Raw genomic sequence first — 111,341 nt, 5'->3', positions numbered from 1 at the left:
TAGCAGCGGAAGCATGAATAAATCAGAGAACTAGATCTATTTAGCAGATTATTTAGACAAATTCTATTCGCGTAATTATCACATGTATCATGCTCATAACTTGAATTAAAACATATTTTTGATTAATTGAAACCTAAAACATGCTTTTCTACGAAGCAGAAGTTGTACCTTCTTGATTCTCCAAAGAATCGCGGATGGCTTGATACTCCTCCACATGTCGATCTTCAATACTCGACCACGGATCTTCTGACTGGTTCCCGAACCGTATTCTGATATCAGTGTGGGCTGATCACACCAGAACACTAGGACTTGAATAGATAAGACAGAAATTCTCACGGAGGAGAGTTGAAAAATTCGATCCCTACACTGTGATGTGATGGATGAAAATTTCAAATAAAATATAGTGTGTATCTGTCTCTCCTTTATTCTCCTATTTATATTTAGTTCATATTGGGCCCAGACAGAGATCTATGAAAGGTTTTGGATATGGCCTCCCCCAATTAGCTTATGACTAATTAAATTGAACCCACAATTTAATACAAGCTTATATTGGAATATTATTTGCGGCCACTACAGAAATAATATTGCATTGCCCATCTAAATCCGAAATTACGAGTAATCCGGGTTTCCATTTTAAATTAAATGCGTATTTCTCGCACTTAAGATAGAAATGTCCATTAATTAATTATTGTTTGCTATGGACGAAAATGAATTAACTTCTTATTAATTCCAAGAGTGGACTTAGCACGAAACCCTTGTTTATTATTCATAGAGTAATCAAACTCCAACTAGCTAGGTTCCGAATAATAAAACCTTGTTTCACGCTCCTCTTGAGGACATTATCAAATGAGACTCCTCTCACATGAGTTTCTACATAATAGCAATCCTAGCACCGCCAGATATTAATCACCACCACCCAATATATCAGGCTTATTGGGTTACGAAAAACCCGCACCATTTGATAAGTCAAAGTAGTGCATAATCAATATCGTATGCTCAATGCTAACGTATGTAGATTAAGAAATGCTTATTTATCAAGACCTCGTCTTTCAGTAGATAGCATAAAGACGCGTCTTGCTGTTAGATCCGTTCATTGCTATACCACACCAATATCATCTTTTATCACTAAGGTTTAGAAACAATCCGACTGACATTGCAACCTTTCTCGATAGATAGTCAAAGCCTATCTAGGTTGTGAAATTCTTCTTTTTCTTTGTTCAGAACTGACTGTGTTACCTTAAAGTGGACGACGCCCACAACCGTACTAAAACAAAGACTTAGACTTTGTTAAGTTTCTTATACATTTAAACATGTAATAAAACAACCATTAAATGTAAAACATAACAACATTATGATAAAAATTATCCGTTTTATTCCTTGGAAAATAAAATAAGAGTTAATGCAGTATCCAATCACTCGAAAGTTGATTTCTCGTATACAAAAGTCTAACAATAATCACATCCGAAATTATTTGGGAATTAACTCCATACATATGTCCCAATGATTATTCAAATCCTGCTATAATTAAACTTCGATAAATTTTGAATTTTTAATACAAAACTTATAAGTAACTTCTAGAATTGATTGAGAATCAAATTCATAAATATGTCCAAATTAATTTTCAATTCTTACTATAATTAAAAATTATTAATCAATTAATTTTAAGATAGGTATTTTTAGGTTTGGTACTTTAGGTAGGGTTTAGGGTGCTGGGATTATATCACGATCCATTTTATTTATATTAAATTATGAAATATTTTTTAAATAATTAATAATCATTATATGGGTTTTAAATTATAAATGTATTTAATAAAAAAAGTATGCAATAATGTATCTGATAATATAAAATTATGAGTTCAATATAATTTGTAGTATAAAAGATTTGAGATAAGAAAAATTTTTCTATATAATGATAATATTGATAAATGTGTATAAATATATAAATATAGTAAGTTTGATTAGAAATGCAGTTGCCTTGTCTTTGGATTATAAATTAAATTTGTATGCTGAAGAGCTGCTGTGGTGTTGTAGTTGTTTTCGATTAAGATGATGGAGGGCATTGTTGCGACGTCGTTTTCTGCCGGAGATAAATTCTACATTGATCCAGCTAAGCTTTTGCCACTCTCCATGTTGGGTTGCGATGCCGCTGATCTCACACACGTAATCGAGAAAATAAAGCACGCAAACGATATAACGTGGTTCGGTGATAAACCACCTACGTCCACGGAGAAGATGACCGGAATCTTATTGATGAACTCTTTACAATTACAATGAACTCACACTCACACTCTACCGCTCACAACCGCTCGCTATCTTGAGAATTAATCTCTCTGGGTGTGTGTGTATATGGTGTAATTCTGCTACTTCACTACTGAGCTCTATCGAGCTATTTATACAAGATGCAATCAAGAAATAAAATCCAACTAACTCTATTTCCCAAAGTTAGTTATAACCGCTACTCGGCTCAAAACCGAACTCCCTTCTCGGCTCAAAACCGAACTCCCTTCTCGGCTCAAAACCGAACTCCCTTCTCGGCCCAAAAACCGAACTCCCTTTCTCGGCTAGCTCAAAGCCGAGCTTCATTTCTTGATCTCTTCTTTGAGCTGCAGAGGCTCCACCACTCGATCAAATCAGTAGTTTGCATGGACACACTTTCACAAATCTCCACCTTGTCCTTGCAAAACTCCATCAATATCTAGATTCCCTTCTCAATCCTGTTCCATACTTCAACATTCCACAATTTCCACCAACTTCAAGCAATGCTTGAACTTCAAAGTTGGCAGTGACTTGGTTAACATGTCTGAGGCATTTTCTTCAGTGGGAACCTTCACCACATTGATCTTCCCACTCTGAATTTCGTCTCTGATGAAGTGCCTCCTTACATCGATATGTTTAGATCTCTCATGGAACATTTGGTGCTTGGCTAAGCATATGGCTGAATTGCTGTCACAATTAATCATTACTGCTCCCAGCTCTATCCCCAGATCTTGTAAGATTCCTTGTAGCCATTTTCCCTCCTTTGCGGCCTCTGTTAGTGCAATATATTCTGCCTCAGTTGTGGACAATGCGACCACCGGTTGTAGATTCGACTTCCAACTAATGGTTGTACCAAACAAAGTGAATATGTAGCCGCTTTGGGACTTCCTATTATCCAAGTTGGCCGCATAATCAGAATCACAGTAGCCTACAAGAATCTCATCTTTCTCAGACCATGCTTTTCCACCAAATCTCAAACCAATCATAACAGATCCTCCCAAATATTTCAAGATCCATTTCAGAGCCATCCAGTGTTCTCTACCCGGATCAGCCATGTACCTGCTAGCCACGCTTATAGCATGAGCCACATCCGGCCTTGTACATATCATCAAGTACATTATGCTTCCCACTATATTCGCATATGGTATCGCACTCATTTCCCTTCTGATTTCATCGGTTTTAGGCGCCTGTTCTTTGCTCAACTTAAAATGGCCTGCTAATGGAGTAGAGACTGCCTTTGCATTTGTCACCTGATATTTCCTTATCACTTTCTTGATGTACTCAGCTTGCACAAGCCTCAGTTCCTTCTTCTTCCTATTTCTGACAATGTCCATGCCTAGGATTCGTTTTGCCTCCCCAAGATCCTTCATCTCAAACTTTTGTTTAAGCTCATCTTTTACAATCTGCAATTCACTCAAGCTTGATCCAGCTAGTAGAATATCATCTACATACAGTAACAGGTAGGCTATTATCAAATCTCCACTTCTCTTGACATATACACAGCTATCAAAGCTGGATCTCTCAAACTCCATCAGCTCCATTTGCTCATGGAACTTCTTGTTCCACTGCCTACTGCTCTGCTTGAGCCCGTATAGGCTTTTCTTAAGTAAGCAAACCTTCTTTTCTTCTCCAGGCCTTTCAAAACCCTTAGGCTGCATCATATAGATCGTCTCCTCTAGATCCCCATGTAAAAAGGCTGTTTTTACATCGAGTTGATGCAGCTCCCAATCAAAATGAGCTGTCAAGGCCAATAAGATCCGAATGGAGGTGTGTTTTACCACTGGAGAGAACACCTCAGTGTAGTCAATACCTTCTACTTGTGTGAATCCTCTAGCTACCAACCTTGCCTTAAAACGTATGCTTTCAACTTCCCCAACTTCAACCTTCTTCTTAAATAGCCACTTGCAACTTATGAGTTTCTGAGTCCCTGGGTCATTCACCAAAATCCAAGTCCCATTTCTCAACAAGGACTCTATTTCTTCTTCCATGGCTCTGATCCACTTCTGACTTTCCTTGCAATTTATGGCTTCTTCATAGGTTGAAGGCTCTGAGAACATGAGCACCTCTGCTACACAAAGAGCAAAGAAGCTCATATCATAATCTGAAAACCTGCTGGGCAAGCCTGCATTCCTCCTTGGATTTCTTCTGTTTCCTTGATTTGATGGATCTCCACCTCTTGTGTTTTCATCTGACTGAGAACTGGAAGCTCCACCTTCTTCTTGGTGTTCAGAGATTTCAACATCCTCATCAGCATCAGACCAAGCAGATTTCTCATCAAACTCAAACTCTTGTATGCTAGAGCTACTGTCACCACCAGGGGGTGCTCTACTTTTCTTGAATGGCATTTCTCCTTCATCGAACACTACATCTCTACTCACAATGATATTCTGACCCCCTTCATCCATATTCCATAACCTATACCCCTTCACTCCATCTTGGTATCCCAACATCACACATTTTCTTGCTCTTGGTTCCAACTTATTCTGCTTGATATGTGCATAAGCCGCACACCCAAAAATCTTCAAGCCTGAGTAGTCTCCCAAAGTTCCATACCATCTCTGATCAGGAGTCTCATTAGAAATTGATGAAGATGGGCATTTGTTAATCAGATCAGCTGCAGTAGAAACAGCCTCTGCCCAAAATTTCTTTGGCATTCCAGAGTAGAACAACATGCATCTCACTCTTTCTAGCAACGTCCTGTTCATCCTCTCTGCCAGCCCGTTCTGTTGAGGGTTCCTTGGCACGGTCCTATGCCTTCTTATCCCTTTCATTTTACAGAAGCTATCAAACTCAGTAGATAAGAACTCCATCCCATTATCAGTTCTTAAGTACTTCAGCACTGACCCTCTCTCATTTTCATATCTAGTATGCCATTCTCTAAACCTCTCAAATGCTTGAGACTTCTCTTTGAGGATGTAAACCCATACCTTTCTTGAATAGTCATCTATAATAGATATGAAATACTTACCTCCACCTATGGATTCTGCTGGAGAAGGCCCCCATAAGTCACTGTGAGCATATACAAAGGGAGCTGCTGTAGTGTGCTTTCCACCAGAGAATGGTAGCCTTTTTGCCTTTCCAAGAATACAAGACTCACATTTGTTGAGCCTCTCTGATGTCCCCAGCCTCATTACACCCAGCTTAGCAAGCTCCTTGATGCCTTTTTCCCCCACATGCCCAAGTCTAGCATGCCACAGATCCAGGCTCTCTGACTGAGTAACATTTGCTGCATTGATCACGGTTTCACCCACCAAGTAATACAGGCTATTCTTTCTTTTGGCCTCCATGACTATTCTGGGACCCTTTGTCACCCTGAGCACTCCGTTACTGGACTCAAACCTGTAGCCCTTGGACTCCAGCAGCCCTAAAGAAATCAAGTTTCTCTTGATCTGAGGTATGAACCTCACTTCTGTGAGAGTTTTTACACTACCATCACTCACCTTCAGCTTGATTTCTCCAATCCCTCTAACATCACATGTCTGATCATTCCCCAACATTACTGATCCTGTGTGTGCTGTCAACTTTTGAAACCAGGATCTGTGGGAGCATATATGAAAGGAGCAACCCGAGTCCATGATCCAACATTCTTCAATTCTTGCCCCTGAGAGTATATTCAAGGCCTCATTGGCCTCCACTTCCTGAGCAAGATCTGCAGTATTTGAACCTGCATTGATCGCTTGTTCTTGCTTCCTTTTCCAAGCAAAACATGCCTTCTTCAAGTGACCCGGCTTTCTGCAATAGTAGCAGCTTCTAGTCTCCCTTTCTCCCTCAGCCTTATCTTTGTTTTGTTTCTTCTTGTTGAAAACTTTCTTGTTCTGACCCTTCTTCAAGAAAAGACTCTCAGCCACTGGATCATTTTGTCTAGTAGAAGTGGAATAATCATTCTTCTGCGATTCCTTCATTTTCAGAGCAGAATGAATTTCTTCAAATGTAACCTTGGACTCTCTTCCAAGTAACACCGCATCCTTGAAGTGTTCAAAACTCTTAGGAAGCGAATTCAGCAGCATCAAGGCTTTATCTTCATCCTTGATCATTTCATCGATATTTTCCAAATCATCTACACACTTACCAAATTCTTCAAGTTGCTCTGTAATTCCTCTCGCATCTGAGAATCTGAATGCAAGGAGCTTCTGCTTCAGGTGTAAACGATTTGTAATGGACTTGGTCATGTACAATGACTCAAGTTTTGTCCATACTCCCGCAGCTGTCTCCTCTTTGGAGACTTCCCTCAGAACCCTATCTGACAAATTCAAGATTAGGGTGCTGTAGGCTCTATACTGCATATCCTGAAGCTTTCCTTTCTCTTTTTCATCGACCTCCGCTTCTTTCTCGGCATCGACTTCATTCTTCAAGATATTCCATAGGCCCTGCTGCATCAAGATGGCCTTTATCTTCAACCTCCACAGCCCAAAGTCATTTTTCCCGGTGAACTTCTCCACCTCAAACTTAGCTGTAGACATTTCTCAAACAGACGGTGGGCAATCGCCAAGATCAGCTCAAGTACCGGAATTCTTGGACCCTAACTATCCCAGAAAGCAATCAAGAACTCCTTTGGGAAATTCCCACAGACGGCGCCACCTGTTGGGTTGCGATGCCGCTGATCTCACACACGTAATCGAGAAAATAAAGCACGCAAACGATATAACGTGGTTCGGTGATAAACCACCTACGTCCACGGAGAAGATGACCAGAATCTTATTGATGAACTCTTTACAATTACAATGAACTCACACTCACACTCTACCGCTCACAACCGCTCGCTATCTTGAGAATTAATCTCTCTGGGTGTGTGTGTATATGGTGTAATTCTGCTACTTCACTACTGAGCTCTATCGAGCTATTTATACAAGATGCAATCAAGAAATAAAATCCAACTAACTCTATTTCCCAAAGTTAGTTATAACCGCTACTCGGCTCAAAACCGAACTCCCTTCTCGGCTCAAAACCGAACTCCCTTCTCGGCTCAAAACCGAACTCCCTTCTCGGCTCAAAAACCGAACTCCCTTTCTCGGCTAGCTCAAAGCCGAGCTTCATTTCTTGATCTCTTCTTTGAGCTGCAGAGGCTCCACCACTCGATCAAATCAGTAGTTTGCATGGACACACTTTCACACTCCAGATTTCTTCCCCAGCCTAAGTATGTCGTCCCAATTTTACCGTGTCTTGCTATTTTAAAGTTTGTTTTCTTTTTTCAACAAACATATCCATTTTTATGTTAGTTTTATAATAAAATGTAAGTGGAATGTGGGGTCTTCCTATTATTTATAGTAAAAGTGAAACCGGAACTCCTAATGGTAAACTGGGACTCTTACTAGGGGATGGAGGGAGTAGTGTTTTACTTGGAATGATTTTGCCTAGAAATTAAATGTTTTGGCTAATATCTTGACTGAAGTGAAAATGAACTCTTTCCTTTTCATATATAGGCTTCGATGTTAGCTGCTGATTACAAAAAAATTGATTTGTCTTTGGCCAAGTATAATTTATAAATGTGGCCATATTCTGATCTGACAATGTGAAAAAAGTTTGGTAGATTGAGATTTGTGTTGAATTATGCTATTTCAGGGGACAAGGGCATGTTTAACTATCTTCTTATATTGTATACTTAGTAAGCTATTTCAATATACCTTAAAATATTTTTACGAAGACAGTACTATTATAGTAAGTCGTAGAAGCTCTCACGAAATAAGAAGTCTACATCCGCCACTAAAAAGAGCCACCCTAGAAAAATATTAATGTTGTACCAAGCCCTCAATTATCATCACAGACTTGTCCCTTTTCTTCTTTCAAGTTTCAACACACAAATACCCAAAATATGATCCACAATTCATCACAGATAAATTTAAAACAAAAAATGGCAAAGCACATGGCTACGCCAGTTTACAGCTTTTTTCCATCACCAATATTCTGTGTTGTTTCCAGTCATTTTGTAGAAAACAGTTTCAAAAGTTTACACGATTACACATTTGTTATCACAATAATTAAACTCAACCATATATCTCAGCTTCCAACTAAGATACACATTCAGCAAACAGTTCGACCATAACATATCGAAGCGATGTAGAGATTTTTCGACCATTTTTCCTGCAAATAGCAAAAGAAAAGTCAGCAGAATGATCAAGTCTCTCAATTCTCCAATCCAATCCAATCCAATCCAATCAACAACACAAGTACCTTCACATGAGTACTTGGAAATGCAGATGTCCGGAGGGTCTCCTGGGTCTCATCCATTACTTTGCGTCTAGGAATACTCAGCGTAAAGGCCGCTTGATCAGCAGTTGCAGCCATGGAAGTAATTCTGTATCCATTTTCCCATCTGCGATGTATTCCTTCACTGGGATAGAGAAAGTCGAGCTCCACAACCTATGAACAAGCCTTTCCATTGTCAGTTTTACTGTCTACACCATTCGAAGAATATGCATGACTCAACAATCAGCTTTTACCTGTTCAGAATATCCGGAGTTCCTAGACATCACAACACCCCAACGACTTCCAGCAGTAGTCATGGATGTGACATGGAAACCTTCTTTCCACTTTTTATTTATCCACTTGAAAGGAAAGGACTCGCTAACTTTATACGACTGCTGAGTATAAGGAGTTCCTGATTAAGCCATAAGCAAAGTATCTCAGATACCATCTCACACTAGGACATTTCAGAAATAACCGACCAACACATTATGTAAGGGGCATGTTCCAGCAAACCTTTAGACATGACAACCAGTGAACTTCCATTAGCTGCACCAGCTATAGAACTGATGTAATAATTTTGTTCCCATTGTTCCATTATCCAATCCTAACAAGATTAATCAGATATTTAGTGAAACTGGGGTTAAGTCTAGCCAGGAAAAGAAGAACAGTGGTAAAAACAATATATGTTCAATTACAAGTTTCAACAAACAACCTTATGAAGGAAGACAGCTGAAAGTTCATACACTTGCGCATTGAACCCAGTCCCAGCATCCATGATCAAGGCCCAAAGGTTTGTCGCTGAAGCCACACAGCTAATATATAAACCATCTTCATTGCCCTTCTCTACATGCTGACATAGCCTTGAATCTGCTACATTGTAGTGGTATCTATAAATACAACAAAGAAAGCTTAGCATTTGCAAGGAATAAACTGCACGTGAGGTGTTCTCTCACCGTCTCATGTGTCTAACTACAGGACCTGTATGCGGAATACAGTTTTAGACTATCAATTTTGAGTTGTACCATTGTCCAAAAACTTTAGCAAGTGAAAATGGCAATGCCACTGAAATTTCTCACAGGTATTGCATTTGTGTGGTAAATGGCAATGTTACTGAAATTCCTCGAAGCCTTGGGATTTATGCAGCGTGTGCTATTTATAATTCAAGTATGAAAATATATACCTTTTCAGGAAGGCTTGAACTGAGCTACTTCTTATGTTAAGTGTCAACCAATTAAAGTAAGCTGGATAGTTGAAAGATGGGAGGTATGGCTTCACAAGATGCATTCTAGTTAAAGTTATAAGAGGATAACAACTTAATTCACTTGAACCTATACTTTGAGAGAACAGAGGGAGTATATTTTTTCCCTCCACTTAACACACAAAACAACATATCCTAAAATCTCGTGCCATCACCCAAGTGTGACATCTATTATGGGACAGCATCGTTATTCTTTACATATTTTCTAGCCACATATGACAAGGAAAAAACAAAGAATAAACAAACAAACCATTTAAGCATGTGCATGAGAAATAACTGGAAGATCAAAGATGCAACTTGGTTGTGCGTAACAGAGCAATGAAATACTTAACAGTATGAACTCACCTCTGTTTCATTGGGCGACGTGCATTATAGACCGAAATCCACTGAGTAGCGGGACTACCAAGTCGTATTTTCTTCTTCGGCTGCTCATCCTCCTCTAAGTTTAAGAGCAACCTTCCACGCTTTTGACCAACCTGTGTATTGAAGATGAATCATTAGACTTCAAATTTGAATTGATTGCACAAAGTTAATGCCAGTATTTGGTTTCTCTAATAACTTACCTTGAGAGCTCCATCAATTCTTATTGGTCTCAGAGACACGCAAGGGTCAATAAGAGTATCAAAAAGTGATATCAGCTTCGAATAATTTGGTTCCTCGTCGAACTTCATATTACTAACAGCCTCAAGGAACAGTTTGAACGGAGCAGGGCAAAAGCAGCACATTAACTCAGGAGAAGTGGACATTTTCTTCTTACAGACTAGAAAACTCTTGTTGTCACCCTGACATAATCCCAACACAAGAATGGGGAATGATAAGTCAAGACTAAAAAGAATAAGGTATCAAAACTTAATAAACCATTTTGGTCAATTCACCTGATAACCTTGCCATGGTAACCTCCCCTTAATGAGAAATATTAGGGTGTATGCAAGTGACTCAAGATCATCCCTCCTACTCCCTGTACGACCCAGATGTGCATGAACACTTGCATACCTTATTGTGCCTCTGTTGATAGGGCATTAGACGTTATTAGTATCATAAGATAATGAGTATTCAAATGAGGGGATTATTTAATGCAATAAGATGATATGAGTTACTTTATTCAATCATAAAATATTTAGCCACCAACACTCCAAGACACAAGATCTTTTTTTTCACTTTTTAAGATAGAGGAATCCATAGATTCCGGACATAGTATAAGCTATGCTGAAACAATCAAATGCTGCCAGAAAACATTGAATGGATTACAGTAGAAGTACCCTAAACAAACTGAATTTGCCAAAAAAAACAGCTACTTCCATTGCAGTTAGGTAGGTTGTTGGTGAAAAAAGAATGAATGGTGGGCAAAAATTTTTGTTTGCATATAACCTAGTTGAACATTAAATATGGACAGCAGAAACAGTCCAATCACCTTTTGTATCACATTGGCCACTTATGTTACTTTTAGAATGTATAGATATAGATAGAGGAAACACCGAGGATAAGTTCCTGGGATTGAAAGGGTTCACTCTCAACAAGGGAATAATGTGAAAGCCATTTCTCGCCAGATGTATTTGTAGGTGTAGCACTTCATAGTTCATCAAAGTTTGTTACCTTAATGATGTTCTTCATTAAAGTTATCCAATCAATCCTATCATATTAGGTGTGTGATATTTGATCTTGATATATTGGACTAAGTCCCATGTCTCATTGCCATTCTTCGTGAAATTAAGCCTCGTACCATATGATGAGGTGTATATGGTCCAAACTCCAAACAAATGCACCTTCACAAACCTGAATATATCTGGCCTCTGATCATATTCAACATGCTGACCAGATGATGCATCTTTCCACCTTGAAGCTGCATCAACAATGTTGTTAAAAAAGGAATTTACATACGTTAAGTGAAATGGTAAAAGAAGAAGAAGGGAACTGAAGAATTATGTGAAACATGTCAAAGAATGTATGTTTGTGTGTGTGCAAGTTGGAGAGAGAGAGATGAGTTTTCTGCATTGCCTTTCAAAAAGGCTAGTTGCTAAGCTCTAATCCAAAGAGGTTACCAAAAAGAGCTAGAGAAAAATAACATACCTAGACCAAGATCAATAAGATATAGCTTTTTCTCCTCAGCAGTCCCTGGCTGACCAAGTAAAAAGTTCTCTGGCTTCACATCTCCATGAACAAACCTAATTAAGCATCGGAGAACAGTAAACAATCAATTGTGCATTGAAGTGACAAAAGTAACTTGATCTCAAGTCTTATCATTAGCAACTTGAATAATAGCAAGTGGTATTACCCATGCATATGAAGCTTTTCAAGAATTGATATGGCCTCAACAGCAATGCAAGCTGCCATACCTGGAGACATCCTGTTTCAATCGATAATCATTAAAGAAAAGTAACAACTGAGTCGAAAAAAGAAGGGGGAGAGATAGAGCCTTACGATTGGCCTAAAGAATTCCAGACATCCCAAAGACTAGGTCCGAGCATGTCCATGACCTGAAAATATTTACTAATTGGAGTGACATGGAAAAAATTCTGTGCCAATATTCCAATTTCAAAACTTACCAGAATGTAAAAATCTCCTTGCCGACCCTTGTAGTGGACCCATGGGATCCCATAACATCCATTCAGAGCACTTTGTTGTACGAAAACAAAAGTCAATGAGTGAACATCTTAATGAAGATAAAATCCTACTCGAGTTAAGAACAAAAAACTTACTTGTACACCTGCCATTCATATGGAGGGCCATGACTGCAGCCCTTACTACTCCGATGTTCACACTTCAACGCAACCTGCACAAAAGATAGCATGTCATAGACAAATTAGGAAAGAGGCGGGAATTCAAGGATACCCATATGCCAATGGTGTGTGCCAGATGATACCTCAATAGCATCTGGCCCAGGTCCTTCAGTGCCTCCACTAACCCTTCTGCCGACATAAACTTGCCCAAATCCACCCTTACCTAATTTCCTTTCTGTCTTATATAGAGGCGAGTTACCTACTTGTACCTACACCAACAAACTAGTCTCAGCAGTTGACATGTTGCCAACAGCAATATATAGAGATAGAAAATTTGAGAAACAAAAACAGACTTTTTATTTATTTTCTGTACACAAATACAGAAGGAATGAATGCATGTAATCTCTGAAGTTAGAACCCGTCAATCAGGGAGCGTATTAGTTAAAAAAAAATTAATATTCGATGAAGTTTCAAACAGGAAATTACCCTCTCAGGCACTGGAGTTGTACTTGTGTCTTCTTCAACTCCCATTATTTTATCCCGACTCCCTCCAGCCATGATATTATTCTTATTTTGGGCACCCTCCAATCTCTTAACCGCAGCTGCGGGAGCTCCAAGGCCAACTGTTTGAGGAAGAACCCCCCCAGGTTGCTCTGGCTCTAAATCTACTAACCTAACCCCTCTGCCTCTACCAGCAGCAGTTGGCCTAGAGGGTGTTGCTGCAGAAGGCCCTCTTGCTACGGCAGTTGCATTGCCTCTCCCTCGTCCTCTCCTTCTGGTTCTAGCCTGAGCAGGTGCAAGAAGATTATCGGCTTGGTTAGCAGTTTGAGGGTCAGGTTGGAGATCGCCAAGCCGTTTTGATCTCCGTGCTCCGCTACGCAATTCTGGCATCGTCACCCATGCAAAATCACCTCTGCTTCATTCCCCACCTTCTAGGAATAAGAGAAAATGCATTAATTTTGAAGTTATCAAAGCCAGCAGAGGACCAACAAGCTAAATAAATTTGCACAAAAGAAGCAATTATATTACAAAAGCTATAAACATTATACCACGCTCGCAAGCACATAGTTTCTGAATGAAATGGCTGCATAAAATATGCTAGTTTCAGAAAAGTAAAACTTAAGCACAAGCCTTTATGCTCCACATATTGTTCTCAAATCAATGTTTTTCCAAATACTGAAAAGCATCAGAGCAGTAATTTGTGGGCAATTTCACCCAAGAAAACAGATAAATTGAAAAACCTAAAACTGGGGGAAAACTCCAATAAAGTTATCAAATAAAAGAGAGTTTTTTGTTTGAGCACAGCCTAAAACACAAACAAGAACATAAAAAAGTAGCAGAATAAGTAGATGAAAAAAACATTAAACATCGAACAATCCAACCAATAAGCAAGATTGAAAATATAGACATTGAAAATCCGAGACCGGAAACAAGAAGAGCAGAATAATCGTTTTTCCTATGTGGAGCTGAAATGAAACCGATCAAGCGATCAAAGAAGAGATCTTCAGTGGAAATTATACCTAAAATGGAGATGGAAAACTGGATGCAAATGGGAAGACGAAAGGGGTATATTAAGATTTTGGATAGGGTTGTATTTGCGGCAATCTTCTTCGTTGCTCCTCGAACAAAAATAAAATAAAAAAGAAAAACGGAAAAGAAAACATCCACTGCCTCTGCCTGCTTGCTCTGCCCTGCCCTGCCCTTCGCTGTCTTTCTTTATGGTCTTTACTTTTTATTTTTTAAATTAATGCCTTTGTTATTCCAAAATTATGGAGATAACAAATTAACAATCACCATTTTTATAAAGTGGTGTTGTAAATTTGGGAAAATATAATTTTATGGTGTTGTAAATTTGGGAAGATATAACATGAAAAAAATCTCTCTTAATTGTTTTTTTTTGTTTTTCGGGAGTGTCTCTCTTATTATGATGTTACATTGTCTACATGAGGTACGCATTATATAATACTCCAATAATGCACACATTAGTAATCAGAATTTATTAAGCGTATGCCAGGAAGGATAATTGGCTTAAATATTGAATTAATTAAATTTGATTGGAATACGAGTCTTTTTCTGCTTGGGGTGCTAACTAGAGGTTGTAATTGCGGAGTATTTTTCAAGTACTTCCTTGAGCTTATAAATAAACATGAGATGAGACATAAAATTTTACTAGTGTATGTACATATTTTATTAGAGATGTATATGTACATAGATTACATGTACCTATCATTTAGCCTTTCAGGAGCATTGACTATCGAAATGGACTATGTGACGAGCGAGTTTGGGATGCATTTACATGCTAAGAGAAAGTCATTTTATATTTGAGGACAATGCATCAATCCATGAGCACTAGCTGATAGAGAGATTCTATTACTGGACTTGCAAATTTCAGTTAGTTAGTTGTTAACGTGTTATTTTTTGGGTAGTTTCTTTTGGTTTGTTAGTTTTTTGTTTAGTTGTAATAGTCAGATTCTATCGATGTATATAGTTGTTAATTCATATTTCTAAATATCACAATACTAATCAATGTACTATTTAAATGCTGGAACCAATTCCACCAAAGTTGCAACTGACGGAACAGTGCCAACAACGTCACAAGATCTTCATTTGTTGTCGCTAACACTTTGATGTTGGCACAAGACATGGCTTATGTCGGACAACCCGATAAATATAAGGGTTTGGCTTTCAAGCATTGACAACAAAAGATGTTGTTCTACCTAACTACATTAGTTGTTGTAGGTTGAGGATTTGAGTAAATTCAATGATGAAACTTTCTAATTTTTTCAGGTCTATCTTGAATAAATTAATCAATTTTTATAGACGTGCTAAAATTAAATACCTACAACTAAATCAAGCATGTGCATAAATTTATAGAGATCAACGGTTAATAATAGGAGATTAATATTTTCAATCTCTTAAGGTCGGACAATTGCTTGCATTTCTCCAAGTGAAGAGTTATAAGTAGTCCCTATCAACCTTCGATATTCTAAATTGATGCATATTAGTTCTTGAATATTGGATGGACAATATCTAACAAAAACATGAATTGGAACTAAAAAATGAATTGGAACAAAAGATAACATAACACATAAATGAGAGATTATCACCAGGTGGAGAGGAATTTTTGTGTGTTGGTGTACGTGAGCATATAAAATGGGGGAGAGCAATATATTTGTTCTATTTTCTTCCACTCTTTTATCAATAATGCTAGGTTATGAATTTATTGAATCATGGGTAAGACTTGCCCATTAGATTTTCTCTAATAAACTAAAATACATGCATAATTATCTAGTATAATAAAAAAATAATTTTGAACCAATATACTAGACATTGACCTTATATATTTAGCCAAACAAATAATTTAGATTCAATACAACTAATTATTTATAGTGTTTGAGATTTACAATATTCATACATCGATTAATTCAATATGCTCATGATTTATTTTAATTAATATATATACTAAGAATTTGGTATAATTTAAATCTTTATTTATTGTACTGAATTGACCAAACATATCATGTTTATTGATGGTTGGGCGAATTTTTGATAGTAGTAAATGCAGGTAATGAATATAGATCACGACACAAGGAATTACGTGGTTCGATTTACTGAGGTAAATCTACGTCCACGGGAAGAAAGGAGGGCAAGATTGTATTGCTTGATCTGGTTTTCCAGCTTACAAATACAGACTTGCTATATGATATTTTATGTCTCGAGAGCTCCCTGTTCCTATCTGATCTAAGTTCTATTTATACATTGAACTAAGATCGTGGCTTGCATCACCACTAACTAGGTCATGGCTTACATCATCACTAATTAGGTCGTGGCTTACATCATCACTAATTAGATCGTGGATGTCGTGGAGGTCATGAGATCTTGCATGGGTCCACCACTGAATAGATCGTGTAGTGGAGGTCGTGGAGGTTCTGCATGAGTCCACTATCTCCCAGTTCGGTCGAATACTGAGACCGAACTGCTGAACTATTGCCGAGCAGCTTTTGCCGATCTGAGAGTAGAGCTTGATTGGTCGGCTTTTACCGAGCTGTAGGCTGGGGCCGAACTCTTTGGTAATGCCGAACTGATTGGTCGGCTTTTACCGAGCTGTAGGCTAGGGCCGAACTCTTTGGTAATGCCGAACTGATACTCTTCCTTGGTCTTTGGGCTGATGGGCCATCACTGCTTTTGGGCTTGTTTAGTACGTACCCCATCACTACCCCCCCCCCGAAAAGCGAAGTGAATCACTTCGGCGAAGCGAGTCACTTCGGCATTCTGGATAAAGGTACGGGGGAGGCTGACGTTAGGGGACGTGCCTTGCGCGTGACTGCATTAAATGCGACAGTAAAATCCGGCCGTTGAATCCTGAAAAGGTGGGATTCGAAACGGTGCGATGATTTTGAAATCTTCTCCGAATCTGATAAATACGTCCTTTCTTCATCAGTTGAACACTTTTGCTATTGCTTCTTCTGCATTCTCTCTCTTTTGCGAAAAAATTTCCTTCCGCTTTCAAGAATTTCTTCAGAATTTTTTCAGACTTTCAAAGAGTAAGAACTATGTCTTCTTCTTCTTCTTCTGAGTCAGGTAGCGGTAGGAAAGGGGATAAGGGGTCTTCTAGCCGGAAAGAATCCGGGGAGAAGACCGTAGAGCATTTTCACAGCATCTTGAGTAAGGATACTGTGATATCTCTTCACGGAAAATATTTTTTTCCTGGGGGGAAGGTTGCGATTCCCGACGACCTTCATAGGGCTGACTCGCCGCCGGAGGGTTACGCCACCGTTTATGAAGCCAGCTTGGAATGCGGGCTTCGTTTCCCTCTTCCCCCTGCCTTTGTAGAGCTGCTAGATTTTTTTCAACTCCCTTTAGGTCAGGTGACTCCGAACTCTTGGAGGCACTTATCGGCCTTTGCTGCCGAACTGCGTAGGCTAGATAAGGATCTGTCTCTGAGGGCAATCCTTAATTTTTTCCAGTTTAAGAGAAAAGGATCTTGGTTTTACTTGATCCCTTTACAGCCTTTTAGGGCCTTCTGCAAAACCAAGTGGCCAAAGTGGCAACATCGCTTCTTTTTTTATAATAGGACAGCGGCTCCGGGCTTTCCCTGGAGAGGGCCGAAGTCCGTGATTCCTCATCCTCGGTTAGAACCGTTGGACGAGCTCGAGGGCGAGCTCAATAAGATTCCTATGATTAGGAAGCAGTACCTGGAGTCTGAGCTCGTCAAGGGCGACTTCGTGTTCGACTCCTCGTCTTCGGACGAAGAGGCTGAGGGTGAGGATTTCTTTTTTATGCATTACTGCCTTGACGACGAAAACTAACCTTGTTTTCTTGCTTTTTGGCAGTGAACTTGCTAAACAAGTTCGGTCGCAAATCCTCCGAATCTAAGGAACCGGAGAGGCCGAAAACCAGCAGCTCGGCGTCTGATGCCGAGAAGAATCCGAAGAGGCAAAAGACCTCTTCGGATCCAAAGAAGCCGGAGTCGACTTCGGCAAGTAGGAAGGGGAAGACCCAGAAGCCCCCAAGAGCGCCGGAGAAAGACGTGGTCTTGGCGCCTCCTTCGGAACATATCTGTGAGCCCTTTTTATGGCCCACGGACTTCGCCGAGGTGAACTTTCTTCTTGATTTTCTGGCCTTGCTTTTTTTCTCTGTATTTTTTGTAGCCCCTCTGTTGACTTTTTGCTTTTTCCATTTTCAGAGGAACGATATGCTCTCCAAGCTCGTCGCCGTCGAACTCTCCAAAGCGTCCAACGACTATGCTGAGATGCAGAGGAAGTTGGCAGCTGCTTGTCACCGGGCCGAGCAGGCTGAGGCAAACTTTGAGAAAGCCAGAGCTGCTAGGATTTCGGCCCAGGATGAAGCTCAGTTTGCCAAAAACCAGCTCGTCATCCAGCGAGAGCAGACGAAACGGAGGGATGCTGCCGCCGTGGTTGCCCAAGGAGAGGCTCTCCGTGCTTTCGCGGAGAAACTCTTTCTGAGCAACCAATTTTCAGCCTTTGTCGGTGATCTGCTGAAACTGATGACCGATAAAGCCGAGCAGGGTCCCGAAGTCATCCTGCCGCTGTACGGCCGAGAGATAGCAGCTCGGCTTCAGAGTCTGCCGGTGCTTGAGGAGCTTGCTTCGTCCTCGGTCCTGCTTTCTGCAGACCAAGTTCGTAATTGCCGAGCTGACCGCGATGAGAACATGGAGGCTATCTTTGCCTCCATAGGGTCAGTTTCACCCGCTCCAATTTTCCATGGAGAGGGTGAGACCGAGCAGCATGAGCGGCAGACCGGCGATGAGCAGGCCGAGCAGGAGGCGCAGCAGATCGGCTACGGTGGCGCCGAGCAGGCTGGGGAGAGTAGGGAGGCCGAGGCTGAAGCTGAAGCAGACAAGGAGAAGGAAGCTGAACCTCACCGAGAAGGCGGAGACGAAGCTGGCGGAGTATGATTTCGTCTCCCTTCTCTTAGTTTAGTTTCTTCCTTCTTGTAAAACGGCCTTGAAGCCCTTGTGTAGAAAAATTTTTTTCTTATGAATGAAAAAATTCTTCTTTCTGCTCTTGTGTCTTCGTATAGCCTTTCGTACTCTCTTTTACTCCTGTTGTGGTTTACTACCTGCTCAGTAATCTGAAATGCCGAACTGACATAGCTGCTCTATATTCTGAACTCTTAAGGAGCTGGAGGTACTTCACTGGAAGCGGCTGTACTCTTCGGCTTTAGACGAAGCTGAGAAAAGAGCCATAGCTGACCAGGTGAAGAATGACGAACTCTTGGCTCGTTCAGTGAAGCTGGAGGCCGACAATAAGGACTTAGAGTCCGAAAAGAAAGATCTGGAGGCCGAGCTGAATACCGCCGTCGCTGAGAGGACTGCGTATGAGGATTTCATCTGCAGGCGCGGGGGAATGACCATCTCTGAAGTTCAGGAACAAGTTGACGAACTGTGGGAGGAATATCACGTACTCCGGAGGAACAATGCGCTGGAGAGCTCGGCTTGCCAACAAGTCGTGACATCATTGCGGCGCTGGGCTTCTCGGTACGACATCATTCTTTCCCGGCGTCCCTCAATCGAGAGATTCCTTAGGCATTTCCCGCCAACAGATGGTCGCACTCCAGCTCAAACCCCTGATTCACTTGCTCAAAACCCTACTCCAAGTCAGCAACGAACTCAGGAACAGCCGGAAACGTCAAGACGAGAACGGACTCAGGAGCAACCGGAAACGTCAAGACAAGGACGGACTGAAGTTCGTAGAGGAGCTGTGATTATGAGTGAGCAAGATCAACAAATGCTTCGTGAAGAGACTCTTCGCCGCCGAGGTGCTAGAGCTTCCCGGGCTCAGGGAAGAGGCGGTAGGTCGATTAGAGCACCTCGTCGACCTGCTTATTCTTCAGCTGCCCGGAACGCCCGAACTCGGCTTCACGAGGATTTTGTGAATAGATGGCTCAACTTTAGCAACCAGGGACAGTAGAATAGTCCTTTGTAATAGCGTAACGCCTTCTCGTAGGGCAGCGGAGTTGTATGCCGAACAAGTTTTAATAAATGAAATCTTCATTTCGCTTCTATCACTGCGTATTTACAGCTCAGCGAAAAAATTTCATCGTGCTCGTCCTCGGTCTTATGAAGTAAACTTCTTTGACCGGACTCGTCCTCGGTCTTATGAAGTAAGCTTCTTTGACCGGACTCGTCTTTGGTCTTATGAAGTAAACTTCTTTGACCGGACTTGGTCCTCGGTCTTATGAAATAAACTTCTTTGACCGGACTCGTCTTTGGTCTTATGAAGTAAACTTCTTTGACCGGACTAAGCTTGAGTCCTAATTTGGCGAGTTTTTATCGCGTGGATCGAACTTTCCCTTGTCCTAATTTGGGGATCGGACTTTCCCTTGTCCTAATTCGGCGAGTTTTATCGCGTGGATCGGACTTTCCCTTGTCCTAATTCGGCGAGTTTTATCGCGTGGATCGGACTTTCCCTTTGTTGCAGTTCGTTTCAGACGGACTGCTTGTTTCTTAAGCTGAATTGTGGTCTTGTATCCTCCTTAGAAGCTTGGACTCACAATCGTTGGCTTATATATGTTCTAAAAAGGGGATTAGCCTTCGAAGAACAAGATACCTCAGTAACATTTGTAAGAGACGACACGCACATAGACAGACAAAACGCACATAGACAAACAAAACGCACATAGACAAACATGAAACACAAGTAAAAAACAAAGAAAGCACATACCCCTAGGACCGAACTAGACACAAGACTGACTGACCGGACTGTCTCTTACAAATGGAACTTCATGAGGTTGGAAATGTACCATGTTCGGGGTGCTTGTTCTCCTGACATATGAGTCAATTTATAAGACCCTTTGCCGAGGACTTCTGACACCCGATATGGACCTTCCCATGTGGGTTCGAGTTTGCCCAGCTTTTCTGCTCGGCTTACTTCGTTGTTTCTCAAGACGAGATCTCCCACTTGAAATTGCAGCTTTTTCACCCTTTGGTTATAATACCGGGCTACTTGCTCCTTGTACTTGGCTGCTTTTATGCAGGCCAATTCTCTTCTTTCTTCGGCCAGATCCAGTTCGGCTCTCAGTCCGTCCTCATTCATTTCTGAGGAGAAATTTAGAGTTCGGGGACTGGGTACGCCGATCTCAACCGGAATCACGGCTTCAGTGCCGTACACCATTGAGTTCGGCTCCGTTGTGACTTCGATCATTTCGCCTGCCTCTGACTCCGGCTGCTGTGATTGCTATGCTTGATGGTGCCGATCTGATTGCTCGGTACTTTTAAGCGCAATCTGCAAACACTCTTGCTCTTTTTTGATCACCTCGGATGACCGCTATCCCTCCTTTAGTGGGGAAGAAGTTCGGCGAGGAAGCCTCTGATCGCTATGATCGGGCTTCTTTTTGTCTTCTCTAGATGAGCTGTCTAAAGACCGTTTTCGACGGTCTGCCTCATCGGCACGAGAAAACTGGTCCGCAATGTCCCACATCTCTTGAGCTGTTTGCGGACTGCATTCCACGAGCTTTCTGTAGAGAGCTCCGGGCAGGATTCCATTTTGGAATGCCGAAATGACAAGTAGATCATTGAGATCATCTACTTGTAGGCATTCCTTGTGGAACCTCGTCATAAAGTCGCTGATCTTTTCGTCGCGACCTTGACGTGTAGAAAGCAGCTGAGCCGAAGTGATTCGGGCTTCCACTTTCTGAAAGAACCTCCTGTGGAAAGCGTCCATTAGATCTCGGTAAGATCTAATGCTGCCTTGGGGGAGGCTATCGAACCACCTTCTTGCGTTCCCGATAAGCAGCTCGGGAAACAGCTTGCACATATGGACCTCATTGAGACCCTGGTTCACCATGTTATACTGATAGCGTCCCAGGAAGTCATGAGGATTCACTAACCCGTCATAAGTCATTGACGGAGTTCGGTAGTTCTGTGGTAAGGGAGTTCGGGTGATATCGTCCGAGAACGGAGTCTTCAATGCTCCGTACATGGCGAACCCGACATCTCTTCGGTATGGAGGAGATGGAGTTCTCCTGTGATTCCGGTACCGAGGAGGAACAGGAACATGTCGGGATTGAGGATTCTTCTTCCTGGAAGACACGGCACTACTGCGGTAGTGACTTTCATGTCTGGATGAGGAAGGAGAATCCACCGTTTTCGTCTTCGGCTCTTGGCTCTTTTGCAGGAAGGCTAAGAACTCATCCTGCTTCTCAGCCAAGAACAGCTTGACAGCCTCATTCAAATCAGGCTGCTGGGAAGACTCGGTGTGTGGACCTTTTGAGCGGCTTGTTCCTTCATCGTGAAAACTGGAAGTAGATGTCTCCCGAGGCTGTTTTCCGGACCTGCGGGCTGGACTAGCTTCCTCATGGTTTTCACGAACGGTATTACGGGTAGTATGTGATCTGGTATGCATTTTTTTGGGGTGGAAAAAGGGTCAAAAATTCGCTTTATCACAAATTTGGTTCTTATTTTCCCACAGACGGCGCCAGTGATGGTTGGGCGAATTTTTGATAGTAGTAAATGCAGGTAATGAATATAGATCACGACACAAGGAATTACGTGGTTCGATTTACTGAGGTAAATCTACGTCCACGGGAAGAAAGGAGGGCAAGATTGTATTGCTTGATCTGGTTTTCCAGCTTACAAATACAGACTTGCTATATGATATTTTATGTCTCGAGAGCTCCCTGTTCCTATCTGATCTAAGTTCTATTTATACATTGAACTAAGATCGTGGCTTGCATCACCACTAACTAGGTCGTGGCTTACATCATCACTAATTAGGTCGTGGCTTACATCATCACTAATTAGATCGTGGATGTCGTGGAGGTCATGAGATCTTGCATGGGTCCACCACTGAATAGATCGTGTAGTGGAGGTCGTGGAGGTTCTGCATGAGTCCACTATCTCCCAGTTCGGTCGAATACTGAGACCGAACTGCTGAACTATTGCCGAGCAGCTTTTGCCGATCTGAGAGTAGAGCTTGATTGGTCGGCTTTTACCGAGCTGTAGGCTGGGGCCGAACTCTTTGGTAATGCCGAACTGATTGGTCGGCTTTTACCGAGCTGTAGGCTAGGGCCGAACTCTTTGGTAATGCCGAACTGATACTCTTCCTTGGTCTTTGGGCTGATGGGCCATCACTGCTTTTGGGCTTGTTTAGTACGTACCCCATCATTTATGTACAATAAAATATTGATGCCAGCTTGTATTTTTTTTCATGCAATACTTAATATTCCCCTCGTTCTAGTGACTCATTAGTATTTGATTATTTAAAATGTCCAAGTTTGAACTGACATAATAATACTGAAATATATTTTGATTGTGGAAACACAATACTAATCAACTTGCTTTCGTAAATGTCCATTATTGTTGTTTTATCACTATTTTACTATACAGTTATAAAAAAGTAGGATAAAGATTTCATTAAATTATTCCACAGACTTTCCTTCGAATTCCTTGAATTTGTGTCGAACTAAAATAGAAATTTAATCCAAAAGGAAAGGAGTACTGATGAAGCCGCGAATTTCTGATGTTAGTAAATGCTGGTAGAGAATAAAGACTATGACGCAATGAATTTACGTGGTTCGATTTACTAAAGTAAATCTACGTCCACGGGAAGAAGGGAGGGCAAGATTGTATTGCTTGATCTGGGATTACAGCTTACAACACAGACTTGCTATATGCTATTTTATCTCTAGAGAGCTTAACCTTTTTCTATCTGATCTAAGTTCTATTTATACATTGAACTAAGATCGTGGTTTGCAGCCCCACTAACAAGATCGTGGGTGAGCAATAACTGCTCAATAACTGCTTCGTACCACTAAATAGATCGTGGGTATAGTGGAGGTCGTGGAGGCCTTTCATGAGTCCACTAACTCCTAGTTCGGTCGAATGCTGAGACCGAACTGCTGGACTTTACCGATCAGCTCTTGCCGATCTGAGAGGAGAGCTTGACTGGTCGGCTTTTACCGAGCTGTAGGCTGAGTCCGAACTCTTTGGTCGTGCCGAACTCTTTGGTGCCGAACAGATACTCTTTCTTGGGCTCTGGGCTGATGGGCCGTCACTGTTATTGGGCTTGTCATTAGGGTTTAGTTCGTACCCCATCACTACCCCCCCCCCGAAGGGCGAAGTGAATCACTTCGGCGAAGTGAGTCAGTTCGGCATTCTGGATAAAGGCAAGGGGGAGGCTGATGTCAGGGGACGTGCCTTGCATTAAATGCGACAGTAAAATCCGGCCGTTGAATCCTGAAAAGGTGGGATTCGAAACGGTGCGACGATTTTGAAATCTTCGCCGAATCTGATAAATACCTCATTTCTTCATCATTGAAGCACTTTTGCGACTGCTTCTTCTGCACTCTCTCTTTTTTGCGAAAATTCTCTCTCCGCTTTCAAGAATTTCTTCAGACTTTCTTCACCTTCAAAAAGTAAGAAAAATGTCTTCTTCTTCTTCTTCGGAGTCGGGTAGCAGTAGGAGAGGCGGTAAGGGGTCTTCTGGCCGGAAAGAGTCCGGGGAGAAGACCGTAGAGTATTTCCATAGTATTTTGAGTAAGGATACTGTGATATCCCAACCCGAAAAATACTTTTTTCCTGGGGGGAAGGTGGTGGTACCTGACGGTGATCATAGGGCTGACTCCCCGCCGGAGGGTTACGCCACCGTGTACGAGGCCTGCTTAGAATGCGGGCTTCGTTTCCCCCTCCCTTCTGCCTTTATAGATTTACTAGATTTTTTTCAGCTTCCTTTAGGCCAGGTGACTCCGAACTCTTGGAGGCACTTGTCAGCCTTCGCTGCCGAACTTCGTAGGTTAGGAAGGGATTTGTCTTTGAAGGCGATCCTTAAATTCTTTCAATTTAAGAGGAAGGGGTCTTGGTTCTACTTGATCCCTGTACAGCCCTTTAGGGCCTTTTGTAAAACGAAGTGGCCGAAGTGTCAAAACCGCTTCTTCTACTATGATAGGACCGCGGCTCCTAGTTTTCCCTGGAGAGGGCCGAAGTCCGTTATCCGTCATCCTCGGCCTGAACCGTTGGACGAGCTCGATGGCGAGCTCAACAAGATTCCCATAGTTAGGAAACAATACACGGAGTCTGAGCTCGTCAAGGGCGACGTCGTGTTCGACATCTCGTCTTCGGACGAAGAGGCCGAGGGTGAGGATTTCTCTTTATCTTTATGCTCTACTGCTTTAACGAAGAAAACTAACCTTGCTTTCTTGCTTTTTGGCAGTGTACATGTTGAATAAGGCTATCCGAAAGTCCTCCGAGCTTGTGGAGCCGGAGAGGCAGAGAGCCCCTCGCTCGGCGTCTGAAGCCGAGAAGAATCCGAAGAGGCAAAAGACCTCTTCTTCGGATCCGAAAGAGCCGGAGCCGTGTTCGGCTAAAGGGAAGGGGAAATTTCATGAGTCCCCAAGAGTGCCGGGGAAAGACCTGGTCATCTCCGAGGTGGTTGCAGACATCCCGGAACACGTCCCTGAGCCTTTTCAATGGCCGACGAATTTTGTGGAGGTAAGCTTTCTGACTTGGCTTCTTTTCCACATTTTTTGATGGCCCTTCTGTTGACTTTTTTCCTTGTTCATCTTCAGAGAGCGAAGCTCGTCTCCGTGGAGCTCTCCAAAGCATCCCACGACTACGAGGAGATGCAGAAGAAGTTGCATCTTGCTCGTAGTCTGGCCGAACAGGCTGAGGCCAAATTTGAGAGGGCCCGAGCTGCTAGGATCTCGGCTCAGGATGAAGCTCGGTCAGCCAAAAACCAGCTCATCATCCTGCAAGAGCAGACGAAGCACCGGGAGGCTCAGAAGGAGGCAGCCGCTGTGGCTGCCCAGGGGGAGGCTCTCCGTGTTTACACGGAGAAACTCTTTTTGAGCAGCCAGTTCTCGGCCTTTGTCGGTAGTCTGGTAAGGCTAATTACCGATAAGGGCGAGCAGGGGGCCGACGTCGTGCTGCCTCTGTACAGCCGAGAGATAGCAGCTCGGCTTCAGAATCTGCCGCTCCTTGAGGAGCTCGCTTCATCCTCGGTCCTGCTTTCTGCAGACCGAGTCCGGAGTTGTCGAGCTGATCGGGACGAGAACCTGGAGGCTATCTTTGCCTCCGTGGGACCCGTTTCACCCGCTTCGACTTACAACGGAGAGGGTGAGGCCGAGCCGCTGGAGCGGGAGGCCGAAGTCGAGCGGGCCGGGCATCCGGAAAAGGAAGCCGATCAGGAGGCGGAGGCGAGGCCGGCAGGATGCGAGGCTGAGGCTGAGGTAGCTCAGGAGAAAGAAGCTGAACCAGGCCGAGGAGCCGGAGACGAAGCTGGCGGAGTATGATTTCGTCTCCCTTCTCTTAGTCTAGTTTCTTCCTTGTAAAATGGCCTTGAAGCCCTCCTAGTGTAAAAAATTTTCCTTGTGAATGAAAAATTCTCTACACTTGTCTTCGTATAGCTTTTCGTACTCGCCTTTATTCCTGTTGTATTTTACTATCTGCTCGGTACAGCTGCCGAACTAATATAGCTGCTTTGTACTCAAGGAGATGGAGATACTTCACTGGAAACGGCTGTACTCTTCGGCTTTAGACGAAGCTGAGAAAAGAGCTATAGCCGATCAGACGAAGAATGACGAGCTTTTGGCTCGTTTAGTGAAGCTGGAGGCCGATATCAAGGACTTAGAGTCCGATAAGAAAGATCTGGAGGCCGAGCTGAATACGGCCATTGCTGAGAGGACTGCGTATGAGGATTATATCCGTGAGCGCGGGGGAGTTACCATCTCGGATGTTCAGAGTCGGGTTGACGAACTGTGGGAGGAATATCATGTACTCCGTAGGAACAATGTGCTGGAGAGCCCGGCTTGCCAACAAGTTGTGACATCACTGCGGCGTTGGGCTTCTCGGTACAACATTGTTCTTTCTCGGCGCCCCTCCATAGAAAGATTCCTTCGGCATATCGTGCCAACAGATGCTCGCACTCCAGATCAAACCTCTGGTTCCCTTGCTCAAAATCTTGCTCCAAGTCAGCAACGAACTCAGGAACAGCCGGAAACGTCAAGACGAGAACGGGCTCAGGAGCAACCAGAATCGTCAAGGCAGGGACGGACTGAAATTCGCCGAGGAGTTGCGACTATGAGTGAGCTAGATCGACAGATGCTTATTGCAGAGACTCTTCATCGCCGAGGTGTTAGGACTTCTCGGGCTCGGGGAAGAGGCGTTGGGTCGAGGATAGCATCTCGTCGACCTGCTTATTCTTCATCTGCTCGGAACAACCGAACTCGGCTTCCAGAGGATTTTGCAGATAGGTGGCTTAACTTTAGCAACCGCGGACAGTAGAATAGTCCTTTGTAATGGCGTAATGCCTTCTCGTAGGGGAGCTGAATTGTCTGCCGAACGAGATTTAATAAATGAAATTTTTTCCTTTCGCTTTTATCACTGCTTACTTACAGTTCTGCGAAACAATTTCATCGTGCTCGTCACCGGTCTTATGAAGTGAGCTTCTTTGATCGGACTCGTCTTTGATCTTATGAAGGAAACTTCTTTGACCGGACTTGGTTTGTGTTCTAATTTGGCGATTTTTGTCGCCGGGATCGAACTTTCCCTTGTCCTAATTCGGCGAGTTTTGTCGCGTGGATCGGACTTTCCCAGTTAACCGAAGTGGTCTTATGAAGTAAACCTCTTTGACTGGACATGGTCGTCCTCGGTCTTATGAAGTAAACTTCTTTGACCGAACTTGGTCGTCCTAATTCGGCGAGGTTTATCGCATGGATCGGACTTTCCCTTATTGCAGTTCGTTTCAGACGAAGTGCTTATTTCTTAAGCCGAATTATGGTCTTGTATCTTCCTGAGAAGCTTGGACTCACAATCGTTGGCTTATTGCAGTTCGTTTCAGACGAAGTGCTTGTTAAGCTGAATTGTGGTCTTGTATCCTCCTTGGAAGCTTGGACTCACAATCGTTGGCTTGTTGTAGTTCGTTTCAGACGAACTGCTTGTTAAGCTGAATTGTGGTCTTGTATCCTCCTTAGAAGCTTGGACTCACAATAGTCTTTAATAATCGATCTAAAAAGGGGATCAGCCTTTAAAGAACGATATACCTCGGTACCATTTGTAAGAGACGACAAGCACATAGAGACAAAACACATAGAGAAAAAATGAAAAAGATGAAAGAAAAAAAACTTTAAACTTTTTATAAAACGACAAGTAAAAGGTACAAGTAAAAAACAAACAAATAAAAACATGTACCCCTATGACCGAACTAGACACAAGACAGACTGACCGGACTTTGTCTCTTACAAGTGGAACTTCTTGAGGTTGGAGACGTGCCATGTTCGGGGTACTTGTTCTCCTGACATGTGAGTCAATTTATAAGACCCTTTGCCGAGGACTTCTGACACCCGATATGGACCCTCCCATGTGGGTTCGAGTTTGCCCAGCTTTTCTGCTCGGCTTACTTCGTTGTTTCTCAAGACGAGATCTCCCACTTGAAATTGAAGCTTTTTCACCCTTTGGTTATAATACCGGGCTACTTGCTCCTTATACTTGGCTGCTTTTATGCACGCCAATTCTCTTCTTTCTTCGGCGAGATCTAGTTCTGCTCTCAGTCCGTCGTCATTCATTTCTGAGGAGAAATTTAGAGTTCGGGGACTGGGTACGCCGATCTCCACCGGAATTACGGCTTCAGTGCCGTACACCAGACTATACGGAGTTTCACCGTTGGAGGTTTTGGGTGTAGTTCGGTAGGACCATAGGACTTGAGGGAGATTTTCTACCCATTGTCCTTTGGCTTGTTCTAACCGAGCTTTTAACCCTTTCACCAGGATACGATTTGTTACCTCCGTTTGTCCGTTTGCTTGTGGATGAGAGACCGAAGTGAACCGCTGTTGAATATTCAGCTCTTGGCACCAATTCTTGAACGTCTTGTCGGTGAATTGAGTCCCGTTATCCGAGATGAGGATGTGGGGTATGCCAAATGGCACACTATGTTCTTCCAGACGAAATCCAATGCCTTCGAGCTCGTTATCGTAGCTAATGGTTCAGCTTCCACCCACTTAGTGAAGTAGTCCACGGCAACGATTAGGAATTTTATTTGCCGAGGAGCTTGTGGTAGTGGTCCTACTATGTCTATACCCCATTGCATAAAAGGCCAAGGGCTTTGCATAGTGGATAAATCGGTCTGCGGCATCCTTGGGATATTTGCATGGACTTGGCACTTCGGGCATGTCTTGACGAGCTGCACTGCTTCTTGTACCAAGGTTGGCCAATAATATCCCCATCTTAGAACTTTTTTAGCTAAAGCTCTAGCTCCGATGTGGCTGCCGCACGATCCTTCATGAACTTCTCTGAGAATGTAGTCCGTCTCTTCTGGTCCTACGCACCGCGATAACGGCTGGAGGTAAGACTTTCTAAAGAGGACTCCTTCATGAAGTTCGTACCGAAGTGCTCGGCACGTGATCTTCCGAGCTTCTCTCTTATCCTCGGGCAATTGTCCTTGATCCAGATACTGCAAGATCGGCGTCATCCAGTTCGGCGAGCTGGATACTGAATGTACCTCGGCTTCGTCAATGCTTCGATGCATTAATTCTTCCGCCTTTGAGCTTGGATCTGAGGCCAACTTACTTAAGGTATCTGCTCGGCTATTTTCCGCTCTGGGAATGCGGATTATCCGAAAATAGGAGAAACTTCGGCTGATGCTTTGCGCTTTGTCTAAATATTTCCTCATCCTCTCATCACGGGCTTCACTTGTACCCAACATGTGATTCACTATGACTTGTGAATCACAATGGATTTTGAGAGACTTGATACATAGACTTTGCGCTAGCTGGAGTCCGGCAAGGAGGGCTTCGTATTCGGCTTCGTTATTAGTGGTTGGGAATGAGAACCGAAGTGAATAGGTTACCTCGTGTCCATCGGGAGCGATAAGCAGAATACCAGCTCCACTTCCCGTTTTATTCGAAGCTCCATCTACGAATCCGCTCCAGCAGTCCGGCGGCTCTTCTTCGGATTCCAAGGGCTGTGCTAGTTCGGCATTGGCAGAATTTTTCTGTTCGGCAATGACAGGGATTGCTTGATCGAACTTGGCCTCTGCAAGAAAATCTGCCAAGGCTTGTCCCTTGATGGCTTTCCGAGGTAGGTACTCGATTGAGTGTTCTCCCAGCTCTATGGCCCATTTGGCGATTCTGCCTGATGCTTCTGGCTTGGTCAAAACTTGCCGAAGAGGCAGATCGGTTAAGACGCATACCTTGTGAGCATAGAAGTATGGCCGCAGTCTCCTTGCTGCATTTACTAACGCCAGAGCAATTTTTTCCAGAGGTTGATACCTTGTTTCTGGACCTCTTAATGCTCGGCTTGTAAAGTAGATGGGAAACTGCTTTAGGCCTTCTTCTCGTACAAGCACCGCGCTAATGGTTTGATCGGATGCCGCTAAGTATAAGAAAATCACTTCGGCATCTGTTGGAGCAGAGAGAATTGGAAGCTCGGCTAAATAACTTTTGAGCTCGTCAAAAGCCTTTTTCTGCTCGGCTCCCCACTCAAACTTTGGTGCCTTTTTTAACACTTTGAAGAACGGCAGTTGCTTTTCGGCTGCTTGGGAAAGGAATCTATTCAATGCGGCTAGACATCCAGTTAGTCTTTGCACATCGTGTATGGACTTCGGCATCGCCATGTTCTGAATAACCTGAACTTTTGAGGGATTTGCCTTGAGTCCGTCCTTTGAAACCCAACAACCCAGAAATTTTCCCGAATCTACCAAAAAGGTACATTTTTGGGGGTTGAGCTTGAGGTTGGCTTTTCGGAGCACGTCGAGAGTGGATTTGAGGTTGTCTTCGTACTCCGAAGTGCTTTTGCTTTTGACAACTATGTCGTCGACATACACTTCAACCTGTTTTCCGATTAGGTGCCGAAAAAGCTTGTCTACCATCCTTTGATAAGTGGCTCCGGCATTCTTTAAACCGAATGGCATCTTTTTATAAGCGAAAATGCCGAAATCGGTAATGAAAGCTGTTTTCGGAGCGTCACTCTCATCCATCAACACTTGGTGATATCCTTTGTATAAATCAAGAAAACAGAAAATTTCGAAGCCGATCAAAGCTTCTACTTTTTTATCTATATTCGGAAGGGGATAGCAATCTTTAGGACAGTGCTTGTTTAGATCGGTAAAATCTATGCACATCCGCCATCCTCCTCCTTTTTTCTTGATCATCACAGGATTGGCCACCCAAGAAGGATATTTCACCTCGAATAGTACATCCGCTTTTAGTAATTGGCGGACTTCGTCATGGATGACTTGGCTTCTTTCTGCCGCAAAGAGTCTTTGCTTCTGTTTTACCGGCCGGATTGAAGGATCAATATTTAACCGATGAGTGATTACCTCGGGGGGCACTCCGGTCATGTCCAACGAAGACCATGCAAAGACATCTTTGTACTCCTTGAGGAGCTGAATGGTCTTTTCCCGGAGTAGAGGCGTTCCTGTGAAGCCGATCTTGACCGTTCTGGATGGATCATCTTCGTATAACTGAACGGTCATTGAGTTCGGCTCTGAAGTGACTTCGGTCATCTCGCTTGCCTCTGACTCCGGTTGCTGTGATTGCTATGCTTGATGGTGCCGAACTGATTGCTCGGCACTTTTAAGCGCAATCTGCAGACATTCTTTTGCTCTCTTTTGATCACCTCGGATGACCGCTATCCCACCTTTAGTGGGGATCTTGATGGTGAGGTGATAAGTAGAGCAAACGGCCCGAACTGTGTTGAGCCAGTCTCTCCCCAGGATGATGTTGTACGGGGACCGAGCTTTCACCACAAAGAACTCGATCATCGTATTGGAGCTTGTAGGCGCTTTTCCCACCGTGATCGGAAGGCTGATAATACCTTCAGGGCGGGTGTCCTCCTGGGCGAAACTTTTCAGAGGAAGTAGAGCCGGACTGAGCCGAGCTGGATCCACTTCCATTTTATCGAAACATTCTTTAAAAAGAACGCTGACTGACGCTCCTGTATCCACAAATACTCTGTGGATCAGTTTGTTTGCCACTCCGGCTTGAATGACAATAGCGTCTTGGTGAGGAGAGATGGCTGGGACGGGATCGGCATCTGAAAATGTAATCACTTCGTCTTTCTTCAGCCTTTTATGTGTCGGCTCCTCTTGATTGGAACCTCTGCGTTCTGCTTTTAGGGACGACTTAGTCTTCCCGGCAGGGAGAGCATCAATAGTCTGGATTACTCCATCATACTGCGGCTCGTCGTCGTCTTCGGGATCTTCATGCCTTTTCGGATCCTGAGGATTGCAGTTCGCACCTCTCTGCTTTTTGTTCTTTTTCGGCTGCTTGCTTTGGTATTTTTTTAACGTTCCTGTTTTCACAAGAACATCAATACCTGCAGCCAAATTTCGGCACTCCTCGGTATCGTGACCGTGGGCTTGATGGAAGGAGCAATATTGATCCTGAGGTCGCCGCGCGGCTGATTTCGTCATCCGCTTTGGTTTTTCGAACATATCGGAATGTAGTTCGAAAATTTCCGTTCTTGACTTGTTTAATGGTACGAACTGAGCGGGCGGCTTCTCAGGATTGAGACGTGGTCCCAATCTGCCTTGTACCGGTGCCCTTTGAATTCTTTCAAAAGGAGTTCGGCGAGGAAGCACCTGGCCGCTTTGATCGGGCTTCTTTTTCTCTTCTCGGGATGAGCTGTCTAAAGACCGTTTTCGACGGTCTGCCTCATCCGCACGGGAAAACTGGTCCGCAATGTCCCACATTTCTTGAGCTGTTTGCGGACCGCACTCCACGAGCTTTCTGTAGAGAGCTCCGGGCAGGATTCCATTTTGGAATGCCGAAATGACAAGTAGATCATTGAGATTATCTACTTGTAGGCATTCCTTATGGAATCTCGTCAGGAAGTCGCTGATCTTTTCGTCGCGACCTTGACGTATAGAAAGCAGCTGAGCCGAAGTAATTCGGGCTTCCGCTTTCTGAAAGAACCTCCTATGGAAAGCATCCATTAGATCTCGGTAGGATCTAATGCTGCCTTGAGGAAGGCTGTCGAACCACCTTCTGGCGTTCCCGATGAGCAGCTCGGGGAACAGCTTGCACATATGGACCTCATTGAGACCCTGGTTCGCCATATTATATTGATAGCATCCCAAGAAGTCATGAGGATCCACTAGCCCGTCATAAGTCATTGACGGTGTCCGGTAGTTCCGCGGCAAAGGAGTTCGGGTGATATCGTCCGAGAACGGAGTCTTTAATGCTCCGTACATGGCGAACCCGATATCTCGTCGGTATGGAGGAGATTGAGTTCTCCTGTGATTCCGGTACCGAGGAGGAACTGGAACATGGTGGGGACGGGGATTCTTTCTCCTGGGAGATGCGACACTACTGCGGTAGTGACTTTCTTGTGCGGAGGGAGAAGGAGAATCCGCCGTTTTCGTCTCCGGCTGCTTTTGGCTTTTTTGCAGGAAGGTTAAGAATTCCTCCTGCTTCGCCGCCAAAAACTGCTTGACAGCCTCATTCAAATCGGGCTGCTGGGAAGACTCAGTGGGACGATTTTTGGAGCGGCTTGTTCCTTCGCCATGAGAACTGGTGGTGGATTTATCCCTAGGCTGTTTTCCAGACCTATGGGATGGATTGGCTTCCTCCTGGTTCTCACGGGCAGGAATACGGGTACTCTGCGATCTGGTATGCATTTTTTGGGTGGAAAAAATGGATCAAAAATTCGCTTTATCACAAATTTTGTTCTCTGTTTCCCACAGACGGCGCCAGTGATGAAGCCGCGAATTTCTGATGTTAGTAAATGCTGGTAGAGAATAAAGACTATGACGCAATGAATTTACGTGGTTCGATTTACTAAAGTAAATCTACGTCCACGGGAAGAAGGGAGGGCAAGATTGTATTGCTTGATCTGGGATTACAGCTTACAACACAGACTTGCTATATGCTATTTTATCTCTAGAGAGCTTAACCTTTTTCTATCTGATCTAAGTTCTATTTATACATTGAACTAAGATCGTGGTTTGCAGCCCCACTAACAAGATCGTGGGTGAGCAATAACTGCTCAATAACTGCTTCGTACCACTAAATAGATCGTGGGTATAGTGGAGGTCGTGGAGGCCTTTCATGAGTCCACTAACTCCTAGTTCGGTCGAATGCTGAGACCGAACTGCTGGACTTTACCGATCAGCTCTTGCCGATCTGAGAGGAGAGCTTGACTGGTCGGCTTTTACCGAGCTGTAGGCTGAGTCCGAACTCTTTGGTCGTGCCGAACTCTTTGGTGCCGAACAGATACTCTTTCTTGGGCTCTGGGCTGATGGGCCGTCACTGTTATTGGGCTTGTTGTTTTATCACTATTTTACTATACAGTTATAAAAAAGTAGGATAAAGATTTCATTAAATTATTCCACAGACTTTCCTTCGAATTCCTTGAATTTGTGTCGAACTAAAATAGAAATTTAATCCAAAAGGAAAGGAGTACCATCTAGAATGAATGAGTACTAGAGCTAGAGCGGGACCTGTGACATCTACCAAATCAAAATCTCTATGACTCTGTTTGGTATGTAGAATCAGGAGTGTGGAATTGGAATTGAGGATCCAATTCCAATTTCAATTTTGGTATCGCACAAATATTTATATTTGAAATTGAATTACAATTTCAAATCTATCGATTTTACAAATTCTACATCTACTATAGTAAGTAGACGCCTTTACTACAGGTATTCATTGCGCGCGCACACACAACACATCCACTAACCATTTCACACAAAATACATATATTACACATACTACACACAGAATACACCCATCAAACACAAAATACGCACCAACCCACATACTGCACACAAAATACATACACTATACGCAAAATACACACACTGCACGGACACGCACACATATAAAAAATGCACTGAACGCACATGGTATGTAATTTTAGAGTTCTTATTTCAAGTGCAACATGAATCAAGCTTATTAATTACCCACTCCGTGCATGAATATGAGTCTTATTTGAGTTTAGTATGGATTTTTTTTTAAATATAAAAGAAAAATTGATGAAAAAATAGTAGTATATGTGTCTTACTTTTATATATAAGTTTTATAATAGAATATGAGGAAAAATGGTTAGTAGAATGTGAGACTTACGTCCAATATTATAGTAAAAGTAAATTGATGATAGTATGTTTTATTTCGTGCTACATAATTTCTTTAAAAATGAAAATCATTTCTATTTTAATTTATCCCTTACAAATATAAATTTTCTCTAACTTTCTATTATAAAACTTTTTTGAACCACCTATTACCTTTATATATTAATTTATTTATAACTTAAAAATTTAGAATTTGAAAATAGAATACAGAGAAGGTGTATAATTTTTGGCCAAGTAAATGAAAAAGAAATAAATTACTCCAGTACTCCATAAAAAAATAGGGGAAGTGAGTATGCAGTGCAGGAGTAGAAAAAGGTTCAAAGAAAGAGGGGTTGATTCATTTTCATCTAGGGTTGCTGCTGCTATTCCGAGATCGAGTTACTGCATTTCATTTCATATTTCACACGACAATGGTGGGTTTCTCGATGCAGCCGTACGGCATACAGTCCATGCTCAAAGAGGGCCATCGCCATCTCTCCGGCCTCGACGAAGCCGTCATCAAAAACATCGACGCTTGCAAGCAGCTTGCCGTCATCACTCGCACCTCCCTCGGCCCCAATGGTATCTCTTTATCTCTTCAGTAAATCACACCTCCATTCGGTTACCACACTTCACACAATGTTGAGTGTTTTAGATTTAGTCTAATCAGTGTAAATCTCGTCAGATTCTAACTCGCTGCTGACTCCCGCTCGAAAATTTTCTATGCACCATTACCGTTTAAACCCACGATGCTTCTCTTATTCGAATTTGAACCCTAAACCCCACCTTTTCGACTACTTAGTGTCTCTTGTAAGCAACTATGTGAAACTAAGTGTTATTTATCCTTTTTGCTAAGTGCTGTAAAAGTAAACAAGTGTGATTTATTGTGTGCAGTCTAAGTATTGATCACTGCGAGCTTTTTTTTAGAAACACAAATAACAACTAAAATTCTATTACTAATGCTAAAACTTTAGGCGTTTTAAGCTCGTAATGGCCTTGTGAGGTCAAGTTGCAATTTTGCTAATACTATCTCTAGCTTAAAATTTGGGCTTGTTTGACATCCTTGCTGATAATAAGCCCAAAGCCTCAGATAAACTTCATGAAAGACAATCTTTGTTGAATTAACTAGTGAAACCATGATGAATAGGGACTGTAGTGTTTCTGTATTTAACATTTCTATAACTTCCAATTTGAGATATATTATAATTTAATATTTGTAAGTTCTAATAAACCCCTTAAACTCATCAGTCTTTCTGATATTTTCAGTCTTCGTCAGTTTTGTTCTCATGCATATCCTTTTTTGATTAAGGTATGAATAAGATGGTTATCAATCATTTGGATAAGCTTTTTGTCACAAATGATGCTGCAACAATTGTAAATGAGCTGGAGGTTCAGCATCCTGCAGCCAAGCTTTTAGTTTTAGCTGGGAAAGCACAGCAAGAAGAAATTGGGGATGGAGCCAATTTGACTGTTTCTTTTGCTGGGGAACTTCTCCAAAATGCTGAAGAACTTATTAGGATGGGACTGCACCCAAGTGAGATCATCATTGGTTACACAAAGGCAATTAATAAGGTGTGACATTGTCAATCTCTTTTTCACAGTTTGTGAACAGTTTTTTGGCTTTTAAGTTGATGAATATAGCATCTTGGTTTTGCAGATCATTGAGATACTCGAGGAAATGGTTGAAACAGGTTCAGAGAATATGAATGTGAGAGACAAAGATGAAGTAATTACACGAATGAGATCCTCAGTGGCCAGTAAGCAATTCGGGCAAGAGGAGAAATTATGCTCTCTCATTGCTGAGGTGAATATCTGGTTTCTACTGTTTCATGCAATGTTATATTTGTGTTCCATATTTCTCACCGACGGCGAGCTTTCTTTAAAGACTAATATGCAACTTCTCTTCATGGCAACCTTTTTGTTGAAGGCCTGTATACAAGTTTGTCCCAAGAACCCTGCAAATTTCAATGTGGATAACGTAAGAGTTGCAAAGCTATTGGGTGGAGGTTTGAATAATTCTTTAGTAACCAGAGGCTTGGTATTGAAAAGTGATGCTGTGGGAACTATTAAGAGAATGAAAAATGCCAAGGTATCCGTTTTATCTAGAAGTCTGATTTGTTTAGACCTTTTTGGGTTTCATTGCATAGCCCACACACATTACAATGATCCATTGCAATCACTTGTTAGGTTGCTGTTTTTGTCGGGGGTGTTGATACAACTGCAACTGAAACTAAAGGAACTGTTCTTATTCATAGCGCTGACCAGGTATCCCTCTAGAACTTCTCTTTCTCATCAAATTTCTGAGGAATTTACTCAACGTCTGCCCTTTTGCCTTATAAAATGTTTTTGGTACATGTTGATCACGTGACATACCTTGAGTAGTTGCCTGCACTATATTTTGACCATCTGAGACTGAGTGTGAAACTGAAAACCAAGCATCAGCTTATATAAGGTTTTGAATCAGTTGTTACTAACAATTTCTAGCCTTTTCTCCCGATTGGCATCTACTTTCACCGAACCAAACTCCAAGTCTTGTTGCATGCAGAACATGATTTTTCTGTTCAAAGTGGATTAGTTTATGCACATTTATCACATGGATATTTCCCTCACAGCTTGAGAGTTATGCAAAGACTGAAGAAGCTAAGGTCGAGGAGCTTATCAAAGCAGTTGCAGATTCAGGTGCAAAGGTCATTGTTAGTGGAGCAGCTGTTGGGGAAATGGCATTGCATTTCTGTGAGCGCTATAAGTAAAGCCTCCTTCCTTCTCAGTAAACTGTTTCTTTCTGGTCAACTGGTGCTTTGTCCACAATGCACATTGTCATGAATAATCCTTAACCACTCCTTTTTTTGGATTCTTGCCATATGTAACTGAATATACATAACATGGTTTTGTAGGCTCATGGTGTTAAAGATCAGCTCTAAATTTGAACTACGACGATTTTGCCGCACCACTGGAGCAGTTGCTCTTGTAAGCATTGCTGATTAAAGAGAACATTGTGCAGGTTTCTTTTGGTGGATCTAAGATTTTTGTTTTTCTATATGGGCAGTTAAAGCTAAGTCAGCCAAATCCTGATGATCTTGGATATGTTGATTCTGTTTCAGTGGAGGAGATAGGCGGGGCAAGAGTATGTGAACTATCTTGTGCCTCTCTTACTTCTTATCACCCTCAGTTCTCTCTACTTACTTTCCAATCCGTACTGTCTGATAGGTTACTATTGTAAAAAATGAGCAAGGAGGAAATTCTATTTCCACTGTTGTGCTGCGAGGGAGCACTGATAGCATATTGGATGATCTTGAAAGAGCGATCGATGATGGCGTGAATTCATACAAGGTACTTTTCATGCGAATTTATGGGTTTTCCCCAATTGGTTGTCTTTTCTTTTATTCTGCCACCAAAGATTGGGAAATTGTCGATTCCTTGTTATCTATTTCCATTTCATATTATGTTGATCAAAAGATCTCAACGTGGTTTATATGCTGTTCTCCACCAGGCAATGTGCAGGGATAGTCGGACAGTACCTGGAGCAGCAGCTACTGAGATTGAATTAGCTAAAAGACTGAAAGAATTTTCTTTGAAAGAAACAGGGTATATGGCTATACCTATGAAATAAACAATTGCTTAATATTAAGTGCCTTGAATGTGCAAAACTAGAGCAGTAATGATTTTGTTTTAGAATGAGTTGTTTAACTTGAAGCCTTTCCCATCCAGGTTGGATCAGTATGCAATAGCAAAATTTGCTGAAAGTTTTGAAATGATACCAAAGACATTAGCTGAAAATGCTGGGCTCAATGCTATTGAAATTATATCATCTTTGTATGCTGAGCATGCATCTGGTAACACCAAAGTGGGCATTGATTTGGAGGAAGGTGCCTGCAAGGATGTGTCTGCGTTAAAAATTTGGGATCTCTACATCACCAAGTAAGATGCTTTTCCTAGGAGTAAAGTAACGTTAACATTGTGGTTTTGCTTAACTTTACATCTGTAACATCTCATATCAAAACAAATTGCTTAGTAATAGCAGTCTGTGGGACATTGCTTTTTATGTATATCAGTGAAAACTGTAATTTTGGTTGAAGCATCTAATCCTACCCTTCAAACTTGTTATGTAAACTTGAGGAATAAATTAATTATATATTTGTGCAGATTCTTTGCTCTAAAATATGCTGCAGATGCTGCCTGCACTGTCCTGCGGGTGGATCAGGTAATACACCATCTGTATGGCACTTTTTTTGTGGGGTATCGACATGTTAAATGTTGAATTTTATTTTGTTCAGATCATTATGGCGAAACCAGCCGGTGGCCCAAGGCCGCCTGCACAAGGAGCAATGGATGAAGATTAAGTCGGCGGTGGCAATATATAGTCGTTAGATGTATGCTGTATTGAGGACATGCATTTTAGAAATGTTTTTTTTAGTGTGGCATGTTTATTTATGTGTTTGTCCTTCCATTTTGTTTGGCTGGGGAAAATTTTGGAAGTCTCAAACTTACCTTGTACTCTGCTGGTTTCTGGAATGCAGTCTGCTTTGAGAGAGCATTTGTTGCCCTTTTATAACGGTCTCTCTTTATCTTGGGTAAATGCTAGAAACACTTTGATAATAATTTTGTTATTATTTTTGTAAATGATGTGATCAAATTAACCGGAAAGCTGTGTAAGGATAATTAATTTTGTAATGATACTAGTTACAGAGATCAGCTACAAACTTGTCGAATTCTGTTCATTGCTAATATAATAAGGATGTTAATAAGTACTTACTAAAAATCCGAACCTTGATATGAACAAAATGAGCAATGCTTCATTATAATTGTGTTATTTTCCTTTTATTCAAAATCTAACACACTTAAATCTCCGGAACGGGAGTACCATTTAAAATTTTACATTGGCAAAATAACAATGACTTATTTTATCTTCCATTTAAATTTTATTGATTCTCCTTTACATTACAAATCTTAGTATTTCATGGATAATTTTCAATTTTAAAACTACTACTAATTCTTTCTACATAACAAATCCTATTCTATGAAAAATCTCATATCATACGAGTATTTGGTATTTCATTCGATAATAATCAATTTGTCATTGATTCTATCAAAGAAGAGAACGCTGTATAGTTACAATAGATTCAATTTGGGTCTCATTTTGAATGATAGGGAAAAATTGCCCAAACAATATGAATTAATATCAATAACTCAAACAAAATTATGAATGATGAGTATCTCTATCTACAAGAGCGAGAAGAAGAGCAAAAATAAGGTGGCTCCGAAAAACTGTGCGAATCGCGTGGAAGATGACGTAGTAGCTATCTGAATCATGAAATTGCAGTTTCCTTGAGATATGTTCTGATCAGTCACCATGGCGAGCCCCTGGAAACCGCATGCGGTATCTTTCTGACCCTGGGCCTGGAAGTACATATTGAAAGCATATGATGCGTTTCCGTTGGCGTCTACGGTGTTGCAGGAAGAACCATAACCAAGAGGGGTGCAGTCGGCAAAGGTACAAGCAAAGTTGATGTTTTCTCCGAGTTTGGTGAAATCCTTGGCATCCGGTTTAAGCATGCACCATCTCTTAGGGAGATAGTTTACATCTTGCGCACCAATGAGATACTTGTCTTGTAGTTGTCCGGATAAGTCCATTGGGAACTTGGGCTGTCCATCGTACTTGAAGATTCCCCAATGGCGCTCAAAGTTACCCGGAGCCACACTCTTGATGTCCTCATCAAGAAGGCCGAACAAGTAAACCTCAATGTAACCAGGGCGAAGAGGGGTTCCTTTGTTGCCTGCAAGGCGTGGTAGGAGGCCTCTGTAGAACCTCAAAGCGTAGTTTATGTTGGCATTCCTGTCTCCATCCGTTGGCCAACCCACCTCCCCGACGATGATCTCCATGTCGCCAAGTCCCACTGCTCTCAGGGATGAAACCAACGTGTCGAAATTGGCATCAAACACATTGGTGTACTGGATGCCATTATCAGCAATGGGATTGCTCACCCCATCAAAGAAGGCGTAATCAACAGGGAAGTGTTCGTTGGCGTAGAGACTCAAGAAAGGATAGATGTTTATCGTGAAGGGCGCCTTGTTCTTGCCTAAGAACTGGACAATCTGAGTCATCTGAGGCAGGATATCCGGGCGAAACCTCCCAGCAGACGGGACAGGGTTGCTCTCTGGGGAGCCGTAAACGTCAGCATTCAGAGGCACGGTGGCTTTAATGGAGTCTCCTACGCCAGCTTCATTGAGGGCATTCTGAATGTTTGCAAGAGCTGGGAATGTGGTGTTGAGAAAGGAGTTGTTGTAGGATGTAAGGAAAGGCTCATTCCCAACTGCAACATATCTGCACAAAGGTCGTAATTTTCAACAATCAAACTAATGAATTTGTTTTGATCTGCAACAACATCTGAACAGAGAAATTTCAACATTCAAACTAATGGATTTGTTTTAATCAATACACACGATTCCACAACATAACTCCATGAAAATTTCAGGTCAAGAACTAAGGATCAAGACTAGGAGAATCAGCTCAATTTCAATTAGGGCTAAAAGCACAGATAGATACAGATCGAATTAGGGGAAGAAGAGAAATGGGGATTTTCTTACTTGATGGTAACACCGCCTTGGAAATTGTAGCGGGTGACGTTGCGGCGGACCCACTCCTTAGCTCGATTGTAGTTGTTCATGGCGGAGAGTTCGGCATTAGGGATAGCGATCATGACTTCGATGCCGGAGCCGGCGAGGGCGCTCATGGTGGACTGATCGGCGTCGAAGAGCTTAACCTTGGTGATCCCGTTGTCTTTGAGCAGCTGCACCACCGTTTTCGGTGGCAGCTTGTGGTTTGCCATCGTGCCCCAGTTCACACCAAGCCCCTCAGCCCTCAACACCAATACCACCAAGCACCACCACAATCCTATTACCACTATTGATCTTGACATTGGCTGCCTATTCTTTTATCTTCAAAAAAGTAGTAAAATTAAAAAGATTAAACCTTTTGATTGCCTCTTTCTATATATCCAATCGACTCAAAAGGGGAAATGAATAAAAAGGGTATGGGGATGTGGAGATAGGAACGAGTTTGCAGGAACGTGTGATGACCGATGACTGCTCCCTCTCTCTCTCTCTGGAAGGTAGCAGTTGCAGTTTGTAAGGAAGGGGTGAAGTAGTGGAGAGAATATAGGAGATGTTTGTTGATGGAATTGTAATGGTATAATTCAATCCTTTCTTATAAAGCAATCAACGTTTTATTCACATGTCCATTCCTTTCTTGAGAAAGAGAGAGCTGAGAAGTCGACTGCCGACACAATCATTCTATGATAAGACAGGTCAGTCAGTTTTCGTAACTAAGTGAGGGCAAATTGGGAATTTCGGAATATCCTTTAAATTTTAAACAAACAATATCCGAAGAAAATGAATTTATTTTTTGAATCGGTCCAGTCCAGATAAAGAAAAAAATACGGAGTATATTATTTTAATGAGGGAATGGATGTGGAAAACTAGAACCAATAATTAGTCGGTGGGTGATGAACTCGATTGATGGGAGTGTGGCTCAATGGCTGGCTGTATGGGATGGGAGGAACGATCTTTTAAATTTTTTATTTTAATACTATTATAAAATTTAGACAATGCAAATCCATTACCAACGGCTATATTCTCAAGAGATTTCAGACACATTATTTTAATCCTTTGCTTTTGTAAAAAGATGCGCACCTTTTCAGTTTGGCAAAATTAAAATACGGAGTACCTTTCTGAAAAGAGTGGAACTGGTATTTCATTAATACTATTATAATGACATCATTAAATATGGCTTCTGCTCAATATATACAACTAATAAAAAAGGTTTTTTTATTTTGCCAATTAATATTAAGGTCTCACACTCTCACTAGATCCAAGATATATGGTTCGATTAATTTGTAATTTTTTAAACACCATGATGAAACTAACAACTAATCACCAACGCAAATTAGCCTTCCCCAATTTATTTAGGTGTAAATAGCCATTTAAATCATTAAGTTTTTGTCAAAATCTGGTGTATCCTGTAAACTTTAAAATTTGCTAATTGAATCACGAAGTTTCAAATTTTCTAGTTTATTCCATGAGTTGAATTTTAGATTGAATCTTTGTTGATGTGGATTGAGATTTAAAGATGGATTGTGGTTTAAATCAGGAAAATATGCTTGTATAATAAAAAATGTAATACAAAGAGCTTGATCTTAAAGTTGAATTGAGATTTCAAGATGGATTTCAATGCAGAGATGCAAAGATTCCACATGAAATTAGACCCATGAAATAAACTAGAAAAATTGAAACTTCGTGATTTAATAAGCGGATTTTAAACTTTGTGAGATAAACCAGATTTTGACAAAACTTGTGATTTTAATGACTATTTATCATTTATTTATCATACTTGTATTTATCAACTATATAATTTTTAATATGCAATTAATAAAATAGCTAAAAATGAAAGTATTTTTTTATGAAGGGTAATATCTAAATCAAAAACAATATTCTTCACCACTTGAATTAACTTTCAAACAACCAACAAAAAGTTTTGTTTGTTGAATGAATCAGTAAATTCTTTGACCAACCTTGCTTATTGGTGAATAAAATTAGTATACTACTCCACAACAGTCGATTTATCATCGTTTTCAAGGATGAGTGGAGTGGACGGTGGCGTCGGTGGAAAAAGGGCATGAATCTGGTGTTTCATGTTTGCTCTTGTGCCGCCTGCCACGTGGATAATAGAGTACTTCTCTAATCAAGTTACACACAATAAAATAAACGTTTAATTAATATCTACATAAGTAGTAGTACTCACTTTTCAAGTGATATTCATATACCAGTTTCTTTAATCTGCTAACATGTCAACAATAATAAGAAAATGAGACCCCTTCTGTTATCTTATCCACAAAGCAAACCATATATAACCTGCTGCAAGGTAACTAGTTAAGGTAATGTAATTTGATAGAAGACATGCATCCAACATGGGATGAAAAAAATCGGTGATAATGATATGACATCAATAAACAGAAGGCACCACTCTCTCATTTGGATAATGAGGTTTGCAGAGCATCCAATATCAAACAAACTGAGTGATTGGAAAAATGAGAGTTGTGCCGTAGGCTACAATTCACTATCACAGTAGTATCTTCTAATTGTAAGAAACAAATGCATATCGGTTTAAAAGATAAGAACAAGTATATCAGGATTTGACAAAATAATGTGAAGAAAATAGTGAATCCAAGAGGGAACAGATACATACAGTCTATGGGTCCATCTCCTGTAATTTGCAAACGGTTTGCAATTGAGAGAACGAAATGCGAACGGTTGAACCACCAAGAGATGTAGTAGCATGCTTGGACACACACAAGAGCTTCTGTATTCTCGAAAAGGACAACAGCCAGCTTCTTTCCATTCATCTCAAACAGTTTTGTACTACCAATTGTTCCATGCTCTTCTAAGTGACTAACTATTTCTTCTTTATTTACATCCTAGGGGGGAGTTGGGGTTTTTTCTTTTTTTGTTCTAAACTACGATTATCATTCCTCGAGTGTACTAGACTTTTTTTAAATTCCGGCTTTGGGAGAGACGCATGACCCTCATGCGTCACCCGTTAATGAAACGCATGACCGTGATGCGTCTATGGGTAAGACGCATGAGGGTCATGCGTTTTTCAATTTTTTTTAATTTTAATTGAAAGACGCATGAGGGTCATGCGTCTTAGGGTAAAACGCATGACACTCATGCGTCTCTCCTACAAACATAAATTCGCTCCGTAGCTTAGTGGTAAGAATTATATATTGTCATTGTGGAGACCCGGGTTCGAATCATAGTTGCCACATTGCAATTTTTTTGATTACTAGTACAAAATACTATTTAAAAATTGAAATTAGTAACAATTCAAAACGGTTACTAAATAAATTATTGGAACTTTTAATTAACATAAATATCTTAAATAATTATGTGCTAGAAATTGACATAAAATACTCCTTTTAATTAACTTTTAAATAATTATGTACTAGCAATTATTCAAAAAAATTGTAATTACTAGTACAAAATACTATTTAAAAATTGTAATTAGTAACAATTCAAAACGGTTACTAAATAAATTATTGGAACTTTTAATTAACATAAATATCTTAAATAATTATGTGCTAGAAATTGACATAAAATACTCCTTTTAATTAACTTTTAAATAATTATGTACTAGAAATTAATCAAAAAAATTGTAATTACTAGTACAAAATACTATTTAAAAATTATAATTAGTAACAATTCAAAACGGTTACTAAATAAATTATTGGAACTTTTAATTAACATAAATATCTTAAATAATTATGTGCTAGAAATTGACATAAAATACTCCTTTTAATTAACTTTTAAATAAATATGTACTACTAGAAATTGACATAAAATACTCCTTTTAATTAACTTTTAAATAAATATGTACTAGAAATTTCCCAAAAAAATTGCAATGTGGCCGCTGGGATTCGAACCCGGGTCTCCACAATGACAACACATAATTCTTACCACGAAGCTACTGAGCTAATTTATGTTTATAGGAGAGACGCATGAGTGTCATGCGTTTTACCCTAAGACGCATGACCCTCATGCATCTTTCAATTAAAATTGAAAAACGCATGACCCTCATGCGTCTTACCCATAGACGCATCACGGTCATGCGTTTCATTAATGGGTGACGCATGAGGGTCATGCGTCTCTCCCAAAGCCGGAATTTAAAAAAAGCCTAGTACACTCGAGGAATGATAATCGTAGTCTAGAACAAAAAAAGAAAAAACCCGGGGAGTTGAGACGTGGATCATTTTTCTTGGTGAACAACAATAACTGTAATGCATGCGAGTCTGAAATTGAATAAGAAAGAGAAGAAGGGGTTCTCTGTATTTAGTTTTTTTTAAGAATAATAATTTTTTATTACAAAATATTAAATTTCGCAATTAAAATGCATAAATTGGTCAAAATCGGCTAAACAACCATTGACCGTTTATTTTTCACTGCGCCGTCCATGTCGGACCGAGTCCGGCCCGATTTCAAATATATGGAACAAAATAATTAAAAAAGGTATGTCTATGACTAAAATCGTAAAAATACCATTTAACCCTTAGGAAAATGGCATCCAAGAACAAAACATATTTTGAGTAAAATTATTTATATTCACTATGATACAACTAGATAGACATGAAATGAACCATTTAAAGATAATTCCCAGCCAATAACGACCTTTACAAGTTCTATGGCTCATATAATCATATTAGATGCATCGTACTTCAGTTCAGGTAAGCCCCTTTCATGCATTTTTGTTGTTGACATACAATTTACATGTTCTTTCGTACTAGATACTTCGACATCAATTAAAGCTTCTACATCTCATGAATAACTATTTCTATTCCATATTAATCTAAACCTTGCTCAACAAATTGAGCTCATTATAAGCAATATCATGTATGCTGCTGCTTACCTCACACAATAGTTAGTGGATAGAGGGTAAAATAAGAAAAAAAATAATATAGAAAAAATCTTATTTATAGTTTTTTTTTCATTTTAACTATTTGTCATTATTTTTTTAAAAACAATTAAAAAATGAAATCAGTATACTAATGTGGAACATAAAAAAAAATTGTTGTTTATTTATAATAATAATAATAATAATAATAATGTTACATGGTGTATTTAAAAAATTATAAAATGTTGGCATCGCTAAAATTAATGATGACGTGACATGACGCAGTACTAATTTGAAAGACGCTCCAATTTCATACACTTCGATACACAAAAACAAGACGCAAGGTTAGGGGTTAGGGTTTCGCAGCAATTGGGGGATTTTTGGTTTGAAACCCATAATTCAATTCCAGTGCTACCCCTCCTCATGGAAGACAACAGAGAAGCCGACCAGGATGCACACGGCGACGTTGCTGCTTCGGCCGAACAGCAGTCCCAAAACGTTGAGAACCAAACACTGAATGATGTGGAAGTTGACGATAACCTAATTAAGCCCGCAGACGGGGAGAATTCTGCTGGAAGTTTGAGCCAGAACGCCCAACCTTCGTCAGAACTACAACCAGAAGCAAAGGATGATAAATGCCAAGAGGAATTGAACGTTGAGGTGGCAGAGAATGGACATGGGGAAGCGGACGAGGAAGACGAAGAGGGTGGGAGGCGACAAGAATTGATGGTTATCACCCAGGACCAAAAGGGGGAACTAAATGAAAATGGCGCCATCATGGAAATAGAAGGGTTACAGGGGGATGTTATGGAGGAGTTGAAGACCGAGCCTGATACTAAAGCTTCTTCCAGATCTTTCCTTTTAGATGCTGATGATGTTACAGGAGATGAATCTGGAACAGAGGAGGAGCAAGCTGCTTTTATGAAGGAACTTGAAACTTTCCATAGAGAAAGATGCCTGGACTTCAAGCCTCCCAAATTCTATCAAGAGCCTTTAAATTGCCTCAAGTAACTCTTCCTTTTAATTCTCTTTTGCTATTCATTTTCGGCTTTCTTGAAATTGTTCACATATCTACCTTTCCTTGCTCTTAGGTTGTGGAGAGCAGTGATCAGACTCGGTGGTTATGAACAGGTACACATAGGAGTTTCTGTTTCTTCGCCATGTTTCACATTGTAATTAACTTCTATTTTGGCTGTCATTTATGAGACTTCGATAGTCATATATATATGTGTGTGTGTATTAGTATTTTGACTTATAACAAGGGCGCATGTTGATCCTTACCTCACTTCTTTCAAAATGGTGTTATGCGACAAGCTAAAGAGAATAAATCCCTTGCATGAAATGAATCCGGGGATTAATAGAGTTGAGAGAGAAAACGATCTCATATTTGCAAAATGTGATTTTATTATATTTAGCAAGTTCACATTGTAGTGTTGTTTTATTGTATTTAGAGACAAGAGTTTATGGCAAAAAGTTCTATATTTAAGATCTTCACCAAATTGGACCAACAAAAGGAAAAGTAGGTTACATGTTTTTGAACGTATCAAATCTTCAATGGATATACTTATTGCTGTCAGCATCTTAGACCTCGGCTAATTTGTTGCTTGCTTTAGACTTGTGACAGATTACAAAAGAAATTTTGTTGAAATTAAACCCAACATGCATGCCACTTGTTCACTTCTTTTGGCCAATGATGTGCTTCAATGCTTCATTATGTCAATAGAAAATGAACTCTCATGATATAATCTTGCTAGTCTTTAAGAGCACGGATAATAACACTGGTCATATGAAAGATTAATAAAGAACTTTGGTGAGTGTTTTAAATCAGAATATTTGGTTTTAATAGCTCATGCCTGGAAGTATACAAAGATCATACTAGTATTCAATGTATAATAGTTGAAGTTCTATTTTCTAGGCAAATCATAAATACTAGTTATGACTCTGAAATACTCATCACACTTGTTTCCTACATGACTCTTCGACTCGACTGTTTACTACTAGGGCTCCTCAATGTCATGGTTCTTTAATTTTCTATGACATGTGCTTTATAATCTTGATGTCATTTTTGGTTATGTAGGTCACTTCATTGAAGCTGTGGAGACAAGTTGGAGAATCCTTTAAACCCCCAAAGTGAGGATCACTCTTAGTTCTATTGAAAAACCCTAATATTTTGTCAGAGAGATCACTTATGACCAGTCAAATACTTCTGAATTTTTAAAGGCATTTGTTGCTGCTTCAGAAGTAGAGCAAAATACGGATATGATTTTCTGTCTTTCTATGAGTTTCAATTCTCACACACACAGGAATTCTTTATTCAACTATTTCACAAATGGTTCAATGCTAATTATGTTATTTGCGCATTTTACAGGACTTGTACCACTGTGTCCTGGACGTTTCGAGGCTTTTATGAGAAGGTTGTGTTCAGATTACTTGAAACATTCATATCCTTCTGTTGTTTTTATTGCTTCATAATTTTCTAGCTTGTCATTTTGTTTAATTTCTCAGAAATGTCTATATTTTCAATCCTTCTGGTCTCACTCTTGCTGGGGCATCTGCAATGCATGCATATATTCTGGTATGGGCAACACTTGGAAGGGTGTAGGAAGTTGCCTTCTGATCTTTGTTTTGGCTTAGGGTTTTCCTCTTGTAACCTAGATATGACCTATTACTTTATGAGGTGTCTCCAGGGATTTAACTGCGTGGCATGCCTTGCTTGTTGGAAAATAGTTCATCATTTATCATCAATGCTTCTCTTGAAAAAGATTGTCAGTCTTAGTGGTTTCGATGAGCTGTACTTAATATGAACTGCTAGAGTAACCTTATTTATATATTTGTCCTGAGCCATCGTGAGACTTCGCTTTTGTATTTCTTTATGTTGGGTGGTTTTCTTGAACATTGGCTAAAGCTTCCCCTGGGGTTACAAAATGTCTTCTACATTATGCACTGATCAGATGGTTCGAATTTACAGGCACTATTAGAATATGAAAAGTATAAAATGCGCTGTGGCGAGCTGCCTTTTACTGATGCTTCTATATCGGACCCTGCTGCTGGGAGTCAGGTTGTTCATAAATTCCACTTCGTCTTAGTATTTTTATAGGCTGGTAGAGCATTTACAACAAAGATTTTCTAGTTCAGTAGTGTGGTATTGTCTAAACTCGTATGGATAGTTTACTTTAGAGTTTATAAGAGAACTAGATGTTTGAGAAATGTGGATGTTGTTACTGTTGTGATTCATGCACATACTTATCTTTTGGTGAATTTAGAGGTGTCCAGGTACCATATACCTTACTACATTTGCAACTTTGCAACTGCAACATCCCTAAATTCTTTTGATGTGTAAAATGAAAAAAATAACATCTTTGTTTCATGAGTTGTTACCCAACATCAATTGACTCAACATGTTGACAATGTGGAGCATATATTTGGACATTACATCTCATAAAAATATGTTGTGTAATTACTATGTATTAAAAGTTATGTAATAATTGCAAGGCTGGTGAAAGGTTGTGTTCAATTTTTAAATTTTACAACTAATCCTATATTTTTTAGCTACTTAAGTGTTTTATATCTCCAATATGTGAGGACTTATTGTACGTGACTATAGATTATAGAAACATTCTTTGCCTTCCTCCAAAATGGAGAGTCGAACTACTTAACTACCTCAATCCTCCCGAAGGGATATGAAAATAATTTCACGGCTTTAAATATTTTCAATCCATAAAGGTCCTCCAAACAAAGTATATGCAGGTAGATCAAATTCATGCCCCAGGATCAGGTAGAGCAAGAAGGGATGCTGCGGCTCGTGCCATGCAGGGATGGCACTCTCAGCGTCTTCTTGGTAATGGTGAGGTTGGAGATCCCATCATTAAGGTATGCTTATTCTTTATTCCTTGTTTCGTTTATTTTCAGAATTTGTACTTTCCTGCCCTCTTGTTCTAGTTCATTTCTTATGGTCTTACTCTGTTTTGTAGGATAAGAATCCAATAACGACACCAAAGCGTGAAAAACAATTAAGGAATATTGGTAAGTGCCACTTTTAGAGTTGAAAGGAGTTTCCCGATCTTCTGTTGGCAAACTTGAATTATATTTCTTTTATGGTCAATTCTTGACTAAGGTTTCCTAAAGCGCAAGGGGTCATCTCCTGTTGAGCATGCTGTCAAAGTTGCACGCACGGCTTCAAAATCACAGTTAAGATCTCTTAGTTTGGACCCTGATTTTACTGTACGACTTGAGTTGAATGAGTGTTTACTTTGTAGCCCCTTGGGCTTTGGCATATATAATTATTACAAAAATATAAATAGGCTTAAAATATCAAGCTTGCTGAACCACTTCGTTCCATAAAGCTCATCCTACATGTATTTTATTAGTGGAATCAAATACATATCTGGAATAGTCTGCTCTTGGTATTATACGCAAAACTGCCAACTGCTGGCCAATCGTCATTCAGCTCTGGCACAATAATAATGGGACAGCCTACCTGAGAGAATTCCCAAAACTTCTTGACATCACTAAGCTAATTTGGAATCCCCTTGTTGTTGGCTGAGGCACTAGCTGTTTCCTACCACCGTTGTTGTCTCAACTCCCTTTCAGCCTCTCAGCCCTCAGGCTACATGTATTGTCTCAAATAACTTTGTCACTTCCCGAGATCATGTTCAATCATCTTCTATTAAATGAACGTTCCCAGAAAAGGGTGGTACCAGTAACATGAACCAAACGAGAAATAAATAAATAAGTCCATCTAATCACTTACAATCCCAGTCTGGCGGGTATATAGTAAGGCTCGAAGGTTTTGCCTAAGAGTCCTGACTATAATTTGCATTGTCATAGTCACATGAACTACGTAACTACTGCTTTTAAATGGTCAGAGAGGTGTTCTCCTTGTTGGCCTTATCTCACATAAAATGAAGTGCACATGCTCATCTAAATGTTTCCGCTGTTACTTTGATATTAAAATAGAAGACTCTACTACTAAATTATTTCTTGTGAATGTGAAGGAAATCTTATTCATTCTCTTTCAGTATATGGATTTCAGTGTGTTCAGTAAATTGGATAGATTTATATGCATTCTTCTTTTTTCAGCCTATGGATTTAATCTCTTCCAACAGAATGGAAAAGAGTTCTGTGCATGTCTTTTCAGTATCTTGATTTTAAGTTCATCAACAGATTGGAAATAATGGTGGTAGATGTTGGGGTTCCTGCTGATTGGGTGAAGGTGAATGTGCAGAGGATGGTACGGTTTTCACTCTGGTCCTGGTTTGTAATCATCAGTATTCATAGGGATCTAATTTAACAAGTTTGACATGTTTTGCAGAAAGACTGTTATGAAGTATATGCCTTAGTTCCTGGGCTTCTTCGAGAAGAGGCAAGTAACCGAGATATTACTATCTCATTCCTTTTGTAAATCAGAAAATAGAAATTCATTTACATTTTACAACAAGTAGCTCTAATATCTTACAATAAAAACAAGTGTTGATAAATGGTGCATGAGTGCATCAACTGGTCATGGCATTGCTTTTCTTTATCATTCTAACTTTTTTGTGCTTGATCTTGTGGCTTTGCACAACAGGTGCGTGTACAGTCTGATCCTGCAGGACGTTTAGTTATATCAGGGCAACCAGAGCAACAGGACAATCCTTGGGGTGTTACACCATTCAAAAAGGTAGTTCCAGTAACTGATCTCTTACAGTACTTATAGTCTGTGTTACTAGTGTGGAATTTGTGAAGTTGAATAATTTTAAAATTCCAAAATAGTTTCCTTTTCTCTGTGCCGCCCACTTGTCCCCATGAGTATGCTATTGTTCTTATGGTTTCTTATATGAGTGGTAACTGGATCAAAATTGTGAGTTATGTTTTGTATGTTTTCTTTTGAGAGTTGCATTTACCTCTCCCTTTCTATCATCTCTGCCCATAACTTCCTGTAGTCTCCTAATCCACAACAAAAAAATAGATATCTGTCTGTACAGAAATTCAAGAAGTATTTCTTTTTTTGCCAATATAAATTTATGTCAGTGCAGTCCTAAACCAGAGTAAGTAAATGCCTCTGCATCTTTTGTTTCTACCTGAAACCTAAAAGATTAGACTTGGACCCCTATGGCATGCAAATTTGCTCCTGTCTCCTCATCGTTGAAATATTCTGTTCTAGGAGTAACCTCTACAATCATGCCAACCCAGTTACTAGTAGGAAAAGAGGAGAAAGAAGAATTCAAGTTTGAAAGTTTTAAGTTTGTGTCCGCACAAGTACAAGTTTTATCTGCCTTTTCTTTCAAAGTTTTTCCGTTGACATACCACTTGGTGATGCACTCTTATGGCTGTCTGAATAATTTTTAAAATTAAACATTATTACTTATTTCCTTTCTTGCCTGTTAAATTCGTTCTTGTTGGAACTTACATTAAATGTTATAGTCCAGTGGTTTACCCACCATGTAATTCACAAACTATGAAACTGAAAAGAAGAAATGATATTGTAAATAAGCTGAGCAGACATGATAATTCCTTGGACACTAGCTGAGCAGAAATAAATGAAACATGAATCAAGCTATTGAAGGCCCTTATATGCTGTTCACTTAATCGCTGGAATAGCTAGTTTTAAGGTTGCAGGAATAGGTGTTAACATATATAGCAGCTTCTTGTTGATCTGGATTTCTTATATGAGAATCGTGTTCTTTCCTCAGGTGGTTAGCTTGCCTACTAGAATTGATCCGCATCAGACATCAGCTGTGGTGACTTTGCATGGGCAGCTATTTGTGCGCGTACCATTCGAGCAGTCAGATATGTAGAGGCAACAAGGCTGCGCCTGCGAGAGATGGGCTTGAAAATAGTTGTGTAAGGTTTAATCACGTTGAATATTCAGACCGGTAGCTGTAGTGGTAGTGGTAGTGGTAGTGGTAGTGCACCTTGTATATGAGGGTTGACGTGCTTCCTCTCTTTTGGATTCTATACTGAAGCGGATTACTCAGGTAATCACGAAGTCGTTTTTTCACTTTTTGCCCTCGAATGTTTTTAAGGTAATTTAGCGTATTATCTTGCAAAATGTAGAATGTCCATTGATATGGTTTAGCACCACACCTAATTAATCTCATCCACAATGTGTGGCATGCTAAATTAGAATCACCATATCGAGTCATGCTGATTCCTGCTTCAAACGTCGGTTTCCATGCTCGTTTATAGGAGAAAATCGGATGTATGGGGCACTCTACTATTATAATAACGAAAATGTACCCATTATGTTATTTCTTCCATCTATTGGAAAAACGCCACCCTCATTTGCGTGTTATTAAGTAAAAACGCCAACAGCGTTGACGTTTTACAATTTAATCTTATTTTATGCAAATACAGTATTTATCGTAACAAGCCTACTTGGTTGGCGTGTTTAATTAAAAAACGCCATCGACGTTGGCGTGTTTAACACATATAAACGCCTACCACGTTGGCGTGTTTAACATAAAAACGCCAACCTCAACGGCGTGTTACTGTTGAACCAGATATCAGTCGGATCTCTCCCACAGTCGCGAACCCTAATCACTTTCCCTCCCCAAATGCGAAAAACCTTGAAACCCTTGCTCAGGTTGACGCAATCGACGATTTGAGCGGAAAGATTTCAATTTTGGCTCATTCTTCCAAACATTAGTCCTCCTATTCGGTTAGTATATCTGATGGATTGTTATGATAGTATATATTGTAGTGTAATTAATAGAAATATTGATGGATTGTTATGATATTATATATTGTAGTATATCTAATTTTTGACCAATATTGATGGATTGTTATGATAGTATATATTTGATGTAATTAATATATAAATTTTGACCAAATTTTGGCTTACTCTACATAATGATAAATGTAAAAATAATACATATTTATTTGTGTTTTACATTATTACAGATAGTATGACGTGGTGTGTGAATTTATATTGGGGTGGAAAGATAATTCCCGGAGCAGTTATTTCATATGATTCTCCTTTTTCAAAAGGATTCATTATGTTGGATGAAAGTGTTTCCTACGATAAGCTTGTGGAAACAATTTGTGAAAAGATGGGGATAAACATATTTTAAAACAAAGTTCAAATAATATGGAAACGTACTATATGCGTTGGATCCGGAGTCACGTTTATAGGTACTCTACTAGAAGAATTATGCATGCCACTAATGTTTAGTGAGAGTATGGCTACAGGAGGTCAAATTGAATTATTTGTTGAGTATTCGGCAAATACTCAACAAAATAGTCATCATGTCATAAGTTATGATGTTGGTACGTCTACGAGAGTCCAAGAACCAATTTTCGCTGCAACATAAGATTTTGATGTTGGAGGCGTGCGTTTAGGGGACAGTGACAATTGTCATGTGGTTGATGACATTATAGGTCCTGATAAAGACAAATTTCTTGATCCACAATCACCTTATGATTCTGAAGATGTAAACACTGTTAGTACATACTCAGATGGAGATCCGTCTGATGATGAACAATTTGTTGATTCAAGACCATCCATTTCAGTTGGAGAAACAGTGGTTGGAGAAACAGCGGTTGGAGGAAGAGCAGTTGGAGGAAGAGTAGTTCCACAGTTTCCACAGCGTGGAATGAACTATTTTCGCACCTTACCAGGTACATATGATAGTTTTGATCCAAAGAACTTTGAGCCTGCTGATCCCAGTGTGCATTATTGGAGTGAAAAAAAATCCTACCAATGTCGGTTTGCATACTAAATTTAGAATGAAGTTGAAATTGAAGACAGCTGTGACTTTTTGGCATTTGGAAAAAATCCGACAATATACAGTTGCTGAAAGTAAAGGAAAGAGATGTCATGCAGTTTGTAAGTGGCCACAGGGAAATCCGAAAGATAAGTCATTACCGAAATGTTTGTGGGAGTATCGAGCAACATTGAGAAAGCATGATGAACATTGGCAAATTAGAGTGTTTAGCACTGCTCATACTTGTATGGGGGATCGTAATTATAATGGGCACGCTAATCGTTCGTCGTCCATGATATCATTGAGTGTTCGACATCAGATAGAAAACGATCATGCCTACAAGGTAAAAGCTATTGTGGCAGATATTGAAAATAGATTTCATGTGAAAATTAGTTACAAGAAAGCATGGTATTCTCGGAGGACAGCTATTGAGCTTGTATATGATGGATGCGAGTGGTCATTCAAAGTTTTACCGTCTTATTTGAATGAAATGCAAAGACAAAATCCTAGTACAATTGTCGAATGGTTGCATGATGACATATTAAGCCACGATATGAACAAGGTATTCAAGTACGTATTTTGGGCTTTTGGACCAGCTGTGGATGCTTTTCAACTATGCAAACCAATTCTAACATTTGATGGAACTCATCTAAGTGGACGATGTCGAGGTAAAATTCCTATTGCCGTTGGATTTGATGCTAATAAGAAATATTTGCATGTTGCATATGCCATTGTTGATGAGGAAACCAAAGAAAGTTGGAATTGGTTTATGGAACGCATTAGACTTCATGTAACAAAGCATGAAATATGTGTAATATCTGATAGGCATGTGTGAATCATAGATGCTATGAGTTCTTCCATATGGAAAGAAGAACCTAAAGGTCATCACAGGTTTTGCTTGGTACATGTTAGAAAGAATGTTCTGCAGAATCACAAAGGTATCATGGTTAAAAGATTGGTTTGGAAAATGGGTATTGCTACCAAAAAGCGCAAGTTTAAGAACAGACGTCGTTTACTTCGAGACGTCAACAACGAGGCTTTGCAGTACCTTGATACCGTGGATTTAGAAAAAATAGAATTTGGCGTACGACAAACACAAAAGATGGGGTGAGGTGACCACTAATATGTTGGAATCTTACAATAATGTGTTGAGAGGCGCAAGAGAACTCCAAATCAAAGCTTGCATTGATATGACATTTTGGAGGACAATAGAATGGTTCAATGAGCGGTCAATTGCATCAAGACAGTGTGCGACACAACTTACCCCGTGGGCGCATGAAAAGGTGTGCAAAAATGATGCAAAAGACCAGTTACATAATGTGAGAGCATCAAGCACAATTCAAGGGATTTGTGTGGTTCGAACAAGACGTCGAATTGGGGGAAATGGTGGTAACAAGTGGAAGGTGTTGTACTTGGAGTCGAACTGCAAATGTCAAAAGTGGCAGATGTGGAGACTTTCGTGTTCACATGCAGCGGCAGTTGCGGTGTTTAGAAACGACAACATGATATCGCTTGTTAATCCCGTATACCACACAAGTGTTTGGGTACACTAATATTCTGGGGTGTTTAATCCACTCAGACACTCAGATTATTGGGACGTGCCTGAATGGACTTTGCAGTGTTCACAAACTCAGTTAATGCCTCGAAGTCGCGGTCGATACCGTACAACTAGGATTACTAATCAGATGGATGTCCGTGAAGCTAATCAGCCACGAGCCCGACGCCGTTGTAAATAATGCCGTCAACCTGGTCACGACAGGCGCAACTGCCCGACTTCTTGATTGTTTAGACTTATGTATTGATTACTATTTAGACTTGTGGTATTTTGTGTAGACTTATGTAGTATTCAATATGTTATATAATGTATTGTATTGTGATGGTGGCTATGTTACATAATGTATTGTATTGTGATGGTGGCTATGCAAGGTATGTTATGTGTTATGAATAAAAAAGGGGTTGGAAAATGTTTCTGCATTGAAACGCCAACCATGTTGGCGTGTTTTACGAAAACACGGCATTGACGTAGGCGTTTTTCTTTAAAAACGCCAACCTGATAGACGTTTTTTCAAAAACGCCTACGGGACTGGCGTGTCAATACAGAAAGGTTGTATTGCGTTGGCTAAAAACTCGGGCGAAACATCGAAGTTAAAAACGCCAACCATGATGGCGTTTTTTTGTCAAACGCCAGTCATATCGGCGTGTTTCATAAAAACGCCAACGGGACTGGCGAGTCAATACAGAAAAATTGTATTGCGTTGGCTAAAAACTCGAGCGAAACATCGAAGTTAAAAGCGCGAACCATGATGGCGTTTTTCTGTAAAACGCCACTCTTATCGGCGTGTTTATAAAAACGCCAACGGGACTGGCGAGTCAATACAGAATGGTTGTATTGCATTGGTTAAAAACACGGGCGAAACATCAAAGTGTAATAGGCCAACCATGAAAACGTTTTCCTTATAAACGCCAACTAAGATGGCGTTTTTTTTGCAAAACGCCAACCATATCATTCCCACTTCAAAAATATAAAGATTACAAGGTTCACAAAAAATGAAGTTCAACTTTTTGCAATCATTCCTACTTCAAAAATATAAATAAGAATAGAAATAGATGTAGTCAAATTATCAAATATAAAGATTATAAGGTTCACAAAAACGAAGTTCAACTCAATAAACAAATAAAAATAGTTGTAGTTTAGTTCAATCGTCTCGCCTTCTCCGCATAAACAGGCCACAGATCCCCTTCCCGATTCTGGAAGTAGGGAGTCTAGAGGGAGGAGTATCTTGAACAACAACATTCTCTAAATCCACCCCAAAAAAGTCATCTCGCATAGAAGACCGAGGTGGAGAATGGCGGACATCACTGAGACCAATATCTTCACCTGTACCACCAGTGCGGCTGACAGAATGACGACCTCGAACTGCAGATCTACGTGGAGGTGGAGGCACAAAATCTTCATCGGAATCATCTACCAAATGAGCATCCATCCTTAAAGATGACGACTCTCCACAAGCAGTTTTCTTCTTTCCACGTCGTTTCCATTTTTGCCTCACGGGCATGTCAATGTCCAGCTCAGAGCGCTGTGATGGACGATAGTCCATCATCTCAGCCTCCCCAGATATATGCAGACCATCTTCAACCATCCTCGAAATTATGAACAAATCTGGTCGTCCTGTCATATCTTGCCCACTTAGAAAGTGACGTATTTTTTGAAGCGTCTCCAACTATAATTTTCAAAGTTAATTACATTTCATCATATGAATTTAAATAATTAATAGTTGTTTCAATTTACATGGAAGCCCTCTTGAGCATGCACTCCAGGTTTAGTTAAGTACACCACAGTTATTCGGCGAAACCAATCCATATATTCATCAGTTGCAATAGGCTCATTTGAGTACTCAAGATCAGTCCACACCAAGTTGTGCCTATTGTCCCACTCCTGTATATGATTGACGTGGTACTCAACCCAATTTCGGCTATATTTACCACGACGATCCTGTTTCACAAAATCAGTACCGTGGAACCAGTTGAGAAGCGAGATATACAGTTGGACAATCCCAAATTGTCGCAACACTCGCTGTGGCAAGTGTGGCTCAACCAAATTCTAGCAAATAAGGGTTGTGATCGACGTCCATATAGGACGACCGTCAACACAAATATCCGGCAAGTGTCGCATGACATAATGCCTCCAAATAAACTACATATGAAATAAATTTAGTCAAAACAAATTCAATCAAAACAGCAAACAAAAAACAATTTAGGTTACATAAATTACTTGGTTGGCGTGCATTCTGGAGAACTGATCTCTTAAATTTTCAATGCAATGCCCGGGTGCTTTTACATATGACGCCGGACCACTCCATCTAAAAAAATTAAATTATGAGCGAATAACACGGAAATTAATGAAAATTATGCTTAAAAAATTAATTAGTGAACAACTTACGCAACTGCACATGGTGCGTAGTCTATATGCATGGGATTTAGCATCTTCAGTCTAATATTTAGGATTCTCTCCCAAGCCCACAGTTGTAACAAAGTACAAGCTTCCCCGACATCGCTCCTCCTAGCAAGGGCAGCTTCACATAAATTCTGGTACAAGCAAGCAAGAGTCGCACCACCCCAGCTATAGCTAGAACATCGTTCTACATCCATGAAAAATTGCAAGTAGAAGAATGATTTTTATTTCCGGAGGCGTTCGAGATCATCAGACCACCAAGTAAAAGCAGACAATAAACACGAGCACGTTGAACATATATATACTGGTCGTGTTCATCACTCAACTCAATCCTTAGTTGATTTGATAAGCTTGTTTGCTTCCAAACCATTTCTTTCAACTCAACTGTATCTGGTATAAATCCAAGATAATCCAAAGACAGTTGCATCCAATAGTTGACATCCTTAGTGGGGATGTAACCCGTCAAAGCATCACCGTCAACTTTGAGGCCCCATAAGACCTCCACGTCTTCCAAAGTCACTGTCGCTTCACCGACTGGAAAGTGAAACTTGTGAGTCTCTGGCCTCCATCGTTCAATCAACGGGGTAATAAGATGGTGGTCAATGTCCTTTGGTTGACCACACCTCAATATGCCGCCGAACCCTATCTCGTCTATTACTGCCAATACACGGGGATGTATGGGAACATCCCAAATTATTCCTTCATATCTTCTGCAGCGGACGTATTCTGTTTCAACTCCTGCCCATATATTATTAGAGACGTGTTGTCTCTGAAGATACAAAACGGAAGGGTCCTCAGGACCACATAAGAGTCTTCGACGAGAACTTGAATATGATGCCATAATTCACCTACACAACATTCACAATTCAAATTAAACAATACACAAACCTGAACAAATTCAATAATTGGATACTATTTAAGCCAATATCACAAAATGGAACACCAATATCAAATAATGCACAATACACAAATGCACAAATTCACCTACACAACATTACACAAATTCACCTACACAAAGTTACATAAAATTATAACACAATTCACCTACACAACATTACACAATACAAACTAAACAATATACATCAACCTAAACAATTTCAATAATTTGTCACTATTGAACCCAATATCAAATAATGTAACACCTAAACCCAAATAATGCAACACCAATTTAAAACACACATAAACCAAATCAAGTTGCCCAATTTTTAAGCTAGAACAACACTAGGATTTAGGTTTTTAATCAAATTTATACCCTAACTAAACACCAATATCTCAACTATTAATCAACAATAATGTCATTCAAACAAGCCAATATGCTAAACAATAATGCAACACCGAATTTCAACTCAATTTACAACCCATTACAAACCCTAAATAACTATCAAACAATTACTCTGATATTGTAAAAGATAAGCATACTAACCGAAAAGTAAATGAAATATGGGGAAGAATAGCACCGATTGATGGAGGGGGGCGAAATCACAGAGAAGAGGCCGATGTGTGGATAAAATCGTGATGTGTGTGGTGTGAGTTTCGCGATTTGGGGGAGAAGAGTATGGTATATCATTCTGCATAAACACGCCAGTGGTGTTGGCGTTTTTAATTAAAACACGCCACCGTCGTTGGCGTCTTTACTTTAAACACGCCAGTGGTGTCGTCGTTTCTAATCTAAAAATGCCAGCGGGATAGGCGAGTATAAATTATATTTTATGATTTATTTTATCCGAAATCTGCTTGACACGCCAATGTAGTTGGCGTTTTTTAATTAAACACTGCAACCAAGTGGACGTGTTACGATAAATACTGTATTTGCATAAAATAAGACGAAATTGTAAAACGTCAACACAGTTGGCGTTTTTACTTAAAAACACGCCAATGTGAGTGGCGTTTTTCCGATAAATGAAAGAAATAACAAAAGGAGTACATTTTCGTTATTATAGTAGTAGAGTCCCTACGGATCCGATTTTCTCCGTTTATAGCCTGGGTGATTGGTGATGCTCACGTTTATTTTATGTGGAAACTTTACCCCTCACATTTATTAAAATTCACACAGAAAAGAAATACACAATAGTTTAAGGGATGACAAGTATAAAAGAAATTATTTTTTAAAATTAAAAATGAAGTACCTGTCACCAAATATTGTTAGATTCATTTGCTTATGAAACTGTCTTTTTCATGAAAGCGCTTACATGTGAACAGCATGATGGAAGTGTCATTGATTGACCAAGTCATGCAGGTGGATTTCAGTTAAATTTATAAAATAACCCAAATAAAAGTGGTAATTAAATTGCATGTGTTTGTGACTGAATTGAAACACTAGCAGAATATGGAGCCTTTGTAATTTGAGAACAGGTAGCCAAACAATTGAATAACGAATACAGAAAGCAAGCAAGTTGGTTGCATTTATACATGTTTGTATAGATATTACCACTCCATTCATATTCCTTATTACTATTAACTAGTAGTGGAATTGAGTTTCACTGTACAAGACACTTGATCAAGTCGATGCGGTGAGCTTGGTCACATCTTTCGACGACCTGTTATACTTCATGTGGCTCTTCACCAGTTGCCCGGCCGCAATCGCCGACATCAGCGACAGCTCTCCGGCCAGAACCGATCCCGCAACGATGCTCGCCAGCAGCCTCGAGTTCGACCCTGGCACCCCCTTGCTCGCTCCCTTCACCCCCAGCAGGTTCAGGCACGCCGACTGCGACGCCAGCTGCGTCCCTCCCCCAACCGTCCCCACCTCGATCGACGGCATGCTCACCGACACGTGGAGATCCTTCCCTCCGTTGATCGCCTCCATCATGGTGATGCAGTGAGAGCTCTCCACGTTCTGCGCCGGATCCTGCCCTGTCGCTATGTACACTGCGGACACGATGTTGCTAGCGTGCGCGTTGAATCCTCCCAGCGCTCCGGCCATGGCCGAGCCGGTGAGATTCTTCAGCATGTTGAGCTCGACTAGCGAAGCCACATTAGTCTTGAGCACCTTACTTACTATTTCTTCCTTGATGATGGCCTCGCACACCACCGATTTCCCTCTCCCTTCGATCCAGTTCACCGCAGCGGGCTTTTTATCGGAGCAGTAGTTGCCGGAGATGCCGAGCACGTCCATGTCGGGGAACTGGCTGACGAGGAAGTCTAGAACGTTCTGGACTCCTTTGGAGACCATGTTCATCCCCATGGCGTCGCCGGTGCTGCAGGTGAATCTGATGTAGAGATTCTTCCCGGCGATGGCGCATTTGATCTTCTGCAGGCGCCCGAAGCGGCTGGAGCTGTTGAAGACTAGCGAGAGCGTCTCGAAGTTGAGAGGCTCCTCGAGGAATAGTTTGAGCTCCGCGGCCCGTTTAGCCGACCCGAACCGGACGACCGGGGCGCGGGTCATTCCGTCTCTGTGGACGGTGCTGGTGGCGCCGCCGGAAGCCAGGATCGCCTTGCATCCTCTGTTCGTGCTCGCGACGAGGCAGCCTTCCGTCGTCGCCATCGGAACGGAATACTCGATGCCGTCGAGGAGGAGAGGACCGGCGATCCCCACCGGAATCTGGACGTACCCCACCGGCATCTCGCAGCACTGACCTAAAATTGCCTCGTAATTGAATCCTTCCAAGGGGAGGCCAGCTAGGGATTTTCCGGTGGTGCGCTGCAGCGCCTCGCGGCGGATGGAGGCGGCGCGGCGGCAGTCTCCTAATTTGGATTCTAGGGCGTAGGAGGGGATTTTTCCTTCGACGACGGATTTGACGATCTCTTCATCCTCCTCGGGGAGGGGTTGAATTGGAGCGGCGACGATCTTAGTTGGTGCGGCGGCGGCGCAGGGGGCGGCGCGGGAGTCTTCCTTGAGCATGAGGTCGTCGATGAGGATCTCGTCGTCTTCGTCGGAGATCTCGTCGTGGGGGGAGCGGGGGAGGATGAGGGACTGGACGAAGGAGATGCCGAAGAAGCCGAGGAGGTAGATGAAGGAGGCGAGGAAGAGGACGATGGCGGAGATCTCGGAGAGGGTGATGACGTGGAGGGGGACGGAGTTGCGGATCTTCTCGCGCCAGCGGAGGAGGAGGAAGTAGACGACGGAGAAGAAGAGGGTGAAGAAGACTCCGTTTGTGAGGTAGAGAGGGAGGGGGAGGGCGTCGGAGGCCTTCTCTTTGCCGGAGGCGGATAGCTGCTTGTGCGACTCCATTTTCACCGCCATCTCTCTCGATCACTGATCCTTTTCCTTTTCCTTTTCTTCTTCTTTTTCTTATTCTTTGTCAAGGAAAAGGAGATGAGAGATGGAGGTGGTGGAGAATGAGGTTTTGAGGTGAAGGTGGTGAATGAAGGTTTTGTTATTTATAGTTAGTTGAGGCTCTACCGATATTCAGGAAGCTTCTTACAACCTCCCTACTCCCACCCCATTATTATTACCACTTCAAAAATTAATCATCTCTTTTTTTAATTAATACTTTTAAACTTCAAATTCATTTTATACCAAATTATTCCATTTGTATTTTTCAAAATGTTTTATTAATGGTCCTATCGTAATTAAGTTTTATAGGGGATTATTGGGATCAAATCAATAGTATACTAGTAGTATAACAATTGTAATTAAAAAATTCAAATTGTTTAATTAATCGCAACAAAATCTAATTTTGGTCCGTCTCACATTTTACAAGATAAAAATAACAAATTACAAAAGATGACTTTTTTCACAATTATCTCATGATTTCATTTTTAGGTGAATTACGTGCTAATGTGGCAGTCAGTATAATACACGTGGAAAAAATATCGTGTCGAACTTAATTGAACATTGATGTTTTTGCCTAATACTAAATTATCTATGTATTTTAAACTGATCGTCACATTAGCACGCCATCTGCTAGAAATTGAAGAACATACCAAATATTTCATGTTTAGGATAGACCATAACTATTGTTTGTGATTTATTAGGCAACTTGTCCTTTAAAAACCCCTCATAATTTCATGTTTTGTGGCGATGAAACGCAATCTAATCAGTGTGTTATTTTCCTTTGATTAGTAAGTCGGGGCTTCGAATCATCACGGAGGTAAATATCGTCACATTAGCACGCCATCTGCTAGAAATTGAAGAACATACCAAATATTTCATGTTTAGGATAGACCATAACTATTGTTTGTGATTTATTAGGCAACTTGTCCTTTAAAAATCCCTCATAATTTCATGTTTTGTGGCGATGAAACGCAATCTAATCAGTGTGTTATTTTCCTTTGATTAGTAAGTCGGGGCTTCGAATCATCACGGAGGTAAATATGGATAAGGATTATGCTATCTCATATTTTTAAAGAAAAGAAAATGAAAAGCCGGCGTGTTTTGTGTTTCCTAATTAAATTCCATTTCTTGGCGTCATTTTCCTCGTGCTGGACTTCCATCTCCACTCAAAAGTCAAGAACGTCAAGTTTTACTTCCTTGCCATTTTTTAAATTTATTTTGAACCATTCACGTTATTTTTTTTGAACCATTCATTTTACTAATTTATTTATATTTTCTAGTTAGTAGGACAAAAACATATACTATACATTACTATTCTGTACAGGTCATCAAACAAATAATCAACAATTAATCAATCATAAGAGGTACATTGAGTAATGTGATCAGGAGAATCAATTTATGACCACTACTTTACTTGATTAAATTATTTGCATTTACACTATACATAAGGCGTTATATTTGACATTATATAGTCAGTATTTGACTCTACCTTTAGCTCACCATTGTTGAGACTTGATACCCAACTAGCTTATTCCAAACATTGTCAAACTAAGCTGCGGTTTGGTAAATTCATGTATCATTCATTTGATTACTAACTAATTTATATCATCATCATCATCATCATATAATAATAGTAGCACACTATATATATATATATATATATATATATATATATATATATATATATATATATATATATATATATGAATGAAGGAGTAGGTAAGAGTTAGACCACATTGCATATATATGTGTAAACGCAATTTTTTCTTCTAATTTTTGTCTTGTTATATATATATGTATGCTTTCTGCCGTTGAGTAATTTTCTAATCGGCACAAAGCACATGACTGATTCCCAATTTAGCTGGTTAGTCAAATTCCAGCTCTTGCTTTTATTGTTGAATATATGTGTCATCAACAAACTTGAATAATCTTACTTGCTTCAATTTGGTACTTGCGTCTGTAATTTTGTTTCAAACTCCATAACCAATTTAGTAATAAAAGACTAATTTTTTATATATGGCCTGTTCAACATCTTGTTTTGTTTTATTCATGTGTTGAGATACCCAAATCTTGAAATGAAGTCATGGATGAGCATCTCTACATATAAAAAAGGGGATCTAGCTGGATAATGATTGCACAAATCTTGAGGAAATGTGATGCACTAAATATAAAACATGCAAGTGTTTGCACACCACGATCTAATGGCGTGCTGAATGGCAATTTCGAAACTAAATTAGGGTTTTGATTAGTGACAAAATGTTGTTTCAGCAACGAAAACGACGCATATAATTTACAAGTGGCGGACGTTGATCATCACATTTATTATGAAATAGTGGCAGCATGATTTTATAGGTGTAAAGACATGGATGTTAATGCACGTGTTTAATATGGTTTGTTAAACTAGGGAATTAATTAAGAAATTGAAATCGGAAATTAATATGGTGGTGCGTTAAATGAAAACGTTCATTTGTAGAGCATCAATATCCTGTTTTTTAGAAGTAGAGCATGAATGTAACCTCACCTCACCGGCAGCCAATTCAAATCACTTCACCACTTTAACATAGGTAATAAGACTCCTTACGAATTAGGTACATTAATTAGGAAAAATGAATTCATAATTATTATCTGGAGTATTGGTTGCTAAGACCATCCGTCCATCTCCAACCATACATAAAATTCTATTTTTAGTGTATGAAAACACCTTCAAGCATACACTAACTCCAAACTCATTTTTGGATTTTTCTACGGAACAATGCTAAATATGTGATACATCATACAACACCAAATATGGTCTACTACAAAAATTTATGAAATATTATAAATCAGTCCATTATTATTTAATTAATATGAACTAAAACACGAACAATAAATTACAATAGAAAAAAAAATGAAAAAACGTAATCTAGTAATCCGGTAAATCATAACTAGGTCCTTCAATATTGTCGAAGTACGAAGAATATGTCAAAGTTGCACATCGTTTGGTTGTTCTTTTTGTTGAATTCTATTATGTAAGATGCATTTTTTTCCAGCTTGAAAATAAGCACGACTATGAGAATCGTCTATGGAGCTCAAGTTCATAGCCACTATTTTATTTTCTTCCCTCATTGTTCTGTGTTCTTGTTCTCCGAAGTTGAGATGCGACAAATGAAGATGCTCAAGTTCAAGAGTACTTGACTCGATATGACACAATAAGAAATAAAAATGTCATCTAGAACTTTAAAATGCGCTAGTTGATCATTTGTGAGAACAATACACAAATTCCGAGTCTCAAATTTTAGTTATTTGATATGCGTGTTGTGATATGTTTTTCATAATTATGTTAATTTTAAATATGTTTTAATTTATGTTTCAATTTTTTTATAGCATGTTCAATGTATTTATACTTTCAAGTTAGCGTAAATTTTTTTAATATAAAGTACATTTATTACAAAAATAAGTATATTAATAAGAAATTTTATTTAATTATTTAATGTATATAAATTATTCTTAAAGTGTCGTTGGATTAATATGTAATTTAAATAAGTAATGCATGTAGGTACAATTGAAAAAGTGTACAAAATGGGAGAATATGAAATATTCTTTTGGGTTTGAATTTAAAGTAAATGATTGGATTGAAACTAATTTTTGAGGGGACCAATACTTAAAATGAGTTTGAGTTTGACGTGAATGATAAGATGACCTAATATCCCCCAACTATGAGTGAATTCTAAATTTTGTTACAAATTTAAAATTTGATTTATAAATTATAAATTTTGATTATGTTTGAGATTTCCCACAATTGGTGTCGATTCTGTTGAAATTGAATAATACATGGCTAGTTGAATAATCTAGGTGGATGAATCGGGTCGGAAAAGTAACTACGCAATTTTTTAATACTTTGTAAACGGCGTTGTTTCATGCTAACATTGCGATTAATTATCATACCAAATAAAATTAGGATTCATGTCGATATTTTTCTTAAGGTAAATTGCTGGAAAAAAACATGAAACTTTGTCAAACTCGGGTCAATGTCACAACTTTCAAAAATAGCCAATTAGTAGTATTAGTATATAATAACTTTGATATTCTTTCAATTTTTCCATTTATTTGTATTTGGAGGAAATTGTGTATGATATGGAAGCCGAAATATATATTGTTTCGCAAATTTTTATCATTTACAAAAACCATTGATTTTTATAAAGTTATGTGATTGAACAAAATATGACTAAACTTTCTGATTTTTGTGGCAATTTGCTCTTTTTCTTAGTTTTAGGCAAAATGAGAAAAATGTCTAAATTATGATTTAACTGCTTATTTTAACAAATTACGGAATTAACCAAAATTTGACAAAACTCTTATTTTTTTGGTGACAGTCATCACTTTCTCTTATTCCTAGACAAAATTTTGGGATGAGTGTTTAATGCAAGTTAGTGTATCTTCATTTCTTCCTCCTCTTCGAATAGGTAAAGCAAAAGGTCATGTCATATTGGTAAAGGCCACATGATTATACTTCACCGAAATTTATAATTATGGGAGATCCCAAACACGATCAGATTCATGGTTTTAAGACCAAGTTGTAAATTCATGAAAAAATTCATAATTGGGTCATAATTCATCATATTGTCTTCTAATAACCCTTAATTTTTTTCAAAGAAAAAATGATGTGTTACTTTGTCCTGATTATGACAACATGCATTAATTGGTTGAGAGAGCACCCTACTATATTGCTATTAGAGTGGCTTTGTGAATAAATGAAATAAATATTGCGACTTTTTGGGATCAAACTAAATAAAACGGTGCTACCAACTTGTCATTTATGTGCATTGTTTGGGCATTAAAGTCTGCAGTGGATGGCTGCCGCCGGCCTAATTTTTTTAATTTTTTTATTATTATTTAATCATGTGTGTAATTTTTCATAATTGTCTCTTGCTAAACAAAATGGAAAAAAAGGTTTGTGCATATTTTCCACTACCTTACCAAAGATAAAAATATTGCATTTACAAGACTTTGATATGTAAATTCATGACTTTTTAAAAACAATGTATGTCTGTCTCCACTACTACCAAAGTCAATATTTCATTTACAAGACTATGACATGTAAATTCATGACCTTAGAGCATCCAATATAAGGCGGACGCTTCCAATAACCTCGCCACTTTTTTATCCACAACCACTTCTTATTTGTCCACGCCCACAAAAAAATTATCCGCGGCTATAGAGGACACTTTTTAGCCACTTTTCATTTTATTTTATTTTTTGTTTATTTTAGTTCAATTATAGTTAAAATTATCGGAATGTAAATAATTAGAAAACGAGGTAATACTGAAATTTAAAAAAAGTATTGGGACCAAATATTCATTGTATTACGGAAACGGGAAAATTATACAACAAACATTTTTAAAAAATACAAATAAAAACTCCGCCACCGTCAGATTGGAAAGGGGTCTCCGATCGTGGTTGGTTAAGCGCGTCCATGCTGGGCCTGTAATCTCCAAATGCCGAGCGACCCAAATTCCTCTGAATAGAAGCCTGACCCCGAAATTGGGTCTGTTGCCACGGCGGGGATGTTGGCGATCCAGACTGGAATGGAGGGGGCGTGGGACTCGAACCCACAGAGGGGGCGTTTGACTCGATCCCCACGGCTGGGATTCGTCGGTGCCGGGTGATTCCAACCCCACGGCTGGGAAGGATAGTCGCCATATCCCGATTCATCGGTGCCGGGTGATTCGTCGTTTCCACCGTGCATTTTTAGAGAGTGAATAAATGGATGGAGTTTGGAGAGTGTGTGAAGTTGTGTGCGTGGAAGTGGTATTAATAAAAAAAATTTTGAAAAAAAATATAATTGTCCGGCTACCGCCGGCGCACTATTGGCGCGGCGAGGCACGTCCTCGGCGTCTTCTCGCCGATGTGCCTTCCACCCCAAAAAATGTGTCCGCCTCAGGGCAGACGCTTCCTGCGCTATATGTAGGCGCGGTGGCGGCGGTTCGGGGGCGGCTGACGCGCCGCCCCCATTCCGGCGTCACCCCGCCGGCCTATAGTGCAGGCAGCGTCCGCCCCGAGGCGGATGCCATTTCTGGGGCGGAAGGCCCCCCGGCGAGAAGAGTGCGAGGACGCGGCGGGCACGCCTCGCCGCGCCTATAGGGCGCCGGTCATCGGCGTGCTGGCCGCCCCCCGAAAATTAATTTTTTTATTTTTTATTTTTATTATTTTCGAAAATTATATTATAAATATCACTCCTCCACCACCCATTTTACACTCATTTCAAACTCTCTCCATTAATTCACTCTCTACGTTTTCACTCTCTAAAAATGCACGGTGGAGACGACGAATCACCCGGCACTGACGAACCGGGATATGACGACTATCCTTCCCAGCCGTGAGGTTGGAGTCAAACTCCCCCTCCGTGGGGATATGGCGGCGAGCGGCAGCGGAGGCGGCGGAGAAGAGGAGGAGGAATCCGATTTCGCCACCGAGTAGACGGTGACGGTGTTTTTATTTGTATTTTTTTTAAATGTTCGTTGTATAATTTTCCCGGTTCCATAATACAACTAATATTTGGTGCCAATACTTTTTTTACATTTCAGTATTACCTCGGTTTCTAATTATTTACATTCTGATAATTTTAATTACAATTGATTTAAAATAAACGAAAAATGAAATAAAATGAAAAGTGGCTAAAAAAGTGGTGGGGCTATTGGAAGTGTCCAGCTTATAGCTGCGGACACTTTTTTTGTGGGCGCGGACAAATAAACTAGGGCTGTGGAGAAAAAAAACTGGCGGGGCTATTGAAAGTGTCTGATTTATAGTGGACACCCTAAACACACAGTCCGTCCGTCTCCACTATTAGTCGACATCCAATAAGGTAATGTGGTTCATGGAAAAACAAAAATCATTAAATTTAAATATTTGGGTTCAAACAAATATCACTCATCATCCAGAAGAAGGCAAACAGATAAAGAATCATCCCAAAAAATTTAGCAGGCAAAACCATCTATCTATCAATCTGTTTATTAGTCTACAGCTTGTAGCAAGTGGAGGGAGGTGGGCCGATTTTAATTAGACACGGACACAGGAGCAGCTGACTCGAGGGTAGGATTATCCTCCTTGACCGATTCCCAGTCAACTTGTCGAAGGATGTTGAACCTTTCATCCAACCTTACAAACTCCGAATGAGGTGCGACCACCTCACCCCTCCCGGCTTTATAGACAAGAAGCAAACCAGCTCCCATGTCGGGACCGTGGAGCTTTCCAGTCAGCAAAACGCGGAGAGGCATGAACAGAGATTTCCCCTGTATGTGTGTATTCAGTATTACAAATGGATAAATTCAACTAAAGAACTTTATTCCTTCTTCACCAAAACTAACCTTGCGTTTCTGTGATTTACCAAAGCTCTTCACCCACTTCTGCCATCCGGCACTGCCTTCTTCGAGTGCACCAATTAACTCACCACTGTCATACGCAGCAATCAAGCTCGCAGCAACTTCTCCCAGCTTATCTTCTAATACTGGTCGACCTTCAGGACTGCAATCAACAACTTTTTAATAAATGAAATTTCATGCATGGAGAATATTTTATGAGTTAAGACTATGGACTTATATCCAGAGGCTGGATTATCAATACCAATCTTATTTGAAAAGTGGTTTGAAATGAGATAATAGAAAGGAAACTAATTCAGGTTACATAATTACCAAGTAAGCGTTGAATGCAAAGGATAAGACAGTAGGGTTTTAAGAACATTATCAGCATCTGATATCAAGTCAATTCCATCCTTCAGCAGTTCTACAGCCTCCTGATCATACGAAGTCGTGCAATAAAAAAGACAAATCATTGACGGAAACAAGTAACCATATCAGTAGATTGTCTATAGATGTATTAATTGTCATTGTCAACTTCGAGCTGCTTGAGAAGTACAGAATATAGCAAGCAAATCAACAGGGTGTGTGAGATAAAGGATCACTAAGAGAGCTCTTATTGGTAAAAATCAAAAGTGTGGAATAAATTAGCACACAAAGCGTACTTCTATAAAGCTCCCCTCTGATTCTGTTAGAACGCCGATACTCTTCCAACGTTCACCGATAAGCTTAGTCAGATTTTCTGATGGAAGAGATCTCAAGTGCTGACCATTCATCCACCTTGCAGAATCATAAACTAATATTGAGGAGACTGGAATCAATAATACACAGAGCCGCAATCCTTTGACAGACAATGAACCATTAAAAAAATAAATGGGCTACAAGCAGAAAGGTCAGAGATTAAAGAGCCACCAATTTATAGAATTGCTATGCGCAGACTAAAGTATTGCACAGTTACCTCAACTTGGTGGAATCAAAAACAGCACCACTCTTGTTAACACGCTCAATCGTAAACTTATCAACTGCAAACAGTGTCAGAACATAATCGTAAAAACTATAATAAAGTCAAGAATCTTGATTTGCAAGAAAATTACTTGGTGAGTCTTTCATAGAGGACTAACTAACCTAGTTGGTCGAGGGTGAAAAATTCATTCTCAGTACCATCACCCCAACCCAATAATGCAAGATAGTTAACCATTGCTTCAGGCAGATAACCCATCTCCTTGAACTGTCAAAGTAGTTTCAGTAAGAAAGTTAGTGCAAGAAAAGATGCAATCATCAGCAGAGTTTTAATAAAAGAATCGCGTGTTTCACAACCCTGAGTTATAGGTTCATATATCTCCAGGTGAAGGGGCAAAAATAAAACAGCACTGCCGAAACCGGATCACCTGACCTACTGAAGTTTCCCTACTCCAAGGGGAAAAATGAAACAGTAATGCAGGACTGGATTACCTGACCTACAGAAGTTGCCCCATGCCGTTTTGAGAGTTTGCTCTTATCGGGTGCAAGGATTAAAGAGACGTGTGCGAACTTAGGCATTGGGAATCCCAGGGCCTGTTTTCCATAAAATGTTTCCACCTTGTTAGTTTGTTTTATCCACACAGACAACATCACATTACGAGTTGAAAAGCACAACACAATCAATAACACTGATCCAAAATTGTTGAACAATGAAAAGAGGAATAGAAATAGAAACGAGGTCTAGTGATACCTTATATATCAATGCTTGCCTCAAAGTATTTGGCAAGTGCTCTTCTGCTCTGGAACACAAATACCAGCTTTTACACTCCAATGCCATAGACAACTATAAACCATAAAGTAAGAAACATTTGTAGCAGGTTGCTGTACTCACCTAATGACATGCGAGATAGCCATGGTAGCATCATCAACAGTTACACAAAAGTTGTATACAGGTTGCCCGTTACTTCTCATAACCACAAAATCTCCAAGTGTGTTGAGATTCCAGCTTACCTTCACGACACTATCAAGCTAAGTTAATTTCAGAAAAGAAAGCACGATTAGGCCTCAGTCACAAGTTTCTGAGCAAGTAAGAGAGCACTTGGTAATCATTGTTAGGCTGTTTTAACATCATGGAGCATTCCAGATTCTTTTTTGTCTCACCTTCAAGATACATCAGCAAAAAAAGCTCCTTATTCACCAAGAACTACTGCTATTGCAAGCCAATATATCAATAATAATATGTTCTTCATACATAGGCTATTCCAAATAGCCAATGCAGCTTCTTATTCACTCTGATTCCCAAGAGCCTTTAGAGCCAGTCCACAAAAGTTTAAACATTTCATCTAGTGCATAAATTTCTAACTGAGTGTCCAAAATATAGCATTCTGGATTGCTATCTTGTAAACATTTGAGCTTGCAAGTTGCATCTAGACCATTTACATGGAAATGAGAAAGTGACCAAGTTTTAGTATGATGAAAATATCCACATCCTAATGAAAATTCCCAACTACACCAACCTAAAAGATTTAAAAACCACATCTACACTTATTGATGATCATTTGAGCTTGTTACAGAAGAGATTCATCAGCCTATGCTCGTTGGAAACTACAGAGACGAAAGAGAAACAGATTGTACACACTAGAGGGTCAGTAAAGGTATACCTCACCGCGAATGAGATCATCAATTTTCAAATATCCTGCACTAGGAACTCGGAATCGATAAGTATATGGCGTCCCTTTTTCCAACTCCTCTTGCACTTCAATGTCTGATGCAGTAGCCCACTTGCCGGAGTAGACAGGAGGCAGCTGCTTGAGTTTCGCAATCTCTTTCATCTTTTCAAGCTCCTGGTAGGTATTGAGAGAACCAAAAATAAGAAAGTCGAGCATTTTGGACTCCTTGTACTCATAAAGGCATAAACAAGCAGTTAAGAGTGAAAATACAGAGAAAGTAAGGATCACCTCGGCAGAGCAGAAACAGCGGTAAGCATGCCCGTTTTGGAGGAGTTTATCGGCGTATTCCTTGTAAAGGGCATTTCTTTCAGATTGACGATAGGGACCATAGTTGCCACCAATGCCTGGGCCTACATATCAATTTCCACAAACAACAATTGAATTAAATTGGATAGCGAAACCAGACTTGAATTGCTTGGTCGATTGAGGTGTGAAGGAAGTAATCAAAACCAATTTGAATTTCAGAATCAATTAAAAACAAAAGGAGTAAAATTGAACTGAGGCGATGAGGCTTGCTAACCTTCATCCCAATCAAGACCAAGCCAGGCGAGATCGCGCAGCAAGGCTTCCTCAGACTCCTTAGTTGACCTCTCTAAGTCGGTGTCTTCAATTCGGAGCACAAACTTGCCGCCTTTGGACCTGGCGAACAAATAGTTGAAGAGAGCAGTGCGCGCGCCGCCCACGTGCAGATTCCCGGTGGGGGAAGGCGCGAACCGCACTCGAACCGAGTCATCCGCAGGCGGCGGCGGCGAGGGCGAGGAAGACGCCGAAATTCTAATGCTTCTAACAAAAAACCGCCTTCCCCGGAATAGCAGCATGGATGGAGCCTCCGTGTAAACACCAACCCGCATCCCCAGGCATGGCGCCCCCAGAAGACAACTACCCATAATTCTTCCTCTTCCTCTTCCTCTTCAAGTAATGGATGAAAAAGATGAAGATGATGAAGAAGAAGAAGATTAGATGCAGATGACGTTTGTCGCAGTGGAAGTGGGCCTAATTTCCAGTAGCCCATTCTAGCAAATGGTTGAGGCCCAATCATCAAAAGCCCACATCCCCCACTTTCTATTTCTTTTGAGCTGAGTTGAGAGATTGATAAATCGAGCGAAATTTGAAGAAAGATTTGAACTTTTGCATATAAATCCTGTGGATTATGCAAATAGGAGTTGGAAGGGATGATGAAGTGTTTAACGGTGGTGAATCAGATAGGAGTCGGAGTAGTTGAGGCGAAGCAAGCAAAATGCGTGGAGAGGAGAGCGACGACGATGATGGCGATGGTGTCAATGAGAGATAGAAGCAAAAACAGAAAGCCTCTCCAGAAGGGGAGAAGCCTGAGCATTGAAGCTATCCAAACGGTCCAAGCACTCAAGCGAGCTTCCAAAAATTCCCACTCCTCTCTCCAACAAGCCTTTACCGCCAATTTCAGGCGTTTGCTCAAATCCGACATGATTGCTGTTCTCCGCGAGCTCCTTCGCCAGAATCAGTGCCTTTTGGCCCTTCAGGTTTTCCCTCTCCTCCTTTTTATGCCCAATTCTCTTTAGTTATTTTAATACTGCTTGCCTAGACTTACTTTGATTGAAAATATGGTGTAATCAAGAACATGAATTACTACGATTTATGAGTCAATTGTTGATATGTAGGTGTTTGAGGATATGAAGAAGGAGGAGTGGTATAGCCCTAAACTGTCGCTGTATGCTGAAATTGTTGCGGCACTTGGCAGTAACGGAATGCTTGAGCAGGTTCATGAACTTATTGTCGAGCTCAAAGCTGAAACTACTGTCACTCCAGATCTTCAGGGATTTAATGCATTGATGGAAAGCTTAATGAGTTTGAATCTCACTGGATTAGCAGTGGAGTGCTACTACCTGATGAAATCGATATCATGTGACCCAGATAAACTGTCATTCAAGATACTAATTGATGGCTTAACATCAAATGGAGAAATGGAACTTTCAGAAGTTATACAGAAGGATGCTCGAGAATATTATGGTCCTTTTTGGGATTTGTCAGAGGAGGAAGAGGCTGAAATGAGCTATGGAAGCACGTGGTGAATTATGATATTTTCAACTTTATAGGTGGGAATGAAATTAGTTGCTGTGTTCTTAATGTTGGATCCTCTCATGTTGTTTTTCATTGATGCAAGTGGTGAAATGGAAGATGAGATGAACCAAAGAATCCAAGCTATGTTTTGCACATGACAAGGTTATTGAATCAACCTTTGTATAATGTATATATGGTCATCTAATCTATGTATGAATCTTGTTTTAACACTGCCTTGGCCTTGTACTTTTTTTTTGCCTTGGCCTTATACTTGTTATGTTTGTGGATTTATTGTTCTTTGTTTCAAGAGATTGAGATGAGATATAAAATGACCAAGCATTTATATAGTAGTATATGTGTATGTTTGTAAACTATAGCATTGCATTTCAAGTGACTCAATTACTGGTGCTTAGCTCTTGATTATTTGGAACGCTAACTTCACAGTGTTGTTAGCTGATGAGCATTTGGAATACTATCTTCTCATTAATGTACGAGTTTGAATGTATCAGAGCAATAGCAACCATCCAAATCAGAGACTGAAGCAAAAACTTTCGAAGTCTTTATAATTTTCTCATCAACCCAGCCTACATTTACTTGGTAATGCTGCACATATGGAGGTTTTACACTGTTTCAGTGAGCGAAGCCGTGCCTACCTTTGCGAAACTTGAGATCACGAGTGCTGAAATTGTTTGCCTGTGAATGTCTGGCCGAACATCCAGTTTGGTGGCGCAACACTGTAAGATGTTAGCGTTCGCCAAGCAGCTGTGGTGACCTCGAAGGATAAGGGTTGGCCAACCAGGTCGATGTTGGTCTGCCAGTTCTGCCCCCAGTCCCTTCCCATCGGAATCCATCCAGTCCTCGATCCCTTCACTTTGACTGCAACAACTTGCCCATCCAACCCAACATTGCTGACCAGGACTTGCATGAAGATAGCACTGCCCTTGACAGTGAAGTGAATTCCACCTTGTCTTTGGCATGTGGCCCTATTCAGGTTTGATCAATTAGAATTGATTATTGTCAATGTTAAAGCCACATGACTAAAGACTGATTCTTGATATACCTTCTGTAGTGGATTGGAAGTAGTTGGGGCTTGAGGTGGGAAATGAGAGAGAAAGTAGCCTCAGGCAAGTGAAAGTGGGCTCTGGGAAAGTTGCACCAGCCTCCATGATCGGCAGGTAAGGCGTAGTTAGGCGGGCAGAAATCAGTAGCGGTGACAAGGATGGGAGGAGTGGCTTGTGGGAGTTGAGCGCTTCTGACTTCAAAGCACGCACCGCAGCTGCTCCCTCTGTCGAACAACATCCCACTGAGTCCTGTGGTGTACTTGCCATAGCTTTTGTGAAGGTCTCCATAACCACAAGCACCTTCTGCAACAGATAATGCAAGTGTGAATGAGGAAGAATGGCAAAGCTAATTGATGGAATTCTATACCTGTAAGCATGGAGTCATTGGAGTCTGTGGAGTAGGTTGCAGTGGCTGACTTCCATTCTGCAACTTGGGCGTGCATTAGGTTTGAGAGGAAGCAGAGGATTAGGGCTGAATGGAGAAGAAGAGCAGCCATTAACAAACTGCACTGTGCACTGATTGATGACTTTTTCTTGTTTCTTTTTATATCTCTTTCAAACTAATTTCCGCCATTTACTCTGCGTATCACTTTTACTTACTAAACTATATGTAAAACCACTTTTTGTGTTTCCCACTTAACCATTTATTCCTCCTCTTTTCTCTCTCTCTTTTTTATATGAAATGGTTTTTAAATTTTAAGGATGCTTTTAATTCCAATAGAATTCAAAAAAGTAGGATGCGGGAAATTATTCAATTTGATGAAAAGTAAGTAATTGGTCCCAATCCAACTCGGAGTTGTAAAGAATATGCTTAGGCATTTTTTTTAAATAAAATGAAACCATACATGTCGTGTAGTAGCAGTATGAAATATGGGTGTAAATATTGCCTCATATTTAATATTTAAATATTAAATAAAGCTATTTTATCAAAAGAAAATTTTAAAACGATTCAAGACTGCATTTTTAAATATTAAAAAAAATTATTTGTAGGAAAGAAAGAGCATTTGTTTACAAATAAATGAGTTCTGATTGTGCTGACAGTCCCACTCTCTCCGACTCTCACGAAATTTGGCATCGCAGAGGAAAAGAGTGGATCTGGAATGGAGAGCTCCGGCGAATTGGTGGCGCTTCCCGTGTTGGTGGAGTCCAACTACAGGGCTTGCACCATTCCCTACCGATTCCCTTCCGACAATCCCAAGAAACCCACCCCCACTGAGCTCTCTTGGATCAATCTCTTCGCCAAATCAATCCCTTCATTCCGGTATCATCCCTCCCCCTTTTATTCATTTACTCCCACTTTTACCATAATAAATCATCTATCTTTCTTTTTTTTTTTCTCGATTGATTTGCAGCAAACGTGCTGAGGCCGATGATTCCGTTCCGGATGCTCCCGCCAGAGCTGAAAAGTTCGCCCAAAGGTATCACCACTGAATGCCCTAACAGTACTAGTAGTTTCCTTTATCGATACTCTTGTTTACACTCCACAGATATGCTGAGATACTGGATGATTTGAAGAAAGACCCAGAGAGTCATGGTGGCCCGCCCGATTGTATTGTATTTTCATCTCTCACTCTCCATTTGCAATCATAAACGATTACTGCTTCTCTTAAATTCCTGATTTCCTTTCCAGCTTCTTTGCCAGCTCCGTGAGCAAATCCTTAGAGAATTGGGCTTTAAAGATATATTCAAGAAGGTCAAGGTAAGACTCCCGCTTCTCTTTTCAGGGGCAACCATTTCATCCAGTTGATAATAGCAGTACCGTAATTTGATGATCATGTTATAAAATTATGTGCCAAGGGGTCCTATGGTGTGCAAATATTCATATTTTGTGTTAATGCCTCAAAGAAAGATGTAGAAGAGATTTTGCTAGCATGCCTTTGTAGTTTACTTCTTTTTTTGGGAATGGGAGGAACAGGGACATGTATGTATGACAAAAGGGTTTTAATTTGATACATAACAGGAGGAAGAAAATGCCAAGGCGATATCTTTATTTGAGGGTGTTGTCCACCATAATGATGCTATCCAGGATGAAGCTGCACGCATTGAAAATTTGATTAGGGGGATATTTGCTGGCAACATTTTTGATCTTGGCTCAGCTGAGGTACGTTAGGATCTTTCCGCAATCCGCACAATAGTAAGTTGTTTGATCAAGTGGAAGCGTAGACTTATTTGATTATTTCCGGTGATTCTTTCTTTTAGTTTTTAAAGTACTCAAAATTATTTGATTTATTTGAACCTTTTTTTTCCTGAAAAAAGCCTGACAAGATTTTCCTGTTACATGCATTACTAATCTCATTTTTTTTGTGCATATTCATTTCTTAGTCTAATCCAGATTTTGAGGGGTTAAGCACTTATTTTCTCAGGAGACTAACTATGAGTTGATGGTCCCTTTATTTCTTCCTTATACAATGTTCAACTGAGGGAGCTTATACTTTCTTAAACCAATACAGGCTTCAAATAGTGTCAGCGGTGTAACTTGATGCTGGAAGATTTCAGATGTTTGATGCTTATATATTTCGTATCTTCTGAGTCGTGTGTGATCTTATCCATTTCAGCTGTATCAAATTTCTCACCATCCTAACATTTCCTAGTCAGTAGTCAATTTGCTCAAATTGACAGAAATTTTCTGGTGAAACATGTTGGCATTTGTAGTTTCAGACTTTCAGCAATCCTGTCTATTGACTACCCACTTTGATAATTTATCTTTATAATATAGATTCCTCGTACTGCATGGGCTTAACAACAATTTTTCCATTTTAAATCTTGAAGCTTGCAGAGTTGTTTGCAAAGGATGGTATGTCCTTTCAAGCTAGCTGTCAGAACCTTCTCCCTCGACCCTGGGTTATTGATGATTTGGACAAGTTCGTTTCAAAATGGGCCCGGCGTTCATGGAGAAAGGTTATATTTTTAATTTCTGATTAATTTATCATTTGTTTCAATGTGCTCGCAGAACCAGTCATAAAGGTTCATGCTTTCATCCACTAACTATAATATTTATGCCACAGGTTATAATCTTCGTAGACAATTCTGGTGCAGATGTCATTTTGGGTATATTGCCATTTGCGAGGGAGTTGCTTCGACTTGGTACCCAGGTCTCGTTGCAATCATTTACTTATTTTACTGAAGACTTTATCTTGCGTGGAACTCTTTTTTCCTGGGTTCTGCTGTAACATGTATGAATCGGGTCTGTAGCAAGAGACTACTTGAGGGTAATTGATTCACATGTCCAATTGTTATGACAAATTTAGTCTGAAATCTCTTCTGTGTTCTTGTGGCTCTTGACAAGGTCTTGAATTTGGCTTTGTGTCGCCGTGTGACACTCCCATAAGATAACTGGGGTGTTACTACATTAATTAATGGTTTGCCAAGACTGGGGCATTGGGATCATTAGCACTAATACCTTAAATCTCTTGGGGTGAAACTATCTTCGACATGAACTCATTATTTAACATATACATGTTCTCTTGTTAGTCTGAGTGTAATCCTATTTGAGGTCGTTTTTCTCTGAATTCATTGCAGGTTGTGCTGGCTGCAAATGATTTGCCTTCCATCAATGATGTGACATATGTCGAGTTAATAGAGATTATAGCCAAGGTCGGTTACAATTTTTTGTGCTCTTACAACTTTTACTCCAGGTTCAGTTTATGTACTGGCTGCAATTGATTTGATTTCCATCAATGATTACAATTTATGTAATCCTATTATATGCTTCTATTTTACAGCTGAAGGACGAGAATGGGAAACTTTTGGGAGTTGATGCTTCAAACCTCTTAATTACAAATTCTGGTAATGATCTACCGGTAAGAAGCTCTGTGCTAATTCTTAGTGATTCCATACAGCCTTTATTGAACTGATCAAGTTAAACGAGTGTGTGGTCTTATTCGTTGCAGGTTATTGATCTATCAAGAGTATCACAAGAACTTGCCTACCTGGCAAGTGATGCAGACCTTGTGGTCATGGAAGGAATGGTAAATGCTTGTGAACCAGTCGATGATGTATTTCTAGAGCGGAATGCTTTCTCACATTTTTTTGTTTTGATGCTCTTCTCCAGGGCCGTGGAATTGAGACTAACCTCTACGCGCAATTCAAATGTGATTCTTTGAATGTTGCTATGGTAATGAATCCAATCATCTACTCCTATTATTAAATCATTTTGCTCCTTCCACTCCATCTTGTTGATTGATAATTGCCAATCCATTGGTGTGTCTGCAATTCAGGTGAAGCACCCAGAGGTTGCTCAGTTTCTTGGAGGACGGCTCTATGATTGTGTGATCAAGTACAACGAGTTTTCCAAATAGAAAAACATTTTGCAAACACATATGGAACGTGATGCAGGCGTACAACATGGATTCATCTATCTTTCTTTCTACTCTTACATGTATAATAGATAGGTAAACTCTGTAATCCATGCAACAAATCTTGATTTTCACCATCTAGGCATTCTATATATAATTCCAAATCTCAATAGGTGCTGCTACATTTCGCTCAAGGTTACACTTCTTGTTCATTTTGTTGATACCTAAGGTTCATTTCTGAGTTAGGGACCGGAGATTTGAAGATCCAGCTCTAGTTGTTGATCGAAATGGGAAAACGACGAAAATATAAAGTTAGTGGTCTTTTTTTTTGGCTAGTTACTAGTTAGATAATGACTTGAACGCCACTGCAGTTAGATGGTGCATGTTATCTCAAGAGGTGAGAATATGAAGGGGAAGAATTTGAAGGGAAAAAATATTACAACATTGGTTTCCAACACTTGATCTCACAATCAAATTCAAGAAAAAGAAGAAAAAATAACTTAACAGCATTCTACATTCAAAGATACAGACAAGTTTACAACAGCCTCACCGGGCACACAGCAACACATCCTCTGGTAAGTTATCAAATGATGCCAAATTAGCACTTCCAAAATGTTACGGCTACAGAAGGAGATCGTTCTCTGTCATCTACATCCACCATCGAACAACATGCAAGGCTGGCAACGGAGTCCCTGTAGACCTGATTATGACACTCCCAATTCACTAACACAACAACAATTGTATAACTGAAATCCCACATCACTTTTAACATATCTAACCATTTTTGCATGTGGAGTACTTTCTTTCAATTTTTCAATATTCAATTCGCAAAATATATTTCTTTTCCTGGTTTTAACCTACCATGCAAGGAAAATTAACCTCTATACCAATAGTGAATTCATATAATGATAATCACAAATTTATGTTCAGTTAATTAAACTCGAGTGAAACGTGCAGCTTACAAGTAGGGAAGAAGGGGAAACAATAGAAAAGTAGCAAGCACCTGTAACATGCTGAAATGGAAACTAAACAGCTCCAGGGGCATCCCTCATGCTTATGTTTAAGCTGTTTCGCATGGTTCGCCTTCCAATGCCACCATTCCCCTTGGTCATCATAGCAACAAATTCTCCATAATCAATCCTTCCATCCTGAAAGAGATGTTCGATTGGAGGTTAGCAAATGTTGATTGAGAGCTTTATAAGCATTTCATAACTCCAAGCTTTCAGCAGTTTTTATAACACTTTTCTGCACTGTTGAAATCCTATACGAAGTTGACAGGAGCAAGAAAGATAAGAATGGACCATCACTTACATTATCTTGATCAACTTCTTTGATTATATCTTCAATGAAAACATCAGTCATATTGTGCTCTACGCAGGCTTGCTGAAGCTCGTCAACCGTGATATAACCACTTCCATCCTTGTCAAAATATTGAAATGCAGCCAAAAGATGTTCTTCACGTTCAAGTTTATTCAAGTGAATTGTAGCTGCTATAAACTCTCCATAGTCGATGGTTCCACTATTGTCTACATCAGCCTGCAAAAATAGCAATAATTTAACAAAGACATGCCTAACAGTATCAGTTGGCTAATTAACATTCCACAGATTTTAAACCAACATAATTGTATAATATGCATCTCCAGTATCATATGTCAACACCCATTATGGAAACTGATACGGTGCTAGTGTTGAGTTGTCTAGAGATAGTGATTTTACAGAAATGGTTTTTTCTAGAAAAAATCTAGAGTGCATCAATAACTGAATAGCTTGTGTAAATGGAAAAGGCCACAAAAGTAATTGGTATTGAAATGAAGTTGCCATACTGCATCCATAAGATCTCTTATTTCTGTGTCCTTTAAGGTTGATCCATATTTTCTTAATCCAGCTTTGAGTTCATCAAATGTGATTGCTCCACTATTATCAGTGTCCATAGCAGCAAACATCTCTTTTAAGCCAGCAATCTCTTCTTCTGACAAGCTTTCAGCTATAACCTGGAGAGAGCAAGATCAGGGTCTTCATTATTTTTCGAGATCATATTTTGCTCTTCTGCCTCTGCGGCCAGCAAGCAACTTAAGCAATATATGAATTGCTGTTAGTGTTATACAATATACACACCCGTAGAGCCATTTTCTTCAACTTATTCATTGCAGAGAACTGTTTCAGACGAGAAAGCACAGCAGGATCCAGGGCCCTATCAGGGGCAACACCATTTTCACAAATCCAAGGATGGCCTACATAAATTCAATATAAAAGAAAAATAAAGATGATCAGAAAATTCATGGATACTGCTGTAAGGAAAATGCATCATCAATATCTCACTTGACATCAGCTGCTAAGTCAATATTAACATTACTAAGGTACTATTGAAGTAATACTATGAAAAACATGTGTCCAAACATATAAATTCAAGACTAATGAAATAGATACCCAGATCATGTTGAAAGAAGCCAATTGTCACTATAACAATGCAAGAAAATAGAGACATACACAGTACTTCGTGAGCAGTCAACCGCTCTGAAGGCTTCATGCATAACATCTTACGAATAAGATCCTTAGCACTTTCTGATATCAGCGGCCATGGATCAGAATCAAAATCAATGTACCCCCTCAAAACCGCATCAAAAATTCCCTGTTGAGTTTCTGAAAAATAAACAGAAACCATCAATTCACTGCACCTAGAGACATAAATTGTTAATTTGTACTATTACTAATAGACTTACCAGCCCAAAAGGGGGGAACACCACTTAACAATATATAAAGGATAACTCCTGCTGTCCAGACATCTGCCTCGAAGCCATATTGCTTCAAAAGAACCTCAGGTGCGACATAATATGGGCTTCCAACAACATCTGTGAAAACCTGACCTGATAAGAATAAACCATGCATGGAAGTTAGACCAGCATCCAGCAAAGAGAATTTCCAATGCTCGTCTATTGACCAAGCTACACTACAGAAGCACCAATAAAAAAAATAAGCCAAAAAGTAATTTACCTGGCTTGAAAAAGACTGAGAGTCCAAAATCAATAGCTTTCAGAGAGAAATCATCGTCCTTGTTAACCAATAAAAAGTTCTCTGGTTTAAGATCTCTATGCATCACCCCAAGTGAATGGCATGCCTCAACAACTCCAACGATGATCTTAGTCAACTGGGCTGCCTTTCTCTCACTGTAGTGGCCCCTTTGAATTATGCGGTCAAACAGTTCACCTCCTGCACAGAGCTCCATGACAATATGAACATACAAAGTGTCCTCATATGCCCCCTTAATGGTGACTATATTCTTGTGACCAGCCAGATGGTGCATAATCTGGATTTCCCGCCTAACATCCTCCACGTCTTCTTTGGCAATCAATTTCCTCTTTGATATGGATTTACAAGCATATTCAATGCCAGTCGAGTTCTCAGTGCACAGAAAAGTAGTACCAAACTGGCCTTGTCCTAACTTACGGCCTAGAGTATAAATATCGCGGATATTTTCAGTCTTGTGACCCAAGACAAAGTAAGGCTGGTTAGTGGCACCGCGACTCATGATGCTATCTTTCCTAGGGCTTAGGAGGGGTGGATTGGCTTCCTTTTTGTGGTTTGGCTGGGCTTCTTTGGAGAATTCTTGAATGGCAGGTTGTTGGGAAGTCAGGGTAGTCGGGGAGTTGTTGTCAAAAGAAATTGAGCCGGCTGATGATCCTTTGCACTTGGAGTTGGAATGGTCTTCAGGCACGGTGTATCCTTGAAAAGGTTTGCCTCCAGATGATCCACGACATGTATTGCCCATGAAACAACTCAACTTCCCCTTGCTTGTCTCTCTCCCCCTCTATCAGCTCAATATTGAATCAATGTATTCCTTTTACACAATCTTTTTTCCATGAATAGGAAGAGCCTAAACAATCTGACAGTAACAAACAAAACAAATAAGGTAAGAATTGCAACATTAGCACACAAATTAACATTATATCCAAATTCTAACTCAAAACAATAGCTAGTCATAAACATTTTGTTCCAATCTCTCTCTCTCTCTCTCTCTCTCTCTCTCTCTCTCACACACACACACACACACACACACAAGGATCAACAGAAACAGAAAGAGACAGCTGAAGAAAATTGATGACCCAGATCGGATCCAGGATACAAGAAGTAATAAGAAGTACTAATAAGTTAATGGCAGATGAGAACGAACTCGAATATATGAGATCAATAAATCCAGCAAGAAACGAAGCAATCAAATCCCAGAACTAAAAATAGGGAAATCATATATCCACATATATAAAGATAGGAAAAGGCAGAACCTTTTGCAGAGTAGGAGAATAACGAAGAAGAGAAGCACGAGAAAAATGGGATCTTGAAAAATCAAAGCTAAGTAGCAGTAGACATAAAAAGCAAAGAATAAAGAGTCAAACTTGTGTGTGCATATATATGTTAAAATAGTGAGCAAGAAGACACACTGTATTTTTGTACATACATACCAATTTACAGGTGGACAAAAAGGGACTCAAGATTCAGGAAGCTCTGAGGAAGACGATAGGATGTTGCAGAGTGTGCCACCATCCAGGTTCCTGCATTTCTTTCAATTTTTATCTGAAAAATATCTAGTGATAAAAGTATATACAATTAAAAAATATTCGAGCGATCAATCAATTTTTCTGACTGGGTCTCCTCGGAGTCTGTCTCGGACATAGAGGTGGAGGTGGTGGATACCAACTCATGACGCTGGCTTTACGATTTTGTCCTCAGACATTTCAAATATTCCTTCTTTGATTAATTACAGATATTTGACAGCTTGTGTAAGTAGGAAAATTGAAACAGTGAGCGTCGTGACCACAAAATTGGATCTTTTGGGTGAATTATATGAAGTCCAAGTCTTATGTTTTTCTCTCTCTTCCTAGCTCTGTGTGTATTTTTCATTGGGGATAAAGGAGTATGGGAAAAGCCGAAAAGGTATAAAATAGAAATTTTGATACCACCTTGTATAATGAAACCTAAGTTATCTATCTACATGCATATTTTTAAAAATGTCAATTCAGTCGTCATATACTAGTGTGGTAGTTTTTGAAATTTTACACCACTAATAGCAAATTTGTCATCTATTTTCATTTTCGTCCGTCCCTAAAAATTTGTTACCTTTCACTTTTATCATTTTTTGTAGTGGACCTACATTCCACTAACTCAGTAATACTCACATTTTATTACTTCATCCGTCCAACTTAAAATGACACGTTTTCCTTTTTAGTTTGTCCCAACTAAGATGACATATTTCTTTTTTTGGAAACTTTCTCTCTTCAATTAATACACTCAACCACTTATTTCCACCCCTATTAAAATATTCATCTTTTTTTTCTCTCTTTATTTTAATACTTCCACCCACTTTTTCTCTCTCCAAATAAACACTTTAACCAATAACTCCTAAAATCTCATGCCGGCTAAGGAATGTGTCATCTTAGTCGGGACGGAGGGAGTATTAAACTAATATATAAAAATAGGACTCACATGCCACCAACTTTTTCAACCTACTTTCTATTACATTTCTTAAAATCATGCCGGGTCAAATGGTGACGAATTATTAGGGACGAAGGGAGTAATATTTAATCTTATATGTAAGAATATGTTCTAAAATTCTCTAAATTAAATGTTCTACAATAAATAATTTTGAGAACTTTTTTTCTATTATTCATTGGAGAGGTCATGTATCTCTTTTAGAATTTTTTCATATTATAGATATTAATTTTTTTAATATCATATAATTTATTTAATTTTTTACTCTATATTTATATATTTTTAATTAAAGGATAATTGAGAATAATAAATAATAAATTAATTTTCATTGTTAGCTTTTAACTCAACCAGTCTGATGGGTTAGCCTGAAACTCGAATATTTAAGGTTATGATTGCAAATTTGTAACCCAAAAAATTTCAATGCGATTAGCCCATAACTCGAGTATGATACACCGGAAACTCGATGGGTCGGCCGCTGGTGGACTCGCGAGTGGCGGCGGAGGAGGAGAGAAGAATCTCTCTAGCAGTGCATTGCTGGAATTGCCAATGGATATGTTCTAGGGCAATTTCTCTTGTTGTTACCACTATTTATCCTATGTAGGAAGGGAGCGGGAAGAAGTCGCGGTCAGTCGACGTGGCGACATTCAAGAATCAGGAAAGCAACTTCTCCACCGTTGCGCATAAGTCCCCCCCCCCCTCGACGATGGCACCGATTTGGGAGTGAAGTTAAGGGAATTGGGGTGGAAATATAGGGCAAGAATGAATAGTGAATTAGGGTAAATTTGAGGATTTTGTGGGTTAAAATCTGAGTAAGTATAATTTTAAACGCCAGTATACGCTCAACAACCACGTCAGCTGGAAAAAAAAAAGTTTAGTTCGTGGAAAAAAAATGGAAAATGGGAATAGTTTGTGACTTTTAGGGCAGTTTGCCCATATTTTAACACGTCAGTATACACTCAGCAAACATTCAACAACCACGGCAGCTGCACACATCAGGTTGCTTCATGGCTAGAAAATCTGTCATGGGAAAACGCGCAACCTGTTAACTTGGCAGTCACAGTTGTCGAAGATCATGGAGAAAAGTCAGAAAATGGAGTATTAATAATAGAACAAAATCAGGGATCATAGAGTGATCTCAAGGATTGCCTCAAATTTAATTTATTTCCCTTCCATAGTTTCCTTTTTATTCCTTGTACAGAAGTTTTGAAATCTCTATTTAAAGAGACTCACATCAGCAATAAGATCATCATTCAACACATCAAAAAAATATATTGCATACCTCTTTTCTTGCTTTTCCTTTATGGTATCAGCGCATAGGTTTTCCTAGGCCTGATTTTTTTTTCCGCCGCTCATTATCCGAGCAATGGGTGAAACACAGGGAACCATTGTTACAAATATGCTCTCTACACAACAACCTTCTCTCATTCCGATATACCAACATAACAACTCAATCTCTGTGAAACTTTCTGAAACCAATTACCTAGTTTGGCGACAACAAATCATGGCTACCGTAAGGGGATAAGGGCTCGAAGCCTTCCTCATCGGAGACCAACCCATACCGCCTCGTATGCTTCCAAAAGAAGGAACAATGCAACCTACTCTGAACCCAGATTTCATTCAATGGGATCGCCAGGACCAGCTGTTTGCCTCCTGGATCCAATTGTCTCTCACTGAGAGTACTATGGTTATGGTTGTAAGAATGAACTCCGCCCAAGAAATTTGGGAGGCTTTGGAATCGAGCTACTCGAACTAGTCGAGAGCCAAGATCATGCAGCACAAGTTGCAACTGCAAACAGTAAAAAAGGAATCCATCACAATGAAAGATTATCTAACCAAAGTAATGTCACTCTGTGATCTCCTAGGGGCATCCGGCTGTAGAGTTTCTGAGGAAGACCAGATCCTCCACATCCTAGGAGGGTTAGGGATAGAATATGATCCCGTGATGGTTGCTATAACCTCGAAAGGTGACATGTGGTCTGTACAAGAAGTCGGAGCTCTTTTGATGAGTTTCGAGTCCAGACTGGAGGTGACAAAACCTTCAACAATCAATACAGATGGTTCTCAGCCAGTAGCTCACCTTGCTCAAACTACTGGCCAACCCAGAGACAATGTGCCACACTACAAATATGGACAATATGACACCCATGGAGATGATGGAATGAGGGGTGGTTTACGCAGCAGTCGTGGTGGTCATGGAGGTTCCTAAGGACGCACGACTGGAAATAAAATCATCTGCCAGTTATGCCAGAAACCGGTCCACTCCGCGGATAAATGCTGGCACAGGTTTGAACAAAACTTTGCTCCTCAAGCGCCCCGTCCACAACAACAAAACATTCGCCAGTTGCAACAAACACACCAGCCCTCTGCGAACATTGCTCAAGCTAGAAGTGTTTATGCTCCAACTGAATATATCAGTGAGAGTGATGTCTCCTCCTGGTACCCAGACTCGGGCGCCACTAATCACGTTTCTAATTATTTCTCAACCTAGAACACCTCATCCGAATACCATGGAGGTAACCCTCTACAACTTGGTGATGGTCACTGATGGGGTACGTACTAAACAAGCCCAATAGCAGTGACGGCCCATCAGCCCAAAGCCCAAGGAAGAGTATCAGTTCGGCATTACCAAAGAGTTCGGCCCCAGCCTACAGCTCGGTAAAAGCCAACCAATCAGTTCGGCATTACCAAAGAGTTCGGCTCCAGCCTACAGCTCGGTAAAAGCCGACCAATCAAGCTCTACTCTCAGATCGGCAAAAGCTGCTCGGCAATAGTTCAGAAGTTCGGTCTCAGTATTCGACCGAACTGGGAGATAGTGGACTCATGCAGAACCTCCACGACCTCCACTACATGATCTATTTAGTGGTGTCAACTCATGCAGGATAGCGGACCAAACAAAGAGATAGTGGACCCATGCAGGATCTCATGACCTCCACGACATCCACTACTTAGTTAGTGGTGATGCAAGCCACGACCTAGTTAGTGGTGATGCAAGCCACGATCTTAGTTCAATGTATAAATAGAACTTAGATCAGATAGAAGAGGGCTTCTCTAGACATAAAATATCATATAGCAAGTCTGTATTTGTAAGCTGGAAAACCAGATCAAGCAATACAATCTTGCCCTCCTTTCTTCCCGTGGACGTAGATTTACCTCAGTAAATCGAACCACGTAATTCCTTGTGTCGTGATCTGTATTCATTACCTGCATTTACTACTATCAAAAATTCGCCCAACCATCACTGGCGCCGTCTGTGGGAAACAGAGAACCAAATTTGTGATAAAGCGAGTTTTTGATCCTCTTCCACCAAAAAAATGCATACCAGATCACGTAACACCCATAATACCGTTCGTGATAATCATGAGGAAGCTAGTCCAGCCCGCAGGTCTGGAAAACAGCCTCGGGAGAAATCTACTTCCAGTTCTCACGAAGAAGGAACAAGCCGCTCAAAGACTCATCGCACCGAGTCGTCCCAGCAGCCCGATTTGAACGAGGCTGTCAAATTGTTTTTGGCCGAGAAGCAGGAAGAGTTCTTAATCTTCCTGCAAAAGAGCCAAAAGCCGGAGACGAAAACGGTGGATTCTCCCTCCTCATCCAGACATGAAAGTCACTACCGCAGTAGTGCTGTGTCTTCCAGGAAGAAGAATCCTCAACCCCGACATGTTCCTGTTCCTCCTCGGCACCGGAATCACAGGAGAACTCCATCTCCTCCATACCGAAGAGATGTCGGGTTCGCCATGTACGGAGCCTTGAAGACTCCGTTCTCGGACGATATCACCCGAACTCCCTTGCCACAGAACTACCGAACTCCGTCGATGACTTATGACGGGTTAGTGGATCCTCATGATTTCTTGGGACGCTATCAGTATAACATGGCGAACCAGGGTCTCAATGAGGTCCATATGTGCAAGCTGTTTCCCGAGCTGCTTATCGGGAACGCAAGAAGGTGGTTCGATAGCCTCCCCCAAGGCAGCATTAGATCTTACCGAGATCTAATGGATGCTTTCCACAGGAGGTTCTTTCAGAAAGCGGAAGCCCGAATCACTTCGGCTCAGCTGCTTTCTATACGTCAAGGTCGCGACGAAAAGATCAGCGACTTTATGACGAGATTCCACCAGGAATGCCTACAAGTAGATGATCTCAATGATCTACTTGTCATTTCGGCATTCCAAAATGGAATCCTGCCCGGAGCTCTCTACAGAAAGCTCGTGGAATGCAGTCCGCAAACAGCTCAAGAGATGTGGGACATTGCGGACCAGTTCTCTCGTGCCGATGAGGCAGACCGTCGCAAACGGTCTTTAGACAGCTCATCCCGAGGAGACAGGAGGAAGCCCGATCATAGCGATCAGGGACATCCTCGCCGAACTCCTTTTGGCGATCAGGGACATCCTCGCCGAACTCCTTTTGAAAGGATTCAAAGGACTCCGGTGCAAGACCGATTGGGGCCACGTCTCAATCCTGAGAAGCCGCCCGCTCAGTTCGTACCATTGAACAAGTCGAGAGCGGAAATTTTCGAACTGCATTCCGATATGTTCGAAAAACCAAAGCGGATGACGAAATCGGCCGCGCGTCGACCTCAGGATCAATATTGCTCCTTCCATCAAGACCATGGTCACGATACCGAGGAGTGCCGACATTTGGCTGCAGGTATTGACGCTCTTGTGAAAGCAGGAACGTTAAAAAAATACCAAAGCAAGCAGCCGAAAAAGAACAAAAAGTAGAGAGGTGCAAACTGCGCTCCTCAGGATCTGAAAAAGCAACAGGACCCCGAAGACGATGACGAGCTGCAATATGATGGAGTAATCCTGACTATTGATGCTCTCCCTGCCGGGAAGACTAAATCGTCCCTGAAGTCAGAGCGCAGAGGCTCCAATCGAGAGGAGCCAACGCATAAAAGGCTGAAGCAGGACGAAGTGATTACATTTTCAGATGCAGATCCCGTCCCGGCCATCTCTCCTCATCAAGACGCTATTGTCATCCAAGCCGGAGTGGCAAACAAACTGATCCACAGAGTGTTTGTGGATACCGGAGCGTCAGTCAGCATTCTTTTGAAAGAATGTTTCGATAAATTAGAAGTGGATCCAGCTCGGCTCAGTCCGGCTCCACTTCCTCTGAAAAGTTTCGCCCAGGAGGACACCCGCCCTGAAGGTATTATCAGCCTTCCGATCACGGTGGGAAAAGCGCCTACAAGCTCCAGTACGATGATCGAGTTCTTTGTGGTAAAAGCTCGGTCCCCGTACAACATCATCTTGGGAAGAGACTGGCTCAACGCAGTTCGGGCCGTTTGCTCTACTTATCACCTCACCATCAAGATTCCCACTAAAGGTGGGATAGCGGTCATCCGAGGTGATCAAAAGAGAGCAAAAGAGTGTCTGCAGATTGCGCTTAAAAGTGCCGAGCAATCAGATCGGCATCATCAAGCATAGCAATCACAGCAGCCGGAGTCAGAGGCAAGCGAAATGACCGAAGTCATACCAGAGTCGAACTCAATGACCGTTCAGTTATACGAAGATGATCCATCCAGAACGGTCAAGATCGGTTTCGCGGGAACGCCCCTACTCCGGGAAAAGACCATCCAGCTCCTCAAGGAGTACAAAGATGTCTTTGCATGGTCTCCGTTGGACATGACCGGAGTGCCCCCTGAGGTAATCACTCATCGATTAAATATTGATCCTTCAGTCCGGCCAATAAAACAGAAGCAAAGACTCTTTGCGGCAGAAAGAAATCAAGTCATCCATGACGAAGTCCGCCAATTATTGAAAGCGGATGTATTATTCGAGGTGAAATATCCTTCTTGGGTGGCCAATCCTGTGATGATCAAGAAAAAAGAAGGAGGATGGCAGATGTGCATAGATTTTACCGATCTAAACAAGCACTGTCCTAAAGATTGCTATCCCCTTCCGAACATAGATAAAAAAGTAGAAGCTTTGATCGGCTTCGAAATTTTCTGTTTTCTTGATTTATACAAAGGCTACCACCAAGTTTTAATGGATGAGAATGATGCTTCAAAAACGGCTTTCATTACTGACTTCGGCATCTTTGCTTATAAAAAGATGCCATTCGGTTTAAAGAATGCCGGAGCCACATATCAAAGGATGGTAGATAAGCTTTTTCGGCATTTGATAGGAAAAGAGGTTGAAGTGTATGTCGACGACATAGTCGTCAAAAGCAGAAGCACTTCGGAGTACGAAGACAACCTCAAATCCACCCTCGACGTGCTCAAAAAAGCCAACCTCAAACTCAATCCCCAAAAATGTACCTTTTTGGTAGATTCGGGAAAGTTTCTGGGTTGTTGGGTTTCAAAGGACGGACTCAAGGCAAATCCCTCAAAAGTTCAAGTTGTTCAGAACATGGCGATGCCGAAGTCCATACATGATGTGCAAAGGCTAACTGGATGTCTAGCCGCACTGAATAGATTCCTTTCCCAAGCAGCCGAAAAGCAACTACCGTTCTTCAAAGTGTTGAAAAAGGCACCAAAGTTTGAGTGGGGAGCCGAGCAGAAAAAGGCTTTTGACGAGCTCAAAAGTTATTTAGCCAAGCTTCCAATTCTCTCTGCTCCAACAGATGCCGAAGTGATATTCTTATACTTAGCGGCATCAGATCAAACCATTAGCGCGGTGCTTGTACGAGAAGAAGGCCTAAAGCAGCTTCCCATCTACTTTACAAGCCGAGCATTAAGAGGTCCAGAAACAAGGTATCAACCTCTGGAAAAAATTGCTCTGGCGTTAGTAAATGCAGCAAGGAGACTGCGGCCATACTTCTATGCTCACAAGGTATGCGTCTTAACCGATCTGCCACTTCGGCAAGTTTTGACCAAGCCAGAAGCATCAGGCAGAATCGCCAAATGGGCCATAGAGTTGGGAGAACACTCAATAGAATATCTACCTCTGAAAGCCATCAAGGGACAAGCCTTGGCAGATTTTCTTGCAGAAGCAAAGTTCGATCAAGCAATCCCTGTTATTGCCGAACAGAAAAATCCTGCCAATGACGAACTAACACAGCCCCAAGAATCCGAAGTAGAACCGCCGGACTGCTGGAGTGGATTCGTAGATGGAGCTTCGAATAAGACGGGAAGTGGAGCTGGTATTCTACTTATCGCTCCCGACGGACACGAGGTAACTTATTCACTTCGGTTCTTATTCCCAACTACTAATAACGAAGCCGAATACGAAGCCCTCCTTGCCGGACTTCAATTAGCGCAAAGTCTATTTGTCAAATCTCTCAAAATCCATTGTGATTCACAAGTCATAGTGAATCACATGCTGGGTACAAGTGAAGCCCGAGATGAGAGGATGAAAAAATACTTGGACAAAGCGCAAAGCATTAGCCGAAGTTTCTCTTATTTTCGGATAATCCGCATTCCCAGAGCGGAAAACAGCCGAGCAGATACTTTAAGTAAGTTGGCCTCATATCCGAGCTCAAAGGTGGAGGAATTACTACACCGAAGCATTGATGAAGCTGAGGTACATTCAGTAACCAGCTCGCCGAACTGGATGACGCCGATCTTACAGTATCTAGATCAAGGACAACTGCCCGAGGATAAGAGAGAAGCTCGGAAAATCACATGCCGAGCACTTCGGTATGAACTTCATGAAGGAGTCCTATACAGAAAGTCCTACCTTCAACCGTTATTGCGATGTGTAGGACCAGAAGAGACGGACTACATCCTTAGAGAAGTTCATGAAGGATCTTGCGGTAGCCACATCGGAGCTAGAGCTTTAGCTAAAAAAGTTCTGAGATGGGGATATTATTGGCCAACTTTGGTACAAGAAGCAGTGCAGCTCGTCAAGACATGTACGAAGTGCCAAATTCATGCAAATATCCCAAGGATGCCGCAGACCAATCTATGTGCTATGCAAAGCCCTTGGCCTTTTATGCAATGGGGCATAGACATAGTAGGACCACTACCACAAGCTCCTCGGCAAATGAAATTCCTTATCGTTGCCGTGGATTACTTCACGAAGTGGGTGGAGGCTGAACCATTAGCTACGATAACGAGCTCGAAGGCATTGGATTTCGTCTGGAAGAACATAGTGTGCCGATTTGGCATACCCCACATCCTCATTTCGGATAATGGGACTCAGTTCACCGACAAGACATTCAAGAATTGGTGCCAAGAGCTGAATATTCAACAGCGGTTCACTTCGGTCTCCCACCCACAAGCAAACGGACAAACGGAGGTAACAAACCGTATCTTGGTGAAAGGGTTAAAAGCTCGGTTAGAACAAGCCAAAGGACAATGGGTAGAAAATCTCCCTCAAGTCCTATGGTCCTACCGAACTACACCCAAAACCTCCAACGGTGAAACTCCGTACAGTCTGGTGTACGGCACTGAAGCCGTGATTCCGGTTGAGATCGGCATACCCAGTCCCCGAACTCTTAATTTCTCAGCAGAAATGAATGATGACGGATTGAGAGCCGAACTAGATCTGGCCGAAGAAAGAAGAGAATTGGCCCGCATAAAAGCAGCCAAGTACAAGGAGCAAGTAGCCCGGTATTATAACCAAAGGGTGAAAAAGCTGCAATTTCAAGTGGGAGATCTCGTCTTGAGAAACAACGAAGTAAGCCGAGCAGAAAAGCTGGGCAAACTCGAACCCACATGGGAAGGTCCATATCGGGTGTCAGAAGTCCTCGGCAAAGGGTCTTACAAATTGACTCACATGTCAGGAGAACAAGTACCCCGAACATGGTACATTTCCAACCTCAAGAAGTTCCATTTGTAAGAGACAGTCCGGTCAGTCAGTCTTGTGTCTAGTTCGGTCCTAGGGGTATGTGCTTTCTTTGTTTTTTACTTGTTTTTTATGTTTGTCTATGTGCGTTTTGTTCGTCTATGTGCGTTTTGTCTGTCTATATGCGTGTCGTCTCTTACAAATGTTACTGAGGTATCTTGTTCTTCGAAGGCTGATCCCCTTTTTAGAACATATATAAGCCAACGATTGTGAGTCCAAGCTTCTAAGGAGGATACAAGACCACAATTCAGCTTAAGAAACAAGCAGTTCGTCTGAAACGAACTGCAACAAAGGGAAAGTCCGATCCACGCGATAAAACTCGCCGAACTAGGACAAGGGAAAGTCCGATCCGCGCGATAAAACTCGCCGAATTAGGACAAGGGAAAGTCCGATCCCCAAATTAGGACAAGGGAAAGTCCGATCCGAGCGATAAAACTCGCCAAATTAGGACACAAGCTTAGTCCGGTCAAAGAAATTTACTTCATAAGACCAAAGACGAGTCCGGTCAAAGAAATTTACTTCATAAGACCAAAGACGAGTCCGGTCAAAGAAGTTTATTTCATAAGACCGAGGACCAAGTCCGGTCAAAGAAGTTTACTTCATAAGACCAAAGACGAGTCCGGTCAAAGGAGCTTACTTCATAAGACCGAGGACGAGTCCGGTCAAAGAAGTTTACTTCATAAGACCGAGGACGAGCACGATGAAATTTTTTCGCTGAGCTGTAAATACGCAGTGATAGAAGCGAAATGAAGATTTCATTTATTAAAACTTGTTCGGCATACAACTCCGCTGCCCTACGAGAAGGCGTTACGCTATTACAAAGGACTATTCTACTGTCCCTGGTTGCTAAAGTTGAGCCATCTATTCACAAAATCCTCGTGAAGCCGAGTTCGGGCGTTCCGGGCAGCTGAAGAATAAGCAGGTCGACGAGATGCTCTGATCGACCTACCGCCTCTTCCTTGAGTCCGGGAAGTACTGGCACCTCGGCGGCGAAGAGTCTCTTCACGAAGCATTTGTTGATCTTGCTCACTCATAATCACAGCTCCTCTACGAACTTCAGTCCGTCCTTGTCTTGACGTTTCCGGTTGCTCCTGAGTCCGTTCTCGTCTTGACGTTTCCGGTTGCTCCTGAGTTCGTTGCTGATTTGGAGTAGGATTTTGAGCAAGTGGATCAGAGGTTTGAGCTGGAGTATGAGCATCTGTTGGCGGGAAATGCCTAAGGAATCTCTCGATTGAAGGACGCCGGGAAAGAACGATGTCGTACCGAGAAGCCCATCGCCGCAATGATTTCACAACTTGTTGGCAAGCCGAGCTCTCCAGCGCATTGTTCCTCCGGAGTACGTGATATTCCTCCCACAGTTCGTCAACTCGTTCCTGAACTTCAGAGATGGTCATTCCCCCGCGCCTGCTGATGAAATCCTCATATGCAGTCCTCTCAGCGACGGCAGTGTTCAGCTCGGCCTCCAGATCTTTCTTTTCGGACTCTAAGTCCTTATTGTCGGCCTCCAGCTTCACTAAACAAGCCAAGAGTTCGTCATTCTTCATCTGGTCAGCTATGGCTTTTTTCTCAGCTTCGTCTAAAGCGGAAGAGTACAGCCGCTTCCAGTGAAGTACCTCCAGCTCCTTAAAGAGTTAAGAATACAAAGCAGCTATGTCAGTTCGGCATTTCAGTTTACTGAGCAGGTAGTAAACCACAACAGGAGTAAAAGAGAGTACGAAAAGCTATACGAAGACACAAGTGCAGAAAGAAGAATTTTTTCATTCATAAGAAAAAAAATTTTACACAAGGAGGGCTTCAAGGCCATTTTACAAGAAGGAAGAAACTAAACTAAGAGAAGGGAGACGAAATCATACTTCGCCAGCTTCGTCTCCGGCTCCTCGGTGAGGTTCAGCTTCCTTCTCCTTGTCTGCCTCAGCTTCAGCCTCGGCCTCCCTGCTCCCCCCAGCCTGCTCGGTGCCCCCATCACCGATCAGCAGCACCTCTTGCTCGGCCTGCCTGTCTCCGGTCTGCTGATCAAGCTGCTCGGTCTCACCCTCTCCGTGGAAAATTGGAGCGGGTGAAACTGGCCCTAAGGAGGCAAAGATAGCCTCCATATTCTCGTCCCGGTCAGCTCGGCAACTACGAACTCGGTCAGCAGAAAGCAGGACCGAGGACGAAGCAAGCTCCTCAAGGAGCGGCAGACTCTGGAGACGAGCTGCTATCTCTCGGCCGTACAGCGGCAGAACGACTTCGGGCCCCTGCTCGGCATTATCGGTCATCAGTTTCAGCAGATCACCGACAAAGGCCGAAAATTGATTGCTCAGAAAGAGTTTCTCCGCGAAAGCACGGAGAACCTCCCCTTGGGCTACCACGGCGGCAGCATCCCTCCGTTTCGTCTGCTCTCGCTGGATGACGAGCTGGTTTTTGGCAAACTGGGCTTCATCCTGGGCCGAGATCCTAGCAGCTCTGGCCTTCTCAAAGTCTGCCTTAGCCTGTTCGGCCTGGTGACGAGCAGCCGCCAACTTCCTCTGCATCTCAGCATAATCGTTGGACGCTTTGGAGAGTTCAACGGCGACGAGCTTGGAGAGCATATCGTTCCTCTGAAAATGGAAAAAGGAAAAAGTCAACCGAGGGGCCACAAAAAATACAGGAAAAAAGCAAGGCCAGAAAATCAAGAAGACAATTCACCTCGGCGAAGTCCGTGGGCCATAAAAATGGCTCACAGATATGCTCCGAAGGAGGCGCCAAGACCACGTCTTTCTCTGGCGCTCTTGGGGGCTTCTGGGTCTTCCCCTTCCTACTTGCCGAAGTCGACTCCGGCTTCTTTGGATCCGAAGAGGTCTTTTGCCTCTTCGGATTCTTCTCGGCATCAGGCGCCGAGCTGGTAGACTTCTCTTTCTCCGGCTCCTTAAGCTCGGAGGATTTGCGGCTAATCTTATTCAGCATGTACACTGCCAAAAAGCAAGAAAGCAAAGTTAGTTTTCGCCACAAAAGCAGTAAGGCACAAAAAAGAATTCCTCACCCTCGGTCTCTTCATCCGAAGACGAGGAGTCGAACACGAAGTCGCCCTTGACGAGCTCAGACTCCAGGTACTGCTTCCTAATCATAGGAATCTTATTGAGCTCGCCCTCGAGCTCGTCCAACGGTTCTAACCGAGGATGAGGAATCACGGACTTCGGCCCTCTCCAAGGAAAGCCCGGAGCCGCTGTCCTATTATAAAAAAAGAAGCGATGTTGCCACTTTGGCCACTTGGTTTTGCAGAAGGCCCTAAAAGGCTGTAAAGGGATCAAGTAAAACCAAGATCCTTTTCTCTTAAACTGGAAAAAATTAAGGATTGCCCTCAGAGACAGATCCTTGTCTAGCCTACGCAGTTCGGCAGCAAAGGCCGATAAGTGCCTCCAAGAGTTCGGAGTCACCTGACCTAAAGGGAGTTGAAAAAAATCTAGCAGCTCTACAAAGGCAGGGGGAAGAGGGAAACGAAGCCCGCATTCCAAGCCGGCTTCATAAACGGTGGCGTAACCCTCCGGCGGCGAGTCAGCCCTATGAAGGTCGTCGGGAATCGCAACCTTCCCCCCAGGAAAAAAATATTTTTCGTGTAAGGATATCACAGTATCCTTACTCAAGATGCTGTGAAAATACTCTACGGTCTTCTCCCCGGATTCCTTCCGGCTAGAAGACCCCTTATCCCCTTTCCTACCGCTACCTGACTCAGAAGAAGAAGAAGAAGAAGACATGGTTCTTACTCTTTGAAAGTCTGAAAAAATTCTGAAGAAATTCTCGAAAGCGGAAGGAAATTTTTACGCAAAAGAGAGAGATTGCAGAAGAAGCAATAGCAAAAGTGTTCAACTGATGAAGAAAGGACGTATTTATCAGATTCGGAGAAGATTTCAAAATCATCGCACCGTTTCGAATCCCACCTTTTCAGGATTCAACGGCCGGATTTTACTGTCGCATTTAATGCAGTCACGCGCAAGGCACGTCCCCTGACGTCAGCCTCCCCCGTACCTTTATCCAGAATGCCGAAGTGACTCGCTTCGCCGAAGTGATTCACTTCGCTTTTCGGGGGGGGTAGTGATGGGGTACGTACTAAACAAGCCCAATAGCAGTGACGGCCCATCAGCCCAAAGCCCAAGGAAGAGTATCAGTTCGGCATTACCAAAGAGTTCGGCCCCAGCCTACAGCTCGGTAAAAGCCAACCAATCAGTTCGGCATTACCAAAGAGTTCGGCTCCAGCCTACAGCTCGGTAAAAGCCGACCAATCAAGCTCTACTCTCAGATCGGCAAAAGCTGCTCGGCAATAGTTCAGAAGTTCGGTCTCAGTATTCGACCGAACTGGGAGATAGTGGACTCATGCAGAACCTCCACGACCTCCACTACATGATCTATTTAGTGGTGTCAACTCATGCAGGATAGCGGACCAAACAAAGAGATAGTGGACCCATGCAGGATCTCATGACCTCCACGACATCCACTACTTAGTTAGTGGTGATGCAAGCCACGACCTAGTTAGTGGTGATGCAAGCCACGATCTTAGTTCAATGTATAAATAGAACTTAGATCAGATAGAAGAGGGCTTCTCTAGACATAAAATATCATATAGCAAGTCTGTATTTGTAAGCTGGAAAACCAGATCAAGCAATACAATCTTGCCCTCCTTTCTTCCCGTGGACGTAGATTTACCTCAGTAAATCGAACCACGTAATTCCTTGTGTCGTGATCTGTATTCATTACCTGCATTTACTACTATCAAAAATTCGCCCAACCATCAGTCACGATCTTGGTATTGCTCATGTGGGGCAATCAATACTTAAGTCCTCTTCATCTCCCCACAATTCCTTCTTGCTCAATAATCTCCTACATGTCCCCAAAGTTACCAAAAATTTGCTAAGTGTCTCACATTTTGCTCGTGATAACAATGTGTTTTTCGAATTTCATCTATCTTATTATTTTGTGAAGGATCAAATCTCCAAGGCCATACTCCTCAAATGTCATCTTGACAACAACCCTCTACAAGTTTTTGCTTCAAAAATCTCCCTCAAAGTCTCTCAAGCCTTCAAGTTCCCCTAAGAGTTCAAGCTTAACTCATGTTGTTTGTTCCTTAGCACAAGGCCATCAGCTTTTTCCGTTAATTCTGCTACATCTTTAGATCTTTGGTATAGAAGATTTGGCCACTGTGCTTTCAATATTGTAGAGAAGATTCTCAAAGAATGTAATATCCCCTTTCATTCAATGAATTCATCTTCATTATGTCATTCTTGCTGCTTGGCTAAGAGTCATCGCCTACCTTATGCCTCTTCTCAAACACAATACACAAAACCTTTTCAATTAGTTCACAGTGATATTTGGAGGCCTGCTCCAACCCACCACAATTCGCCTTATTCTGAGTATTGCAGTCACCATGGGATGGTCCATTACCCATTTGGATGTCAATAACGCTTTTCTCAACAGTGATCTTAAGGAAGACTTATACATGCGTCAGCCACCAGGATTTGAACAAGGCCCTCCTGGCCTCGTATGCAAACTAAACAAGACCTTTTATGGCCTGAAACAGGCTTCTCGTGCATGGTTCTCCACCATCACCAGCACCCTTCTTCGTCTCGGCTTCGTTCAATCTCGTGTTGACACTTCTCTCTTCCATCGGCGCACCAAATCCAATGTTACCTACCTGCTCCTTTATGTTGATGACATGCTGATCACAGGGAGTTCATCTGCTATTATCCGTCATGTTATTCAGCAACTCAATTCAAGCTTTTCCCTTAAAGATTTAGTGGAAGTCACCAATTGTCTAGGTATCGAAGTCTCTCGGACCTCTCAAGGATTGCACCTTAGCCAAGGTGCATACATCAAGGAATTATTGAATAAGGTTAAAATGCTTGACGCCAAGCCGTTCCCAACTCCCATGGCGTCTGACTGTAAGTTGAGTAAAGATAATGGAAACCCTACGGTGGATGGAAAATTGTATAGAAGTGTTGTAGGGGCTCTTCAGTATGCCACAATCACTCGGCCAGAACTTAGCTTCTCTGTGAACAAAGTGAGTCAGTTTATGGTCTGCCCTCTTGATGCACATTGGAAAGCTGTAAGGAGAATTCTACGTTACGTGGTAAATTTAGTGGATTATGGTCTTCATGTCAGAACAAGTGATTTTGGATTAACCGGTTTTTCGGATTCCGATTGGGCATCGGATGTGGATGATCGCCGATCAACTACTGGTTACTGTGTCTTCTTTGGTAGAAATTTGGTGTCATGGTGCTTGAAGAAGCAGAAGGTGGTATCACGGTCGAGTACTGAGGATGAATATAGATCACTTGCTCATGTTGTTGCAGAACTCTCGTGGGTGAGCTCCCTACTAAACGAACTCGGAATCAAGTCCAAGAAAAAGACAGTGGTGTGGGTAGACAACAGGAGCACAATTGCTCTTGCATCCAATCCAGTTCTTCATGCACGTGCCAAGCACATAGAGCTGGACCTCCACTTTGTAAGGGACAAAGTTGCTGGACAGGAAATCGACCTAATATATGTTCCTACTGCTGATCAAATAACCGATGTCCTGACGAAACCATTGAGCAACCAATTCTTCGTGAGGCTCCGAAACAAACTTGGGGTTTGTCCGTTGTCCTCCCTCGAATTGAGGGGAAGTGTTAACTTGGCAGTCACAGCTGTCGAAGATCATGGAGAAAAGAGAGTATCAATAATAGAACAAAATCAGGGATCATAGATGATCTCAGGGATTGCCTCAAATTTAATTTATTTCGCTTCCATGGTTTCCTTTTTTATTCCTTGTACAGACGTTCTGAAATCTCTATTTAAAGAGACTCACATCAGCAATAAGATCATCATTAAACACATCAAAAAAATATATTGCATACCTCTTTTCTTGCTTTTCCTTTACGACCGAATGTAAAGTTTATAACAATATACGCCCATTTTTTAGTTCGTGGAAATACCGGAATTTGGCAAAAGTTTATGACTTTTAAGGCAGTTTCCCATTATTTCAAATGGAGTACCGATTTTATAGTACTCCCTCCGCCCCATAGAAATAGGCATTTGAGATCGACACGGGTTTTAATGTACAATTGGTAAAGTAAGAGAGAAAGAGAAAAAATAGTTGAAATTGTATAGTGGATTGTGAGGCCCATAAATGATAAAGGAAAAAGAAGGAGAAAAAAGTTTCCATAAATAGTTTTAAGAGCATCCACAATGGCGGCTAGCGGACCGGCTAGCCGATTCCCGGCCCTAGCCGGTCCGCTCGCCGAACCATTGCAGGCGGCGAGCGGCAAATCGGCGAGCGCACGCCGATTTTCGGGCGCTGGCCGATGCGCTCGCCGATCGGCTGGCCGCCATTGCAGGCTCCCGATCGGCCAGCTCAATTTTTTTTAAATTTTCCGAAACACTATATATACGCGATATGTATGTCTATATTTCGATCTCAACTTTCAAATTATTGCAAATTAGTCCTTCAACTTTCGGAAATTACGTTTCCGGATGAATTTTCAGTACAACTTTAATGGAAATAAAAAATTTTCAAGCTGACCCCAGCCAGGGGCGCTGCCCCCGAACCCCCGTCTAATCATAACAAATTCAAATAAGTGTATACTCCGCACTTCCAACTTATTTGATGTCTCATTATGATCATATTGATCAATCAAGTTAATCCAATTACACTAAAATATCCAACAATTTGCACGACATTTTTATTCGCACCACTTGTTTTAATTAAAGAGTTGTGGGTGCAGAGGACTGCACGTCGTTAGACTTTTTTTGAATTAATGTACTTTTTAAAATTTTAATATTATTATTGAATTTTTCCGTATCTGTGTCGTAAATTTAATTCTGTATTTTGTGTGATTGTTAATTATTTGTGTTTATAATTTTGATTATTGTGGCTACCCTATTGTTTGTCCAATTACTTGTACTGATGATGTGGTAGGAGGAATTTTTAAGTGCTGATGATGTGGCAGGAGGAGATGTGGAATGAGGAGTTGTGGCTAGGCTATGGTAATTAGTTTTTTATTAGAACTAGACGGTAGGTCCCACCAATAGAGAATTCAATTTGTGTGTTAATTGAACAAGTTCTGACGAAAAAACAGCTCTTTATTTGAGTGTGCTGACGAAAAAGCCCTCGCTCTTCCATCTCAGTCTCCTCTGTCTGAATGTTCTTCTCTCTCCAAGTTCGATTTTTCCTCACTCTTTTGTCACACCCAAAACGATTTTTCCTTGAGTTCAAATTTCTCTATAGGCCGCTGGCCGTCCTCCTCCACCAAGTTCGAATCTATCTCTCGGCCCCTGGAGAGTCCCCGTGATTGATGTGGAAGGCGGCGCCTTCCCTTTGATAAGGGTTTTGTAGTCTGCACCGAGGATTGAAGCCACTTTTCTCAACCTCTATTCCGTCGGTGGTTGGGTGGGCCAGCGACGGCTCTATCAAGGAGTTCTTCAGACTCGCTGGCTGATGTTGAGATCAGGAACTTGATTTTTGAGCTTAGATCAAGCATGGACATCCTTTCTTCTCAGTATAACTTTCACAGTGTTATGGGTTTCCTTCTTCTCACTTTTTATTAATCAAATCAAGATCTTGAGCAATAAATTGGAGCATAAAAGAGAAGGGGAAGAACAAAAATAAAGACCTCCAAATCTTGTTTTTTTTCTTTTGTTTTCTGGGATTGAATTTTACGGAAAGTTGTGAAAAGGCAAAGGAAGAGATGAGTGGGAAAAGAGTGTTGAGAGCTCTATTTTACTACTGTGTTTTTAAAAATGGAGATTGTTGGGATTAAAGGTTGAAAAATGATGCATGGAAGCAAAGCTGCGGTTATTTCAGTCAAAGCAGTTGATGACCGTTGCTTAAGTCTCAAGATTTCAAGATTCTATTATGAATTCAGTTAGCATCTAGAAGCCGTTGTGATGCAATACTTGAAGTATAAAGAGGCAGTAGAGCGTGCATTATTCAGATTATTATTCAACACCAACACAAATTAGAAGTCGAGCTTCTTCTATAATCATACACATAGTTCATAGTCGAGTTTCTGAAGCTGTGTGTTCTTGTGAGTCTTGAGATTAGATTCATGTTGTAGCTCAATGCTGTGATTGTCATTGAGTGTGTGCGTTGTACAAGTGTTGATCAATAAACTCCGTTCTTTCTCTCCCGTGGACGTAGGCATCAAACGCCGAACCACGTAACCCCTGTGTTCTTCTTGCTATTGCTTTCTTTCTACTGACTATTGTTATTCAACTGTGATCTTCATTCTGGTGTCGATCATTGAAGTTGAAGTTTGGATCACCATTTCACAAATTGGCGCCGTTTGTGGGAAGTGGATTGGGCGATCAGCAAGAGAAGAGGTTTTAAGGGGTTTTCTTGAAGGAGATCTACTCTCTGGTTTTGTTCATCAAGTTCTCTGCGCACCTGGTATTCGACAGAATGTCCACTGCAAAGTTTGATCTGGAGAAATTCACGGGAGCAAATGATTTTGGCCTGTGGAGGCTAAAAATGAAAGCCGTGCTCATGCAGCAAGGCTTATGGGAGACATTAAAGAAGGAGACGGTTACTGAGGCAGAAAAGGCTGATCCCAAATACCAAGAACATCAGGATAAGGCCTATTCGACCTTGATCTTGAGCCTCAACGATCGTGTGTTGCGAGAAATCTCAAGAGAGGAAACTGCATCTGGTGTGTGGAAGAAATTGGAGTCTTTGTATATGCAGAAATCTCTCTCAAACATACTTCTCTTGAAGCAGCGGCTGTTTACTTTCAAATTTTCTGAGTCAAGAAGCATCAGTGAGCAGCTCGAGGAATTTGCAAAGTGTATAGATGACTTGGAGAACATCGATGAGATCATCAAAGATGAGGACAAAGCACTCATGCTCCTCAACTCCCTGCCTAAAAGCTTCGAGCAATTCAAGGATGCTATCCTTCTTGGAAGGGACTCCAAGGTGACCTATGAGGAGGTACACTCTGCTTTAAAATTGAAAGAATTTCAAAAGATTCCTTTAAGATCAAATGATCCAGCATCCGAGAGTCTCAATATCAAAGAGGACTCCAAGAAGTCAGTAAAGAAGAAGAATCAGAAGAAGCTCAAACCTTGGAAACAAAAGCCAATGCAAGAAAAGGAGTCAAGATCTTGCTATTATTGCAAGAAACCGGGCCATATCAAGAAAAATTGTTTTGCACTTCAAAAGAAGCAGCAGGATCAACAAAATACACAGAACACTGCAGATATGGTGGAAGAGGTCCAAGAAGCAGAAGCCTTGAATGTTGCAGATGAAAATATAAGAAATGTCTGGATCATAGATAGTGGATGTAGCTTCCACATGAGTTCTCACATTGAGTGGTTTGAGGACCTGCAAGAATCTGAGGGGGTTGTGCTGCTAGGGAATGATCAGGAATGCAAGATTGCAGGGATTGGAAGCATCAAGCTACGGATGGCAGATGGATCAGCTAGGGTGTTATCAGAGGTTAGATTCATTCCTAACATCAAAAGAAATTTGATTTCTCTGGGAGTGCTTGAACAAAGAGGGTATTCTTTTGTGTCTTCGAATGGAGTAATGAAGGTCATCAAGGACTCAAAAGTTGTTATCACTGCTTTGAGGAAAAGGAACCTATACTACATGCAAGCTCAAGTAATAAGTGGAGCAGCTAATGCAGTTACTAGTACAGATCTTGACTTATGGCACATGAGACTTGGACATGTATCAGAGGGTGGTTTAAAGACTCTTGTCAAGAAGGGTGTAATAAGCTCTGAAGTATCCACTGGTTTGAGGCATTGTGAGGAGTGCATCATGGGCAAGAGCAAGAAGCTTCCTTATGGTGTTGGGAAACACACATCAGAGCATCCTCTGGATTACTCACACAGCGATATATGGGGTCCCTCTCCAGTTGCAACAATAGGAGGATGCAGGTACTTCTTGACTTTCATAGATGACTTTTCTAGAAAGATATGGATTTATTTCATGAAGGAGAAGTCAGAAGCATTTCACAAATTCAGAGAGTGGTGCACCGAGGTTGAAGTTGAGAAGAATACATCTCTGAAATGTTTAAGGACAGATAATGGACTCGAGTATTTGTCCCATGATTTTGATAATTTCTGCAAGTTGAAGGGAATTAAAAGGCATAGGACGGTGCCTAACAATCCACAACAAAATGGAGTCTCAGAGAGGGCCAATCGCACAATATTGGAGAGAGTAAGATGTATGTTAGCAAGCTCTGGAATGCAGAAAAGGTTCTGGGGAGAGGCTGCTGCAACTGCAGTGCACTTATTGAATAAATGCCCCTCTGCAGCAATTGACATGGACACTCCGGACTTCAGATGGTATGGCTCACATGGTGATTATGCAAGGTTAAGACCATTCGGATGCAAAGCTTACTCCCATGTCAGAAGAAACAAGCTTGAAGCAAGAGCCATGAAGTGTGCTATGCTTGGTTATCAAAAGGGAGTAAAGGGTTATAGACTATGGTCTATGGAACCTGGGAACAACAGAGTTATAATCAGTAGAGATGTGACATTTAGGGAAAGAGAAATGCCATATATAGAGCTGAATAATCAGAGCAAGTCTGGAAAGAATGACAACTCAGTGGAGGTGGAGCTTCTTGAGGAAGTTGGTTCAGAATCTGATAGTGATGAGTCTGATCAGAATGCAGGGACTCAGATGAGATCAGAACCTCCACAAGATCAGCAAGCACAAGAGCTTAGGGATTATCAACTTGCAAGAGACAGGGAAAGAAGAGTCATTACTCCACCAGCAAGATACAGCAACTCCAGTCTGGTCTACTATGCTTTATGTGTGGCAGAAGAGATAGAATGCTCAGAACCACAGAACTACAAGGAAGCAATGCAAAGTAAAGAAAGGGCAAGATGGTTAAAGGCAATGAGAGAGGAAATGGAGTCACTGATCAAGAATATGACATGGATTCTAGTGGATAGGACCAAGTTCCAGAAATTGATGGGTTGCAAATGGATTTTCAAGAGGAAGGTTGAAGCTGCTTTTGGAAATAAGATCAGACATAAGGCTCGGCTTGTGGCTAAGGGTTATAATCAGAAGGAGGGTATAGACTATAATGAGGTATTTTCCCCTGTGGTGAAACACAGCTCAATCCGGATCTTAATGGCTGTTGTATGTCAAAAAAATTGGGAACTCCAACAAATGGATGTGAAGACAGCCTTTCTTCATGGAGAGTTGGAAGAGAGCATTTACATGGAGCAGCCGGAGGGTTTCATTGATCCGGGGAATGAGAACAAAGTCTGCCTATTGAAGAGAAGCCTCTATGGATTGAAACAAAGCAGCCGGCAATGGAACAAGAAGTTTGATGAACATATGATGAATATTGGGTTCTGTAAATCAGAATTTGATAGTTGTGTCTACATGAAGAGAAAGGATGGGAGAACTCTAGCATACCTGCTTCTCTATGTGGATGATATACTCATTGCAGGCTCAGATATGTGTGAGATTGATGAGGTTAAATCAGACTTGAGTGCACGTTTTGAGATGAAAGATTTGGGTGATGCCAAGAGGATGTTAGGGATGGATATAATCAGGGACAGAAAGAGGGGGACTCTATGGCTTACACAGCAAGATTATATCAGTAAGATCCTAAAGAAATTCCAGATGGCTGATTCAAGATCAGTCATGACTCCTCTGGGTCCACATTTCAAATTGAGTACAGATCAGAAGCCTAAGTCTGAAGCAGAAAGAAGATATATGAATAGCCTGCCATTTGCTAACATTGTGGGGAGCGTAATGTACACTATGGTGTGCACAAGACCTGATATAGCCTATGCAATCAGCTGTGTTAGTAGATATATGTCAGATCCTGGTAAGACTCATTGGCAAGCTCTTAAGTGGATAATGAGGTATCTGAAAGGAACTGAGAGTATGGGGATATTATATAAGAAAGGTTATGACTCATCAAGGCCAGCAGCTTTGGGATTTTGTGATTCGGATTTTGCCACAAATTATGACAATAGGAAATCGCAGACAGGGTATGTTTTTACACTCTATGGATCTACAATCTCATGGAAGTCTGGATTGCAATCAGTTGTGGCATTATCCACTATAGAGGCCGAGTACATTGCATTAGCTGAAGCGGTTAAAGAAAGCTTCTGGATAAAAGGAATATTAAATGACTTTGGAGTGCAGCAAAGGGCCATTACAGTGCATTGTGATAGCAGCAGTGCCATCAGTCTGTCAAAACATCAAGTATTTCATGAACGAAGTAAACACATTGATGTGAGGTTGCATTTTGTTAGAGATGAAGTGAACAAAGGGGAAGTGAAGATCCAGAAGATAGGGACTGATGACAACCCGGCTGACATGTTAACCAAAGTATTGCCAGTGTCCAAACATTCTCATTGTTTGGACTTGGTGGCTGTGATGCAGAGGTAAGAAGGGAGAGATGGAGAGGAAGGAGGACAGAGAATTGATCATTATTGTTCAACCTAGGTGGAGATTTGTTGGGATTAAAGGTTGAAAAATGATGCATGGAAGCAAAGCTGCGGTTATTTCAGTCAAAGCAGTTGATGACCGTTGCTTAAGTCTCAAGATTTCAAGATTCTATTATGAATTCAGTTAGCATCTAGAAGCCGTTGTGATGCAATACTTGAAGTATAAAGAGGCAGTAGAGCGTGCATTATTCAGATTATTATTCAACACCAACACAAATTAGAAGTCGAGCTTCTTCTATAATCATACACATAGTTCATACTCGAGTTTCTGAAGCTGTGTGTTCTTCTTGCTATTGCTTTCTTTCTACTGACTATTGTTATTCAACTGTGATCTTCATTCTGGTATCGATCATTGAAGTTGAAGTTTGGATCACCATTTCACAGAGATGGTGCAGAAAGAAAGAGAAGGGAAAATGCAGGGAAAAGGTGGATCGGTGGTGGAGAGATTTGGTGTATGTATGGTCTAATTCAGCAACATATATTTGAGGGTAAAATTGTAATCATGCATCTAGTTCTGGATTGCACATTCCAAAGCAGATATAAAAACCACCAAAATCGCAATATTTGAATTCGGTCATTTCAGCAATGAATAGTGCGGGCCTAGCTTTATTCTAGAGCAGTCAATAATTTAATCTGCCACACTGAACAGATGAAAATGCCCAGATTTAGAGCATCTCCAATGGTGGCGAGCAAGCCGGCTAGCCGATTTTCGGTGAACCATTGGAACCGCTCGCCGAACCATTGGAACCGGCGAGCGCCATTTCGGTAAAGAAATCGGCTAGCGCTGGCCGATTCGCGAGCGCTCGCCGCCATTGCAGGCTCAGGACCGGCGAGCGTTCGGCGAGCGAATTTAATTTAATTTTTTTTTTAATTTTTGAAACATTATATACACGCGATTTGCACGTTATTTTCATTCACACCACTTGTTTTAACGAGTACTCTCTCTATCTTAATTTTTGTACAAGATCAATAACGCGAAATGGAGAACAACAACGAAGGTACTCCAGTGACGAGCGAGTCTCAAACTCCCCTGGTACCCGTGGGAGGTGGATGGGGTCTGATGCCCGGGTACTAGAACATGTACCCGTGGCAGCAGATGATGCCCGGGATGGCACCCGGGGGGAGTATGTCGGGGGGTTTACCGGCTATGCCGGGGTGGGGTCCTGGGATACAGATGATGCCGAGAGGGGTACCGGCGACGCAGGGGACGCCGCGGAGGGGAAAAGGTCTATCGCCCCAGTTTTAATTTTTCGACTGATTCTTCGCACACATCGACCCCAACGGAGGCACAGTTCACGCAATATGAGACTTTCTCCTTAGAGGAGTTGGGGTTTGATCTTCTCGGTGTTCCGGAAACTCCAGTTCAAACGGGGGGCGTAGGGCGGGGTCGAGGCCCCGCAAAGAAGAAGGGCAAGGGGAAGGACAAAAGGGTCGGCCAGTCGTCGCAATCGGTTGAGGACGACCCCTCGGTGCGGAGGAAGTGGACGGACGCAGAGAACGTCGCGCTTTCCAAGGCGTGGGTGAGTGTCTGTGATGATCCTCTGACTTCAAACAAGCAGAGGATCGTCAACATGTGGGCCAAAATTACTGCAGCCTACATGAGATTTTGCCCGGAGGGGAGGCCGCGCATCGGGGAGGAGTGCCGGAAGGGGTGGGACCGAATCAGGGCTGGGGTCTCCCGATTTTCGGGCTTGTACGCCAATACCCTCCGCATGCAGAGCAGTGGCCAAACGGAGGATGACTGCAGGAGGATAGCGGAGAAAGCCTTCCCCCAGCCCGGGTTGTATAAGGAGTTCACCTACTGGAACTGCTACGAGGTGCTGAACGACTCCGAGAAGTTCCGGGCAGGTGTCGACGTTGGCTGGCCGAAGAAGCAACAACTGAACTATACCGGTGATTACAGCGGCAACAGCGGCGGTTCCCACGACCTCCCCGAGGATGCGGAGGAGCTCCCGTCCCCGCCATCGTTCGCTCGCCGAACTCGCCCGGTTGGTCAAAGACGGGCGCAACGGGAGGCGAGGGGGGGCGCCGGGGGTCCCAGGAGGTACAGTCGGCATCCCCCCTTGGCCAGTAGACAGAGGATCTCAAATTCTTCACGCGTCAACAAACGCGCGCTCAGATGGCCAAGACGTTAGCCGAATGGCGGACGGCGACGGACCCCGAGGAGAAGAGTTTTCTTCACGTAATGCTCGTGAGCGTGCGTGACGATTTGAAGACCGGGGGGGCACCGGGGGGTTCCGGCGGCGACGGTGGCGAGGGGGCGACGGAGACGAGGAGTGAGGCGGAGGTCGTGTTTTTTTTAAATAATGTAAATTTTTTTAAATTAATGTATTTTTTTAATGTAATTTTTTTAAAATTAATGTATTTTTTTATTGTACTTTTTTTTAATTTAAATAATATTATTGAATTTTCCCGTATCTGTGTCGTACATTTAATTCCATATTTTGTGTGATTGTCAATTATTTGTTTTATATAATTAGGGGTGATGTGGCTAGGCTATTGCTAGGCTATTTGCTTGTTCTGATGATGTGGCTGGAGGATTTTTAGTGCTGATGATGTGGCAGGTGGAGATTGTGGCTGGGCTATTGTTGGGCGAAAGCCACTGGAGATGCCCTTAGGGCCATTTCTTGACATAACCGGAAAGCGAACACGCCCTTAACATCGGACATCAACCACTCTAGTACTATTCACTCCGTCTACTAATATGTGTCTCATTTGACTTAACACGGATTTTAAAAAAAGTTGGTTGAAAAGGTTAGTAGTATGTGAATCCTATTTTTATATACTCCTTCCGTCCACCAAAAAATAAACATAATTGTGCATGTCACGGGTTTTAATATGAAATTGGTAAAATAAGACAAAGAGAGAATAGTAAGAGATGAGTAGTGTTAATAGATTGTAGGGTCTATATTATTAATATTACTAGTATTAAAATGTTTAAAACCTTCCATATTTAAAAAGTACTGTAGTCTAAATTTGGGGCACGGTCCAAAATGATAAACCTTATTTATTTTTTGTGGACGGATAAAGTGTTAGTTTTATAATAAAATATAAATGAAAATAAGTTAGTGAAATATGGGGTCCGATAACAAGCAGGACAATTAATAT

At 41.2% G+C, this 111,341-nt stretch overlaps 10 protein-coding genes across 13 annotated transcripts; 4 read left to right on the top strand and 6 right to left on the bottom strand.

Moving 5' to 3' along the window:
• Window positions 1-8,066: 8,066 nt before the first annotated feature.
• Window positions 8,067-14,125, bottom strand: LOC121748482 (casein kinase 1-like protein HD16). 2 transcript variants are annotated; one of them, XM_042142870.1, is made up of 17 exons: window positions 13,935-14,125; window positions 12,901-13,346; window positions 12,558-12,683; window positions 12,394-12,467; window positions 12,241-12,310; window positions 12,116-12,171; window positions 11,970-12,041; window positions 11,765-11,859; window positions 11,471-11,537; window positions 10,573-10,702; window positions 10,261-10,479; window positions 10,043-10,173; window positions 9,152-9,326; window positions 8,953-9,043; window positions 8,694-8,851; window positions 8,425-8,613; window positions 8,067-8,334 (listed from the first exon to the last, which is right to left on the bottom strand). In XM_042142870.1, exons 2-17 carry the CDS (start codon window positions 13,303-13,305, stop codon window positions 8,275-8,277), a joined length of 2,118 nt encoding a protein of 705 aa, XP_041998804.1. In that variant the 5' UTR covers window positions 13,306-13,346; window positions 13,935-14,125; the 3' UTR covers window positions 8,067-8,274. The 2 variants fall into 2 exon arrangements, with proteins under 2 accessions (XP_041998804.1, XP_041998803.1); XM_042142869.1 differs by having other exon boundaries at window positions 12,901-13,343.
• Window positions 14,126-35,225: 21,100 nt separating this feature from the next.
• LOC121747085 (T-complex protein 1 subunit theta-like) lies at window positions 35,226-39,450 on the top strand. Its single transcript, XM_042141068.1, has 13 exons — window positions 35,226-35,498; window positions 36,226-36,488; window positions 36,574-36,720; window positions 36,844-37,005; window positions 37,104-37,181; window positions 37,529-37,662; window positions 37,811-37,883; window positions 37,963-38,040; window positions 38,124-38,246; window positions 38,407-38,501; window positions 38,625-38,834; window positions 39,060-39,117; window positions 39,191-39,450. The coding sequence occupies exons 1-13, from the start codon at window positions 35,348-35,350 to the stop codon at window positions 39,254-39,256; spliced, it is 1,638 nt and encodes a 545-aa protein (XP_041997002.1). The 5' UTR covers window positions 35,226-35,347; the 3' UTR covers window positions 39,257-39,450.
• A 509-nt stretch (window positions 39,451-39,959) lies between these two features.
• On the bottom strand, window positions 39,960-42,116 carry LOC121748611 (glucan endo-1,3-beta-glucosidase 8-like). The gene is made up of 2 exons (XM_042143079.1): window positions 41,502-42,116; window positions 39,960-41,238 (listed from the first exon to the last, which is right to left on the bottom strand). Exons 1-2 carry the CDS (start codon window positions 41,831-41,833, stop codon window positions 40,137-40,139), a joined length of 1,434 nt encoding a protein of 477 aa, XP_041999013.1. The 5' UTR covers window positions 41,834-42,116; the 3' UTR covers window positions 39,960-40,136.
• A 4,540-nt stretch (window positions 42,117-46,656) lies between these two features.
• Window positions 46,657-53,335, top strand: LOC121746494 (AT-rich interactive domain-containing protein 6-like). 2 transcript variants are annotated; one of them, XM_042140354.1, is made up of 12 exons: window positions 46,657-47,363; window positions 47,448-47,487; window positions 48,434-48,486; window positions 48,725-48,770; window positions 49,325-49,414; window positions 50,104-50,226; window positions 50,328-50,379; window positions 50,471-50,543; window positions 51,520-51,586; window positions 51,668-51,718; window positions 51,923-52,015; window positions 53,028-53,335. In XM_042140354.1, exons 1-12 carry the CDS (start codon window positions 46,780-46,782, stop codon window positions 53,130-53,132), a joined length of 1,377 nt encoding a protein of 458 aa, XP_041996288.1. In that variant the 5' UTR covers window positions 46,657-46,779; the 3' UTR covers window positions 53,133-53,335. The 2 variants fall into 2 exon arrangements, with proteins under 2 accessions (XP_041996288.1, XP_041996287.1); XM_042140353.1 differs by having other exon boundaries at window positions 50,095-50,226.
• An 8,033-nt stretch (window positions 53,336-61,368) lies between these two features.
• Window positions 61,369-63,294, bottom strand: LOC121746493 (3-hydroxy-3-methylglutaryl-coenzyme A reductase-like). Its single transcript, XM_042140352.1, has one exon. The coding sequence runs from the start codon at window positions 63,173-63,175 to the stop codon at window positions 61,490-61,492; it is 1,686 nt and encodes a 561-aa protein (XP_041996286.1). The 5' UTR covers window positions 63,176-63,294; the 3' UTR covers window positions 61,369-61,489.
• A 6,764-nt stretch (window positions 63,295-70,058) lies between these two features.
• Window positions 70,059-74,198, bottom strand: LOC121747850 (glutamate--tRNA ligase, chloroplastic/mitochondrial-like). The gene is made up of 12 exons (XM_042141986.1): window positions 73,750-74,198; window positions 73,458-73,579; window positions 73,161-73,343; window positions 72,392-72,510; window positions 72,251-72,299; window positions 71,992-72,093; window positions 71,665-71,767; window positions 71,498-71,561; window positions 71,205-71,319; window positions 70,876-70,976; window positions 70,552-70,708; window positions 70,059-70,476 (listed from the first exon to the last, which is right to left on the bottom strand). Exons 1-12 carry the CDS (start codon window positions 74,114-74,116, stop codon window positions 70,240-70,242), a joined length of 1,719 nt encoding a protein of 572 aa, XP_041997920.1. The 5' UTR covers window positions 74,117-74,198; the 3' UTR covers window positions 70,059-70,239.
• Window positions 74,199-74,276: 78 nt separating this feature from the next.
• Window positions 74,277-75,909, top strand: LOC121747854 (protein THYLAKOID ASSEMBLY 8, chloroplastic-like). 2 transcript variants are annotated; one of them, XR_006039359.1, is made up of 3 exons: window positions 74,277-74,728; window positions 74,867-75,428; window positions 75,776-75,909. XR_006039359.1 is itself a non-coding variant. In XM_042141991.1 (2 exons), exons 1-2 carry the CDS (start codon window positions 74,402-74,404, stop codon window positions 75,275-75,277), a joined length of 738 nt encoding a protein of 245 aa, XP_041997925.1. In that variant the 5' UTR covers window positions 74,277-74,401; the 3' UTR covers window positions 75,278-75,619. The 2 variants fall into 2 exon arrangements, 1 of the variants encoding a protein (XP_041997925.1); XM_042141991.1 differs by lacking the exon at window positions 75,776-75,909 and having other exon boundaries at window positions 74,867-75,619.
• On the bottom strand, window positions 75,806-77,021 carry LOC121747853 (expansin-A16-like). Its single transcript, XM_042141990.1, has 3 exons — window positions 76,695-77,021; window positions 76,327-76,630; window positions 75,806-76,249 (listed from the first exon to the last, which is right to left on the bottom strand). The coding sequence occupies exons 1-3, from the start codon at window positions 76,822-76,824 to the stop codon at window positions 75,937-75,939; spliced, it is 747 nt and encodes a 248-aa protein (XP_041997924.1). The 5' UTR covers window positions 76,825-77,021; the 3' UTR covers window positions 75,806-75,936.
• Window positions 77,022-77,338: 317 nt separating this feature from the next.
• LOC121747852 (damage-control phosphatase At2g17340-like) lies at window positions 77,339-80,792 on the top strand. The gene is made up of 12 exons (XM_042141989.1): window positions 77,339-77,588; window positions 77,680-77,745; window positions 77,815-77,881; window positions 77,958-78,026; window positions 78,288-78,428; window positions 79,097-79,225; window positions 79,333-79,419; window positions 79,847-79,921; window positions 80,050-80,127; window positions 80,218-80,295; window positions 80,379-80,441; window positions 80,545-80,792. Exons 1-12 carry the CDS (start codon window positions 77,428-77,430, stop codon window positions 80,623-80,625), a joined length of 1,095 nt encoding a protein of 364 aa, XP_041997923.1. The 5' UTR covers window positions 77,339-77,427; the 3' UTR covers window positions 80,626-80,792.
• A 228-nt stretch (window positions 80,793-81,020) lies between these two features.
• Window positions 81,021-85,374, bottom strand: LOC121747851 (calcium-dependent protein kinase 4). Its single transcript, XM_042141987.1, has 9 exons — window positions 85,077-85,374; window positions 83,614-84,502; window positions 83,343-83,486; window positions 83,110-83,262; window positions 82,738-82,853; window positions 82,446-82,613; window positions 81,934-82,158; window positions 81,626-81,770; window positions 81,021-81,322 (listed from the first exon to the last, which is right to left on the bottom strand). The coding sequence occupies exons 2-8, from the start codon at window positions 84,386-84,388 to the stop codon at window positions 81,648-81,650; spliced, it is 1,704 nt and encodes a 567-aa protein (XP_041997921.1). The 5' UTR covers window positions 84,389-84,502; window positions 85,077-85,374; the 3' UTR covers window positions 81,021-81,322; window positions 81,626-81,647.
• Window positions 85,375-111,341: the final 25,967 nt, after the last annotated feature.

This window comes from Salvia splendens, chromosome 9, assembly GCF_004379255.2.
Source record: "Salvia splendens isolate huo1 chromosome 9, SspV2, whole genome shotgun sequence".
NCBI classification, from domain to species: Eukaryota; Viridiplantae; Streptophyta; class Magnoliopsida; order Lamiales; family Lamiaceae; genus Salvia; species Salvia splendens.
Note: the sequence above shows the minus strand (reverse complement) of the source record. Positions and strands in the feature narration are given on the sequence as shown.

Excerpts from the sequence above, each read along its gene's own strand:
- LOC121748482 (XM_042142870.1), bottom strand. The coding sequence starts at position 13,305 with ATGCCAGAATTGCGTAGCGGAGCACGGAGATCAAAACGGCTTGGCGAT. Across the intron at positions 12,468-12,557 it reads CTGGGCCAGATGCTATTGAG|GTTGCGTTGAAGTGTGAACA; the intron begins GTATCATCTGGC and ends TCTTTTGTGCAG. Across the intron at positions 12,311-12,393 it reads TATGAATGGCAGGTGTACAA|TGCTCTGAATGGATGTTATG; the intron begins GTAAGTTTTTTG and ends CGTACAACAAAG.
- LOC121747085 (XM_042141068.1), top strand. The coding sequence starts at position 35,348 with ATGGTGGGTTTCTCGATGCAGCCGTACGGCATACAGTCCATGCTCAAA. Across the intron at positions 37,182-37,528 it reads TTATTCATAGCGCTGACCAG|CTTGAGAGTTATGCAAAGAC; the intron begins GTATCCCTCTAG and ends TTTCCCTCACAG. Across the intron at positions 38,041-38,123 it reads AGGAGATAGGCGGGGCAAGA|GTTACTATTGTAAAAAATGA; the intron begins GTATGTGAACTA and ends ACTGTCTGATAG.
- LOC121748611 (XM_042143079.1), bottom strand. The coding sequence starts at position 41,833 with ATGTCAAGATCAATAGTGGTAATAGGATTGTGGTGGTGCTTGGTGGTA. Across the intron at positions 41,239-41,501 it reads CAAGGCGGTGTTACCATCAA|ATATGTTGCAGTTGGGAATG; the intron begins GTAAGAAAATCC and ends ACCTTTGTGCAG.
- LOC121746494 (XM_042140353.1), top strand. The coding sequence starts at position 46,780 with ATGGAAGACAACAGAGAAGCCGACCAGGATGCACACGGCGACGTTGCT. Across the intron at positions 50,544-51,519 it reads CGCACGGCTTCAAAATCACA|ATTGGAAATAATGGTGGTAG; the intron begins GTTAAGATCTCT and ends GTTCATCAACAG. Across the intron at positions 52,016-53,027 it reads GTGTTACACCATTCAAAAAG|GTGGTTAGCTTGCCTACTAG; the intron begins GTAGTTCCAGTA and ends TTCTTTCCTCAG.
- LOC121746493 (XM_042140352.1), bottom strand. The coding sequence starts at position 63,175 with ATGGCGGTGAAAATGGAGTCGCACAAGCAGCTATCCGCCTCCGGCAAA.
- LOC121747850 (XM_042141986.1), bottom strand. The coding sequence starts at position 74,116 with ATGGGTAGTTGTCTTCTGGGGGCGCCATGCCTGGGGATGCGGGTTGGT. Across the intron at positions 71,768-71,991 it reads GGGCAACTTCTGTAGGTCAG|TTCAAGGAGATGGGTTATCT; the intron begins GTAATCCAGTCC and ends CTACTTTGACAG. Across the intron at positions 70,477-70,551 it reads GTAAATCACAGAAACGCAAG|GGGAAATCTCTGTTCATGCC; the intron begins GTTAGTTTTGGT and ends ACACACATACAG.
- LOC121747854 (XM_042141991.1), top strand. The coding sequence starts at position 74,402 with ATGATGAAGTGTTTAACGGTGGTGAATCAGATAGGAGTCGGAGTAGTT. Across the intron at positions 74,729-74,866 it reads AGTGCCTTTTGGCCCTTCAG|GTGTTTGAGGATATGAAGAA; the intron begins GTTTTCCCTCTC and ends GTTGATATGTAG.
- LOC121747853 (XM_042141990.1), bottom strand. The coding sequence starts at position 76,824 with ATGGCTGCTCTTCTTCTCCATTCAGCCCTAATCCTCTGCTTCCTCTCA. Across the intron at positions 76,631-76,694 it reads CAATGACTCCATGCTTACAG|AAGGTGCTTGTGGTTATGGA; the intron begins GTATAGAATTCC and ends TATCTGTTGCAG. Across the intron at positions 76,250-76,326 it reads CTTCCAATCCACTACAGAAG|GGCCACATGCCAAAGACAAG; the intron begins GTATATCAAGAA and ends AAACCTGAATAG.
- LOC121747852 (XM_042141989.1), top strand. The coding sequence starts at position 77,428 with ATGGAGAGCTCCGGCGAATTGGTGGCGCTTCCCGTGTTGGTGGAGTCC. Across the intron at positions 77,589-77,679 it reads AAATCAATCCCTTCATTCCG|CAAACGTGCTGAGGCCGATG; the intron begins GTATCATCCCTC and ends ATTGATTTGCAG. Across the intron at positions 79,226-79,332 it reads CCCGGCGTTCATGGAGAAAG|GTTATAATCTTCGTAGACAA; the intron begins GTTATATTTTTA and ends TTTATGCCACAG.
- LOC121747851 (XM_042141987.1), bottom strand. The coding sequence starts at position 84,388 with ATGGGCAATACATGTCGTGGATCATCTGGAGGCAAACCTTTTCAAGGA. Across the intron at positions 83,263-83,342 it reads TGTTCCCCCCTTTTGGGCTG|AAACTCAACAGGGAATTTTT; the intron begins GTAAGTCTATTA and ends TTTATTTTTCAG. Across the intron at positions 82,854-83,109 it reads GACTGCTCACGAAGTACTGT|GCCATCCTTGGATTTGTGAA; the intron begins GTATGTCTCTAT and ends GAATTTATGTAG.